Source organism: Geotrypetes seraphini, chromosome 19 (genome assembly GCF_902459505.1).
Source record: "Geotrypetes seraphini chromosome 19, aGeoSer1.1, whole genome shotgun sequence".
In the NCBI taxonomy this organism is placed as follows: Eukaryota; Metazoa; Chordata; class Amphibia; order Gymnophiona; family Dermophiidae; genus Geotrypetes; species Geotrypetes seraphini.
The window spans coordinates 10,911,490-11,052,506 of record NC_047102.1 but is presented as its reverse complement, the minus strand read 5'-3'; the positions used below and the strand labels follow the sequence as shown (position 1 = coordinate 11,052,506).

General features: G+C 45.1%; 1 protein-coding gene across 2 annotated transcripts; it reads right to left on the bottom strand.

Moving 5' to 3' along the window:
* Nucleotides 1-20,493: 20,493 nt before the first annotated feature.
* CD82 (CD82 molecule) lies at nt 20,494-82,732 on the bottom strand. 2 transcript variants are annotated; one of them, XM_033928293.1, is made up of 9 exons: nt 82,621-82,732; nt 47,848-47,929; nt 34,797-34,869; nt 33,261-33,385; nt 31,661-31,735; nt 24,471-24,578; nt 22,551-22,715; nt 22,375-22,458; nt 20,494-21,383 (listed from the first exon to the last, which is right to left on the bottom strand). In XM_033928293.1, exons 2-9 carry the CDS (start codon nt 47,908-47,910, stop codon nt 21,306-21,308), a joined length of 771 nt encoding a protein of 256 aa, XP_033784184.1. In that variant the 5' UTR covers nt 47,911-47,929; nt 82,621-82,732; the 3' UTR covers nt 20,494-21,305. The 2 variants fall into 2 exon arrangements, with proteins under 2 accessions (XP_033784184.1, XP_033784185.1); XM_033928294.1 differs by lacking the exon at nt 82,621-82,732 and adding an exon at nt 58,330-58,361.
* Nucleotides 82,733-141,017: the final 58,285 nt, after the last annotated feature.

Sequence of the window (141,017 nt, the reverse complement as noted above, 5' to 3'; positions counted from 1 at the left end):
TTTAAGATTTTTTTTAAATGTTATCCACTTTGAACCTGTTTAAGTAGGGTTACCAGATTTTCTGTTTGGAAAATCTGGACCCCTAAATCCGCCCCCAGGCCTGCTCAGTTACACCCATCCCCGCTGCCTGCTCTCATCGGGCAGGACCTTCGTACATGTGTGGAGACCCTCCTGCCCAACGCGGTGTGGAGGAAAGCTTTTCAAAACCCAAAGTGCCAGGTTTTGAAAAGCCGTCCGGACCCCCAGACGCCCTCAAAAGGAGCCCATGTCCGGGGAAATCCAGATGTTTGGTAACCCTGTTTAAGGGAGTTGGCGGAATACGGGCACCATTACCATCCTTCTACGGAAAGCCTCCCCTAACACAAATTATACGCAGTGCCTTGTGACTCGGAAGTTGCCGTAGCCACCTTTGATTCACACGTTTTCTGCTTGTGTCCACACAAGCACTTCTAAGAAGACAGAACCGCTATTATAGACTCTTGACAAAGGCAGGATTGTCGAAACACTGCCAGTGTCGAGTCCACTTGTTTGATACAGTGCTGTTCTCCAATAAAGTACACTTTGGAATAACCCAAAGCTGAATGTTCGACATCCTTTGCCTCACGCCTTCCCCTTTTCTGGATTCGCCTCCGCCGTCGTTGAGATCCATACCTGGCTCTCTTTTTAAGTGCCTTGTTAACATCACCTCCATTCTACCACTGGTAAGGATAAAGGGACACGCTTGGGTATTTCCGGGTAATTATTAGCTTACTGTAACATGTAGGGATCATGGCTGGAGAGATTTAGGAATTGAGACACCACATAAGAAAATCTGTGCTACAGGAAAGGTAATAATTCAGGTGTGACCCTCCCCCCCCCCCCCCAGTCTCTTCTCAAGCTAGCTGGGTTTGCTAGTGGCACAGACATGACGGAAGCCGGTTGTATTGCTTGTATTTATTATGAAGGACTGAATGACAAAGGGTTAACTTCATAGTTCAATTCTTAACCATGCCCCGCCAAAACAATGGGACTCAAATGTAGACCTCTTGGCCTTATAAAGATTACAAGACGAATCCTGGACCTTGAAAACTTATGCAAATGAAAAAGATAAGTAAACTGAGCCCCCACTTCAGTTCCTGTCTCTGCCTGTGGTACAAACTGGAAGTCGAATAGGCCAGTTAATTCCTCAGTCTCAAGCCCACTCACAGACATGCAGAAACCCAGTTGTTGTTTTTTTTTTTTGTTCCTGAGGTGTGGGAAGTCTTGACCTTTCTTTCAGATGAAGGAGAAACCCCAAATCAGTCAAACGCTTCAGTAGTCTATATTATCAGAGTTGGAGGTGCCTACTTTGAACTGGACAACTCTTGCTATCCAAAACTTGCTTAGGAGTGGACCTCCCCTTCCTCTCACCCCTATGCTTTTGGGAAGAGAATGTTTTCTCAGCTTCAGCGGGAAAATAATGTCTCCAAGCTGCAATCAATTCTGGGCTCAGCCACAAGCATTGAGCAGACTACGAATTTAATCCCTCACTAGCCTTGAGGCTCAGAAACGGGTATCCATCTACTCCAACTGCTTGTACAAGTTTTTATCAGTAGCAAAGAAGCCAGTTTAAAGGAGATGGTGAGGATTAAAGTTTCTAGGGCTGGGGGGGATTTGGCGAATGTTTTTGTTTTATTCTGGAAACTGAAGTCAGCTGAACTCGGGGTCATTGCAGGAGGCTGGAGCACTTGTGTAGACGGAGGTCACAGGAAAAACCTTCACCATGGTGGTTAATGCTGTAAGATCTCTAAGTGAAATTAGTTTAAGTGCAAATTAAGCAAGCAGAGCCAGCAGGATGTTGTGAGCCACGGAAGACAAGGCCTAACCCAGCATCAGCACCACAACAGCTATGGGGAAGGCTGGAAACTGGGTTTTGTTTGGCCCTTCCAACCCAAAGGCTGTTCGGCTGTCTCTGCAATCAGAGTTCATGGATTTAACTGCAAAGAAACAATCCAATATACATGAGCGCAGATATAGAAACATAGAAACATAGAAAGATGACGGCAGAAAAGGGCTATAGCCCATCAAGTCTGCCCACTCTACTGACCCATCCCGATAAGTCTAGATGCTAGTGATTCATCCTACGTAGGGATCCCACGTACATGTCCCATTTACTTTTAAAGTCAAGCACGCCGGTGGCCTCGACCACCTGCACCGGAAGCTTATTCCAGTGATCTACCACCCTCTCCGTGAAAAAATACTTCCTGGTGTCACCACTAAATTTTCCTCCTCTGAGCTTAAGCGGATGCCCTCTTGTGGTCGAGGGTCCTTTGGGGAAGAGGATGTCATCTTCCACCTCGACACGTCCTGTGATGTATTTAAATGTCTCAATCATGTCCCCTCTCTCCCTGCGTTCCTCTAGAGTGTAGAGCCGCAGTCTGCTCAGTCTCTCTTCGTACGAGAGACCCTTGAACCCCAAGATCATCCTAGTGGCCATCCGCTGAACCAACTCGATTCTAATCACATCTTTACGGTAATGTGGCCTCCAGAACTGCACACAGTATTCCAGATGAGGTCTCACCATGGTTCTGTCCATATACTGTACAGACATTGATATAATCACACTAACAGAAATGATGTGGTCACTCCTATAGATGTACACAGACTTAAAGAGGGCCAGAGAAACACAGACACATAAAAATAAAAGAATTGCCCTACTGGGTCGCACCGAGGGTCCATCTGGCCCAGTGTCCTCTTTCCATCTAGGGATAGGTGGGGGGTATAAATTATTTAAATAAAAAACCAGTCCGTGTCCAATAAAGTCACAGAGACACAGCTAGAAACACACACTCAGATACACGACAATTTATGGCTGTTTCTAGATTTGTTTTTGTACGATAGATTGCGGTTTTAGTTTTTTGTTCTTGGTCTTTTTTTTTTTCTTTCTTTTTATGCTATAGTGTCAGGGTTTTTTGGGTTTTTAAAAAAAATATATCTATTGCATGCATATTCATCGTGGCTAACTTGAAAACCTGACTGCCTGGGTGCGTCTTGAGGACTGGGATGTGAACAAATGCATTATGGCAGTGAGGAGCTTCGCTGTGATTAGATTATGCAGAATATTTAAATGATGATAAATAAATCAATAATTCCTGATGTGACTTAACAACGCACTTCTTTAACTTCTGATTTACATATTCAGGATCTACTGCTGAAGTAGAATAATTTATAAAAGTGGAAGATATACATTACTACTACTATTAATTATTTCTAGGGCTCTACCAGATGTTTGCAGGGCAGTACAGTCACAAAGGCGATTGTAAGCTCACTCGAGCAGGGACTATCTAAACAATGAAGACAGACAAACAGGTTGCCAGGGTAGGGGTTACAGACAGAGGGGATGGTTAAACTGCTGCCTAGGGTGCGAGCAGAGGGGTGTAGGGTTACGAGTTGAAGGCTGTCTCGAAAAGGTGGATTTTCTGCTTACTTTTGAATAAGGGAAGAGGCGTGGTGGACGGGACTCAGGCAGTTTATTCCAGGCAAACGGGGCAGCGAGCTGAAAGGAATGAAGTCTGGAATTGGACATGGAGGGGAAGGGTACAGAGATACAAGCAATTTGTCTGAGGAACGGAGTTCTCGGGGGAGGTGTATAAGGAGAGAGAGGAGAGGAGATGCTGAGGGGCTGCTGAACAAACACATTTGTAGGTTAGTAATAGGACTTTGAACTGTGAAATGATTTAAGGAGAGGGGTGAGATGAGTATAGCAAGGCTGGCAGATGACAAGTCATGCAGCAGAGGTTGTACAGATTGTGGGGGGTGAGGGGGGGGGATAGAGAGGCAGTCCAGAGGGAGCCCTGTTAGAAGTAGATTGCAGTAGTCTTAAGCGTCAGGTTGCGAGAGTGCAGGTAAGGGTCCAGGCAGTGTGCTCAGAGAGGGTGAATTTTGCTGATGTTATACATCACTGGAACCGAATGTACAGACGTGTCACTACTACCACGTCGAGTTAAACGGAATTAAATTGTCCGATCAGGATCACCATTCCCTGCTGGGCATAGAGGAGTATGCAGAAATAAGGATCCTCCTCTCTGATCAGAGAGGGGTGTGCACAGAGCTGGGAGGGGTCCATGATTTTAATCTCCAGGGCTTTGCGTGGTTGGGCCGAGCTGACCCTAGCATTGGGCTACTGTGTTTCTGCACCTGGCTCTACTCCTTTTTAGCTCAGGGGCGATTTATACAAATGAGATTCTGTAACGAGTCTCCGGACATGGAGAAATCCCCCGTGTTGTAACAACTGAGGTCAGATATATGCATGCAGAAACATACACACACATGCACTGGCTAACATGCAAAGACACAGTAGTCGGTGATGGCCAGTTGGCTGCATGTGGCTTGGTTGGTTGGTTTATTTATTTATAATCCGCCTTATACAAGACGAAGTGCATTAACACATTCATAAGTAGACATAAATAGCATTTCAAATACTTTACATAATCAGACTGACATATCAACATTAGCATCGTCAAACAATCCTGCCATCCCAAAAGGATCAATTCAACGAGCATAACATGTAGTAGTCATAACAAAGCCGATGAAGTCATACTGTGTATTTCATACAACAGAACAAATGACGCTTTTAACAATTTCTTGAAAGCCTGCAAACTTTCTCGCTGCTTAATGAAAGAAGGACAGTTATTCCACTCATCTGGACCACTACATGAAAAAACCTTTTCTCTCGCCGCCTGTAGACTGAACTCATTTCTAGACGGTATAGTCAAGTTCCGCTATGTTGTCGAACAAAACTTTTGCTTGGACCATAGATTCCAACATTTCTAAACAATTGGGGGTGCCATATACAATACGAATAGTGCATGATTCTATTGTATCTTTGGAACTTTGACCTTTTTTTAAAATAAAGTCCATTTAAGGAATATCGCCACTCCACAGTGCTTGTTTTGGTTTCTTCTAGATTTTTAGGGGTCAATTTTCTTTGGTTTTAGTTTTTAATAGAAAACAGTAAATAACATAAAAAAGTTATTTGCGGTTTTTCAGTATATGCGGTTCTGTTAATCCCCTATCACAGCGAATACGGAGGGAAAAGTGTAAGTGAGTTTATATAGGTATCCAGAGAGGAACAAGATTGTCTCTGTCAGGAAAAAGTAGCCATGGTGTGACTAGTAATGATCAGTTTGCCTGGTGAACTACTGACACCCACAGGTAGGAGGCCAGAAGTTCAGCCCAGCACACTTCCTGGCGCTAAGCCCCCTACAGACTGGTGGCAGAAATCCCAGTACTGCATCAGGTTTGCCATGAGTGTCAGTTCTTCAGTTTTCTGTATTCATCACAGTTGAAGCAAGAGGATTGACTGAAGGAATGACCAGGAGACAGATCTAACACTGGGCACTCAAGCAGCTATGGAAATTGTGCTTATGGCAGCAGAACAGGAAAATGTAGTTACTTACCTGTAACGTAGGTTTCTCTATAGACAGCAGGATAGTCAGCAGTGCTGTAATCGGAAGAATCAAACAGAAATATTCTCTCTAGCAAGGGAAGAGCAGAGATGGTCTTAGGCTGCTCTGTTAAGCAAAGACTTAACCTCAAAAACTTTCCAAGTAGGATAGAATTTCATCTGTCTAAAAACAACTGAAAAAAAAAAGGGAGAAAGAATCAACTCAACAGCCAAGATAAACACGCCCTGCCTGCTCTGCTCTGCTTTGGGATAGGGATGCAGAAAGTGCTGAAATGTGTGGGTTTAAAATTTGGTGTCAAGGGACAGAGCAAAAATGGCTCCTGTCTTTGGTGAGTTCTAACTAAGATGCAATCTGTTTCATGTGGGTGAGGACCAGTCAGCAAAATATGGGATTGCATGATAGGTCCCGACCGAAAGGGGAAGACTGAGGTTTACTTAAGATTATTCTTAGAACAATAGCGCAGATAAACGGTCACAGTTGCCAGATTCCTCAAACTAGCAGCTTGTCTATATCCTGGCTCTAAAGGCATCCTAGTCTGAGAGCTTCTTTGGGCCCCGCCCTCTAATATATATGTAATTTCTTATCTTTTTACACATTTCTGGGAAAAATAAAACCAGTCACTTCCCCCCCCCCCCTTCCCCTGGATTCAACCTGGTATAGAAAAATCTCCTTCCCTGACTCTTCAGCTCTTTGGGCTGTTTTACATTTCCTCCCAGTTTATTTTGGATTCTGGATGGCAAAGTAGCAGGGAGCGTTCAGAGCATTTAAACTTTGGAGTCTCCGCAGAATGAAATAAATAAAAAAATGGAATGACAAAGGACTTACATAGCAAGTTTTGCTTGATCTTAACTGGCAACAAAAGGATTTACAGCTGCCTTTTCGAACTGCTACTGAGCCCCTGAGTTCTAATTCCCACCCTACCCCTCTCAGGGTTGTCCAGTTTTTCAAGATAGGTTGATCTACAAGCCATTTCCAGGTCCCCCACCCCTCCCACTCACTATGTCCATGAACCTTTTAGCCCTACATGTCAAGGAAATCAGAACTGGAAATTCATATATACACTGAGGGACAACAGACAGGCTCCTCCTGTCTCTGTTTATTCAACTAGGTAATAACAATATTAATAGCATAATTGTTCCTAATTAATCAACCTCAGGCCTGGCTACATGCGTGGGCCTAATGTGCCCCCTGATGGTGAGGTGCGCTCGGGTCTTGCTAAGATGGAAAGTTACATGCTGATTGTTACTATTACAATTTACCACATAGGTCTGCTTGGAAATTGAATTGGGAGATGATGAGGGGGAGAATGAGGCAGAACTAATATCACTTAGCCAGAAAGTAGGGGGAGGCTTAGGTCTTGCAACCAATTTGCCGTAATAGGTGTTAGCATTTCCTGGCCCAGAGAAAGACCTTTAATCAGCAGTCAGCATCACTATGTAGCTTCCAGATGGACCACCCCAAAAGTAACGGTCATCCAAGTCCCTACAGCATGCAACAACCTGAACCCCCAGGCCACAACAGTCACGCACCTGCAGGTCTGCTAAATCTGAACTCCTTTAGACCATTGCTCGCAGGTCACCGTGGATGTTTCACTCTGTTTCATTCCTACTCTTGGTTGGCTCTACAGATGGGTACGTTCCACCCAGGCTATGAATGTCCACTTGCTAGTGAAGGTCTTGGTTTTTTGGTACCCTTCCTCTCCGTCTCTTTTTCTCTTCCCTTCCTGCCCTTTTTTTCTATCCCTTGTCAAACTTCCCGCCCCCTCCCCCCCCCCCCACTCTAGATCTGGATAAGATTGTCAGGGTTGACCCAAGTCAGGTGGGAAGTGGCAGCGTTTTTCCTTCCAGCTCCCTGGTATCGACACGTTGAGGGTGTACAGCGTCTTCCAGGATCATATAATTTCACAGCAGAGCGTGCTTTTCTTGGCACTGGCTGTACAGGGGGGGGGGGGGGGTAGAAGTCAGGACTAAGGGTTGGACTAAGGGTCAGGACTAAGGAATGGGAGTTGATTCACTACAGCTGATCAAACATGTCAGTCACGTCATTGTCTTGTATGCTTCCTAACAGCAGTCAAGGTTCAAAGGGTTTCTATAAACCAGCTCTGTCTCTAGTCTATCTCATACTCTTGTTTCTCAGGAAACTATTCCTGGTTCCTCTTTCTCCTCTTTCATAGCACCATTTAACTATCGCGCAATTGATTCTTTTATGTATTTATTCATTCATTCAATTTTCTCTACCGTTCTCCCAGGGGAGCTCAGAATGGTTTACATGAATCTTATTCAGGTACTCAAGCATTTTTCTCTGTCTATCCTGGTGGACTCACAATCTATCTAATGTACCTGGGGCATTGGGGGGGTCACAAGGAGCAGGGTGGGTTTGAACCCACAACCTCAGGGTGCTGAGGCTGTAGCTGTAACCACTGCGCCACTTTAGAAATCAAAATGTAGTAAAAGTGAGCCAAGTATAGGACAATCCAGCCATTGTGACATCACTGATGAGGTTGGCTCTTAGGCATTGGTGGAATGAGCAATTATGATGTCATAATACCAGCTTCTGAGCTTTGGCACTGATGGAACTGTAACCTGGAGCAGTACTGGGGTGGTAGGTTGCCAATTAAGAAGATGAGCTCTGAAACTCAAATTTTCATTTTCTTGGTGGTTTTTAACTCCAAAGAGATAAGTACAGTCCACCCCCCTCCAGCTCCCCCCCCCCCGCCAGCCTCAGGCCCTCCACCACTGCACCAAATTTATAGCCTGAATGCACTGCGCGAAAAGTACATTTCCCCTTTCAAATAGACCCCCGTAGTCCAATCCCAAATGTGTGACTCGAAGCCAGCATACATGCCAACATGAACATTCTCCCTGGTACACATACATTACTGTTCTAGAACAGGGATACCAGACATCTGGATTTCCCCGGACGTGTTCTCTTTTTAGAGAACTGTCCGAGTGGATGCCTTTCTCCCCTGTCTGAGGAGAAAGTGTCTAGAGCCCTAACCTGTCCCCCACCTACCTCCGAGTTCGGCTGAACTTGAATCTTTTGGGCCAGCCGGCAGCAGCGGTGAGGTAAGCTTGCTGCTGCCAGCCTGCCATGGAAGCCTTCTTTCTGAAATTCTTGCTTATGCGAGAACAGGAAGTCGCTAACAGCAGCAGACTCACCTTGCTGCTGATGCTGGCTGTCCTAAAGATTCAATTTCAGTGAGGAGGTGGGGGGGGGGGACGGGACAGGAGAGAGAGAAAGTCACCATACTGAGGGGAGGAGTGGTTGGAAGGAGAGAGGGAGAGAGAAAGACATAGAGAGAAGTACCCGCAGGAGGGGAGTTGGAGAGAGGGAGAGAAAGAGAGAGAAAAGCACCCATGGGGGACGTAGGGAGGGAGATGTAACCACAGGGATGGAGGGGCAGGAGGGAGGGAAAGAGGGTTGGAGGGAGGGAAAGAGAGAATCACTAAAAGGGTACAGATGATGGGAAGGTGGACTAAGGAAAAGGGTGAAAGGTGGAGTGGACATGGATAAGACTGGTGAAAGGTGGGAAGTGGGTCAGGGGTGAGACTAGAGAGAGTTGGGCCAGGGATGGGGTTGGGGTGAGGTGAGGGGTGGGGTGGGATGGGGTGTCCTCTTTTTTCACTTCACAAATACAGTAACCCTATTCTAAAATACAGAATACATGTATGCCCTGAAGACTCACTCACACACATGCTCACAACATGCCTCCTTTACATCTGTGTGCACTGCCTGCATATATGTCTACATAGCACCTTTTCTAAAATCACTATTTATTTGTGCAACTTTTCATGTATATAAATGACCCCTCTCTGGTATACTGCCCAAAATTCACTGGCAGCGAATTCGTGTTCTCAGGTCTGTGCTGTGCACAAAATGTTGGCGAAGAGGGTTATTATATGATACACAAGGGAAAACAACTGTTCCCAGAAGGACAACAAGGATGGACATCCAGTCAGTGGCCCTCTGATCTCCAGAGGATATGATCAGGAATGGGGGAACTAGGCCTCCCCCTAGCTGCTGGAAGACCTAAATGCAGACTCTGCACATAACGTCCTGAGGTTTCTGGGGCGTTAACGTTACCTCATGAGAAGCCCCATCTCCATTATTTTCCACAGCACTGGGAGTTTCATTTGTGGCTTCTAATCTCTTCGAGAGAACTATTAGGCAGGTAATTTCTCCCAAACCACAAGCCTGTGGTTTTCTGATAGCACTTCTGTGTGATCACAACAGTCCCAGAGCTTTAACTCATCTGAGAGGAATGTCTGCCAGCAACCGCCCAGTTGTGAAGAGGAGACTGAGTTATTAATGTCCACATTTAGCTTCTATTCTTAGATGTTGCTTTAAATATGCAGATTTTCCGTTAATTCCTGTCTGCTGATCTTCAGTGATTTGATTCTATCTCGGGCCCTACATGACATCTGCATCGCCACTGGAGTCAAGGAGTGGCCTACTAGCTACTGCTGTGCCCTGAGAACCAGGTTCGATTCCCACTGCAGCTCCTTGTGACTCTGGGCAAGTCACTTACCCCCCCCCCTCCCACACACACCCCCTTTTACAAAACTATAAGAGTCTTTTATTTCTGCCGGTCCATAGGTGTAAAAAGGTTGAAAAACACTGCTCTAGAGTTCCTGTCAGCGTGCCAGCCTGCGCTAAAAAACGCTTTTGTGGTTTTGTAAAAAGGTACAAAAACTTAGACCGTGAGTCCACTAAGGACAGAGAAAGCATCTGTATATAATTTAACAAAAAAAAAAAAATGTAAAAACACTTTGGTTTGTACCACAGAAAGGCAGAGTATCAAATCCATGACCCTTGACAGTACTTCCCTGTTCAATAAAACAACTCATAATCCCATCACCACCGTTTTATTTCTTGCAAATCTAGTGTTCCATAACACCGAGTTGACTCCTGAGTCTTTAGTAGCGGTATAGAAGCTTCCAGCAAAGACAAAGACTGCACCCAAATTTGGGCTCCCGATTTTGGACAGTGAACCCGGGGGGGGGGGGGGGGGGCAATGGCCTCATTAGCATCCAGTTCCAAGCATTTCCTGCGGTGTTTAGGAGAATGCTTGCTACGTTGGCGTGATATTTTTTTCGTTATGGCAGCAACGTCGTTAAGAAGAGTACACACTTTCGAAAGGCTGTGACTGCATAATATTAATGTCACATACAAAAACATTTCCATCAAATTAATCCCTAGTATTCTTAATCTTAAAACTAAATCAAAATACCTGTTACTGGCACAGTACATCAGTGAGGCAACAAAAGTGGGGCTGACTAAAATGAGGAGGTGATCCCCTGAACTGACTATTTTATCCTGATCTCGCCAGTAACAGGTATTTTGATTTAGTTTTAAGATTAAGAATACTAGGGATTAATTTGATGGAATTATTAGTGTCCTTCCCTGAAGAAGACTTGAAACTCGAGTCGGGGGGGGGGGGACAGGGTCATTAGAATGGAATAAACAACTATCAATACAGAAATTGTTTTAATCAGCACGAGTCACTTTCAACACCACTGGGGTTCTACGCCAGCATTTTACCATCCGAATCAGATAAGTTATTTTCTTTATTTATATTTTTAGTGTGTATGGTAATAGGGGACTGTGGAAACGATGATGGTCCCCCATTGAACCTCAGTTGGTGTTATCACCAGTTCACGGGTTCAGGGTCTGAGTTTTTCACAAAATTATTTATTATAAGTTATATACAATTGGAGCTGCGATTATTGTCAATAAGTGTTACCTTATCACAGAAGATCATTGGATTTCTCTTCAAAGTTTGTGAATATTTGGAGCTTTGATTATGTAGCCGTACGAGGAAGAACTCACTTTGTTCTTAAAACTCTGATGCAGGTAGTTGATAGCAATATCTGATGTTTTGTATCCTTGCTGAAGCAACAGGATTCTGGGTCACCCCGCTTCCCCACTGCCCATTGATGTACAGAAGGAACGAGGGGTTCCTTCCGAGCTCTTCCAATATACGATGCCTTCCTTAGGTTTGGAGATTGCATCCCTGCATCTCTGCTGAGAAGCTTCTTTCTGAGCGCACTTACACAGCACGGAAGGAATAAATAAAGACATTAAATGCAGCCCAAATGCCTCACGCCAAGTGTTGTCTGACGAACGTTCCTCCTGTTTTTCTGGCATTGTTGAGGCCCAAGCTGCTCTCCTGCTGTTCCCTCTTCTGTGGCAGAAATTGGGGCTTGTGCCCAAGGCAACCTTTCAGCCTTACACTCTCCTTGATTAACGTTTAGTCATGAGACCCCCCCCTCTCACAAAAAAAAAATAAATAATAATAATAATAATCTTGATAATTAAATTCAATCCAGGCCATTGTTCGTCAAGACCACCAGGGCATTTATCTTTATGCAACATTTTTGACCAAAATTTTGTCCAGGGGGAAGGGGACAATCTTGTAATGGACTGGCCCGCCCAGACATGGCAACAGAGCAGTGAGGCACCTTGGAAAGCACTGCTGTGAACTTCACAAAAAAGGTGCCAGATATAAACATCTCACCAGAACTTCCTTATAGCTTATGGTGAGCCCCCCCCAAACCCATAGCCCTTATGGCTGAGGGTGGCACCTATATGGCAGTAGAGTAGGGTTTGGGGGTGGCACACATCTTCCACCATAAATGTAGTGGTTAGAGTGGCTTATGGGCCTGGTTCCTCCTCTCTATGGTTCACTAGGTCCCCACCCCAAGGCTATTTAAGACACTCATGTGCGGCTCTACTAGACTTTCCTATACCAGGTGCTGATGACCTGGAGATAGGTATGTACTTTTTTATTCTGATCTTTGTAGGGTTGTGAAGGGGTCACACTGGGGAAGTGTGGGGTATTTACTTTGTCTTTGCAGTGGTTACATAGAAACATAGAAAGTGACGGCAGAAAAGGGCCAAGGCCCATCAAGTCTGCCCACTCTATTGACCCACCCCACTAACTACCCTTTGAGAGATCGCACTCTGATGACCCATCCCCTCTTAGAGATCCGACATGAGCATCCCATCTGTTCTTAAAATCTGGCACACTGCTGGCCTCGATCACCTGTACCGGAAGCTCATTCCAATTGTCAACCACTCTTTCGGTGAAGAAGTACTTCCTGGTGTCACTTATACCTGTTCTGTTTTACATCATCTAATGCACAACATTTAAGTTTCTTCCAGGATGTCTAGTAAAACATTTGATTATTCCTGCAGGATGACTAAGTCTAGGTCGGCCCCCATCCCGCCCCCCCCATACTGTCCCAACCACTCCTCCAGATATGCCCCTATCAGCTTTGGGCACACAGCGGCATTCAGAAGCAAAAAAGTTCCCGCGGCACATCCAGAAAGTTGGTTTGATTATCGGCACTTGGACAAACCTGATTTTTAGGTCATTCAAGAACTGACTTGGGTGGGTTTTTAGATATGTTTAAGTTTTTGGATTATGAGCCCCTAAGCTTTTATTCATGTATATCTCGTCAAAATCCACCTACCTGGTGTGCTTGGGTAAATGGGTTACCGTATTTTAAACCGAGAGGAAGTTCGTATAATACAGTGTGTTTTTGCAAAAACAAGGAAAAGGACCTCAAACGCCCAAACCTCACCCTCCAGTGGAAAGGCTTACTGGGGTATGATTGTTAACCATCAGTCCAAAAACCTTGTTAGTGTTTTAGTTTGTTTATTTGTTCCTTCCAAAAATTAAGTGATTATTATTTCAAAAACTTAAAACCATTTCCACATATTCATGAAGAGACCAAAAAAGCACTTAACTTATTGAGACCTAGAATCCCTTAGGAGTCTGCTACAGTCCCTTTGAAATCTGACGGCAGCTCAACCGTTTCACAAATTCATCGCAATCAGTGGAGTGCCTGAAGGACTAGGGGAGTGCTCAGGGAGAGACCAGTGTACCAGGGAAGGTTGGGCTGACAGCAGCTGGTGGAGAGACCAGTGGTGACCATCAGAGAAATTAAGAGTGGCAGGCTGGAGCCAAGAGGATGGCAAACAGAGGGACCAGTGGTGTCCAGGACAGGAGCAGACCCAAGAGGCCAGCGACCAGAGAAGACCAGTGCCACCCAGAGGGACTGGCGTTGGATGGAATGATCTTTGGCAGCCCAAAATACCAGGAAGGTCATGTGATGGAGGTGTAAGAACAGTGCCTGGAAGACCAGAAGCATCTGGCAGTGGAGAGGTGAAGGGCAGTGACCGCTCGGCCCATTCACACTGATCTTGCGAGACTCTGGGTATGGCAGTTCCTGCATGGTAGCACTCAAAAGTTGCACGAGTAGCTGGAAGAAGCAGCTTACATAAGAATAGCCAATACTGTATCAGACCAATGGTCCATCAAGTCCAGCATCCTGTTTCCACAGTGGCCAAACCAGGTCCCAAGTACCTGGCAGAAACCCAAAGACTAGCAACATTCCAGAACTGAGATTGTGATGTCATAATGCCTCATTCCACCAATGCCTAAGAGCCAACCTCATCAGTGATGGCTTCAATGTCCTATACTTGACTTACATAAGAATTGCTGTATTGGGACAGACCTAAGGCATTTCCAACAGTGGCCAACCCAGGTCCCAAGTACCTAGCAGAAACCCAAAGAGTAGCAACATTCCAGAGCTGAGATTGTGATGTCATAATGCCTCATTCCACCAATGCCTGAGAGCCAACCTCACCAGTGATGTCACAATGGCTTGATTGTCCTACACTTAGCTCACATAATGGGTCAGAACAATGCCCAGTATTCTGTTTCCACAGTGACCACTCCAGGTCACAAGTACCTGGCAGAAACCCAAATACTGTAGAAGTCCCTTAGGCTGTGTACACACTTTGGGGACAGGAATATCCCTAATGTAACTTACCTTGAGCTATGACTGAAAAACGTGAGAGAAATCTAAATAAGAAAGGTTGGTCAGATACAACAAAACTGTCTGGGGTTTAACGAGTAAAGCTGTGGTTATCCTGAAGGTGATTTTTCCCCAATCAGCTTCATATTTATTCCTCCCCCCTCCAGTGGCCTAAGGCAAACCATCTACAAACACAACTGAAGCAAACAAACATGTAATTCATGGCACCCAGCCAGTTCATTGTAGTTTGTCACTTAGGCCTGCAAAGTGTTCCACTGCCCCCTGGTGAAGAATTCTTATATTGCATACACAAAGGAATCCCACTCTGAGCAACTTGGAGAAACCAGGAATTACACTTTTTACATTTCAGTCTAAACATTTTAAGGTCTGCCACTGGCCACATTTTGGATGCCAGGAATCCAGAGGATTTCCAGATAAAATGATTGCGATTCCCAGTGGAGAAACTAGAAAACCCTGGGCTGTTCAGTTGGATATAGCCTGATTCCCTCCCTGCATAAAGCTCCCCTACTCGTGATTGAGTGGAAGTGTTCAAATATCCTTCTTACCCGCATGCACACATTAAAGCTTACAAACAGTAGGAGTTGGAAAATAGACTGGATTATTATTAAAATATCTATTTTAACTGCTCAAGTCTGATGGATTCTGTAAATAGCAAAAGACAGGAGACTGAGCATCACTTTTCTTCTTGATCTGGGGTTTTGCTGTAAGAAACCAATCCCCGGGACCTGCAGTGCTACGCAGGGAGGAAATCCCAAACAGGTTCCCACATTCGCATATCAGACAAGCAAGCTCGTGTTTGGCTGCTGACTTACAGCAGGCACAAAGGGTTAACAAAATTGGAAGCTTAAGTGTTCTGAAAACTCTTTAATACGGTAAATTCATTCTTCCTTCGTTCAAAGATTAAGATGCAGCATTCCAATGGGAAGGGTTAGTGCTGAGATCAGAACTCCATTTACCCAAGTGGGGTTTAGGTACCTACTTGAACTCTACAGGGAAGGGAAACAGTAATCCGGATGGGAGAGAAATGGGGAGTTGACCCCGACTACAGGTTGACATTATACTGCTTTAAAAACACATTAGTTATTTTCATGATTTTCTCTTTATAGCATGAGAACATTTTACAGTAACAGTGAGCGATACTATGATTTTAAAATGTAGTTTCTAAAAATTTAAATATCTTATTAACCCCCCCTCCTTTACAAAAGCTAGCGTTTTTAGCGCCAGCTGTGGCGGCAACAGCTCGGACGCTCATAGGAATTCTCAGAGCCGTCGGAGCCGTTACCAAGGCGGCCGGTGCTAAAAACGCCAGCACGGCTTTGTAAAGGAGGGGGTAAAGTTTGTAAACGGGATCTTGTCCCACAGTTGAATCCATTTTTTTTTTGCTAAGACCAATACAGTTGTTATAAAGCAGAATAAAGGTCTAAACCCCATCCTCAGTTGTTTAACGATATGAGAGTTAGGGGATGGAAAAGAATTTTGATGGCATAGCTCAGGTTCCCCAACATGGTCCGTGTTTCGGCTTTTAGAAATAGCTTTCCTCGGGGGGGGGGGGAGGGGGGCTTGTGATCGTTCCATTTGTGCAAAATAGCAGTGACGCTGTTTGCAGGTACACGCATTCGCAGCGCTTTGGATCCGACACTACGTTGTCTGCAAGCTGTTTTGCACAAATGGAGCGATCGCTAGCCCCTCCCCCTTGCCGAGGAAGGCTATTTCTAAAAGCCGAAACACGGACCGTGTTGGCGGTCCGGCATAAAGAGAACTAAGGTCTCTCTAATCGGCTTGCATTATTGTATACATATGTTTTAATGGTTTATGTGTTTTAAATAAATTGATGATGTTCTCCGCGTCCCTTGGTTTCTGCATTGTTACACATGGGGTTATGTTTTCCTTTCTGTTGTGGAATAAGCTAACCAATAATGTTGTGGCCCACACAGCATCAGTAAATAAGAGAAATTAGGGGTGGGGCCAGAGGTTGGTTTGTCTGGCCCCTCTACTCAAAAAGGTGTCCCACTGCCCCGACATGCATTTACACTTCAAAAAGAAGGGAACGAGAAGAAAAAACAAGTCGGAAGAAATCTCTTTATTTAAAGAAAAGTTTCCACCTTTCCAGCTTGCTTCACACTATGTTCTGTTACAAAATGCCTTTATATTTTTTTTCCCTTGGGAGTTTTTCTAAGAACAGCAGAACTTGTTCCACCATCAAAATGCAAATAAAATAATCACAAAAGGGAAAAAAACCCAAAAACAACTAATTAACTAACTTATAAAAATCCTAAACCATGCTCACAAAATAAGAAAGAGGCAAGACCTTTAAGGCACTCTTGTTACATTTAGGAAGAATTCCTAAATGCTCTGGGGTGAAGCACTCAATGCCTTCTGTTCAAATCCAGCTGTTAGCATGTCCACTTTGAAGACCATTAGCAAAGTAATTGGTTTGACTGGGAAAAAGCTAGTGCTCCTCTGCTTCCATAATCCCTGCAACTTAGGGAAGGTGGTGTCAGGTGGAAGAAGTCCGTCCCGTCCCCCGAATTATTACAGCCACAAATACAAATTCTTATTGTGATCTTATAATGAAATTCAGGAACCTGGATATGAGAAGGGGTATCGCGGAGTCAGACGGACAGTCTTTTTGTGGACACAGCCATCCATCCAGCTAAACTGACTTTTATGGAGAATTAAAAACCCCAGTCTAGCCAAAAAAAGCACAAAGGCTTCCAGGGTGCATAGTTTTAGACAGGTCTGACGTTAAAAACACACTGGAATCCAATGCAGGAACTTGAAAAGGATCCCAAATTCACCAGCAGGCTGCTTCTCTTTCCAGTTTTATACAAGCAGGGGGGCCCCCTAGGGCAAGGGGGTCCAGGGCAATTGCTCTGTTTGTACCCCCTTCCCAACACTGGCCCTGCAGTTAACAAAATCTTCCTTGACGGAATCTATTTATGGATCAATTGCATCTCTGACTGAAATGGAGTCGAATGCAGCATATTACTTCCTGTATTCTTTGTTGGAATTCCCATTTAAAGAGAGGTTAAACCAAAATTCACCTTCCCTCATATATATATATATATTCATGAAAACTGGAATAGAAGCTTCATATTGGGGCTTTGCATTTCAGAACAACCAGAAAGAGTAAAACAATTTTTGCAGATTCCATCAACCCCAGGGGGTCAACACCAAGGAATGGAATTCACCAGGTACTTCCTGGTACAGGATTGACCGCTGTGAAAGACCAGAATGCTGGGATTCATGAACTCTGCGCTGCACGGGAAGCGGTACTTTGTGTCCATTTCTTCTCGCTTCCCCTAGCAGGAGTATTTGCGGGTTTTATTTCTATGTTCATTAAAGGCATGAACCCTACATACAAAGACCCATATGCCGAGCCAGATCAGGCAGGGCACAGAAGAATCCCCCACTCATCTCCATGTAGCTCCCCAGAGGCACTCTAAAATCTTGCCATTTTCAATAGGCAGTGCGTCATACATCTGGGGTGAAAGATTTCTGAGTCTGTTCCTGCAACGTGGGTGACCCTGGGTAATTAACCTATATTCCCTCCATCTCTATAATTAGAGTACATATACAGTGTTCCCCCGCAAATTCGCAGTTCATGAATCGGGGTATGCTCCAACCGCCTCTTTCTGTACTAAAGTTAGGTTGCACCAATCAGGAGCTGCATGTCAAAGCAGCTTCTGATTGGTGCAGCCAGACTTTAGTAACAGGAAGAGGCGGTCCGAGCATACCGTGAATGATTTTCTGCACCCGCCGGCACCCCAGCTGCCCTCTCCTGCCTTTGACAGACACAAAACCACATTTGCAGTTTCTCAAAAGTCATAGGTGTTCCTGGAACGGAACCCCCACAAATTTCAGGGGCGTACTGTATATATATTTATATACACACACATACGTGTATATATACATACTGCTATTTAGCGGGGTATTTTTTCAATGTTAGTTGCTCCTTTGTTTACCAAAGAGCCCAAAAGATTAAAACCCTTTACAACATTATCATTTTCCATATTCATAATCTTTTGTTTTATTCATATTCAGTTCTAAGCCCTTGTTGTGGCTTTCAGTTTTAACTTTTCTCAGGTTGTTTATATTTCGACTACCCTACTTTAAAACCAACACTCTCTTCTTCCAAATTTGCTTTTCTGAAAATAGCTTCGCCCTAAAGATTAAACAAATAGGACAAGATGCATCCTTGCCTTACGCCATGTTTTACTGGGAACCAAGCAGTGTTGCCATATTCAGTTCTCTCTGCCGCTTCTTGATTTTCAGAGGCTCTTTATCAAATGAATTAGATGTTTCGGTATTCCCATTTGCACTAGAGTTCGCCAGTTATGGATGTGAAAACCAAACATTATGTAAACAAGACAGAAAGAGGATTGACTCATTTAAACTCCGTTTATGCCGTGGACGGCCAGAACTAGTAAATCGATTTTGGAAGAGATCAGACCGGCTATGTCACTCGAAGCCCAAATGATGAAGTTACACCATTAGAAGAGAGATAGCACTGGAGAAGGACACCATGTTGGGGAGAATCGAAGGAACCAGGTGAAGAAAGTGAACTGCAAATAGAAGGCTGAACACGTTGACAACTGCTATGGCGATGACACTGGAGGATCTTGTCGGACAAGCACTTGACCAGCTTCCTTTGAATCTTTTAACTCATCAAGTCGCTAGGACACAAACCTGAGTCGATGGCACCTACCACACACATATATAAAACAAAACATTCATTTATCACCTTATTGGACCAACCATGCATTTTTTGATTAGCTTTCAAAGGTAATCCTTCTTTGAAAGCTTATCAAAAAAATGCATTTAGTCCCCATAAAAAAGTATCGCCTTATTTCATATGTGTTTTATTTCTATGGATTACCTTTAAAAGTGAACTAACAGAGCTACCATGCCATTTTATTCATGTACACTGAAAAGTCAGCCATAATATCCACACCAGAGTGGTCACACACCCTGTCTAGGAGTTAACCATTCACATTAGACAGCTCATGTTGTGCGTGACCAGGTGAGAACTGTACTAAGTTCCTTTCTTCACCTGAGGGCATTTATGTCACTTCCTGCCCATGCTTTGAGCAGTCCAGGCTGAAGCTCTGCTCTGGGGAAGTCATTTTCAAGGACATTTGTTCCACCAGCCCCTCCCCCCCACCCTGTGGGAGGGGCAAAAGCGGCATCATAGAAATGGCACAGAGGCAACAGATTTTACTTCATCCATCCACTATTTACGTTAAACACACAATATACAACAAAGACACATTAAATATCCACTGTCTAATGGTGGCAAAATTAGCAGCAACAGAGCATGTGAAGGCAGGACCTGCCTCTATCAGAAGGGAAGCAGCAAAGATCAGAAATCAAAACCTCCACCGCCTTCTCTCTCACACTTACTGCACAATCGCATCATACCCTGGAATAGAGAATGACACGAGGACAAATTTATTCCCGTCGGAACCCAATGTCCCTGTCCCGTCCCCGTAGGTTGTGTCGCTCTCGCTGCCCCATTCCAATAAGCTCTGCCTTAACTGCACAAGCCTCGAACACTTATAATTTTAAAGTGTTTGAGGCTTGTGCAGATGAGGACGGAGCTTAGGCATTGGTGGAATGAGGCATTATGACATCACAATCTGAGCTCTAGAATGTTGCTACTTAGGATTCTAAAGGGTTCGAGGCTTGTGCAGATGAGGACAGAGCTTGCAGGAACGGGGTGGGAACAGGACGAGAAAATGAGTTCCCGCGGGGACAGGGAAAAAAAAAATTTGGCCCCGTGTCATTCTCTACCCTGGAAGTCTATATACATCCACTTCCCGTGCCAGTATTTACAAAGAAACAGCCTATGGCAGGGCGTTAACATCATTCTTGCTTTCAGAAAAACCTGTGGGAAGATGATTTGTTCTGCTTTGATTAAAGTTCTAGTGTTGCAAGGCTCCAGCAGCTAGAAACAGGACATTTCTAGGGGAAGGTCTAGAACAGTGATCCCACCATTTCAAAGCGGATAACAGCCACTAACCAGCTCTTCTTCCTCCGTGCTCCTTGTTCCACTTCCTTTCGGTCTACAAGCAGATTAAGCCTAGTGAAAATAATAAAGGCATGAAGAGGAACAGGTATTCTCTCCGATGGAGGGATGTTCTCAAAAGTAACTAGGCCTTCACGCCTGAACAGCCCTGGTCCGGATGGCCCACAAGGCCTGAATAGACCAAGATGTCAACTCAGTTTCAGTCTTTAATCAATATAAGAGATTTCATCGTTTGAACAGACTCTTAACCTATCATTTTGTTACCAGTCATAAAAAAGAAGAAGAAAAAAAAAATATATATATATATATATTTACACACACATATTCTACCCCAGAGGTAGGGTTGAAGGTTTGGAAGAGGTGTGCTGTAAAGGCTTGTATCGGTGGTCCTATAATTTCTGTGCATTAAGAAAACCTGGGTATGGAAAGTGTGTACAGATATTTAAAGGATATGACAGATATCAAAGTATAGGATTGCCAAGGAGAGAGAGTACGTTGGCTGTCACTGGCAATAGATGCATTCTAGAGGTCTCTTTTTTCCATCTCCTAGCAAAAAGGACCGTTTTTCAACTATGTTTCCTTTAAAATATGATTCTAAGAATTAGTAATCAAAAATCTGGTACTTATCGTGGTGCGGTCCACTGTATATTACCAACTGGGCAAACGGTTGTACTCTGGGTCATGTGATTGCGTTTGAAGCGACGAAAAAAGTGCAGGTACAAAATTTCAGGGTGCACACCCGCGTTGGGGGCAGCTGGGAAAGGGCCAAGGAGCGACTGGGAGGAAGCTGGCACGCTGGCTTCTCTACAGCGGGAGCACTAGAATATGTTTTACAGCAGTGCATGCTGGGAACGCAGGCGAGACATGATGTCCCCCCTCCCACCCCCCACCCCACCCAATGTCCAGTGAAGTATATCCGTAGGCTGCAGAGGTGTCAAGGTGTGGCTCCGGCCCTCTGCTTGCCCTCGTTTCACATGCCTGCTGGTGATAGAAGGAGCTTGCAGATCAGTATTTGGGGACTTTGGTGTAGTCTTCACTGTGAATGTTCCGGCACAGACATATAGATAATATCATTCCGAAGAACTGTAGCGGGGGGGGGGGGGGGAAAGAGTGGTAAAGATGTGAGCAACATTATGTGCAATCATACCAAACCCAAGAGAGGAATGACCTCAGATTGTACAAGTGAGACAGCTTCTGCTATTACCGGTTCAAACCATAGGATCAACCCCTTCAACTTTATTTCTTTATTCAATTTTCTATACTGTTCTCCCAGGGGAGCTGTCTGTCCCAGCGGGCTCACTATCTATCTAATGTACCTGGGGCAATGGGGGGATTAAGTGACTTGTCCAAGGTCACAAGGAGCAGCGTGGGTTTGAACCCACAACCCCAGGGTGCTGAAGCTGTAGCTTTAACCACTGTGCCACTCTAGAAATAAACATGTAGTAAAAGAGAGCCAAGTATAAGACAATCAAGCCATTGTGACATCACTGATGAAGTTGGCTCTTATTGGTGGAATGAGGCATTATGATGTCACAATACCAGCTCTGGTTATCAGAGGCTGAAACGTTATTTATTTATTCAGTTTTCTATACCGTTCTCTCTGGGGAGCTCAGAATGGTTTACATTAATTTATTCAGGTACTCAAGCATTTTCCTTGTCTGTCCTGGTGGGCTCCCAATCTATCTAATGTACCTGGGGCCATGGGGGGATTAAGTGACTTGCCCAGGGTCACAAGGAGCAGCGTGGGATTTGAACCCACAACCTCAGGGTGCTGAGGCTGTAGCTTTAACCACTGCGCCACACTCTCCCCCACACTTGACCATTAGCGGCTCACTACCCCTCCCCCAAACTAGAAATGATGTGAGCAGATAAAAAGATCACTTGGCTGGCCCAGCTAGGTTCAGGGCACCAGTAAGAAGTGAACATTTTTGATATAACGGATGAAGCTTCACATCCAGCCATTCAAGATACCCACAATGAATATGCATGAGATAAATTTGCATGCGCTGCCTTCAGTGTATGCAAATCTCACGCCTACTTATCGTAATGGCGGACAGGCCGCTCTAGCACGCACCTCAATAACCGCAACCCCTGCACAGATCCCCAAAATGATGCCAAGATTATCCTTCAGCCAGCTCTCCACCCCTTCCATACAGCCCTGTGTGGAGGAAAGGCAGGGAGACACAGTTAGAGACCCTTTAGCACAGGCGCCAGTGTGACTAAAAACGTCCCCCTCCCCCGGATACTTACCTTGGAAGGGAACTCAACCGTTGTACTGTTTAAAGGCGTCATACAGAATCCATTAAGGTCTGGGCTGCTGGAATTGCAGGAGCAGGGGTACATGGCACCGGAGCTATTTTTAATAATGGGGTTTTTGTCCCAGTCACTCACGTTTGTCCAGCCACAGCACTTGAGCTGCAAGCAAAAATCACAATTTAGAACAGTGGTCTCAAACTCGCGGCCCAGGGGCCACATGCGGCCCGCCAGGTAATATTTTGAGGCCCTCAATATGTTTATCATAATCACACAAGTAAAATAAAACAGTTTCTTGATCACATGTCTCTTTAGCTATAAATGACAATATTATTATTGACTTAGCCAAAAGGAAAGATTTATAAACTATAACGAGTTTTACCTCGTTAAAAATTGTCATTTCTTTAATAAGACATTAACTATTTTTTCTGCGGCCCTACATGTACCTACAAATCCAAAATGTGGCCCTGCAAAGGGTTTGAGTTGGAGACCACTGATTTAGAACTTCCTAAATCGCGGTCTCTTTCACCTTCAACCTGTGTCCCCCTCATTCTAGATTTTTCTTTTAATTGAGACGCGCCTCCTGTGCATTTATGCCACGCAGGTGTTTTAAATCTCGCCATCATAACTGAGCTGTTCAGGTCATCTGCCATCATTTACTAGGTTACCAAGTCTCCCCTCTTTCTCCCAAAATATACAGAATCAAGACCGGCTAAGTCCCTCAGGCAGTGCAGACTGCTGATATTCGATGCCGGGTCATTTTCGGTGACCGGCGTTGAATGCCTGGTCTATCTTTGGCCAGCTTAAATTGAATTGGCTACATCGGCTTTAAGCACTGGCCACCTAAGTTACAGCGGCCAAAGACAGAACTGCTTTTAACAAAGGTCCGATTTGGCCGTTAAACCTTGGTCGGCGAGCGCTTACAATTGGCAGCTATCGTGCGATAATAGCTGCCCAGATTTAAAATGCCAGCCACTAATATTCAGTGGAGATAGTCGGCTAACTGCCTGGGTTATTGTTAATTGCTTGGACAATTGTTTAGTCATCTTGTCGATGTAAAAAAAATCTGTGCGCGTATAGAAGCATTGCCTTGCTGTTTAAGATAACTTGTCCAGTTATTGTAACAAGTCTGGGCCTATAGGTTAAAGTCATTTTGTCATTATTAGAAGTCTTTGATCATTCTATCTTATTACTGATCTATATTATCTATGTAAAATGTTTAAAAAAAAAGAGCCAAAACCTGCGATACACCACTGGTAACATCCCTTTCTTCAGCGAAAGCGCCATTCACCACTAGCGTCTGTTACTTTCCACAATCAATTTCTAACCCAGTCACTTTAGAGGCTGGGCAGGAGCACTTATGTTTATTTACGAGTCGCCTATGCTGTTTTAAGCGGAAAATGAAGGGCCTCGACCATTATATGAAAGCAAATCGTTGTATACCGGGAATGTTTATGGGCTTGGGAACGGTGTCTGGTCACAGTCAAGTAAACTGCAAGTGACCAGGGCAGATCTAGCTCCTTCTTCCCTCCCAGGGAGGCCTCATTTGTCCTCTTTCATTCATAATGGTCTTTACAAGGGGGGGGGATGGAATGACCAGCATAATAAGGAAGCCATGCGAGAACATTAAAAGTACACGTTAAGAACAGAGAGCGCAGGAATCGTTCCACTTCAGCTGTGGCGTTTAGTATTTTCCCACCTTCTTCCAGGTCAGAGTGGAGGGTCCAGCAAAGGTGGACGTGCTCAGGCCCAGAAAAGCCTTCATGTTTGGAGACGGTCTCCTCAGATACCGAAGGTGTTGTGATATTTCTACACGGTGGAGAGATGGGGGCAGATGGACGCTGGGACCTGGAGAATGCTACTGCGTCACCGGACTAGCGGGAGGGCCGCAAAGCAGGATAAAACGGTTTCACTCACCTGTCTCTGAACATAGTCCCAAGTTTTCTCGGTCGTGGTGTTCATCCCATCCTGGTAATCATAGTTCTGAATGAGATCTTCGATGACTGTGGTCAGCTCTGTCTTCAGCTAAGGGAAGACACAAATGAAAAGGGAATCGTCATAAATATTTAGGGCCCGATTCTACATAGTTTGTTTCAAAATCGGTGACGAGTCGTACAGGGCTAAGTGCGATTCCGTAAAATTTAGGTGCATTATATCGAATCACACTTAGTGCCACCTATGCGGGCAACTGGGTTGCTAGGCGTCCTAATTTTAGGCACGCCCCAATTTATGCCAGGGTTATCTTTGCCTAAATACCTGCACCTAACTCAAAAAAGCGCCCATGAACCTCCCCTAACCACGCCCACTTTTAGGGAGGTTCTTTGAACTAGGCGCCTACTTTTTATAGACTCGTATTTTTGAGTTATCGATTTAAAAAATTGATATACGGCCTAAAAAACTAGGCAGTTTATAATCAACATCCAAAATGATTAAAAACGCTACATCGCATCGCCAACGAAAACTATCCTGCTGCTTACCCCTACTGATAACGCCTCTGTCGCTCACATGAACACATCAACAAACGACTATGTTTTCAAAAGTTTTTTTTTTTTTTTTTTTTGCAAAGTATCTCTGGTCCTGTGTAAACACAATTGACTGGTCAGAGCATTCCAAAATTTCACCCCTGCTACTGAAAACATCAAATTCCTAACCCTTTCATGCCTCTCTCTCCATTGATAGTCTCATACCATTTTCAGATCTCAATGCCCTTCCTGGGCAATACAGCGCCAACAAACCTTGAAAACATCCAGGCGCCTAACTTATAATTAAGTCCAATTATGAGGTGTTAAAATGCCAATTAAGTAGGGTGACCCTATTTTTCTCTGGGAAACCCCAGACACGTGACCCCCGCCCTGCCCCGCCTCCTCTCTTCCGGATGAGCTCCGGCCGCGTCTGGAGGGCCTGGAGCAGGCGCTGATGTGTGTGATGTCATCCTCGCATGCTCAGAGGGCCTCCAGATGCGGCCGGAGCTCGCTGGGTTTTGGAAAGTCCATTCAGGAGCCCGGACAGTCCTCTCAAAAGAGAGCATGTCTGGGTTTTCCCCAGATGTCTGGTAACCCTACAAGTCAGCCCTATTAATTAACTAAATTAAGCACCTACCTCAGCTAGGCATGACGATGTAGGCACTTAACTTTAGGCGAACGTTATATAATTTGCCAGTTAGTGCAGAGGCTCATATGACCCATAATTTAAGGAAGTCATTTGTTCATTTAACAAGCGTGGAAAACTAGGATTTTTATTCTATACACTCCAGCCTCAGTTGCACACAAAGTTGGTGATGTCACAAAAGATCGTTTATGTCTTTTGTGAATATATTCACAAAGTAATAAAAAAAATCAGACATGATTTAGAGTGGCAAGTCCCGGACATAAGTCTCTTTACATTCCAATGGTGTCTTCTATCCCGCCAATACCTTTCAGTTCTGGGCGGTTTTACAAATGAATTGGCCTGGGCATTCCCAGGGAGATTCCGAGGTTGATAGTTGGAAAATGCGTTGGGATCTGGGGAGTCGGGAAGGTTTAGTTAGATCAACTGACAAATTTCTTGAATAGCATAGTTTTCAATTCTTTCCTGAAGGTTTTGTAGTTGGGCATTGTGGTCATCAGATTGGGGAGGTGGTGGTCTAGTCTTGCTGCTTGGGTTGCCAAAAATGTTCATTCTGTACAGCCAGTGAGAAATGGCCGGTTTACCCAGAGACACAAGTCACGTCAGGCCTGCCTTCTACCTTTTTCTATTATACAGGCTTTAAGACATAGGACAGTTAAACCAGAGATATCACAGATCTCTTAAAAAAAAGTGATGGGAGAACAATCACAGAAGATGTATTAAAAAGTTAAATATTTCTATCAGTATTTCATGTAGGAAAAACCATTAGCGGGACAAGCCACTAGGTGGCAACCTACTTCAATATTCCTCATATATCATCTACTGGCAAGTAGCCATATTGGTGAAGTTTATAAGCGAATCTCCCTGATGGAGAGGAACATCTCAAAATGCTGGCCATGTTAGTTAGGGTTTACAGAAGAGTCTGCCTTTCAGTCTCGGCAAGGGACGGCAGTTGGCGTACTTCCCACACAAGAGTTTGAGATAATATGTATACAATGTAAAACCATGTAATGACTCATGCAAGAAGTGGTCCTTAAGTATTGGAAGATAACAAAAAATAATATTTGCACTCGATTTTTGGGACCGAGTAATGGTCTAGTGTAACAACTGGTCCTCTTAACAATTTTTAAATTAAGTTTCACATTTAAAGCCTAAACTAATCAATACAGGATTTATAAATCACACCAATTCCAAATAGTTCAAAGTGATTTACATCATAAGAAGCTATACACAATCTATGGGAATCTAATCTAATCCAGTATTTCTGAGTCACACTATGCCTATTTAGGCTCAAAGTGACGTACAATATAAGGAATTATAGAATGTATAATCTACATTATATTATAGCAGTTCGAAGAGAACAGAGTTATGAGTGGAGTAATGGGGAAGAGAGGAATTGAAGTTCAATGACTATACTGGTCTAATACTTTAGTTAAATACGAAATTTAGCGATACTAGGTATATTAAGCTAGTTGTCTATAGTGTGTATACTCTCAAAGAAGAGTTTTATTTACTTTGGGGGGGGGGGGAATCTGTTGTAGAATGTTCCCATCCTAATGTCTGTCGGGAGGTTGTTCCAAGTCTTGGTGCCAAGATGAGTGAAAAGCGAGTTGAATATGCATTTGTATTTAACTCCTTTGGGATACGAGATGAGCAGTTGAAGCGATTTCAGTTTTCTGGTTGACGTTGGCCAAGAGTTGACGAATAGGTTTAAGAGTGGCTCTGCTGTTTTTGCACATAGAATTTGAAACATTATACAGGATAGTTTGAAGATTATATGAGTTTTGACGGGTAGCCAGTGTAAGTTCTTATAGTAAGGTGAGACGGAGTCAAATTTTTTGAGTTTGTAATATCAGTCCGATCTTTGTGAACAAAAGCCAAATCGAACACATTAAAATCACATTAACATAAAATTTAAACAATGTCGTACAAAAAAGTTTAAAACTTTTTATGAAAGCTAAAACAGCTAAAATCGGGATGGCCATTTATCATTCATTTTTATCATGCAGTATTGCCTGTATAAATAACCCCCCTTTTATGAAACGTAAAACAGCTAAACTCGATTCTTATTTGCACAGGTAAATTATTCCAAATAGTAATAGCAGCCTTTACAAAGGAGGAGTTAAACTGGCATTTAAATCGCACTCCTCTAGATTTATGGAAAATGCAATCAGTGTGCTACTTAACCTAACAGAAGAATAATGTAACTGAAAGAAACTCAAAATGAGATTAACTGAAGAATCAGCTTATAAAATATTGATGGATCAAACAAGCTGATTTAAACTAAAATACATTTCTCAATAGATAATCAATGAAGTCTTTTGCAAGCTGCAGAAAAACAATATCATATCTCTTTAGGCCCGAATCCCTATGGCGGGCTCTGTCTCTGGCAGCGCTTAAGGCCCAGTTAAAAAGTACACCTCTTTGAGGGTGCTTTCGACTCCTAACTCCTCTCACCTTGGGTTCTGCATCCCCAACTCTATATGTCACGTCTGTCTGTCCAAGTTAGATTGTAAATTCTTTCGAGCAGGGACAGTCTATAAATGTCAAAATGTATAGCGCTGTGCACGCCTTCAATGCAATATGTGATTAAGCAGTAGTAGGCGGCCAAAAATCGACCTCACAGCAGTGTTTTGAATCAACCTCAACTTTTTAGCCAGCTTCAAATTCAAGCACAGAGAGTTACAATTATCTGGTTGAGAGATAACACTAGCAATTGATCTAGAAGTACGAAATGATGTTCAAGAAAATAGGATTTCACTAACTTCAGTTGCCTCATACTACACAAAGTCATCCTCTACCGATTAGCAATTTGATCTTCATATTTAAGAGAGGAGTCCAGTAAGACCCCTAAAACTTTAGTTGGGGTTTGTTTTTTTTTCAACTTTAAGAGAAGTATTGGTTTGTAAAGTTACAGACGAAGGAACAGAGGATAAATCGATTATGAAACCTGAGAACCTTTGTCTTATTTGCATTCCGTTTACGAGACAAAACCAATTCTCAATTCTGTCTCCACAATCTAAGATCGTAGCATTAATATCTGCCGCATTCAAACTCACTTCAATGAACAAGAAAATATCGTCAGCATATAACACACAATCTTCACCTGAACAGTACATTTCCTGCAAAGAACTCGTAAAGATATTAAAAAGCAAAGGAGAATTTGATGATTCTGTGGAACTCGGCAAAAAGAAAAAGAATTCCAACTCCTGGAAAAGGCCCCATTCTTCACGACCCAATAATTCTGATATATTAGAAAATCTTTAAAGCAATTCAGAACCAACCCCCTCCCCCATGCCTAACTTAATCCGCTTATTACGTCTCATTTTTAAGACAATAGTGTTGGCGTTCAAGGTCGTCCGCCAAGGGGAGTCCCATGTTATTTGTCACAGGCTATGGTACTTTATAGGCCACTTGGAGCATTATGGTCCGAAGGGGCAATACGACAGTCATTGACAGGTTTCTCAGCAGTGCGTTATGAGAGCACTAGGCATGCCGTTATTTCTTTTATGGGAATAACGCTGTGGAATGAGTTGACTGGACCACTGAAGTTTAAGAAACTTCTGAAGATTACATTATTTGTAGAAGCATTTCGATAAATGTTTTTTCTGGGTCATGGATGTTATTGTATGGATACGCTGTCCAGTGCCGTAAAATATGGCCGATATGAAGGCACTGTTGTTACTGTATGTATAATATGTGCTGTATATTTCTTATTTTTATATGATTGTTTTCTTTGTAATACTGTACCACCTAGTTTTAGGTGGTTAAGAAATCTTTTAAATAAATAAAGAATGATCTACCGAGTCAAAAGCAGCACTGATATCAAATTGTAACAAAATAGATTAACATCTAAAGTTAGACATGGGTTAAGTCAATGTTAGTAATAACAAGTCATTGCTATGCATGACACCCATTTTTAATACGGTTGAGAATGTCTAAGTTTAGATGTTAATGTTAATTCATTGCTATGCATGACGCCCATTTTTAATTCTGTTGAGAATTACAGAGGGAGAATCTGAGAGTACTAGATGTTGGACATCTACAAGTGTTGCAAAACGGATTCTTTTTCTGGCAACCTTGACAAGTGGGGAAAAAAAACCCCAAACCACTAAACTGGGATGAAAGGCACTTAATTGAATCAACCTGCAAGGATTGAGGCCTGTTCAATGTTTGGAAAGAAGAGCAGAGATGGTATGTTGGGGTTGGGTGTGGCGGAGGGAATTTAAGTCTTTCACCAATATTATACTAACCCCCCCAAGAGAATCTGGTCTGGGTTCCAGAAGATGTCCTAACACGGTATATCGCAAACTGTGCGCCGTGGCAAGATTCCGGATGCAATGCGAGCGGCGAGTCAGCTGGTGCCTCTCCCACTCTCCGCACCTCCCCACTGGCGTAGTCCTTTCAGGGTTAACAAGCTCAGGGCCCCCTCTGGAGGACCTCCGCACATGCGCCGACGTTGAAGATGCCATTGCAATTAACGTGGGCGGAGACCCTCCATCCGCGGTCCCAAGTTTAGTGGGCGAGACACTGTCCTAACAGATTGTAATGTCTCTCCAAATGCCTCACAAGAGCCAGGGGTTTACAAAAGGGTATCAAAGGAGTATTTAGAATATGGAGTTATACATTTCAAATTCTAATCAAACCGACTAGAAACAAGACAAGACGGGATAGGACTGAATATTTTGTAGTAGGTGGGGCTTAACTGAAAAGCGAATCCCCTCTATATTATTTGGGCAAGTGTCGTGTTCTTACTTTACCTAGAATATTCGCTCCGTTTCAAAATTCTTAGAACCCAAATCACTCAACATATTGATATAAGCTCTGGTGATTTCCAAGATCGATTACTGTAACGCCTTATTTAAGATAATTGCCCAAAAAGAAATAAGACGCTTACAAATTATCCAAAATGCCTCTATTAAAACTTATTATGAAAGTAAAGAAATTCAACCATATTTCGCCACTCCTTAAAAAAAATCTCATTGGCTCCCGGTGTCTCACCGAATAACCTATGAAAGATGCTTATTAAGTTACTTCTTTCTAAAGCCCCAGCCTTCATGGACAGACTTTCGATTCCTTATGCCCCCACTCGAATGCTCAGATCCAACGACCAACACTTACTGACAGCCCCCTCCCTTACGACTGTCAACACACGAAGACAATACATTTTCTCTGTCACGGCACCGCAAATGTAGAATTCCCTTCCCAATCACTTATGGGAAGAGCGCCTTCTAGACAGATTTAAGAGCAAGTTAAAAATGCTTTCTTTTGAAAGATGCTTTTGAGTTTTAGCTCCCCAAGTTAGGATGACACCTTCAAATGTTGACCTCTGATTTCTTTAACAAAGACAAAAACCATATTTCTTTTTCTCTATTATTCTTTTCCTCTCATTTTCATTCTAATTATTACTTTCTTCTTTTTCTTTCTCCTCTCATTACTTTCTTCTCTCTCTCCTCTCGTTACTTTCTTCTCTTTCTTTCTCCTCATTACTTTTTTCTCTTCTCCTCTCGTTACTTTCTTCTCTCTTCTCTTTTTCTGCTCGTTACTTTATTCTCTTTCTTTCTCCTTTTTCTCTCTCCTCTTTCTCCACTCGTTACTTTATTCTCTTTCTTTCTCCTTTTTCTCTCTCCTCTTTCTCCGCTCGTTACTTTATTCTCTTTCTTTCTCCTCTAAAAACTCTTCCTTTTGTCTTATCCCCTATTTGCTTCCTTTCCTATTCAATATTGTATTTCTCACCCCTTTTCCCATTGGCACCGTTAAGTCCTGTACTTCGAGTCTATGCCTCATATACTGTTTTCCCTGAACGTTGAAAAACATTTTAGCCATGTTCATCGCTTAGAAGTACGATTAAGCGATGCATCAAATTTTAAACAAAACTTGAAACTTGAATATGTACCTAAGTTAAACGGAAGCACATCCATGTTCTGGTCTGAGATTCTCCAGCACTCTTACCTTGCTGAAAGGCGGGAAAGGGGGAGGGAAGGAGTGCCGGGAATCCTTACCTTATCCTTTTGGTAATAGATGAGGACTCCCGCTGCGATTTGGGCTACCAAAATCAACAGCAGACAGGCGAAATACTGTAACACAAGAAAGGGACATATTAGAACAGTAGGGCCTCAGCTGAGCCTCCCCAAGGCCACCAGGGCCCAGTGGCATAGCGAGGGTGAGAGGTGTCTGGGGCAAAGGCACCCCTCCACCCTTGTCTCTGCCCCCACTCCCTGCCGCATGCATGCCCCCTTCCCTTCCCCCGTACCTCTAGTCGTTGACCGCCGCAAGTAACAAACTTCAACGTGCTCCCGGTGATCTCCCTCTGACGTCACTTCCTATGCGCGGCCATCCGGAAGCGACGTCAGCGGGAGAGCCGATGCAGTTGTGAGGAACACGTTGAACTTGGTGCAGGCGGCGGTGAACAACTAGAGATATGGGGGAAGGGCATGGCGAGGAGCGGGGAGGGAAGAGGTGTGCCCGCACCCCCACCAACATGGCACCCAGGGTGGACCGCCCCCCCCCCCTCACTCTCCCCTTACTATGCCACTGCCTGCAGATTCAGCCACGTTAGACCCGCTCTATAATCACGCTAGAAAATTGAATTTGCTACTTTAAAATACCCCTCGAGATAGGCACACAGCGCCAAAACATTGGCATTAGGACAGAAAACATCAACAATCACCAGCTGTCTAAGTTGCAACTTTTTTTTTGGGGGGGGGGGGGATAACCTCCTTGAAAGGCACGGCTAACGCCGGAACTGGCGTTAGGCATTGTAAAGCGCCTCTGTAGTCGCAATTCACGTGAAAGACAGGCACTGGAAACGTAGGCCTTGGTAAACCCTAGCTACATTTCTGACGCCTACCTTTCAGGACGCTGCGATTCTATAAGCCGTGCAATTGCATGATTGACACTTGATTGGCAGCCATTTTTTTAGGTGACCGATGACAACGTTGCCGTTTGTAGAAACTGGGCCTATTATCAACAGAATAAGCCATATACCAAATACTAAAAACTCTGATGACGGAAGCAGATTCGTTCAAATCACATTAAGGTAAGTGCTGGTTTATCTTCGGGGTTTTGCATCGTATTATTTTGAGAGGTAGCCGATTATTACGGCATTGCTTTTGCTTATATCGATGGCTATGTGCCACAGTTGCTGAATCCTGGCCAAAAGACCTCATCTATTTTTATACATGATGCAAGTTTTGAAACATAACTGCAAATGTGGGTGTTATACAGGAGACAGGTGTGGGCATTTATCATGCAGCTAAGGCCTGTGTTAACTGGTGGGTTTTAGGGCAGCCAAATAACACCCCTCCCCCCCATTTATGAAGTTTTTTTATCACCAGCCATGGCAGTAAAAGCCCCAACGCTCACAGAATTCCTATGAGCGCTGGAACTTTTACTTCCGCAGCTGGCGACAAAAGAACACTTAACGCGGCTTCATAAAAGGGGGACTGTAATCCCCCCCCCCCAACAAAAGGAATCAAATATATGACTATAATTGCAAAGGAAGCCTAAGAACAAAGGCCCAGAAGGGCATCAAACGCTAGAAACAGGAACTTTTTGATCGTTCCAAGAAATCGACCCCGTTGGAAGTTGCCAATTACTCACCACTCCCAGGAGACATCGGATTTCGTTTACTGCACCAAGGCAGCCCAAGAATCCCATCACCATGGTGACAGCGCCTACAGAGATAAGGATGTAGGAGCCAATCTTCAGCGACTCCGACGCGCTTTCTGTAGGGAAGGGGGTGGAGAGAAAGAAAAGTAGTAATATAAGGGTAGGACACCTCACTCCCCCTCCACCCGCCTGTACTGTAGATCCAGAAGTTCAAAAAAAGCAACAGGGCAGCCGATCCACATGATCCAATGTGGTAAAAAAAATTTAAAAAAAAGGCAGCAGATCAGGAAGAGTCCTTTAAACAGAATAGTCACATCATGGAACACAAGAATGCCATCAAGTGCCGTGTGAAAGAGAATCTGCTTGTGGATCACACTTTGGAGGCTGGGCATCATTTTGAGGATTATAAATTTTGTGAAAAGTTTGAACAATTTCCTGGAGGAAAAGTCCATAGTCTGTTATTGAGAGACATGAGGGGAAGCCACTGCTTGCATGGAATGTTGCTACTATTTGGGAGTGCCGGAATCTTGCTACTCTTTGGGGATTCTGCATGGAATGTTGCTACTATTTGGGGATTCTGGAATCTTGCTACTCTTTGGGGATTCTGCATGGAATGTTGCTACTATTTTGGGGTTCCAGAATCTTGCTACTCTTTGGGGATTCTGCATGGAATGTTGCTACTATTTTGGGGTTCCGGAATCTTGCTACTCTTTGGGGATTCTGCATGGGGGTTCGGAATCTTGTAACTCTTTGGAGATTCTGCATGGAATGTTGCTACTATTTGGGGTTCCAGAATCTTGCTACTCTTTGGGGATTCTGGAATCTTGCTATTCTTTGGGGATTCTGCATGGAATGTTACTACTCTTTGGGGATTCTGGAATCTTGCTATTCTTTGGGGATTCTGCATGGAATGTTACTACTCTTTGGGGATTCTGGAATCTTGCTATTCTTTGGGATTCTGCATGGAATGTTGCTACTCCTTGGGTTTTGGCCAGGTACTAGGGTCCTGGATTGGCCACTTTGAGAACTTGTGTTGATGGACCATTGGTCTGATCCAGTAAGGCTATTCTTATGTTCTCCTATGGAAAAGTAGCATCATTAAAATGTATTAAACACTCCTCTATCCCACACACACACCTCCCACATCAGATGGTGGTCATGCAGCAGAGGTAGTGTGTTACAGTGGTGTAGCCAGACCTACTATTTTGGGTGGATTCTCCAAGCCCCCCCCCACCCGCTCTCCGCCCTGAAAAGCTCAGTCAGCATTTCCTCTGTCCTTCCCAAGCTTCTACTCTTATCCTCACCCCCAAAAGACCAGCATCCATTCCCTCCTCAAATCCCACATCCCTCCCTGATGTATTTCACAGGAATCCCTGTGGCCGCAGCAATTCATCTCTGCCACGTCCCACAAGGCGTGATGTCAGCGAGGGTAGAACATGGCAGAGGAAAACCTGCGGGGACCACCCCCCCTAACCCTCTCCCCCCCCAAAAAAAACCCAACCCCAAAACTCGCACTGAAACACTTACGAAGCACTGCAATGAAACTTGTGCTGTCCACCAGGATCCATATTCCAAAGCCCAGGATTAAGGCACCAAGAATCTGTAAGAAAAAAAAGAGCATCTCTACTAGGTGCAAAACAGAAGGAGCTCAAGGAAGGCAATCCTAGCATTCGTGAATATAGAAGCGCCACCTACCAAGGGCGCATTAGTACAACCATTTTTCACCTACTCAAACATGGATTCTGTTCTACTCCCGATTTGGAGAGTGGGGGGGAGGGAGGAATTCCAATTCAATTCAATTCAATCCTTGGTCTTGTATACTGTGACCTCTTTCTTCACATTTAAGGGTTGGGGGCCGATAACCACCCAGCACCCCACCCTATGGCACCTGCAGAACAGTCTCCAATCCCACAAGGCCGAGAAATATAACAGGACAGCTGTGGATTAACAAGCAAGCAGTCCCCACCATCTCCCCAGAGCATTTCCAGGAGACGGCACTTGAAGCATTAGTGCAGACTTCACATTCTTGGCAAAGAACAGATTCATCCACTATTCAAGGGCTCATATGCAGAGCAATGAGAAATTCTCATGCTCCTCCCCCAGCTCCTTAATCTCTTCCACTTCAACCTGTCCCGCCTACCCCCAAGATTACGCTTTCCACTTTCCTCTTGCTGCTCTGTCCCCCTACCCCCATCTCTCCTTTTCTACCTGATATTTTAATCACTGGCATAAACTTTGGACAGGTTCCAGCAGAGTCTGGGCTAAATATGCCCCAGATCTGTGACTCATTCCAGTACTTTTTCATAAACTGGCCCTCCCTTTAAACTGGAGGGAACAGCCCTACAGGGAAGGAATGCAAGTGCCAATCCTATTATTAAGGGAGGCTAAAGTAAATTAAACCTCACCGAGGACATTAAAGTTATTTATGCACGGAGGTTAACCCTTTCCATACCATCCCAGTCAGAGACTAAGAAAGTGCAGCAGACAGAAAGATTTCCCATCTTGCTGGGGGGGGGGGGAAGATGCCGCTCAATTAAAAGCACGTTTCCAAGCGTACCTCGATAGGTAACCTATGAAATCTATAAGGAAGCTCTCCATCACGACTCAAATACTGTCGTGAGCGTTAACCTTAGGAGTGAAATTCATTACCGTCACGTGATCTGAGGGAGGAATACGGCCGATTAACGACAAGGAAGACGGACTTCATTATGTGAAATCAAAGACTTCCATGTTTTCTATTGTTGGAGTAAAACACTGGAATTCCCTTCCTGGGGCTCCGAGATTGTGTGAGAATCGTATGGTGTTTAAAGGAAAAGCTAAAGACCCAATTATTTGTAGACGCCTTGATGTGACGTTTATAGCGGTGCCATTGCTTTTGATGATGTTCCGATATGTTTTCTAGGGTTGAGAGATGCTGAAGATATCTAGAGTGGCATGTGGTTATAATACTTTTAGGTTTAATCGATGTTTGTTTTGCGAACGGTTGTTCGTTTAAAATATTATGCATGTTCCTTCTGCTCACGGCCTAGATTTTAAAGCAGTTTATACATTTTTAAAATAAATAAATACACAAAACTAAAGACTGAAGGCAGCTTGATGTTTTCTAAATTTATGTTGCTATGTAAGTTCGAGGCTTTTCTCTCCACATTTTTGTGATTCCTGGATACTCTGTAGGCTCCTTCCACTGACTGGCTTGGTAACAATAGGAATTCAGCTATACACAAAACCAATGGCGTAGCTACGGAGGGTGGGTCCTGGCCTTGCTGCGCCATGCACCCCCTGCTCTTCCCCCACCATTGCATAAACCCCCTGCCCCTTGCGCGCCTCCCCATATCTCTTGAAATGTTCACTGATACGGGCAGTCATCTTCCACCTGCTGCTTGGGCCGACCTCAGCTCCCTTCCGATGTCACTTCCTGGTCACATAACCAGGAAGTGATAATAGAAGGAAGCTCAGACCAGCGCAAGCAGCATGTGGAAGAGCTGCTGACCCCCAGGGAACATAGTAAACGACGGCAGATAAAGACCCGAACTGCCCATCCAGTCTGCCCACAAGCTTTAACCATTTCAAAAATACATTACATTGGATTAACTTGCCTCTTCTTTGATATTTATGGGCCGTAGACTGTAAAATCTGGTATTGTCCTACATTTCAAGAAGTACATGGGAGGGGGGGGCGGAGAGGTGCCAGCACTCTTGTGAAGACAGTATGCAGGGCGGTCTGCCCCCCACTTACTGCGCCACCGTACAAAACTAAACCATTTGCAGATATCACCCCGGAGAGAAAGCTGTTATCGCTGAAAAACATAACTGCTATCACACTTACACCAAGGTATGGACCCCGGTTGCTGTATATTGTGAAACTGACCACTGGCATTCAGTATTTACTCGACGTTATTCATGGAATTTAAGGATTCTACCTTGTTGCTCCCTTTGCCTTAGGTGGTATTTTCTTACGGACTCGCTTGGAACTCTCCCAATACACTACATGGTGTTCAACCCCTACTGCGATGTGTGTGCTGGATTCCTCGTTGTAGGATGGTTTACGACTGGCCCGTGGTTTATATTAAGACTATATGCTCCTTATGTATTGTACGCTAATTGCAACGGTGCTGTATCATGAACTGGTTACCTTTCTGTGTGTGTGGCACAGTGCTTAGAGCTACAGCCTCGGCACCCTGAGGTTCTGGGTTCAAATCCCACGCTGATCCTTGCGACCCTGGGCAAGTCACTTAATCCCCCCATTGCCCCAGGTACACAAGATAGAGTGCGAGCCCACCGGGACACACAGGGGAAAACGCTTGAGGACCCGAATGTAAACCTCTTACTAAAATCAATAAACCTTTGGAACTCAAAAAAAAAAAAAGAACTGGAGTTGAAGGAGTGTTAATTGGTTACTATAAACAGCGCAGGCTGGATCCAAATTTTGCACATGCTCCAAAACTTGCACTGTTATGTCACCCGGTTCTCTACTGTTATTTCAGCTGTTTCTCAGAATAGGGCGAGAAGCAGAGGGAGAAAAACATTCCAAAGGCCAGACCAGTTTTGTAGAACAAGTTTCCGTGTTGCATGCTCCAGGAGGTGTTCACGGAATTGCCCGGGAGCAGGTGCACACAGTCATAAATATTTGGAGGGCAGAGCGGGCGCCTCCTTTCATTCTCAGGGCTGGAGTTTCAAGTTTATTTAAAAAAATTTTTATACCGCTTAATCAAACTTCTAGGCGATGCACAATGATAAATAAAATCAAAGCAAATTAAAAATTAAGACATGTAGCTCTAACCACTGCGCCACACACTCACCCTATATACCTCCTATCAATGAAGGTTGTCTAAGCGGTTTACATTTAGGTAATCAAGCATTTTTCCCTGTCTGTCCTGGTGGGCTCACCTGGGGCAACGGAGGACACAAATAAATATATTTTTTTTGTCAGCATAGATTTACCATACCTGACTGTTGGGAAGGTATTACAGTGTATGCTCTATATTTCCCTATTTTGAATTCTTCTGTTTATTGGTGCTCTTATAATGTACATGTTATGAATGTTTTAATGAGCCACCTCCGTCTAGGCCCCATTTAAAATGACCATCTCTAGCTGGCAGCTTTAAGGATCTCCGCGAGAGAGGCACATGCTGGAGGGCAATGCCAAAGGTTTAGCATGTAAAGTCATACCTCCTGCAGCACTTGGGTAGCATCCTGTGCCAAACCCACATTGTGGGGGTTAACAGGAAGTGAAACCACACGGCTCCAGTGTCCCAGAATGGCAACAAGGAGCCATAATTACAGGGCTGCCTGGGATGGCTCTATAAAGCCTCTTTTGGAAACAGATTAGGAAGTCCCCCTAGCTCTGCTTATTGTCCTGAACAAGATTGGACCAGTTACAGCACTCCCTCTCCCCCCCAAACCACCCTACCCCTACAAGGATCCCCATTTTAAATGTCATAAATTAAGAACAGGGAAAAGGCAACAACAAGGCCAACGTTTTCCATTTATTATACATCTGGAAGGAATGTAAAATGCCTCCTCCTCTCACAGCTGGGCAGCCAAAAAAAAACAAAAAACAACAAAAACCCTTCTTAAGCAGCTAAGGAGTAAACCAGTCCACCAGTCCCACCTCGAACGGCAAGACGTCTGGAAGTGCAATAAAGTAATCAGACCGCCAAAGCACTGCACCCCTTCCTCATATTCCCCAAATCACCTCCACGGACGCTTCAAAACAAAGCCAAAGGTTGATACTCTTTTGATAGCTGTTACGTATGAAATAAAAGCACAGAGGCAGCTGAAGACGATCACCGCTTTGTCCACGCAATGACACTTTGGCCTCATTCCAGTCAGTTTAAAGGTAGTCCCTGTACTCAAGTGGCAAATGACTTCTTACGGAGGCTACCAACAACATGACAGCTCCAATAATAAGTCTGACATCTTTAATCCCCCCCAGACAAACCACCCAATAATAAGTCTGACATCTTTAATCCCCCCCCCCCCCAGCTAAGGTTGGGTCCTCATTAAACCCAGTTTTACTTATATTCTTTCGTTAGTGCTTTAAGCTCGCCTCTACTGCCTTTCTGAAATTGTGAGCTATCCTAGTAGAAATAAATCACCACTTCCTGAGCAAAATCTACCCAACTCTCCATCCCGCCTGCTTTCAGGCTCATCTTCCAAATGCCGTTGGCTTGACTTCAGAAGCTTCTCCTGTCTTCACATGAAGGATTATTTGTGCCTTGCCAATGCATTCGTAAATACTCCCATTACTTTCCCTGGAGCCTGTCCCAGGTGTGCACCATCCACAGGGAAAAAGTATTTTCCCACATTCCCTTTCCGCCTCCTTTCCTTTGGCTTTGAAATGACACATCCAGAATCTTGAGTTTACCATTCTAGAAGAAATCCTACTTTTTAGAACATTATTTTTTAAAAAATGGCTAGATGTCCATCTCAGTATCATATCGCACTCCAATCGGAAAATACGATCCGCCCATGCTCTTCCCCTGGCCACGCCTCCTTTTGAGATTCACGCACTAGACTTTACATTCATCACTTTATAGAATATGCTTATAAATCTGTGCACATAACTTCTAATTAGAGCCAGTTAGCATCAATTACGTGTCAATTGCCAATTATCAGCACCGATTAGCTTGTTAAACCATTTTAAGTTGTGCACGCAACTTTGGCCACCCTATACGGAATCAGGAACTCGATGCCAAGAACTTTGGCTGGCCATCAACAGTTACCCATAACAAAAAGGTTGAGGCCAGCTGGAGGTTTTGAATATCCACTATCCATGGAAGTGCTACCTAGAGATAAACAGTTCCGCTCAACGATCGGCCACAAAAGACACGCAGATAATTAATTTGCTTATGTTTATGCTTTAGCTAGCTTCTGCATAATGCCTCAGGAACGTTAAGCTTCACTTGTCTCCCTCAGCCAGTCTGATAAACCCCTGGAGCATTATATATACCCTACAGAGAAGAAAAATAGCTGAATTCCGCATCCATGCTTCACAGGCTTTCCCCGAGTCACATTCTAGAGCCATTTACCCACCAGATACATTCCGACTACGCTGAGCTGGCTGACAGGAAATCTCTTAAAAGCCTATACCAATTTTCCAGTAACTTACAGGACACAAGCACTCATCTCTGTACTACTCCCCTTTCTGCCATTCTTTTAAATTTGGATTTGAGAGAGGCTTGGGTTCACCGATTCAGAAAATAAAGATGATGTTGAATATTTCTTCTATGCCGAAGACATTGCGTTCATTTTTCTCATATTATCTGATGCGTCGTCAGTTAAGACCTTGACGAGCGATTCATTTATGGAGATTTTTAATCGGATGCTCCAACATTCTCAGATAAGACAAACCACAGGAAGAAGGGGTGACCGTAGAAAGCTAATCATGAACTACGTCAAGTTAGTCCAATAAAAAAGGTATTTTCCTTTATGTCTTTGTTTTTATTTCTACATATTATCTTGAGGAGTGTGCTAAAACGGCCACTACACCATTTCACTCAGATAAGACCAAATTATGGCCCCCCCTGTTAAGCAGCCGTGTTAGGCTTTTTAATTGGTGGCTGTGGCAGTATTAGCTCCGACGCTCATAGAAAGCCACAACATGGTGGCTGAAACGTCGGTTTCCACCTGACAAAGACGCAGCGAGACCCGGAAAACTGCATCAAGCAAAATGCTAGCTGCGGAAACCCCGAGAGAACATGTTCTAAACTTGGCTTACATAAGAACATAAGATTTGCTATAGAGAATGACACAGGGACTGTTGAACCCGTGCCAACAGTTAACTGCGGGAAACCATCTCCACGCCATTTTTTAAGGAGCGAGGGAAGAATTAAAGTATGAACAGACCCAGCCACTGACCCTCAAGCCTTGCATTGAAGAATGCTGGTGTAGAAGGACTGAGGTTGAGATAGACATTAAAGAATGACAGTCTCTGGTACCCAGAGTTGATACTGTGATATCATAATGCGTTATTCTACCAATAAGAGCCAACCTCATCAGTGATGTCACAATGGGTTCATTATCCTATACTTGGCTCACATAAGAATCGGAGTATGAATGGGCCCAACCACTGACCCCCAAGCCTTCCATTGAAGAATGCTGGCGTAGAAGGACTGAAGTTGAGATAAGACACTAAAGAATGACACGGGATGGTTTCCCACAGTTATTCGCGGAGACAGGAACGGTGATTAATTTTGTCACTGTGTAATTACAACCTCTATTTCTTGTACGAGAACATGTTCCTCCAGCATTTGGAGACAGGGCAGACATGGCAAGTGGCAAGGGCATACTCCTGGTACTTACACTGCCGCTCTCCTTGTTCTGCCTGCCTCTCGTTTAGAAAAAGTTCATGCCAGGGAGTGGGGTTGCCACAGGGTTTAGGAGCTCCCTCTTTGTTCACAAACTGGAACTGCCTATCAGGACTTAAGGAAAGAGGGAAACCCTCTCTGATTGAGCTGCAGTCTGCCTTATTCCCAGAAGCTGCCAAGCCTGGCGGGGAGGGAATTGTGGGGCGGGGGCTTTCCACACGAGAAATTAAAGAGCAGAAGCATCTTATGGATATACTTATTGTTTCCCCTATCCATATCCAAGCCCAACAGATGTCATTTTGATTTTCTGATATCTATTATTGCCCCAAAAACCTCATTATTAACTACTGGAACAAGATCCTTTATCTGAAATTCCAAAAACCAAAAATTTGACAGCTCATTTATTTCTCAAGGTGTTGTTCCAGTCCCATAGTTTGGAACATGTTAATGTTTGAAGTGCTTGAATATTGGCCTTATTATGAAATAAAATTAAAAAAAAAAAAAAGTCTGGTGGCAATTTTATGGTTTATGTCTTTTTCCGACCTAACATTACCACTCCAAAATCCGAAAAGTTCCAAAAGCCGAAATGTGCCTGGTCTCAAGGATTTCGGATAGAAACATGACGGCAGATAAAGGCCAAATGGCCCATCTAGTCTGCCCATCCGCAGTAACCATTATCTCTTTCTCTCTCCGAGAGATCCCAGATGCCTATCCCAGGCCCTTTTGAATTCAGACACAGGCTGTCTCCACCACCTCTTCCGGGAGACTGTTCCATGCATCTACCACCTTTTCTGTAAAAAAAGTATTTCCTCAGATTACTCTGGAGCCTAACACCTCTTAACTTCATCCTATGCCCTCTCTTTGCAGAGTTTCCTTTCAAATGAAAGAGACTCGACTCATGCACATTTATATTATGTAGGTATTTAAACGTCTCTATCCTATCTCCCCTCTCCCGCCTTTCCTCCAAAGTATACAGATTGAGATCTTTAAGTCACGAAGACCACACACCATTTTAGTAGCCTTCCTCTGGACCGACTCCATCCTTTTTAGATCTTTTTGAAGGTGCGGCCTCCAGAATTGTACACAATATTCCAAATGAGGTCTCACCAGAGTCAAAAGGATCTTGTACCTGTTCCGTTTTTCTCTGTGCGATTACAATCAAAGTGGTTTAACACATTTTTTTAAACAGGTACTTATTTTGTACATGGGGAATGACGTGTTAAGTAACTCGCCCAGTGTCACAAAGAGCAAACCCACAACCTCTGGACGTTGAGACGGCTACTCTAATCACTAGGTCACCCCCCCCCACTCGATTTTTTTTTTTCCAGAGGATTTGCTTTGTGTCTCAGTATCAATATATGCAAATGTATTTTTGTTGGATTGGGGTGGATTTTTTTTTTTTTCCACGTTTGATGCATTGTGGTTCTTCTCAATTGCTCTTTCAACATTCAACAGAGATCTAAAACAAAGAGAGCAGAAAGTGTCTTGAAGTACAGCGAGCAGCTGCCTCATGTTACAGCTGCCTATGTGGATCTTGTCCCGGAGTAGCCTCACAGTCGCTGACTCCACAGCAAAAGCAGCCAAAAAGACGACGAACGCAGCACATTTGGTGTTTTTCCACCGCCGCTGGCCTCGGGAGAGATTGTTCCTGCTGCCCTACTAAATGCGGGAAAAGAAGTTTAGATCTGATGGGTGGGTATTAGGGAGGGGGGGGGCCAGTCAGACGCAAGCTTCTTCGTATCTATTTTCCCGTCTTTTGTTTTATTTCTATTTCATTTTGATTTGGTATCTAGACCCCCGAGAGCCACTTGCTTCGACGTGGTCTTGCTTCGGCAGGTTTTGCCTTTGACCAAAAAAAAAAAAAATTGCCTCTTTGTAAAAGAAAATAATTTCTTTTTTGTAGTCGGGAAACAAAGGAGAAAAAAGTCCAGCACAGCGAATGAAAGAAACGAAATCCAGATGTGCTCCAGTTCTCTAACATCTGGGCCATAATTCAAGCAGTGGCTACGAGACATGTAAAGGCCGCAAGGATTAGTTCCTGCTTCTGAAGCGCACCGATATGAGAGTGGTGGCTAATCTGGGCTGAATTTAGCGTTCCCTGCCACACCAGCATGGACTCCCCCTTCCCACATCATTACTCTTGGGGGATTCTGGGTAAAACGCTTTTATTGCACATTCACCGAAGGCCAAAGTCGGCATCCTTAAATGTATTATTATTTTGTGTAGAATTCCTCCCTTTTAAAGGCCTAAGTCCTGCTTGCTGAAGGTCTGATGTCATCCCTCCCCCCCGGAGTCTCACTCCCCAGCTTAGTTTGAAACCTTCCTTAATCTCTCCCCCTCTTGCAGGTTTGACCTTCGGTTTTCTCTGTCCCCTCTCCAAGCTGGAAATCCCCCAGCTTTTTTACTCTCTCTCTCTACCCATTTTCCAGCAAAACCCCTCACTTCTTTCTCTATCCCTCTCCTTCAGAGACACCCTCTTGCCCCATAGCTTCCCTACTGTTCTCCGTCTGCCTCTGAACTCTCCAACCTCCCCCATTTCTCTCTCTCTCTCCCCCTCCCCCCCCACATCCCTGCCTCCTGTGGACACCCCACTAGTAGTCCTCAAACTCCACCAGGCACACAGCCCACCCATATAATTCTCTCATAATCTCCAAGGGACTTGCCCCAGAAAAGGACCTGGGTGTACTGATAGATAGGACCCTGAAGCCATCAGGACAATGTGCGGCGGCAGCAAAGAAAGCAAATAGAATGTTTGGCATGATAAAGAAGGGAATCACGAGTAGATCGGAGAGGGTCATAATGCCTCCTCATAGAGCAATGGCGAGACCCTACATGGAATACTGCGTCCAACATTGGTCTCCCAACCTAAAGAAGGATATAAAACTGATGGAGAGGGTGCAGAGACAAGCAACAAAGCTAGTAATGGGTATGGAGAAACTGGAATACGAGGATCGACTTAAGAGACTGGGATTGTTCTCCCTTGAGAAAAGGAGACTGCGAGGGGATATGATTGAGACCTTCAAAATACTGAAAGGAATCGACAAAATAGAGCAGAAAAAACTATTTACATTGTCCAATTTGAAACGGACAAGAGGACACGGAATGAAGCTGAGGGGGGACAAGTTCAGGATGAATATCAGGAAGTTCTGCTTCACGCAACAAGTGGTGGACACCTGGAATGATCTCCCTGACGGGGTTATTGCGGAATCGACTGTCCTAGGATTTAAAAGCAAACTAGATGCACATCTCCTTATGAGAGGCATAGAAGGATATAGGTGACTACAAATTATGCTAGGTGTACACCTGGGAGGGCCTCCGCGTGTGCGGATCGCCGGACTTGATGGACCGAAGGTCTGATCCGGAGATGGCGCTTCTTATGTTCTTAATAGCTTTCCTTCAGACCCTCCCATCATTTTCTCAAACCCACCCTGGCTTCATCCACTCTACCTCTCTTTCTCAGCCCTCATAGCTTTTTCTCCTGAACCCTGCTTGGTAGTCCCCAGATATTATCTCCCCCTTCCCCCCCCCCACACACACACACTCTGTGCTTGGCTTCTTCCCCTCTCCCCAGGCACATCCCTCCTGCTCTTCACTCCCTCCAGCACCTGAAACTTGCCCCTTTTCTATACCCCAGGTAACCCAAGACACACATTCCCTCCTGCATACCTTCCTCCCCTCAGGCACACCCCTGATCCTCACCTGCTCTGTTACCTGCTTAGAACATTCTCTAGCATTCCTCCCCCTCCATCCTCCCTCCCCGAAAAGCATATATTTTTCCTGTTTGTCCTCCTTCCATCAGGCACAACTCCTCTTCCCTCCCCCCAGACAGTCACTCCATCTTTCTCCAACCCCCTACAATTTTCCCATATATCCCTAGATTTAACTCCTCTTTCCCTACCCACTGTGGCACAGCCAACTTCCAATGGGACCCCCACCACGGGACAAATCTGTAAAAGTTGGTGTACAGGAAAGCAGATGAAGGACAGTCTGTGTCTTTCTCCTACACTCCTGGGGGCCGACTGTGGTATTTGAATCATGTAAGACCCCAAGAGCTAAGTGAGGCAGAGCTTCCCAATCTTCTCCTTGAGGCAGTCAGCTTTCCAGACACTACTACCATGATATGAGAAGGATTTCCAAGCTATGCAAATATTTCTCATGCACATTCATCACGGCAATCGTGAAACCTTGGACTGGCTAGGTGTGCCTCCAGGAGATGAGAAACACTTAAGTAGATACAACTGCAATCGTTTCTCAACACTGGCCTTTGAAGACATTTACCGCTAAAATGTCTGCGGACAACCACCGCAGCGACCAAGACAAAGCGAAACCAGACAAGCCGATCTCGCTGGTAGAGAAAGTTAGTCTCATCCCTTCAGGATGCAGGTGGTTCGTCATTCAGAAGATGCTGAGGGGCTGGAACAAGCGCCACTCATGTCTTTTTTCCTGCAGGGGCTGTGACTTGGGTTCACTCTGGAGACGTGTGACGGGATGGGGCATGGAAGCAAGTTAGCTTTTGCTGTGCTGGAAGACATGAGACCACAGAGTAGCAATCTGGATGTTTGGTTAAGTTTCCCTTGTAATCCGTGGGCTTTATCTTCTGGGTTTTTTTGTGACAAAACCAATCACAGATGGGCCTGCTTGTGAGCAATGCACTGAACAAGCAGAAACCTTGCAACTCGCCAAAAAGGCCCAGAATTAAATGCTCATATCGGGTGATGACTAATATTTAATTTTATTTCTGTAAATATTTCAACTCTGCAGCTATTTCACAAACAAACACGCCACTGACATTTGAAGCAGAGCTGCTACTTTATCTCACGGATAATGCCTTCCAAAGGGCTCCAGTTAGCCATACCATGACTGAAATATGCCTCACACCTGTGCCAGGGTGGAAGCTGGGGTTGCAGGTTCACACTCACCGATTCTTCTGGGAGCACTATAGGTTACCACTGCAGCTCTGGTACGTTTCCCAACCAGGGCTGGTGTCCGATTTACAGAATATCCTTAAAGAATATACAATAGAGATAATTTGCATCTACCATACTGGGCTCATTGGGAAACGTTGCTCCAGGGCTGTTGACTCAGTACTGCAGGCATTGGAAGCTCTGTGGACATTCCTCTTTAGATGCACTTAGCCAGGCTTGCAGAAACGAGCCATGCCCCCCCCCCCCCCCCCCCATTGACCTCTCTCTCAAACGTCACAAAGACCCAGGAATTAGGGTTTGTCATGTCAACTCATTGCCACTCTCTGCAGCACAGAAGAAAAAAACAGTAGCTTTTAAGGGAAAGAATCTTTAAGCAAAATTATATAAATAAATGGAAGGTAGACTTATAACAGAGATGGGAACCAGAGTTTTGTGACTTATATTGAGACATCCCCTACATATGTGGAATATCAACCACTTCCTGCCCTTGTACTTGTGCTGTTCATAAAACAGGAGTCTGTGAGTCTCCCCTCCGCCCCTCACTTCCACGTATGAACTTCCTCCTACCTCCTTTTGTACAACAATTATGAAACCAATATCATCCTATAGATTTTTTTTAAAAAAAGGTCACAGCTTTGATTCTTTAACCCTGAGCCAGACCCAGCTAAGGCCAATTCACCCTGCCTACCCCACAATCAAGCTCTACCTCACCCCCAACTCCCAACTACAAGGTCAGCCTCCCAAATCCAGCCTGAACCTATGTTTTTGCTCCACTGGGGCCCTTTGCTTGCCAAATCTACCTTAATCCGGAGCCCCTAATTTCCCCCAGGCCTGAATATCCTTCACTTTGGATAGTACCACCCAACACTGCCCTCTAAATCAGCATCAGCAGTCCCTTCATGGATTTCTCTGTGCTACTTGCTCTCCCTATACTCACATCTGGCTCAGTTACCACCTCCAGGTATGACAACTAACAGTTTTACAACAACCCAACATTACAGAAGGTATCTCCAAACAATGAGTAGGAGATTGCAACCAATGGAAGGTAAGAGAAGGAACACGAGAACCCTTCCCAATCACTTCCACACAGCCTCCTCCCTCTTCCTCCCTTCACTAAATCTGAGGCCCAACCCGTGGGTTGCAGGATTCAAGCTTGGCATCACCCACTCCCTCTATCTGCACCCTGTGATATTCCCTAGTGTCAAAGAGAGCCGTGGAGGCCATGTTAATGTCAGCCAGCCCCCTTCCTTTCATTAAAGGGCCAAGCCCTTGGGAAAAGCATGTGTCCTTATCCCCTCTCCCCCAACCCAATGCAACAGAGATCCCAGAAGCAGAAAATACTTACAAAGAACAGCAGGTTGAAGAGGAAGAGGAAGTATTTTGTCACCTTCACACAGCCTGTTGCCATCTTAGATCAAGTACGGAACCTGACAAGCAAAAAGCAGATAAAGGCAACAGGGTCAGTAGTATTAATCGCATAGAAATACCAAATTACAATAAAAACAGACCACCTGGACCATCTAGGTTGCCCATTCTCTCTTCCCATACACGCAGCTCTGTGAAGTCGGTTGTTTAAGAAAAGAATCAAGTGTGGATGGTCTGTAAAAGCAGCACCCCTGAAGCAGCCATTGGCAAAACCGGGAATCCCTGTTGGAATTTTTGGTGTGGGTCCGGATGGTGAAAGAGATCCCGGCATTACCGGAGGAATGGACCGATTGGTTCTGGCGCATAGCTAAGTTTTGAACTACTCACCTATATTAGACTTTCATAATATCAATTTATTGCATACAAGATTTCTATATTATTGGACATAGTGAGATTGGTCTTCTCAGAAACTCAAGGAATTTTTGCAGCATTTAATAAGGGTATGGATTAAGTGGAGTTTTTTTTCAGACCTATGAAGCCAAACTGAGGTCTTTTTCTCTGCTTTTTTTTTTGTTGTTGTTGATTGTTTTTTTTGGTGTTTTGTTTTGGGGAGTTTAGTTTGATAGCTGATTGGAGTGATAAGAGTATCCAGTCCTTATTGGGCTAATCAAGCACGGTGGCATTTTATAAGATGTTGGTAGTACAGTAAAGCTCCGCGACTTTGCAGTTTGCGAATCGCAGACTCGGTAATTTGCGGTATTTTCCGACCGCCTCTTCCTGGTACTAAAGTCAGGCTACACCAATCAGGAGCTGCTTTTTCCTATTGACCTCTGCAGCTGTCTAGGCCGGGGGTAGGCAATTCTGGTCCTCGAGAGCCGGAGCCAGGTCAGGTTTTCAGGATCTCCACAATAAATATGCATGAGATAGATTTGCATCTCAAGGAGGCAGTGCATGCAAATCCATCTCATACATATTCGTGGTGGAGATCCTGAAAACCTGACCTGGCTCCGGCTCTCAAGGACTGGAATTGCCTACCCCTGGCCTAGACAGCTGCAGAGTTCAATAGGAAACCGAGAGTAAGAACATCTGTCAAAAGCATAACGAGTTCCCCTTCTATACACTATGATCCTGCTCAAGTCATGCTCTCACTGCACATAACCCCGGGCCAGTGCTTTTATTTCCTAAATCTAAGTGGGCAACATCCTTTCACCCATTAAGAACTTATTTTTCTAGGATTGCTGGCTATACAAACACTATACAGTATTGATAAGTACTCAGATACAATATGTACCTGCCCCAAAGAGCTTACGTTTTAAGGGGTGCCCGAGGCAGTGTGAGATAAAGGGAATTGGTCAAGGTTACAAAGAGTGACAAGAGGCAGAAAAGCAGGAACCAAACTCCGGTTTCCCTGGTTCTCAAATTGCCTGCTCCGACCACTAGACCACATCCTCCGGAAGCTGCTGTGCATGTCGTCGCAGAAGTGCCCTGGGCCTCTTTCAGCAGCATTTATAGTTGTCAAAGAACGCTGTTTGGAAGACAGTAAGTATAAGACTATATAGGACCAGATTTGGGTGATGGAAAACATAGGCGCCAAGCGCTATGGGTGGAGGTGTGGCCTAGAGGTTAGAGCCGCTGCCTCCGAACCCTAAGGTTGCGCGTTCAGTCACAGCCTGCGGCCTGCGACTCTGAGCAAGTCACTTAGGCCCATATGCACAAAACTCACCATGCGTTTAACGATCATTGCCAAACCCGTTTTAGCGACAAAGTATTGCGTCTAGCGATGCGCAAAGCGGCAGGTTGCCGTCTTTTCCGTGGTTTGTGGCAACCTCCGATAATTTTATGTAAATACGTGACAACGAGCTCATCGGTATTAAAATGAGAACTCCGATCGATGCCCACCGTTTTTAGGGCGTCCAGCTCGCAGCGGCTTCTGGAACTGCTCACACCTAACAATCGGCAGTCAGAAGTGTAAATGTTAGTCAATCTATAAGATGTGCGTGTTTAAGAGCTAGGCACGCCCCTGACCCCCCCCCCTCCTCAGGTCCACGCCACCCTGCCGTTGCAACGCATGACTTTTGCGCACACAATTTGCAGAATCCCCACTACGAGCAACTGCATACAGATCAGCACCAATTGTAGCCAATTATCAGCTAATTATTATATCAAGGCATGTAACTGACTCTATAACTTGTGCGCGGAACTTTGTGCGTCAAGTGTAAAATCACGTGTGCGAGTTTATAGATTTGAAGGGCCAGTGGGAAGTCTTGTCCTTAGTTGTGTGTAACGTGCTCACACCCCAAACGGCTCTGGTTAACATAGGGGGGGGGGGGAAGTGCTTTTACTAAGGTGTGCTAACTGATTAGCACGCGCTAAAAAAATCCATGGGCGCCTTGGCATTTAGCGCGCCTTAGTAAAAAGGCCCCCTACGTTAACTAGTACCATAGGAGAAGGGACCGTTTTCTTTCAGCAGACTCGGATGGTCTCGGGGCTCAAGGATTTCTCGTACGAGGAAAGGCTGAACAAATTGCGGCTATACTCTCTCGAAGAACATAGGGAGAGGGGAACATGATTGAGACATTTAAGTATACTACTGGTCGTATCGAGGTGGAAGATGATATATTTTCTTTCTCAAGGGTCCCTCAGCCACAAGAGGGCATATGCTTAAACTCAGGGGCGGGAAGTTTCATGGCGACACCAGGAAGTATTTCTTCACAGAAAGAGTGGTTGACCCATTGGAACGAGCTCCCGGTGCAGGTGATCTCTCGGCCAGCAGCGTGCAAGATTTCAAGAAAAAGTGGGATGGCCACGTCAGATCTCTACGAGGGTAGTGTAAAGGGGATGCCATCAGAGTGTGTCCCCTAGGAGGGTAGTTTGGGGGGAGGGTTAACAGAGTGGGCAGACTTGATGGGCTATGGCCCTTTTCTGCCGTCATTTTCTATGTTTCTATGTTTCAATTGTGTAATGGATAAAGCAGAGGAGCTCCGTGCAAGCAAGACGAATAATCCACAGTACTCTCTGGGCATGCAGATCGCCCACACGCTGCATTGCCTAGTCAGAAACACAAGACTTGCTTAGCGAGGACAAACGAACTCCACCACCAACAGCCGCTGCTACCTGGTGGACTGTCGCCTAAAATTCCAATGAAGGCTGTTCTTCAAACCAACTCATTCTATTCCGAGGGCGACAAGATGCCCAGCGATTGTTATTATCAAATTTGCAGTGCCTCTCTGTGACTCATGCCCCCCCCCCCCCCCAGCGCATGGGTAACACAGGAAGCCTGAACTTTCTGCACAGTTTCACCAGAAAACGGATCATCGCGAGTAGGAGGCTGGTGACTAACCATGACATGTTTGCAAAAATCAGTCACCTGGACCCACAGCACTAATTCAGTAGAATTCAGTGAGAAGTCCCCTGTACGGCCACTTCCCCTATGGCAGTGCCATCATAACCAGTCACTGCTGGGCAAAGCTTTATATACGAGGGATCTTTTAAAAAAAAAAAAAAAAATTTCCACACTTAAATTTTTTTTTTTATACACTAGTCAATATCTCAAAAGCAAAATCGCATCACTTTCCCCCGCCCCCAACCAGTTGCCACGAAAATATGAAAGTGTGGAAAATTTTTGAAGAACCCTTGTCCCCGATTAGTGCAAATTCTGCCCACAGCCCCGTTCTATTCTGCCATCGGCCACCACCTCTTTCTGCCCTAAGCCCTGCCCCCCTCCCAAAGCCTCTTCTCACTATTTCTGACCTCCGTGCTGCGTCCGGGCACCTCCGAGCATGCTCAGATGTGGGCAGCGTCATCTGCACATGCTCAAAGGCCCTCCACACACGGCCAGAGCTTTCCAAACCCCGGACAACTGCTGGATTTTGGAAAGTCCGTCCGGGCACCCAGACAGCCCTCTATAAAGAGGACATGCCTAGGTTTTCCCGACCGTCCGGTAACCCTAATCTTTTTAGATGCCATTTCAGAATTTCCTCCTAAGGGTCTGATGCAGAAAGCTTCGGCAAATAGAAGTGCAGGATGTATTGCACACTGGTGGTCAGAGACTACAGAAAGGGGTGTCAGGTCAAAAGCGCGCCGGGACAAAGGTGCACCCAGACAATTGAGCGCATTGCGGGGGTGTGCGCCGCCGAAAATTACTGTTTTTAGGACTTCGACTGGGGGAGTGGGGGGGGAACCCCCCACTTTACTTAATAGAGATCGTGCCGCGTTGTGGGGGCGTTGTGGGGGGTTGTAACCCCCCACATTTTACTGAAAACTTCACTTTTTCCCTGTTTTTAGGGAAAAAGTTAAGTTTACAGTAAAATGTGGGGGGTTACAACCCCCAAAACCCCCCATAACGCCAGCGCAATCTCTATTAAGTAAACTGGGGGGGCTCCCCAACAAAACCCCCCGTCGGATCCCCTAAAAACTGTAATTTTCTTCGGCGCACGCCTCCGTCTTGCGCTCAGTTGTCGGCGCGCGCCTTTGTCTTTCGCGGGGTTGTCTATGAACCACAAAAAGGGGTTCAGCACAGGAATAACTTGCACGGTCCATGTAAGCGCACGGAATATTAAAATGCAAGCTAACGAGGCCACAGTGCACAGAAGGAAACGGGGGATTTAATGCACACACACAATGCAAGAAAATTACCGCCAGGCCCATGCCAGATTACAAGGCTTAGTTGAGATTTTGGGGGGTGACTGTCGCCATTTTTATATTCCGCGACCACAGCAAGTACCTGCAACTTTAAAATGCAGAAGTAACAGCAGCTTTGCAGCAAACATGTCCAGAGAAAATAATAAGCGCCGGCAACGGTGTAATAGCCTTGAAAATTTTTTTTTCCATGCAAGGAATACAGTAGGGTAGTCGTTCCTCATATCTCGAAGGCACATCTTGCGTCAACTAGAGATTGCGCGTTCTTTTATCTAGTTCCGCGGTTATGGGATAATTTGCCCATAGATTTGAGAAAAAAAGAGTCATACGGAAACTTTAAAAGACACCTAAAAGCGCATTTTGTTTCAACTGGCTTTCTCAAATTGAATAACTGAGGTTGGGACTGTACTCTGGATTTATATAATGATTCATTTTCGATATGGAAAAAACAATTAACTGTATGTATTAATTATTGTTTACCGAGATCCGATTGTTTGGTTTTATTAGAATTGTTTTGGGGTTACCACTCAACAAATTACGTATAATTGGAAAAACTGGAGTAGATTAAATTATAATTTCTGGTGGAATTCCTTGTGTTATATATATATATATATGGAAAGATTTATAGCAATACAGCGAGGATGTTTTAGGAAATTTCAAGATGTGTGGGAGCCATTAACAAAATATTGTATTGATTAGACAACATTTTTCCCCTTAAATTTACAGGTTCAATTATGAGGAGGGTAAATTTACTGTTACATATTGTATAAGGTATTGATTATATGATAAGGAAGGGTGGGAGATAAGAGCATATTATTTGTACCATTGATGATTATTAAGTGTTATATTTATTGTTAATTTGTTTGGATATATTGTTACACTTATTGTAAATTTGAAAATGAATAAAGAATTAAAAAAAAAAAAAAAGTGAATATCTAAATGTTAGCGCTTTAATGCACGCCAACTTACAGTATAAGTCTATAAGTCTGTTAAGTCTGCTGCTGCCGCTGTGCCAACTTTGCCCTAAAGTGCTTACTTTATAGGGCAGCACCTAAGCGCAGTTCTGTGTATATAACCGTCGTTATTACCGTTCTGCGCCATTGTAGCATCAAAAGAAAAGCGTGAAAAGGCAGAGAGAGATTTCTTCAAAATAAAAGCTGAGAGGCTGAAAGGAACGTTAGCTGTAACCTTGAGACCTTCTCATCCGTCCTGTAACCAGATTCAAAACCCTTCCTGCGGCCTATTAAAGACAATACCCTGAGCACACACATCCTTCTTGCTCCCCCCCCCTAAACACCCAGGACAACAGCTGAGGCCCTGAGAACAGAGAGGACTTTGTTCTGTGAAAGGAGAGAAGCACGCAGTGCTTTACACACCCGAGCTCGTCCCGCTCTCACCCCTGAGAAAAAAAAAAAAAAGAGAGAAAAAAAGGTGAAAACACAGGGCAGGAACTTATCCACTGTGTGGGAAAATCCCAGCACTGGAAAAAGGGCAAGGGAGCCTCCGTGAGATTCCAGTCAGGCCAAAGCCCTCACATGCGCGGTCTCTCAAAGCAGGTCATTTTCACGTGGTGCTGCCAGATAGCCTAAAGCCTCTCCAAGAGAACAAGACTGGACAGTTCTTTGGTATTGTTCTCGCCTCACACGAGACTCCCCCGATTTACCCGGATGTGTCCTCATTTCAGGGGACAGTCCTGGCGTCCGGACGGCTTTTCCAAACCCGGCACTTCGTCCGACAAGATCGAGGCCGAGTCATGTCGGCGACATCACAGGCACGCCTGCAATGTCGCCACATCACATCCGTGCACGCGGGCCAGATCTGGAGCGCCTCTGCGAAGAGGCATGGAGCTGGGGCAGAACAGAGCGGACCGGGGGATGGGGGGGGGGGGCCAAATGAGCCAGGATCAAGGGCAGAATGGGGCGGGGCCACGCATCCTCTTTTACCAGATGCAAAATCTGGTAACCCCCATGCTGGCAGCTGCCTACAATACATGGCTTGTGCAAAAGAAATGGGACGGAAGGGGTTATCGCTGCTCCTCTCCCACAGTTTTGCTCCCTCCGTGGCAGAGATCCTACTAGTTTAAGAGCTGGAGAGGCACTTTTCAGGCATACCTAACCAGCCAGCAAGGGCCACTGCTGTGGTATTACATCTTCCTCCTGTGGCCTAAGTGTACCATCTGCATGTTATGTCCAAGCCCGACTGGCACAGGTGGGGTTCTGAACCTAATTCCGCTAGGCAAATCCCCCAAAAGGTGAAAAACTTCCCATGGCAACTTTTTATTCATTTAGATTATTTATATTGCGTATTTAAAGGTTTCTAAGCGGTTTAAATTCAGGTACTCAAGCGATTGTCCCTATCTGCTCCGACGAGCTCACATTCTAACGTACCTGGAGCAGTGGAGGATTAAGTGACTTGCCCGGGGTCAGAAGGAGCAGCATGGGGCTTGAACCCATAACCTCAGGGTTCCAAGGCTCTAGCTCTAACCACTAGGCCACTTGTCCAAAGTCATTCAGTTACTCCAAAGCTGGGCAAGTCCTCATTGGTATTCTAAACCCGACCTGAACACTATTACTTCAGGAGACTGTCAGACAACGGGTGTTCCCAAAGGTAAAAATTAAAGAGAAGTAAGAAATGTGTAGCGCGGGCTTTAGAGCGGGCAGCGGCTGTAACTAAGGGCTAGATTCTCAAAATTTTACAGTTAAAAAACCCCGACGGGCTGCTGTCTCGGCCGTTATTGTAATCACTGGAAAAAGACGAGTCCATTCTCAAAAAAAAAAAACCCCAAAAAAAAACCGCCATGCAAAATGTGGTTGTCGGCGAGTAGCGAAGGTTCGTTAAGTTTACATGAGATGAGTCGCTGGCGATAGCGACCGGCGCACGCGCGAAATACACCATAACAGGAGGTGTAAATATGCCCGTGTGCCAGGAAAAGCAACGCTGTACGCGGTGTATCGATGATAGGTGCCGGGGCGAGACTTGCGATCGCAAACATCGCTTTTGCCCTGCACAGCGTGTTTGGTGGAGGCGTGCGCGGCCGGCCGTGAGGATTACCGGTGAGGGGGAGGTATTTAAGGGGGTATAGGCCGCCCCATTGTATAGGCTGTTGGTAGGTTTTAAAACTCTTAGATAAGCTGCGGCTAGTAACATGGGGCAGCTTATCTATGAGTTTTGAAACCTAAATCGTCATTTCCTGCAGCCTATACATGGGGGAAATACGATAATATAGCTACTAGAACTTTGTAATATGACAAATTAAGTGGATTTCATTAGAATTCATACAGAAGGAAACAAAATGGAACTTGTTGGTTTTACTACCCTGTTTCCCCGATGGAAAGACACTGTCTTATTTTTTTTGGAAGGCCAACATATGCTCTAGGGCTTATTTTCGGGGGGATGCCTTATTTACCCATGAAGAAGACTACAGTACACAGTTATTGTTGAAAAAAAACAGAATTTTATTACGTTCGCGATAGGTACGTTCACAATGCGTTCGTTGGAGGAAGAAAACGGTCGGCTGAAGAATCGGTCGGCCGAAAAATCGTACCGTGTATGGCCAGCTTTATCCATCATACCATATATTGTACCATTTAATGTCCCCAATGTTCTCCATCAGGGAAACACAGTAAAGAGATTATTCTGTAGTGCAGCATCAGAGGGGACTTGGCAATGTGAAACCATTGTTTATATACCGTATGCATTTTAAACAGGCTTTATATACAGTAAGTGGTATTGCTCACAGCAAAAGAAACCTGTCTGCGTGTCTCACTTTTGGATGTTCTGGCCGTGAACAAACTCCTGCAGTCTCCGTTAGGGAGGGATGAGGGAAGCTGCCTGTGTTTCCTTGCACGGAGTCACGTGCAAGCGCTGCAGTCCTGTCACTTCCTCCTCTTCACTTCATGACGAGGCGCGGCACGCAGCCATGGAGGCAAATACGGTAGACGGAGGGACCACACGGAGTCACCCACCGTACCACCCGATTCGGGTAAGCGCAGGTATCGGTGGGTGGCTTATTTGCGGGGGGGGGGGGGTGCCTTATTTTACATTTTTTTCTAAAAAGGGGGGGGGCTGTCTTATTTGATGGCCCTGCCTTATCATCGGGGAAACACGGTAGTAGGTACAGCGGGATTCTCTTTCATAACTTGAAACTGATCTTTATTTCCACACAATAGAGAAAAAAAAAACCCCAGACAAAGGTGGTCACCACAATGAAAGGGTAACTTGATAAATTTCATGACCTCCTTTTGAGGAGTTACGTAGAATGCCTTTGTTAAGTCACTGCATAACACTGAAAAAGGCAGGTTGGAAATTAATCTAATTAAAAAAACACAAAGAGTTCCTTATGTAGCCCAAGGATAGAATAGAAAAAAGGTATCGGGCATTTCCACTCTCAAACTGTGTACCCCGAAGAGATTCCAGAATTTTATTTTCATTTTTAAAATTCCCGTCACGTACGCAAGAATCTTGTCAATGTTACGAGCGTCTGCGTGCGTAAGGATACAACTGCCCAGACAAGCATCCTCCTTTGAAGCGATTGGTCCTTGAAAACTAATGCTAAGTCATTTTAATTTAATTTTTTATTTTTTATTTTTTATTTTTTATCTTAACTTGAGCAGCAAAGCAAACAAAGCTTTGCTACTGTTTGGATCTTGAACTTGGATTTTACAGCTCCGACAGAAATTAAATAAAAAAAAAAAAAGAAGTGCAGATGGTGATGAAATGTGTGCTTTCTTGTCAACTATCGAGCCGCGTTTTGAGTTAATTTGCTTTCAAAAACAAGCACATCCATCGCACTGATTAGGAATTCTATCGACCGTATATGCTCGAATATAAACTGGGATTTTTGGGCCCAAAAATTGGCCCAAAAATGGGGGTCCTGGTTTATAGTCGGACCAGCATCCAGTGCCCACCTGCCCCCCATCCCAAACTTTTTGCAGGCCTCCGCATCCTGTGTCCTCCCTCCCTGCCCATCGTACATACTCTGCCGCTAGAATCCCTGATGGTCCTTAGGTGTAGCGGGCAGGAGCGAGTTCCGACTTCCAACCAATGAGCAGGAGCGCGCTTTGCTGCTTAGAGCTAAGCAACTTCCTGAACGGTTCCCGCGAATTCTCGCATTCAAAGTGCAGTTTGGCTAGTAGGTGCCTACCTTAGGCACACATTTAGACCAAGAAAACCTTGGCCTAAATGGAGTGCACTTAAGATTTTAATGTCTACCGGCGCCTAAGAATGCTTGGGCATCACTAGGAGCAATTCTGTAAGTGGCGCAGAGCGGTTGATGGACAAGCGCTCTGAATGGTGCCTAGGAGTTGGGACGCCATTTGCAGAATTAGGGCTAAAATGTTTACGACGCCAATATTTATGTGCAGATCAGTAGCATAGTTAAGGGGGAGCCAGGAGGGTGGACCTTCAATTTCACCCCCCCCACCCAGCTCTTCGGGGGCGTGAGCAGCCAACTTGCTCCTCGTGTCGGCCTCAGCGCTCCCCTCCGACATCACTTCCGGGGGTCCCATGACAAGGAAGTGACATCAGAGGGAGAGCCGACCCCCCTCCCCCAGCACGGGCAGCAAGTGAGATGCTGCTCACACCGTGGAACCTAAACAGGTACGAGGGGGAAAGCCCGTACCACTTTGTCCCTCTCTTCCTGAAAAGCATACTCTTAACCAAACACACAACTTCTATGCCCATCACATTAGCTCCAACTTTCAAACAAACCCCATTTTCCTTTCAAGCGCCATCCTCTGCAGGCGACTCGTTCTTCAGACATTCCATCCACAATACTGCTAAACTGAAAACAACCGAGAATATCTGCCATCATTTTCTATGTTACCTGGCAGAAACCCAAAGAACAGCAACATTCCAGAGCTGAGACTGTGATGTCATAACGCCTCATTCCACCAATGCCTAAGAGCCAACCTCAGCAGTGATGTCACAATGGCTTGATCAGATGGCAACTTCAGCAGTCGGAACCTAGGACAATACCAGACTTCACAGTCTACGGCCCAGAAATATCAAAGAAGAGCTAATTTAATCATGCATTTTTAAATGGGCAGACTGGATGGACCGTTTACCGTCATTTACTATGTTAGTACAAAGCTCTTGCTTGGGGCAGAAAGACTTCCCTGTGTCTGTCTCTATATATATGCAGTAAGAGTCCCTACTTATTTTACAATAAACCATTAAATTTCAGAAAAACAGAGTTTTCTTTTATGGATATTGGGCTACCATTACTTATAGCCTAAGTGGTTTACATTCAGGTACTCAAGTATTTTTCCCTGTCTGTCCTGGTGGGTTCACACTCAACTGGGGAAATGGGGAGGGGGAGATTAAGTGACTTGCCCGGGGTTGCAAAGAGCAGCATGGGATTTGAACCCACAACCTCAGAGTGCGGAGGCTGTAGCTCTAACACTGCGCCACACACCCTTCCCCCCCAGTTACTGGTTGAACTGTCTGGGTAATCATGTGCGAAGCCAGAAACGGATGTCGCTCTAACCCTACGCCAACATCGGTGAACTTTAGCTGTATTGGGTCCTAAGCCCGGATGACACTCTTGGCGCATTACGCCAGAACAGAATGGAACCTAAAGCTAAATGACGAAGGACTTGGGATCCCAGAGTCGCCACCGCACTACTCCCCTCTCTTGACCTATCAGCAAAAGAAGGGTCATGGCTAACCCTCTGAGCACTTAAGACAGAAATCCTGGTGGAAATCCACAGAGGCAGGCCAAGTCGCTGGCAAGAACCCTCCCCTCCCCCGAGCAGAAGTTATTGCAGTGTTAGGATGCGTGCGGTAAGGCAGGGAAACTTATGTCCTAAGATTCTGGAAATTCTGCTCTGGATAAATACATCTCAGCTGCTTTTATCATATCAATGCGAGGGAAATTCCCAATTCTTACAAATGAGAACAGATGCCTTATGACCAGACTGCATTTCTGGTAACATAGAAAGATGACGGTAAAGACTAACCCTCCCAGCTCTACAATCTCATCCTCGTCTCTCTTGCTTTCTAAGACCGCTACCCTATGGGAAAAAAAAAAACCCTCAATCCCTCTAGCGAGACATTCAAAAAGTGGAAATTTAATGGATAACTCTGCACTGCTAGGGAAGGGGGGGGGGATGTGGCTTAATCTGGAAAGGATTACCGATAGCAAAAAAACGACACCAACCCACAAACAGGTTGGTTCAATAAGAAAGCGAAATAGCTATATTTAGACACTTATTATCAAGGGAGCTGCGATTTCCTTTCAGTTACAGAAGCGAGACTCTGTCCCAGCAAACAATCTCATCAGAATCACCATTGTGCCTATCCCCCCTGCAAAGCCTCCCCCCTTCCCTTTGCCTCCCCCACCTCGATCGTAACATTCCAGAATCGAGATCATCGATCCCTCCCTCCCCCCCCCCCTGCTGAGGTTCTCTCAGTATTTCTCTCCCATGCTATCCTCACTGGAAGCTCCCACCCACCCTCACCCCTTAACCTCGCTCTCTCCCTTCCCTGGGGCCCAGCTCGCTGGCTCTGAATAGCACAGCCCTGGTGCTGGCGTCGCCAACCCTTTAAAATGTATTCCTGGAAACTGTCACACAACGCAGCGGCTCTGATTAATGGAGTTTATGACAACATCACGTTACAGATAGCAGTTCTTCCTCGATACTATATACCAAGACGTTCACCAAAGGCGCAAAAGGACACCCACCCACCCTCTAATTCTGGGGCCAAGTAATGGAGCACTGCGTTTGCATAAACATATAGGACTTCCAGGCCAGTTCAATCAAAGAATACAGATCAGTATCAGAACTCAGGAATTGTGCTCAGCAGCATCTCATCTTCACTTCTGGAAGACGTGTTTGCTAGGACTTTTCTTAGCCGGTATCCAACACGCATAAAAGTTTTAACGTCAATCAAGCGGATTAAATTTTAGCGATACGTGCTGTGCTCAGATCCGCGTACCATAGGGCTTTAATTGACTTGCGACCGATTGATGAAGTTAAAAACTTTTATACGCATTGGATACAGCCCGATTTCACTAAGGCGCGCTAGCGTTTTTAGCGCACGCGAGCCAAAAAAGTACCACCTGCTTAAAAGAAGGCGGTAGCGGCTGGCGCACGCGGAGATTTAGGGCACGCTATTCCGCGCGTTAAGGCCCTAACACAGCTTTGTAAAAGGAGCCCTAAGTAATACTCCCGATTGTTTGGTAGGACTTTTCTTACCCAGAAAAAAAAAAATAAAAAATCATTGTTAGGTTGTCTGGGCAGCAAAAATGAAGCAACGTAAAAATTTTCAAGATCTACCTTTGAAAAAGGCAAACGAAAATGAGCAAGATGTGAAAAAAAGTGAGTGGCTAAAGATATTTTTTACCCTCCCCCTCCCCGAGTATTGCATGAATGCACGTTTCCGTTCTTTAAAACTTATTTCGGTAACTCGTGTAGAAACTTGTCAGGCCAAGAAAGTTCCCTGACTTTCAAAACGAGAGAGAGAGAGAAAAGCAAAGCGACTTGCAAGAGTTATGAGAAAAATCAATTATCGGCACAAAGTCCCATCCACAGCAAAACAACACTGAAAAAAAGAGTGAAGCTGGAAATTGATTTCTTAAAAACTGCTAAAGAAATCATATGCGTTCGCTGCTTTAAGATCCAGCCTCCTGTGTTTGCCTTACACAAAGGCGGGCCTCCTCTGAAGGCCTCTACTCGGGTTCTCTTTATATTCTGGGAATTCTTTTGACCTCTCTGTTACATAACTTTATTTTTCTGTTGTTACTATCACTTTGTAAATTCTCTCTTTATAAATCAGGAAATGCATTGCCTTGGTAACATGTAAAATTGCCTTGCCAATAAAGTTATTTCAATGTTAACAATGCAAACGCAGGGCAGGTGGATAAAGGACTACTGATAAAACAAGCAAACCCCCCCCAAAACCCAAACAAAAACAATGAGATGCTGATAATTTACCATGTGATAAAATGCGTCGATTTCTTTTTGTAATAAATAACGGTAAGTTTCCAGGTTTGGAAACTTAGGGACCCCAGTTAGTGAGAACTGTCTTAGCAAAAGAAGAAGTGGATGGGGTAGTTGGGGCTTTTGCTTGTTGGCTAGGCCCGGCCTCTTTTCACCAGCCCCATTGTTCTTATGGAGCTCTAGGAATGCCATCCCCCCCAACAACCATTGTGCTTAGCAAGCACCGCCGGATTCTCCCCCCCCCCCCCCCAATTCCCCTTATTGAGAGGCATTCCTTCATATTCCCATGCTCAGGCTTTGTTGCCCACCTCCTTTCCCCTCCCACCCCCCACCCCCCCAACCATGCAGAAAAAAAAGCTTTCTATCAAAGTGGGATGAGGAGAATGAAGGAATCAATCCAGAGATAGGAGATGCCTAGGGGTGCAAGAAAGGGGAGAACAGGATTACTGCGACATACTTTTATCTTGATTCATTTTACATCATCAAAATACAGTGCTTCAACATATACATATCAAATCAAAATAGATGAGTATGTATAGGGATTATATAGAGATATAAAGACCTGACAAGACAAGCCCTGAGAAATGGAATGGTTTTGTTAGGTGCCATCGACTCATGTTCGAGTCCTATCGACTTAATGAATAACAGATCTAAAAAGAAAGTTTTATGCTAGTCCGGTAAAGTCCTCTAGCGTCATCCCCATGGTTGTTTTCAACGTGTCTAGCCATCTGATCGCAGGTCACCCTCTTCGCCTGGTTCCTTCAATCTTCCCAAACATGATGTCCTTCTCTTCCGACGGTGTGACCAAAATAAGACAAGTCATAGCTTCAGTGTTTGGGCTTCGAGTGACATAGCCGGTTTGATCTCTTCCAGAATCGATTTGTTCGTTCTTCTGGTGGTCCACAGCAAGCCTAAACACCTTCTCCAGCACCAAAGCTCAAATGAGTCGGTCAATCTTCCTTCTGTCGTGTTTCTGTAGTGTCCAGCTTTCACATCCGTAATTGACCACTGAGAAAACGAGTGAATGGTTTCAATAGCCAGATAATCGGCTTGGGCAGAAGACAATTCAGCTGTCCGCAGCACTCATCGAGATGCGGTCTCGAGAATGGCTATCGTGTGGTTCATTTTTTTTGCACCTTCATATCCTATAGCCTGCATTGTGCAATATTCCGACATGTGTGCATTTCTCTTTAGCCAATGCCCTTCAAAAACCTTTCAGGAAACGCAGCCACTTCCCTTCAGAAAAAATAAATATATTCAGAAAATTCACTTAAGGCCTTAACCAAGTCACACAGCAAATCCTGGACACCTTCTGAAGTGATATGCTTTGGGCTGGAGGAATCGGGGTAAAATGTTTGTTGGTTTAAAAAAAAAAAAAAAATCAGCATCTTTTACAACCACTACAAAAACGGCGGGAGCAAAGGACAGCCCCTATGCACCAGGCGAGGTGGCCATGATTTTTCATGCCACCTTGCCTTGCAAACATTAAGGAACGAGACGAACCAGTTTTACCAGCTCTCCGAATCGCACCATGTGACTGCAGAATTAATTCACTTGGTTACAGAGGAATTAAAACACAATAAACAAAACACGCAGGTGACACAGCACTGAAAAAGCTGGATATATTTCACCAAATTAGAAGCAGAAGGCTAGTGTGCTTTTCGTGTGAAGAGGATCATTTTCGGGGAGCCCATGAGGCTGCAAAGTCCAGCTCTAATGCAAAAACTCTTAGCGCATATTTGTTTGCACTGGGCCTGTTTGTATTCTGTTTGGTTAATGCACTGGGAGCAAATGTTAAGTCTTCCTTTAGAAAGCTGTGTTCTAACATGGGACAGCACACAGGGCTGCATCAGCATCTTACATCCAGACTGGCACCTGGAGATACATGTTCGAACACGGGCAGACAACGTCGAAGTGACCCATCCAGTCGGCCCAGCCACAGCATTCCCGAAGAGATCTCTCACATGCCTGTACCATGCCTCCTTAAACTCAGACACAGTCTCCGCCTCCACCGCCTCTTCCGGGAGACTGTTCTACGCTAGAGAATGACACGGGGACAACTTTTTCTCCCTCCCGTCCCCGCGAAGTCTTTTCCTGCCCCGGCTCCATTCCTGCAAGTTCCGTCCTTATCTGCACACGCCTCAAACACTTTAAAATTGCGAGTGTTCAAGGCTTAAGGCAGAGCTTACAGGAATGGGACAGTGACAAAACTCATGGGGACGGGACGGGGAAATTGAGTTCCTGCGGTCATTCCCTATTCTACGCATCTACCACCCTTTCTGTAAAAAAAAAAAAAAAAGTATTTCCTCAGATTACTCCTCAGCCTATCACCATGAGCGAGATGTGTGTGGAAGTTGCGATTACCGGAGCTTTTCAAGCTTCCATTGCTACAGGAAAATGGGATTCAGCTTGATAAACGCAATTAGAACTAGGAAGAAAAGTCGACTTGATAAACGCAATTAGAACTAGGAAGAAAAGTCGACTTGATAAACGCAATTAGAACTAGGAAGAAAAGTCGACTTGATAAACGCAATTAGAACTAGGAAGAAAAGTCGACTTGATTAACGCAATTAGAACTAGGAAGAAAAGTCGACTTGATTAACGCAATTAGAACTAGGAAGAAAAGTCGACTTGATTAACGCAATTAGAACTAGGAAGAAAAGTCGACTTGATTAACGCAATTAGAACTAGGAAGAAAAGTCGACTTGATTAACGCAATTAGAACTAGGAAGAAAAGTCGACTTGATTAACGCAATTAGAACTAGGAAGAAAAGTTGACTTGGTTAACACCTTGACAATTTAATGAAGATTATCTACACCTGGGAAACGGTGCTATGACATGTCAGCTCATTACATGTGGCTAATAAGTCCAACTCTATATCGATAAACATGGCGAGTAGCATTCAGATAGTAATGTAACTGAACACAAAGAAAAAAAAATTCACTGGACAACAAAAGTTTTGATTCTTCAACACTTTCAGGTGTATCTTACAGATTTCTGGCTGCTGATCACGAAAATCACGTTCAAAATTACGTATCATGTACTGTTTTAACAAAAAAAGTGCATTTTGACAATTTCTGGTTATACTTTCAGGTTAATGCAATTAATTCTTAGCCTAACTTTTAATATAGGCCTATTGCTCACGTTATACCTGGTTTATCTGCGGTGATCTTAAAGTAGAAGCCCTGCTACTTGGAATGCCTTGGATATACCAAGCACTGTTTTATTTGTGAATGGGACAGCCATGTTAAGGAGTTGCATTACATTCAAAAGAATTGGCCACTCCGTAAGAATTTTGTTCCAGGATAGAAAAAAATGTGGTAAATGAACCACTTGTTGACCCGACAAAGATATTTTTGCCTCCTCTTCACATAAAACTTGGGATTGATGAAAAATTTCGTAAAAGTGATGAACAAGGAAGGCAAAGGTTTTCTTTATTTAAGACAGATGTTTCCAAGAATTACTGATGCCAAGATTAAGGAAGGCATTTTTGTCAGTCCACAGATCAGACACGTCATCCATGACAAGAGATCTGAAGATCTGTTAGTCGGGCCAGAGAAAATCGTCTTGTGCTCTGTAACTGCCACGAACATTCTCAACGACATCCTTGAATGCTTTCCAAACTATATTCAACTGGTTGACAGACTTCTTAGAGCATACAAAACCATGAAGTGCAACATGTCACTGAAGATGCACTTTCTACGTTCACATTTGGAACTTCTTCCCCGCAAATCTTGGTGCAGTCGTTGACGAACATGGCGAAAGGTTTCACCAGGACATTGCCACTATGGGATAAAAGATATCACGGCAACTAGAATCCATCAATGCCGACTATTGTTAGACATTGCAACGAGTTGCATCAGACACCGAGTACAAACGAAAATCAGCAGGAAAACACTTTTTAGCTAAGGCGAACTATCACAGCGTATCAGAAACTTTGTGCATTAAAACGTTATAGTCAATTTAACATACCAGCGTGTTTCTCAAAATTCCTACAAGATACATTCAGTGGGAAATTATATTTGTGTTTATTTTGAAGGGGTCTCTCGATCATAATCGCCAGTTTGTTTTAAGGACGAAAAAAAAACCCAAAAAAACCTTTTGGCAGAAATTTGTTGTCCAGTAAAACTGTTCAAGTCAACCTGGTCCTTAGAGGGAACTATGATTTTAACCCCTTAAAATTCAAATCCACCCACCCCAAAAGCTCAAAGCCTACACACACACACAAATGTGCACCTGTCTGCAAACCATATAACTGGAATCCTATTACACTCGAATTGTTCAGCACAACTGGTATGAAACACCAAAAGTGGATCATTGCAGCAGCTGTTCAGGACTTTGAATCCAGTCTCAGTGAACTTAAACTAGCGTGAGTTCCATATCTCTAAGTACCAATGTATATTTCTACATATGGGTTTTTACACTTGTGGGAAGAAAAAGAAAGGAAAAGGTGGATGAATTTGATATACCGGTACTGACTCTCTGTGGTTACAATCAAAGCAGTTCACTTATGTACAGTTATTTATTTTGTACCTGGGCGATGGAGGGGGTTAAGTGACTTGCCGAGAGTAACAAAGAGCTGCCGTGCAAACCGAACCTGTTTTCTCTGGTACTGAGGCTACTGCACTAATCATTAAGCCAGTCCTTGTTTTAATTTGATGCTTTAGTGTAACAACATTTTTACCCAAGATGTAGCTGATCAAAGCAAAGTGCCAGGTTTTAAGTTTGTGATTTCTACCACATTTTTTTTTTAACTTCAATATCCTTCTTTTATGGTAATCCTTTGATTTTGGTTGTTCACTGCACTGGTTTTGGGGGATCTTATAGCACTAGCCTCGTTTGAACTTTGCAGGGGGGGGGGGGGACCATAAATGGAAGCAGCTGTCAACTTTACTTGCAGCAGCCACCATGTATCACACACCAATGCCACAAGAATCTTGACTTACTTGCGATAATGGATGAGAACCATTGGTGATGAGATGTTTATGTGGCACCCTTTTTGCAAAGTTCGCAGCAGTGCCCTGTAAGGTACCCCACTACTCTGGTGCAATGTTTAGGTGTCCAGACCATCACTTTACTGACCCCGCCCACGTCCAAAAGGTCTTGTTCTGGGCGTTTTTGACTTGGATGAATTTTTGGACGAGAATGAGGTATAACGATAGACGATCAAACGGCTGGTCGCCAACTAGATGATTTTCGCGGGAGGGGGAATATTTTGGACATATTTTTCGGGAATAGACATTTTCCTTAGCCGACTTTGGGTGACTTAAGGCCAAAACCGGAATTAAGACATTTCTTTTCATTATGCCCTTCCATGCCGCTAAACCCTAAATATCAGGTATTTCAGGTGTAGTTTCCAGTCACATCTATGACACGGTGGCAGAATGCATCACCGTGCCTGTCCCCGCGGATAACCGCAAGAAACCATACCCATGTCATTCTTTAAGGAGATATGAAGAATCAGAGTATGGACGGGTACAGCCACTGACCCTCAAGCCCCCTGCATTGAAGAATGCTGGTGTAGAAGGACCGGGGTCAAAAGAGATACTAAAGAATGACAGTCTCTGGTATTCAGAGCTGATACCATGATGTCATAATGCTTTATTCCACCAATAAGAGCCAATCTTATCAGTGATGTCACAATGAGTTCATTAGAATCAGAGTATGAATGGGCTCAGCCACTGACCCTCAAACCTTGCATTGAAGATTGCTGGTGTAGAAGGACTGAGGTTGACATAGACACTAAAGAATGACAGTCTCTGATATTCAGAGCAGATAGTGATGTCATAATGTCTCATCCCACCAGTGCCTAAGAGCCAACCTCATTAGTGATGTCACAATGGCTTCATCATCCTATACTTGGCTCACATAAGAATCAGAGTATGAATGGGCCCAGCCACTGACCCTCAAACCTTGCATTGAAGATTGCTGCTGTAGAAGGACTGAGGTATTGAAGGACACATGATATATACCGAGTGTTACTTCCAGTGTCGGCGCCTCTCCTCCCCCATGAACCTCGTCTCATTTTCCCTGAGCTCAGGGCCCTGTCTCCAGGGCCTCCGAGCACGCGCCAGACATGGCCCCGAGCTCAGGAAACAATGAGACGAAGTTTGTGTGGGGCGGGGCTGGGGGGGCGGGCCACAGAAAAACAGCGTTTGCTCCGTCAGTGTGATGGTTTCCCACAGGGTCATCAGATGCCTGAGAAAACCCAGACATGTTTTTAAGAGGACTTTCAAAAATCGGGCAGTTTGTCTGGAGGGCCTTCAACAAGCTCGAGTGGATGATGTCGCACACATCCGCGCAGGCTGGAGGCCCTCCAGACATAGACTGGAAATCAAGGGGGGGGGGGGGGGGGAGGGGGGGAAAGAGGCTTTTTGGGAAGGGGGTGGAGGCAGAACGGGGAGGGGCCATGTGTCCAGGTTTGTCCATCATTAAATATAGTAACCCTACCCGCGGTTATCCGTGGGAACGGTGACAAAATTCCATGTCATTCTCGGTTCATAGTCAAAAGCGCGCGCCGACAACCGAGCACAGGGCTTAATCGCGCCGAAGAAAACCCGTATTTTAAAGGGGTCAGACAGGGGGTGATGGTGGGGAACCCCCTCACTTTACTTAAGAGATCGCGCTGGCGTTGTGGGAGGTTTGGGGGGTTGTAACCCCCCTCATTATACTGGAAACTTAACTTTTTCCCTGTTTTTTAGGGAAAAAGTTAAGTTTTCAGTATAATGTGGGGGGTTATACCCCACACTCCCCCCCAACATGGCAGCGTCAAGCAGCACGATCCCTATTAAGTAGATCTCCCCCCCCCACACCCCCCGTCAGAACCCTTTAATATACGGGTTTTCTTCGGCGCGATCAAGCCCTGCGCTCAGTTGTCTGCACTGGGTTGTCGGCGCGCTTTTGACCCGTCACCGTCATTCTCTATACTAAAGCAGCCCTGGAAAAGGGGCATTTCTATTAGTGTTTTGACCAAAAAGGTGAGAGTAGACCTCACTGACATGCCTGTGCAAAAACAGACGACAGGAGGACTTCACTTCGACTCAAAAAAAAAAAAAAAACCCCACAATGCCATCGGTAAGGGAATTAAGAACATAAGATTTGCCGTTGCTGGGTCAGACCAGTGGTCCATCGTGCCCAGCAGTCCGCTCCTGCGGCGGCCCTTAGGTCAAAGACCAGTGCCCTATTTGGTCACTCTATATGTTCTGTTCCAGCAAGAACTTATCCAACCTTCTCTTGAATTCCTGAAGGGTGTTTTCCCCTATAACAGCCTCCGGAAGAACGTTCCAGATTTCTACCACTCTCTGGGTGAAGACGACCTTCCTTACGTTTGTACGGAATCTATTCCCTTCTAACTTTAGCGAGTGCCTTCAAGTTAAACTATGTTTTCCTGTAGGGGCCCTCAGGAATGGAACCGGCTACCTTTGCACACTAGAATGCAAAGCAATCTCGTGGCGTTTTAAGAAATGACTGAAGAGCATTTATTTTGCAAGATGAAATATGGGCATTAAGAAACTTTGTTTTGATGAAAGCGCTGGTCGCTTATCTTGTTTGTTTTATAAGTATTTTTTTTTTTTTTTAAATTAGGTCTATTTTGTGAGCCGCCTTGGGAAAGACGGGTTACAAATAAAAGAAAAGCAAAAACAAAAAACCCCATTATACAGTCTGCCATAGTGCCAAACCCTTCATAAAACCAAAGCAAACAACCAACCACTACACAACAAACAGATCCAGCAAAGCCTAAAAGATATCTGGATATTTGTTCAGTAGAAGTGGATCAAAATGTGCCCAGAAGAAGCCAGGAAACCAATGAGCAAATACGGAGAAATTGCAGCAGAGGAAAATGTGTGTGCGTTTTCTTTCCCTCATTCCTAAATTTGTTTGGTGCCTTAAGTTTTCTAAAATATGTCTCTCCACCCTCGCCATGTTAACAGTGGTCAGTGACCAAATTTCTGAGCTGGGAGGGCACCAGCCAGAAAAACAGCAGCAAGCCCTTTCAAACAGAGGTTCCTCCGGAGACCAGCCGAAGGCAGGCAGTAGATTATTACCAGCTGTGGGGTGTGTTTTGCATCAGGTGACTTGAAAAGACCTTCACTGTGACCCCAGAAAGGCAAGCTGAAGCAAGCCACTTGCAGTGTCTGCTCGTGTTCTCCTGGCTGGGATTTTAGATGAGAAAGGAGGGAAGTCCTGCAGAAAACTGCAAAGAGATGGCGGAGTCTCCTAACTTGAACTGTCCGAAATGCCACTGGATTCCGGCCAAGCTGAAGCCATGTTCTAGAGAGGGAGGGAGCAAGCCATTGCTCCACAGCCAAGTGAATTCCCTTCAGGCACGACTCTCCATCCCAGTCCAGTCCTAGTGACCCATTAACTGTATTTTCAGATAGCCCAAACATGCGTAACACCAGGTCCCTAATATATGCAAAGTTTCTCTTGCTTATTCGTTAGAGATATCCTGAAAACCTGGCAAGACAGGCTCGTGAAACTGCGTTTGGCAGGTTTCTAACCCCAACAGACTCTTCCACGGTCACTGGGCAATTCCATACGAGTTTGTAGGAGCAAGGCAAGAAAAAGAGACCACCACAGACCCATTACAAAATTCTAAGCATTCAAAATGCAGCTGCCTCTTACGGACTTAACCCTGCTTCCTGGATCAACCAGCAGTTGACGTTACCTGAGAAAGCCAGAAACAGCTATAACAACAACAGAGTATTAAGAAGGAACGTTATCAAAGTGGCTACCACTAAGATGGGTTCATTTACTGTTAACCCCAGTTTTAGTAACAGTCTCTGGAAAAAAAAAAGGGTCCTATGCCAAAATACATGAATTAATGGTAAAATAAATCTTAACAATAACCTACATTGATAAACTTCCCCCCTTAAGTGTGAAGAGTTTCAGCCTCTGATAACCACCAGGGCTGAGATTGTGATATCATAATGCATCATTCCACCAATGCCTAAGAGCCAACCTCATCAGTGATGTCACAATGGCTTCATTGTCCTCCTACTTGGCTCACATAAGAACATAAGAGCTGCTAACCTGGGAAAGACCAAAGGTCCATCAAGTCCAGCATCCTGTTTCCAACAGTGGTCAACCCAGGTCCCAAGTACCTGGCAGAAGAGTAGCAACATTCCAGAACTGAGATTGTGATGTCATAATGCCTCATTCCACCAATGCCTAAGAGCCAACCTCAGCAGTGATGTCACAATGGCTTGACTGCCCTATACTTGGCTCACTTTTATTACATAGAGTAGTGATTTCAATTTCTAGAGATATTTCTTTTTTAATTAAGGGGAGGAGGAGTTATCAACAACGATTACCGTTAAGACATGCTATTTCCCTGTTACCCCAGTTATTAGAAATTAGGTCTCGCTATTTAAAATGAGACCTGGGCTAAAATACCTTAAGTTAGGGGCAAAATCATATATTTTAACAGTAGACCATATTGACAACGATGCTCCCGAATATTCAAGATGAAAGCCGTCAGAATCACTAAGGTGCAAGGCAGCTTAGAAAATGTCAACACACAGTGGATTAAACTTCATCCAAAGAAAAGAACAAGCTCCGAGCCACATAGGGAGGAGCGATGACAAATCGGCCGAAGCCTTGGGGCCAATCGGCTAGGTGTAGAGAGGGGGGGAGGGGTAGGATAGATTAGGGGTGAGCGGAGGGGAGGTTGCCCTTTTGGATCCGGCTTCACACGAGGCGGACGCGGCTTCTCTCCCGCTCACCCTCGACAAAACACTTTCTTTTGGTGTTTTTCGTGTAGGGTTTTTTTTCCCCTTCGTCTCTGTTTTTGGAGTTGCTTTTGCTGTAAGTTTCACCCAAAGAGCCCCCAGGGTGTAGAAAAATGGAGGCACGAGCAACCTTAGTTCCAGAGCTGCTGCCGCCCAGGACCAATTCCTTCCAGCCTCCTTCTTCTTCACCCAGAGAGTGGCGGAAAACTGGAACGCTCTTCCGGAGTCTGTCATAGGGGAAAAAGACCCTCCAAGGATTCAAGACCAAGTTTGACAAGTTCCTGCTGAACAAGGACGTACTCTGGTAGGGCTAGTCTCAGTTAGGGCGCTGGTCTTTGACCAAAGGGCCGCCACGTGAGCGGACTGCTGGGCACGATGGACCACTGGTCTGACCCAGCAGCGTCAATTCTTATCTTTCAGCAGAAGAGACTATAGAGCATCTACATGTATATTCATCGACCCGGTCATGATCAGCCTGTTACACAGGTTTAGGGTTACCATAAAGGCTCCAGAAAAAGGAGGACAGATAAATTCAGATGATATCTCAATCCGTCCTCTTTTTTTCTGGAGCTAAGACCAAATCACAGGCCTCGCGTTTGGCTTTCTACTGGGGAAAGATGGCCACCGGAAGATTGCTCTGAGCTGGGAACGGTTCCATGCCAGCTTTCACTCTGGGCAAGGAAGGCCCTATTTAAAATTTTTCCTTATTTGGGAGCCTGGAATCTGAACTTGTGCCGCATTCAAAAAAGTATCCAGTTACATAACGAATTTTGCAACCTCAGGTATATCTTTCACAACCCTACTGGTTGCCCCAGAGCTCAAGCCAAAACTAATAGATCTTCATTGGGCCATAAAAAAAACAAACAGCAAAATTGGACCGTGCAACTCTGCCATTCACGATCAACTGATGCAATAAGGAGAGACAACAAAGTCATTCTGTACCAGCACAGAAGGCCATACAGCCCATGACAAATACACCTGAAGATAGAATCACTCCTTCGTTACCATCATTTTAAACAAGTTTCTCCTTGCCTCTGAGATCCATCCTTCCAATCAGCATGCAACACCAGTGCTTCCTCATTTCCCATTAACATAGTAAAGATCTTGTACAGACTGACACCCAAATCTCTTTCTTGGGCGTTGATCCCCTCCCCAAGGTGAACCCTAGCATCCGATAACTACGATTTGTGTTATTCTTCCCGATGTGCCTCACTTTGCATTTACCCACATTTTCATCTGCCATTTGGATGCCCGGTCTTCCAATTTCCGAAGTTCTGTCTGCAATTTTTCACAGTCCGCAAAACAACTTTGAACAGTTGAGCGAGGTGATTAAATCTGCAGATGACACTAGTCGTTCCAATTTCCAGATCATTTAGAAATAAGTCAAACAGCATCAGTCCTAGTACAGATCCCTGTGGCACCCCACTATTTACCCTCCTCCATTGAGAAAAATGGCCATTCAACCCTACCCTCCGTTTTCTGTTTGATAATCAATTCTTAATCCACAACTGAATTTTGCCACCTATCCCACGACTCTTTAATTTTCTCAGGAGCACTTTGTCAAAAGCTTTCAGAAATCTAGACATACTACATCAACCAGCTCACCTTTATCCACATGTTTATTCAAACCTTCAAAGAAGTCAACCAAATTGGTGAGGCAAGACCTTCCTTGGCTGTGTATGTGTTCCACAATTTAATTTTATTTGTAATTTTTTCCACTATTTTGCCCAGCACTAAAGTCAGGCTTACTAACAAAAAAGATTACCTAAAGTCCAAATTTGAAAATAATCCATTATTGGAGCTCTTCCATATGACACTAGGACTAACAGATCCACTGAACCAATTCCGCAAATTTTTATTTTTTTGAGCTACAGCAAATATTTACCAACAGGAAAATTGGAGGCAAAAGCAAGGTTTTTGCAATTCCACCTGGACAGAACACCGTCACGCCACCCCTGTCTCAGCAGCAAGGCACACGGCTGGGAGACTTTAGGACAATGCCAACCAGCAGGCTCCATCATCTTACTCAGGGGTCACCAACCTAAGGCATGTGTGCAACACGGCAGCATGCACAGTTGGCGTTTCTGGCGGGGAAGGCCAAGCCCTGCCAGCTGAAGTTGCTCTCTGCACAAGCCCCCATGCCAGCCGAGCAGCACAAAAGTCGGTGGCGTGCTTCCAGCTGCTGATGCCAGACCCGCCCCCTGTATCTGTTCAGTTCACAATGATCACAAAGAACAAATAGAGACACAAGGTACTAGCAATTGTTTGAGCCAGTTTTGACCCAGGAGGAATGAGCTGGGTATAGTTGACGTGCTGCTATTGGTATTGGGCTCCCAGACAAGCATAGTTCCTTCCTTGAGGTAGCTCCGTCCACTTGTTATGCTGTTACTTTTAATAAGCCTTCCTTAACTCCACCTCCTGGGGCTTCCTGGGTCTCTCTATAGAGTCAGTTGTTGTACAGAGTCTTCTAAAGGAACCTCAATGAAATTGGCAGTGCAAGATATCATTATACAACAGCAGGGCGAGCAGGTGCGAGGATGTGAAACACAAGTGGAGTCCCTTGCATTCACACAAACGCTTTGGTTAAGGATAATGTGCCCTTGAGCAATAGGTTAGAGACTTGCACTTTCCGCCATTAAGTGGAACTTGCTGTTAATTGTCCTAAATATTCTAATAGCCAACCTTTGCGTGTGAAACCCTCTGGTTTATATTCAAGTGAACCTTTCTCCCTCTTTATTTTTGGGTTTTTTTTTTTTTGGGGGGGGGGGTGAGGAATTGTTACATCGGTTTATAATGGAGTATGTAGGGTAGATTATTGGCGCATCACTATGTCCCAGGTGTGTTACAAAATACTAGCCGTTATGCATCTAAATGACCGCAGGATATATCAGCCAATGAGCTCCAGTAGCAAGCGCTCACGCATAAAGTTAGCGTGCAACTGCAGACCCACATTCGTATTCTATAGCAGGAATTATATGCATCATTTGGGAGCCTGGAAGAAAACTGAGCTGCAATATCTTTTTCACCCCCATCACAAAAGATTCCCCATTTCACAAGTGAGGAAAAGCAGGAGTTTCTCCAGACCCACCCAACTAAAGCACATGGTCTTCCCCAAAACACTATGATGGGTGATCAATCCGGGTGCGACTTTGTCTTCAATAAATAAGAACATAAGAATTACCGCTGCTGGGTCAGACCAGTGGTCCATCGTGTCCAGCAGTCCGCTCCCACGGCGGCCCTTAGGTCAAAGACCAGCACCCTGAGACTATCCCTACCTGTGTACGTTCTGGTTCAGCAGGATCTTGTCTAACTTTATCTTGAATCCCTGGAGGATGTTTTCCCCTATAACAGCCTCCGGAAGAGCGTTCCAGATTTCTACAACTCTCTGGGTGAAGAAGAACTTCCTTACGTTTGTACGGAATCTGTCCCCTTTCAACTTTAGAGAGTGCCCTCTCGTTCTCTCTACCTTGGAGAAGGTGAACAACCTGTCTTTATCTACCAAGTCTATTCCCTTCATTATCTTGAATGTTTCGATCATGTCCCCTTTCAGTCTCCTCTTTTCAAGGGAGAAGAGGCCCAGTTTCTCTAATCTCTCGCTGTATGGTAACTATTATTTGCTTACAGGAAAATATGCTTTCTTTTGTGGATCCCACAGAGCTGAAAAAATTCTTGGGAATCCATGGCATGCTCCATTTAAATTGTATTAAGAGACTGTTTGGGGATAATATGGAGCAGTGGTTCCCAAACCTGTCCTGGAGGACCCCCAGGCCAGTCGGGTTTTCAGGATAGCCGTAATGAATATGCATGAGAGAGATCTGCATATAATGGAGGTGCCAGGCATGCATATTCATTAGGGCTAGCCTGAAAACCCGACTGGCCTGGGGGTCCTCCAGGACAGGTTTGGGAACCACTGATATAGAGCTTTACCAGCATGGCTTATTAAAATTGTGGCTACTGTGTCTTTTCTGATGTATTTCCTAAATATTCATTTACCTAACCTCTTGCGCACCATCTCCCTCCATTATATTTTGAGGATTTTTTTATATCTTCCTATCGTCAATTATTTTTATTGCCTGGTAAGACCATTCTTCCTGGCAACATTGGTAGAAAAATTGATAACAGTCCACATCGTAAAATTAATAAAACCAGTCAGACAAAACAAAGAGTAGCCAGTACTAGGAAGGATGCAGCTGGTGGCCACGATTGATTGAGGTAAACAAAGTCACTGCCAATTTCACAAGGGGAAAGGTTTCCCTAATCTCTAGTTGCATTTAAGGAAGGAGCATACCTATGCGTTTTTTGACGCTGCACACAACACAATGCACCCCAGTGAATGCAAGGCCTGGAGTCACCATGTCGGACCATCTTAAGAGTCCACCGTCACAGATTAAAAGGAGGTTTGTTCCGCCTTAGAAAGCTCATTTATGAGCTGGCTCATGGACGCAGGTTTGTTTACTGGCCCTGCTCCAAAGTCCTTCCACTTTGCAATCTTTAGACTTTGAATTTTAACCAGTAACTTTACTAGGGAGAGAGACCTGCAGATAATGCAGCCTTGTTTTGCATAACCTTTGCCTCCTGGAGTACTGTAAGATTATTTTATGTAAAAAAAAAAAAAAACAAGTGATAGCTTTTTTAGTAGACTAATTTGCTTGTATCATTCTATGGTTTGTTGTTGTTACATACAGTTCAGGGATGTTTAAGTTTGTTAAATAAACTTCTGTTCATTCCCACTGTTAAAAATCTAATTTAGAGAGAGTGGGGTTCAGCTGTTACTGAAGGTCACTGAACCCCAGGGAGGCAGCACAACACATGAAAATGTGGAAGAACATAAGAATAGTCATACTGCATCCGACCAATGATTCATCTTGCTCTCCAATCTTCAGGACATTTTTAACCCCAGGTTACAGATCACCAAAAGCAGATCATCAATTTTATGCTCGAGTTCTTTCAGTACCCTGGAGCTCAAACAAGATTCTTTAAAGGGGGTTAAGGTCATTAATAGGTGCAGCCTCGTACAAGTAAGGGGGCCTTATTAATATCAGATTTTTTTTTAAAAGGGAGATACACACAGAGTTAAACCTTCTACCTTCCAAAGTATTTAGATCAATGCTGTCTTGTTAAAATGTTTATTTTATTTTTATTTTTTCTCTAACTCTACTTTTCACTTCTCTATTACCCTCCAGGTACTTTAGTTAGATTGTGAGCCTTCGGGACAGTAAGGGAATTTTTCAAGTACCTTTCTTATTTCTAATCTTAATGTATATTTTCTGTAAACCGCTTAGAACCTAACGGATGTAGCGGTATATAAGAAATAAATTACATTACATTACATTAAACAGACAAGTTGACATTCTGAACTACTGAGCCAGAACTGTTGCTTTAAACAGAGGATGGACAGATGTTTTCCTCCAGCTCTGCCCCTTTCACAGCTGGCTTCCAGCCCAGCGCAGCCTTGAGAATCTGCTGAGTGCTTCAATCTCTATCAGCGCCTCATCGCTGTGGATGAACTGTTTTTCTGTTACGCGGTGTTGCAATTGTTTTATCATTCCAGAAGCAATTATGGATAGATTGTGGGGTAGAACCTGCCCAGGCCTCACCGCTTAAAAAAAAAAAAAAAAATTAATTCAAGACATGCATCTCTTTTCTCTTCAGCTTTCTTGCTTGTAACCCTGGTACAAACTCCACTAATGTAAGCAGAAAGAACACATCTGCTTATTTTACTCCCCGAGCTGCATTTATCGAGTTATTCGACACGCATGTGACAAACATACACTGAAGCCACTCCGCTCAGAGACGCAGCTTGAAAGCCGCCGGTGACGACGCAAAGTCTTGTGTATTCACAGTGCGATCTAATGCCATTAACACACATTACTTGCAAATTGTGCGTCAGACGCGATGGCGAGCGTTATGACTCTTTAGTGCAGGCTCTCCCGGGTCAGTCCTGGAGTACTCCTTTGCCATTCAGGTTTTCAGGATATCCATAATGATATGCATGGAGAGATTTGCATACAGTGGAAGCGGCGTATGCAAATTTCCGGGACTTTGGATATGGTTCTATAAACATTTAAAAGACTTTTCTTCTTTAAATAGAACTATATCTAACTGTCCGAGTTACCACATTTTGGCTGAACACGATTTATTTTTAAAAAGTAACTAAAATTTCACCCAATTGACTGTATTTATGCATGGTTGGGATTAATGCATGTGGAATAAAAAGTAAGAGTCCGTTACCTAGTTATGAAAAATAATATGATCTGGGTCCATCTTCTTGAAGGGGATCAGCCACATTTATTGTATTAAATTCATAGCCAGGATGAAACCCAGCCACGACAATTATATCTTGTTTTTAAGTGAGTCGAAGTAATTAAAAGTAATCAGGACTCTGAGCAACCAGTCACCTGGTCTCTAATGGTAACTTCCTTCATAAAAGTAAGTTTTCCTAATTCAAATAAGACCAACACTTTGCTCTAGGCCACAAGGAGCAGGCAAGTCATTCTGGATTTTCCACTCTTTAAGGTCAGTGCCCTACCTCTATAAACCCTGACAGAAGCCAGAGTCACGTTCAAACGTCCCTCTATATCAGCGTCCCGCAAACCTTTTGGCTGGAGGGCACACTAAACCCAGCGCCCCAGCCAGAAGGCACCCGGAAGCGCATGGATGTTGGTACGATGACATCACGCGCGTGTGCGACATCATCAAAGCCGGCGCCTGCACGGAGGCCCATGACCCTGAACCCATCATTCGGTGGGGGATCCTGGAAGAGGGGGAGGTGCGAGGAGAAGAGTCGCCAGCGCTGGCTGACTGCCCTCAGGACGTGCCTCTCGTCAGCCCGCGCCGGCATCTGGAATCTGGCGCAGCAGACAGTTTTGCGATACACTGCTATCTATCAACTCGGTCCTTGAGATCCGGCCAGCCAGCCAGGGTTTCAGGATATTCACAACGGATATGCACCGTCTCCATTCTATGCAAATTGATCTCATGCATATCCGTTGTGGATATCCTGAAAACCTGACTGGCTGGCTGGCTGGGTCCCTAGAATCGGGCTGATAAATCCCTGCTCCATATGCTCAATGCCACAAAATTGAAAAAAAAAAACCCCAACAAGAAACCACCACCACTTTGTTCTTCCCCCTCAGCAAATCCAGACCGATGGACGTCAAGACGAAAAGCATCATCAGAGCTTCCGTTACATAACCTTTTGGAAGTTTAAAACAAGTTTCCTCACTGCAAGCCTTACTGCCTCCGCATACCTCATGAAACCCAGACTTGATAAGGCGACTCATTTCCTTTGCCCTCCTGGAAAATATTACGCAGCCAAAGGCCCCTAGTCCCTGCGCTCTGCCTCTGGAGATGTTCGAGCCCGAGACAATAACATCTGCTCGGCCTAGGTTTTAAAAATGGCCCAGCAAGGATCTTTCCCTTCCATCGTATGATTCGTAAACTTCACTCCGATGCCCGTTCTCATGTCACGCTTGCCCTGGGACGGCCATGTTAACCCTCTCCTAACCTGTTCACTTTAATGACCTGTATTTTTCCTGTAAATAAATATTACCTTCCTATTGTACACTCTTGTATATTTCTGTCAACTTCAATGACCTGTACATTGCTAAACTGTTAACTCCAATGACTTCATTGTTTGTAACCCTGGGTATGGCGGTATACAAAATAAAGGTAAGAACATAAGAACATAAGAAGTTGCCTCCACTGGGTCAGACCAGAGGTCCATCCCGCCCAGCGGTCCGCTCCCGCGGTGGCCCACCAGGTCCTTTGACCTGTGAAGTGATTTGACCATTTTTATATCCTACCTCTGCTTCTATCTGTTATTATTATTATTTTCAGTTCTTCTCTCAGCTACAGACAAAGTAAGCCCAGTCACTGAATGCAGCTTGAAGTTTTCAGGAAGCTTATCTTCCCGTATGCAGTTGTGCTGTGGTAGACCAAGGTGTGCAGCTGCCTCGCTTCCTGCCCCTGGTCTCCAGAGACTACAATCAAAGCAACAAAAAGCCTCTGGACAGAACACCCCCATTTCCTAACCTTACATAGGATCCACACGAGACCATAATGAAAAAATGAAAAAAAAAAAAAATCACCAGACCTCCCCCACCCCCCTCACATACAGAGGCTGCGTGAGACTGGAAAAGCTACTGGCCTAGGGTCCTCTTTTTAGGGGACTGTCTGGGCTTCCGGAAGGACTTTCCAAAACCTGGAATTTGGAAAGCCCCCGACGAGCTCCGGCTGCATCTGGAGGGCCTCTGAGCATGCGCGGATAACGCCACACACATCCGCACATGCTCTAGGCCCGCCAGACGCGGGCTGAAGCGCGTCCGGAAGAAGAGAGGAGGCTTTGTGGGGGGCGCGGGATGTTTCCCAGAGAAAAATATGGTAACCCTATACAGGCCACATCCTACTACCCGATAAGTCCAAGTAGGGCCCATAAGCCAATCATTACAGCAGCCCCTGTCCCGCGCACGTTTATAGATTCTGGAGCCAAAAGTGTGCCCTACCTTTCTCCTCCACACCCTCTTCCAACCTGCAGGAGTGGCCCAGCACTTCTATTTTGATCTGCTTGCCCCTCCTCTCTCCCACTGCACCTCTCTGAGCAGGGAGGGGGGAGGGGAAGCAGTCTGACAGAGAAGGAGGAGGGGGAGAAGCGCAGAAGTGAAGCTCGAGAAAAAGGAAGCGCCGAGGCTTAACTAACTCGAGAAGCAGCAGTTCCAGTTCTTCTAACTCTTCATCTGGGCAGGAAACACGCTTCATGGGAGGGGGGGGACCAGCAGGTGAGGACTCAGATAGGGGCCCACCAGTGCTCACTTCCTTATCTAGTTTATGGGAAATAGTATCTATTGTATGTTTATTGGTATAAATTGTTTTATCTTGTCCCCTAAAATTATTATTGTTATAGGCATTGGAAATATTTGATACTGCGTTTACATCAAATTTTAATAAACTTGAAACTTACACAATCGAAATGAAAATACGACCAAAAAACCTACCTAAATCGGCACTTGAACGACCTAAAAAAAAGACAGGTCGCCCTAGTGCCGATAATCGAAACGGGTTTTAGACATATCTAGAGGCATCTTAGGCCTTTTCACTGCTGCTGTGCGTTCCGAGCGAAAAGGGGAGTTTTTCGAGGAGTGGTTAAGGCGGGAGGTGGGCGAGACGTGGGCTGACCCAACTTAGTCATCCTGCAGTCAGAATCGAAAGTTTGACTGCCTTGACGCTCCTACAGCCACTTCATCCCCCAACTCTGGAACCAACTCCCCTCCCCTCCCCCCCCCCGCAAATCAGATTAAAAAACTTATTGATGACCTTCCGGAAAGTGGTAAAGACCCTCCTCTTCAACTAAAATTCAACCGCAGTCTACGCCTCACCCCCCTTCCCCTCTATCCTCTCTTCTCCATTCTGAACCTCTACTTAAATTGCCGTATAGTCCTTGGAGTTAAGCTACTGTATAGTCTTTGTATTGTCCACTGTGAATGTTTGCTTGTAGGCCGTTCTGAGCTACTGGAAGGACGGGATAAAAATCTAAATAAATAGATAGACGGAACTTATACGTTGTGACTTAGACGATCGAAAAACAGGTCTAAGCGCCCATAAAGTATCCAAAGTGACCCCATTGCAGCCACAAAGTACAGACTCCCCACACACTCCCCCAGTGATCACTGACCCCCACCCCCCCCCAATAAAAATCGGAATAAAAACGTACATGCCTGCCTCCAGAACATCAGCACCTGGCATAGGAAAGCCTAATAGAGCTGCACATAGGTGGCTTATGTAGTCTGGGGGGTGGGCTAGTGAACCATAGAGGAGGACCCAGGCCCATAATCCACACTAACCACTGCATTCATGGTGAAAAATGTGAGGCCCCCAAACCCTACTGTACTGCCATACAGGTGACACCTACAACCATAAGGGCTATTGGGGTGGTAGACAGGTGGGTATAGCAAATAATCGAAACCGCGAATGCTGAAACCGCGACTACGGAGGGAGAAGTGGTACTTTGAAGATCTCTAGTCCGTTTTCAACTATCCGATTAACATATTTTCCATTCTCATGGACAATACCCTTGTCAGTATAAATCCAGAATGTTTAGAATAAACGTTTTGAAACATAATCATCCCTGCACGTGTAGCCCTACTTGCAGGGAAGGACTTAAGCCTAAAAGGTCAAAAAACAGACATTGGTTGAGGAGGGAGGGGAAGACATGAAGAATCCAGATTGGAAAAGATTACATTTCTTATCAGGCCTAGGTACCAGTATCTCTAAGGAACCTAAATCTTCAATTTCTACTCAAGGCCACTTACAAATCAAGAAGCTCAAATTACTGTTTAGGAGTTACAACAATGAAATCTAAAGTAAGCAGACAAAGGAGATGTAGTGATCATTCAATAGAGCTGGTGAGAATAAACCATGTATTGGACGAGTATTATACGCCATTTTAAGTACATATAACAAACCAGAAAGCTCGCGCATTCCTTACTCCTAGAAGCCCCCAAAACTGATTTCTTGACTGCCGATGCCACCAGGACAAACATAAAAGCAAGTCTTTGGCCAGCTAGATCTTATGGGTGCCTGTGTCCAGGAACAGGCAACTTCCAATGGGTTTAGCACACCCAATCAATCATTTCGAAAAGTTGGCTCGATTGTGTGGGGAGAGTGTGGCGCAGTGGTTAAAGCTACAGCCTCCGCACCCTGAGGTTGTGGGTTCAAATCCAAGCTGCTCCTTGTGACCCTGGGCAAGTCACTTAATCCCTCCCATTGCTCCAGGTACATTAGAAGAGTGGGAGCCCAACGGGACAGACAGGGAAAAATGCTTAAGTACCCGAATAAGTTCATGGAAACCATTCTGAGCTCCCCTGGGAGAACGGGATAGAAAAATTGAAATAAAAAAAAAAATAGAGTTTAAAGTCCCACGAAACCACCTGGACAAAAATCCTTCCTTATTCTGAAACGTTCATTTCGGCAGTTCAGCTTCAGTCTGTCTGTCCAAGTGAGTTTGTAAGCTCTTCGGAGCAGGGACCGTCACAATGTACAGCGCTGTGTACACCTTTCAGCGCTCTATAGGGATAAGTTAGTAGTGTTGAAATATAAGCTCCGGCACGAAATGCATTTCTTAAAAAGAAACAAGCACCTTTTGAGCTATCAGCATGCACTGAAGAGCAAAGATCGACCTTTTTGACAACTTACAACAGCAGAACCACAGAGGGTCAAAAGAAAGCCGACACTACGCACTATCCGGACCAGAAACCGAACCTTCCCTCGGCTGCTTTGCACTTTTGGTGCGTCCAGCTGGCTTCGGGAGCAAAGGCGACCCAACTTTCCTTCCACCCTCGCAAAGCAGGGTCTCCTCCAGCACAGGAGCTCTGGCTCCACGTCCCTCACCCCCTGGGGGAATTCGTCCCGGGAGCCCCCCCAGAGAGGGAAAGAAAGGCTCCTACCTGTACACGCCGCTACCAGGCACCTCTGCGACCCACGATCTGGGCCACTCGATCCCCTCCAACTTCTCTAAACCAAACGGTAGGCGGGGCGCAGAGGGTTTGCCACGCCCCTCCCCCGTGAAGGCGGGACGAAAGGAGAGACTTTTAACTCTTTGCTTCCCGGAGACCCAGAGAGAAAGGGGGAAACAAGCTCACTTTACAGCAGTGTCTTTTCAAACATTGTTTAGCTCCGGCACACTAAAGGGAGACAGGGCGGGATTAATTCTTCGAGGGCCCCTAGGCACCCAAGTGCCCCCCTGGCCCTAGCACGCCCATGTCTCACCCCATTTATCTGTTTCTTATTTACTTCTTTATTTCCACTTTTATTTTTAATTTAATTTAATTTTTATTTTATTTTAATTTTTAATTTTTTTTAATTCAAAAGAAACAAAGATTAGCATACCAGTGCACAGGTTTTTTTTCTATGTCACCCCCCCCAACATCTCTGAACAAATTCCCTTCCTACCTACTTACTTTAACTCTGAATCCTTTCCACACATATATATGTGTTCAAATATACTATTGTAAAGCAGTAATACTATCCGAAATATAAGTCTATATTATTAACCAAGTTTACAATGCCTCTTAACTGCCTTACTCTACGTCAACCAACTATAACCCATATGTATGTATAAATAACCAAATCTGTAACTCCTCTAGTTCGTTCCACTCCATGTATGTTAACAAGACTTTTAGAAAAGAAATAAAGACCATACTCTTCAAGAAAACTCTGAAAAAATAAATACCGCAAGTCTCAAACTCCACCTCTCACTAAAGCCAACTACCCCAAACAAATAACCTTACCCATTTCTCACTCTTTTTGAAAATGACCAATTTTTTTTTTTTTTGTAAGTTCTTGTTGTAATACATCTTGGCTAATTCTTTTGTAATCCGCCTTGAACTGCTAGGTAATGGCGGAATAGAAATCCCTAATGTAATGTAACTTGTAACGAAACAACAAGTCAAGCAGTCCATTAAAGAATCCAACATGAAACAAACAATAAGGAGATTCAAATCAGGTTTATTCAAGGTGCTCCCAAGAACCGTACCTGATGCTTTTAAGTACATAACAGGCCACATCGAGGAGGAGGAGGAAATCTTCACTCTTACGGGTCCCACGGTGACAAGAGGACATCCGCTAAAACTTAGGGGAGGAAGATTTCATGGGGACACCAGGAAATACTTCTTTACCAAGAGGGTGATTGATAGATGGAATGGTCTTCCATGTCAGGTAGTCGAGGCTAGTAGCACGCTCGACTTCAAGAGACGATGGGACAAAAATGTGGGGTCACTACAGAGGTATGATAGGGGATAGTTTCTCGAGGGTGGAAGGGATCATGATTGGGCAGACTTGTTGGGCCGTCGGCCCTTTTCTGCCGTCATATTCTATGTTTCTATGTTTCTAAACAAGGCTTGCAAACGCTAACAGAATATCATGTCTTTCATACACACAGAACACAAATACACCCTCACCCTGTATGGAATAATTAATCACAAACTAAAAATAGAAATATGTAGATAAAGGTTAAATTGAACCGCCTAGAAGCCAAACTGTATACAGTGAAACACCACAGAAACAATGACACATAATCCCCTAATACTCTGCAAAATATAAATATAGCAGATATAAATTTGAAGAAACTGACACAGTTTGATCACTATTGAAAATAATATCATTTTTCCTACCTTTGTTGTCTGATGATTTCATGAGTCTCTAGTTGCACTTCCTTTTGACTGTGCATCCTTTCTTTCTTCCTCCTGCATGCTTCCTCTCCTCCAGACTTCATCCCAACCAACATCTCTCTTTCTGTCCCTCCATGAATCCAACTTTTTCTTCCTTTCTCCCAGCCCCCTCCCCTCCCATTTTTTACTTTTTCTCTCTCCCTGCCCCCTCCCTTTCTTTCTCTCCCTGCCCCCTCTTTCTTTCTCTCTCTCTCTCTCCCTCTTTCTTTCTTTCTTCCTGCCCCTCCCCTTTGTTTCTTTCTCTCTTCCCCGCCCCCCGTGGCCACCACCGCCGTTGCTGATTTCGCCAAGCCACCACCGTCAATTTCGCCCTGCTTCCCCCAATGCAACGGGCCCACAAGCCTTCCTGCCCAACGTCAATTCTGACATCGGAGAGGATGTTCCGGGCCAGCCAATCACTGCCTGGTTGTCCCGGAACTTCCTCTCTGACATCAAAATTGTCGGCGGGGAAGGGAGGAGGAAGACTTGTGTGCCTGCCGCATCGGGGAAGCAGAGAAAAAACAGACAACCATCACAGCCCAAAACAGAATGCAAGGGCCCGGGGCAGCTGCTCTCCTTGCTCCCCCTGCCTGCTAATACAGCCGAGAAGGGGGAAAGATGAGGAATTCCGGCCAGCAGGGGAGGGAAAGCTGAAGAGTAGGGGGGAGGAGGCCAGGCAAGCGAACGCTTCTCCCCCGCAGCCAAAAGTGTCCTTTTCAGAGGGGCCCCGACACGGCAGCTGTTCTCATAAGATGTCGGCGGCTGTCCCAAAGTTTTCCCTCTGCCGCAAACTTTCCGGACGAGGGAAAACTTCGGGGCAGCTGCCATGCCAGGGCCCCAATTTAGGAGTTTAGCAAAGAAGTTCGGTCTCCTCCCCCCCCCCCCCCCAGGATCTGTTGTGTCCAGGGCAGCTGCCCTGTTTGCTCCCACCCTAATGCTGGCCCTGGGGCTCACTGACAATTCCGGGCCCTAGGCATCTGCCTCCTTTAATCTGGTCCTGAACGGAGCAAATGTTTTTTGTGGCACATTATAATTGAAATGATAAAATTGCAAAATCAACAAAAAAATTAAATTTGAGAGTTATTTATTTAAAGTTCTTTAAACTATGTATGGGTAATTGTATTTGAATAGAATAGAATTGCTAATCAATGCAATGGATGAGCTTGTTTTTGAGTGCAAATTAACTCAAAACACGGCTCGATGGTCAACAAACAAACACGTATTTCATCATCCACCATCTGCAGTTCTCTTTTTTTCGATTTAATTTCTGACTGTCAGAGCTGAAAATCCAAGTATCGCAAAGATAAGAAGATCCAAATGGTAACAAAGCCTCAATTGCTTTGTTGATCAAGTCAGGGTAACTACTGCATAAACAATAAAAATAAAATTGCTTGCCATTGGTTTTCAAGGACCAATCATGTCCAAGAATGATGCTTGTCTGGTTGGTTGTATCCTTGCGCACAATGACGCTCATACCATTGACAGACTCTTGCATACATGACGTCTAGTGTATACTTTTGAAGGGAATTTTTAAAAATAAATTAAGATTCTGGAATCTCTCATGGCACACCTGGAATCTCTTCGGGGCACACAGTTTGAGAGACATTGCTTTACAGGATTCGAAGAGAGCAGGGTTGGTTCTGGTCTCTCCCTCCACAGTTTGCAGACCGGAGGATTTTTTTATTTTTCGGATCACCTTTTTCTGGCTAAAGGGATCTTTTCCACTTTGGATATTTCATTCTTTCATCTCGCTTGTATTTGCTTTCTTCCCTGCTGCTCTGAAGCCTTTTTGAATATCCCCCTACCCTTCAAGATTCTGAAGTTACAACTACAGCTTCATTGGTTTTGACCCAGACTTTTAAATGGATTTTTTTTTTTTACAATATTATAGTAAACGATTCAAATGAAGACCGACTGGCTCATCCACTCTGCTCTTCAGTCACTTAAATAACTGCACACATCTCCTGCATTTTCTGTACAGAAAAGATCTTTACCATCCATTAATGTGGCAACAGTGGCACATTAATGGGGGGGCAGACTGCCCCTGGCATTGTCTTTGCAGGGGGTGCTGGGATTTTTCCACCCCCCCCCCCAATGCCATGCTCACACTCTCCCTTCCCCCACCTCGCCAGTGCGAGCAACTGCTCCAGCCTGCTGCTTACGCCAGCCTGGTTCCCCTTAGAAATCACTTCCTGGTGGCGGGGCCAGGAAGTGACATCGAAGGGAAAGCCAACACCGATGCAAGCAGCAGGCCGGAGAAGTTGCTCACGCTGCTGAAGATTTAAAGGGATGTGGGGGTTAAGGGAAAGCGCGAGTGTGGCTTGGGGGTAGAGAGGAGGGCACGGAGGGGGGGGCCTCCTCCCTGGGGGCCTCTTTCCCTTGCTATGCCACTGAGTGGCAATGCACTCTTTGTGGCACCTAAATTTCAGTGTGACCCTGTATAAAGTCACACTAAAATATAGGTGCCGTAAAGAGGCATGCATAGTGTCAATTCTATAATGGTGTTAGGGTGCACCTAACCTGTTACAGTACAGGGCCAGCTTAACCTATGGATCAGATGAAGTTCTAGCCCAGGACATTGGCGCTAAAGGGCGCCAAACGCCTAAGGTTGTAACATTACGACCCATAAGTTAAGCTACGAGATGGCTTTAACACTCTTCATCTCCTCCTCTGATGCTGCTGTCCGGTCCTGAAAAGATGCAGCTTCCTAGGCCAGCTGCCGCAAGGGGGGGGGGGTGAAGAGCCAGCAACAGAGGAGGGAGGTCCCTCCTGACTCTGCCCCTCCCTCCTCATGGAAGCTGGCCTACGAAGCCACATCCTGTTGGGACTGGGCAGTAGCATCGGAGGAGGGGGGAGGGCACAGAAAAAGAAGGGGGGGGCGGTAAAACCAGAAAAGGGCCTGGGGGAGGGGGCGCCATAATTCTTTGAGTCGGCCTTGCAGATCTAACTTCTTACAACGTGCCAGTGGCACATGAAAGTTGCTACGCCTTGCAACGCACGCAGCTCAGGCAACGTTAGCGCGCGTGGGCCGCTCGTGCCCGAAATAGGAGATCGGTCGTTTCCTGGCTGAGAGAAGAAACGGCCTCAGCGCACGGGAAAAACCTGCATAAGGGCACGCTAAGGCTGCTTTCCCTCCACCCCTTTGTAAAAGGACCCCTTAGTAAACAGTCCCTAAAGTGTTATTTCTTCCCCTTTTCTTGCTGGGATTAAAGGTTAGGGTGACGGCCAGACCGGGCTTGGGTAAACCTTCCCTCCCCAGGAAATCTCAGACTCTATCACAATCTCTTTGCATTGCATCCATTGTCAGTGATGGAAATGCAATGGAGAGTTTGTATCATGAGAACAGAAATGTGGGGAAGGAAACATACACATCATTCAGAGACACTGACTGGTTTCTAGTTTTATAATTGCTTTATTAAACTTTTTCTTTTTTTCCATCCCAGGTCGATGTGTGCTTCTCCTTCCCCACGTTTCTGTTCTCACTGTACATTTGTCGTGGGGGGGTCGTTTGCCTTGTTCTGTTTTGGACCGAGTTTTTATCATGTACATTGTATACAGCTGGGTGCCATATTAACTATCCCCCCCCCCTTTACAAAACTGTGAAAGCGCTTTTTAGCGCTAGCTGGTGCGCTGAATGCTCTGCGCTGTTTCCGACGCTCACAGACTTCCTATGAGCAGCATTCAAAATATAGAACTTCACTACTTAATAAAAAAAAACTTTCACAGGCAGAAAAATTTTTAATTGCTTCTTAAAGGCCATTCTATCCTGACCTAGGCTCAAATGCTCAAGAAGTCTCTAGGGGCCAACAGGAGGCTTGCTTAGAGAAGGCGGTTTTGGTGGCGGTATTTAAACCAAGAACTTGAAAGATGGCAGCTGCTGAGGCGTGTGGCATTGGGATCTTGGCAGGAACCCAGGGTTCACTGCCTCTCCTGGCTCACGCCTGCTTGCCTTGGAGCAGGCGGTGAGAGCTCAGTGGCCTAGCAAGAGAGGGGATTTGGCTGGGGGAATCCATTAGAAAGCAGAGCTCCGTTTAAGGCTGCAGTGCACCCCTACGTTTGGGCAGAACTCTTCCATGCAATATTCTCCAGTTGCATAAAGGAAATCATTGACGAGAGTGAATTGAACAAGGTGTTCCACTTGCCCCTTCGCTGCCAAGTAGGATTACCATACGGCTGCAGAAAAAGGAGGATGGATTGAGACATCCGGGTTTTACTTCTATTTGAAAGTAAAACCTGGAGGTCTCAATCTGGCCTTGACTCTACATTTTCATGTTTTATTGGGAGTCAGTGGCGTAGTGTGAAGGGGGGGGGGGGGTGGCAGATAGACCTTACCAAACAAACTGAGTCTCCAGGTTGCATATTGACCATGTGAGAGTCCTCAACACTTATGTTCCCCTTACCAAGCATGTGACTCCGTCTCCCATTTTTGTTTCCAGACCCCTTCTCTCCTTAAGTCTCCCTTGTCTCCTTAAGGAAATAGACTTAGTAGATAGAGACAGGTTGTTCACCCTCTCCAAGGTAGGGAGAACGAGAGGGCACTCTCTAAAGTTAAAAGGGGATAAATTCTGTATAAATGTAAGGAAGTTCTTCTTCACCCAGAGAGTGGTAGAAAACTGGAATGCTCTTCTGGAGGCTGTTATAAGGGAAAACACCCTCCAGGGATTCAAGACAAAGTAGATAAAGATAGGTTGTTCACCCTCTCCAAGGTAGGGAGAACGAGAGAGCACTCTCTAAAGTTAAAAGGGGATAGATTCCGTACAAATGTAAGGAAGTTCTTCTTCACCCAGAGAGTTGTAGAAAACTGGAACGCTCTTCTGGAGGCTGTTATAGGGGGAAACACCCTCCAGGGATTCAAGACAAAGTTAGACAAGTTCCTGCTGAATCAGAACGTACGCAGGTAGAGCTAGACTCAGTTAGGGCACTGGTTTTTGACCTTAGGGCCACCGTGGGAGTGGACTGCTGTGCACAATGGACCCTGGTCTGACCCAGCAGCAGCAATTCTGTTTGCATGGGTGCCCATGATTTTTCATTCATCTGTCAGCATGGAGCTTCCATAATCATGCCAGGCTACCACAGTGCCCACAGACTGTATCCCGAGCCATGTTATCCCTTATTTTTCTGTCAAGTGAAGTGAGACAATCATTCAGTGCAGCTTAGAGTTTAAGAAGGAGATTCCCTTCCTATAGCTAACCACAAATAAACAGGTTTAATAATAATAAAAATTTTTTAAAAATACCAGATAATGCAGTGGGGGAGGGGAGGGAGAGGAGAAGAATGGAAGTGTAATCTTTTCCAAGCTGCATTTCTCATGTCGTGCTTGAGTAATGTGCTTACATTATCTCTAATTGGTGAAAATAAGTGATGTATTACATTACAGGCCGACCCAGTCCTTAAAGTACACACACATCTTTCATGAGAAACCAGCAGCACACACTGCGGGCCGGGAGAGAAGGCTCCCCTCATTCCTTAATCCTGGAAGTCACAAGGTTTATTTGTTAACCATTGATGTCACCTGAAAGAGTATAAAAACACGTTGCAGTCAGTCTTATTTTTATAATTTGCCATGTAAACAAACTGTGTAATAGTTTGGGGTTTAAGTCCTGCAAAATAAGCCTAGAAGTCATTCGCTTGTGAGCAAGACTCTTTATTACCAGCTCTGTCAGAGGAACGTAAGAATAGCCTTATTGCAGTGTACCGCAAACTGCGTGGAGCAGCGAAATTCCGGGTGTAGAAACATAGAAACATAGAAATAGACGGCAGATAAGGGCCCACGGCCCATCCAGTCTGCCCACCTTAATGTACCGCAAGATGCTGGAAGCGTGCCCAGATCTAGGCATCGTATATAAAATCCGAGGGTTAATCTCTCTGCATACTTTAGGGGCAGATGCAGTAAGCGTGCACTGGAGCTTCTAACGCAAGCGTAAATACAAATTTTGTTCCCCAAAAACAGTAACCACATGCCCCCTCATTCTACAATCTGAGCACCTAATGTGGTTATAGAATATTAACATTGAGATACGTGAAACTCAGACAATTCGTCCCACAACCCAAAAACTTTAATACAAAATACTATACATATTTGTATTGCAAGACCTCGATCATTTAGAACAGTCACTACACTCCTGCAGCGTCAGAGAGAGAAGAACTATCAGCTCAAGTTGTGATGTGTACACTGTATGTACTTGTATTGCAAGACATTGCTTGTATATCAAGTTAAAATTTAATCAACTGTTTTGCTTCTCTTGCAAAACACTTTCAAACCAATTTACTTGCAATCCAAGGCTTTACTGTAATGCATTTATTCCACTGGCTATTTCCTTTGCTCTGTTTGTGTCTTTCCCAGACAATCCCTTCGTAATCCTAGCCTGATCTGTTCCTGGAAATAGTTCATACCTGACTCACCACCTGCCTCCTGACATCAGCCTGACCTCACTATAGCGCACAATAGACAGATACCACACTACTTCTCCTGTTTTCCTTGGCTTGTTTTCCAGGTGTCTCCACCACAGCAGGCTGCAGCTCACCAGTTGCTGATTCTTGGTGGCTCTGGACTTTGCATGCCCGCTTGTCACTGGTCCTGTCTTTCTCGTTGCAGTTTTCTCCTCCACAGTGCAGTAATTCAGAGTCGTCCGTATTTCTTCCTTTCTTGATCAGGGCAAATGTGGGCAGCGCCAGGCGGGAAGGAACTTGCTCACTCCCTGCCCATCTCTGTGTGCCAGTGGTCTGACGAATCACAGCAGCCTAACTTTGCTCTGGCTCTTTAGGAGGTAGCTTTAATGGTTGGGTATCTGTGACTGGGTGAGAGGTTGGGAAGAGCTGAAGAAGGGATTCGTGTTGGCCTGTTATGTTCAGGGGTAAAAACAGATCTTTCAGGGGACTCAGTCAGTCTTTCGCTTTTAAATTAATAGAACTCTGGAATGCTTTACCGCTTGTATTAAGAAGTTTAGGTCCATTTGCTCTGTTCCGGAAATCCCTGAAAACTTTGCCAAACACTTTGGAAACTAACCAATTCTAGTTTATTTCCTTTGCTATGTTTTTCGTACTATGGTTTTTCTTCCATTATTGTTAACTGAGTCGAGCTCCTTTTGGTTGATGGCCCGGTCTATAAAATTAAGGTTTAGTTAGTTAGTTAGTGAATAATAACTAAGCTTCTAGTCGGTGGCGTAATAAGGGCGGGGGGAGAGGTCCGCCCCAGGTGTCATGTTCATTGGGGGACCAACACCTCTCTTCCTCTCTGCCCCGCCCCTTCCCTTTCCCCGTATCTCTAGTTCACTGTCGTGAGCAACAATTTCGATGTGGTCCTCGCGATCGCTCTGTCACGTCCGGGTGCCACGCGCAGGATGTGACATCAGAGGGAGAGCTGATGGGGGTCGCAAGGAGCGCGTTGAAATTCTTGCTTCTCGCGGCCGTGAACAACTCGAGGTACAGGGAAGGGAAGGGGGTGGCGGAGAGGTGGGAAGGGGAGGGGTGGCAACACTCCTGGCGCTTCTCACCCTCGCTAGGCCACTGATTCTAGTAATTTTGGTTGGAATCTCTGTCTGTCTGTCTCTCTCTGCCTTCCTCCCTCTCTCCTTTACTAGCTTGAACTTTTTTTTAAAATTTTTTATTTATGCGTTCCAAAAATTGATAAGCCAAATTTATACGAGCTTCAACCTGATGTAAGGGGGGAGAGTGCGGCGCAGTGGTTAAAGCTACAGCCTCAGCGCCCTGAGGTTGTGGTTTCAACCCTATGCTGCTCCTTGTGACCCTGGGCAAGTCACTTAATCCCTCCGTTGCCCCAGGTACATTCACGGAGGCCCATCTGGCCACGGCTCACTTCGGCGGAGGGATCTGGGAGCTGCAGGGAGAGGAGGAAAGACACCGGCCAGGAGAAGAGTCAGGCAGCCGGCGTGTAGGCAGTCAGCCAGCACGGATGACTCTCCTCCTCTCCGGTGTGTTGAGGCACACCTCAACTGGCTCACCTTTATCTACATGTTAATTCACCTTCCTAGAAGTCCTGCAAATTGGTGAGGCAAAACCTCCGTTGGCTGTGCCCATGCTGACTCTCCCCCCATTAAATCATGTTTGTCTACATGTTCATGTTCCATAATTGTATTTTTTTTATAGCTGCTTCTACTGTTTTGTCCAGCACTGAAGTCAGGCTTACCTCTTTGTAATTTTCCTGATCTGCCCTGGAACCCTTTTTAAAAATTGGCGTAGCATTGGCCACCCTCCAATCTTCAGGCACTGCAGATGATTTTAGTGACATATAGGGGTAGAGGATTTCCTTGCGGGGAGAATTATAGGAAGGACGGAGGTAATTTTATGGTGAGTGGGAGTTAGGAGTTGAAAGCTGGTATGAAGAGGGAAGTGGGGGGGAAGAGAAGAGCTGATTACTCCTATGTCAAACACTCAGGGCTCCCTTCACAAAAGTGCGCTAGCGTTTTTAACGCACCGCACCGGATTTAGCTGAAAATCTAACACCTGCTCAAAAGGAGGCGGGCACGGCAATTTAGAGCACGCTATTCCACGTATTAAGGCCCTAGCGCGGCTTTGTAAAAGGAGCCCTCAATGAACATAAACTTTAGAATTCGTTGCCAAAGAATGTGAAATTAGTGCAGTTGATTTAAAATAAGGTTTGGACAAGTTCCCTGAGGGACAAGTCCATAAATCATTATTAAGGTGGACAGGAAAATCCACCTTTTTATTCCTGGATAAGAAGCATCTGTTTTATTGTTTTGGGATTGCCAGGTACTTGGGGCCTGGATTGGCCACTGTTGGAAACAGGATATTGGGCTTGATGGACCTTTGGTTTGTCCCTGTATGACAAGGCTTATGGATTCCAGTATGACTTCTGCAGTTCTTCAGTTTGGACAGAGGAGGGCGACAACAGGCAAGAAATTGGCATCCTGATTCACACTGGTGCACTAGACTTTATCCACAGGTTAGTTCAGCTTTAGCCCACAATTAGGTGGGCACAAAATGAAAAAAGGGAGTTTTGCACATAAGCTAACTGTACACAAAACACATTTACACTCCTTGGCATGTAAGATATCAAGCATTAATGCAGTTGCAGAGACGTGCACAAAACCTGAAAGCTAACGGAAGGGTCTTTGTAAAGCTGGGATTTTAATTCAAGCTCTGAGTAAATAAAGAGCATATTCTTTTGCAGTCAGCACTAGTGAAACTTTTATGCCTTTTTCTTCTCTTTTCTGTAGGGTTATCAAACGTCTGGACTTACCCAGACATGTCCTCTTTTCAGAGGACTGTCCGGGCGGTTTTTCCAAAACCCGGCAAAATCGGGGCCGAGTCTGGCGCGCATCATCCGCACAGCCGCAGATACATTCCAGACCTGGCCCAAAGAGACGAGGTTTGCATGGAAATGGGGTTGGGAAGTGCCACAGGGCCGGGGGTTGAACAGGGCAGACCTAGGGGTGGAACGGGGCGGGGCCACATGTCCTCCTTTACCGGTGACGCGTCAAAACCGCAGAGGACAACGGCGCGCCGACAATCCCATGCTGACATTTGCGCCCAGGATAAATGCATGCCGCCGCTTTCAGGCCTTCCGTTTTGCGCTCTAAGGGGGGAGTGGGGGAACCCTCCCCACTACACTTAGAAGTCCTCACACTAACGTTGGGGGGGGGGTGAGAGGGGAACCCCACACTACACTGAAAACTCCCGAAGACCGAAAACAGGAAGGAGAAAGGGAGTTTTCAGTGTACTGGGGGTTCCTCCCCAACGGGAGCGCAAAGAGTTCTAACTGTAGTTGGGGGGTTCCCCCCCCCCCTCATAGCATAAAAGAGAAGGCCTCAAAGCGGCGGCCCGCATTTGTCCTGCGCTCAACTGTCAGAGCGGGATTGTCGGCGTGCCGTTTTCTCCGCGCTTCTGACGGTGTACCCCTTTTCCTGGTTTTGTTGAAGAGGAGAAACTGAAGGGAGAGGTGTGCTGGAAGAAAGAACTGATGGACTGTTGGCAAACTTGGTATTTGCAAAAAAAATGCATATACATCTGTGCATGTGCTGGAATGTTATTCTGCGTTTAAATAATAAGATTACAAAACTATATGCACAGAACTACATTTTAGTGCATTTGCAGATGTATGAGGTGTGATTTAAAAAAAAAAAATACGGTGAATGCTGCCGCTGAGCGCCATCCAACGGAAAGAGAAGCGGTGCGTCCAATCTTAGTGACACTGTGTGACAAGTTTCAGCTTGTTCGGTGCAGTCAGCCGGTTGTGAGCTACGGTTGAGAGAAGGTGTGCGTTTTAAAAGTGCGCCGTAAATCCAGGATCACGAACGACACATTAACACGAAACTTTGCTTCAAAGTGCAAAAAAGTGCTAAAGAAACGCACAAAATGTTACAAATCGGTTTACGGTGATGCCGCAGTGACCGTGAAGATGGTTTACGAGCGGATCGAACAATTTCATAACGATTGTGAATTGGTTGAAGACGAGGCGAGATCGGGACGTCCTTCAACGTCGCAAAGGCAACAGAATGTCGAAAGAGCAAGCGAGATGATTCGATCAAACGGGCGATTGTGCTCAGTTTATGGTGAACAGCGATACAAGGAATATGAAGAGAACATCTAATGGAATAACATACTCATGAAGTGATAAGCTTGCACAGTATCAAGAACTTTTGGGGCCAGTATATGGACAGTACTGCAACAGAGTAGTTTTGAAATGAACTTTTAATGGGTTGGTTGGGTAGGTTGTGAAGGGTTTAGTAAGAAACCACAAGAACAAGGGGTCACTCGATGAAATTGAAGGGGGACAGGTTTAAAACAAACTCAAGGAAGTTCTTTTTCACACAGAGGGTGGTGGACACATGGAACACCCTTCCGGAGGCCGTGATAAGAAATAGCACAGTACAGGGTTTCAAGGATGACCTGGATAGGTTCCTGGAAGACAAAGGGATTGAGGGGTACAGATAAGAGCAGTGGAAGGTTTAGAGATAACTGTAGAGGTAGGCAATAAAATTAGTCAGGGACCGCTGACCAGGCAATATGCCTGATGGGCCGCCGCGTGAGCGGACCGCTGGGCTGGATGGACCTCTGGTCTGCCCCGGCGGAGGCGACTACTTATGTACTTATGTACTTATGTATGATATGAAGTATTAACACATGTGTGGGGTGTAAAAATTTTTTTTTAAAAAAAGTATAAAATAAAAAGAAATGATTAATGAATGTGTGGGAATTTTAGATTATAAATTTGTAACAAATATAGCTCTTTGTGTCCATGAATATGTATGAGATAAATTTGCATGCGCAGCCTTCATCGTATGTAAATCTATCTCATGCATATTCATTGGAGGTATCTTAAAAACCATAACTACTAAAATTTATGTGAATGGTGTTTTGGGTTTGTTTTTTTTTTAATTATTTTATGATGCGCTATAGCCAGAAACACACACCTGAGATGTGATTTGCACAGTTCCAGCACCCCTGGACCAGCCAGTAATTTTTGTTCTCAAAAGCCAGCGCCGCACTTGGGGAATCACCCGGTAATGATAGAGAATTCCCTGGAGTGCTCCTTTAAATATCGATGAGCCCACTTTAATATCTATGGCCTCGTTGTAATACATTTGCATGGGGGAGTCGGAATCTGCCAGGAAGCTCGGAAAAGACCACGGTGAGCTGGTCTGATCATCGGCTGGCAAAATGCTGCTACGCTAAACCGGCTAGAGCCGGTTTAGCGACCATCGTTATAAGCGCAGTAAGTTTTGAGAATCCTACCCTAAGTGAGGGCCAAGGTTAGATCCCCCCCCCTGCTTTTCAACACAAGTTTCCATGAGATTGTAATGTGAAAGTTTCCTTTTCTCTTTTATGATTCATAGCAGGGATAGGGCTCATCACATCACCTTACTTCCGAACTTCAGGCATCTAAGAGATTAAAAAAAAAGACCTCTAATGACTATAGATCACACACTACAGATAATTGACATCTAGCATATTGGTCAGAGACACTCTGGGGCTCATAATCGAAACAGAAATACATCTAAAAACCCACTCAAATTGGCTCTTGGACGATCAAAAAGACAAGTCATTCAAGTGCCGATAATCAAAACAGGGACATTTTAGGCCTCTGAATGCCGCTGTGTGCCCCAAGCTGATAGGGGCATTTTTGGAGGAGCAGTGTGGGTGGGATTTGGGCAAGACATGGGCCAACTTAGACTTAGTCATACTGCAGGGATAATCGAATATTTTACGAGGCTGCCTGGATGGAACAGGTGATCTAGGCGAACTTAGGCAATCTAAAAGCAGGTCTAAGGTGACGTATTTTTTGAGAATGGACTTTGGATGCTGCCGACTTTGGGTGACTAGCGCCCTAGGGCCCAAATGAGCTTAGAAGTTTGTTTTGATTATGCCCCTCGCTGTGCTCCAGCACTGGAAAGTGAGAACATGCAGGTGTGGGTGGATTTTCATTTCTGAACTAAAGTCCACCGATCTTCTTTCTTACTGTTGACTTGTGACAGCAGATCCTCAAAATCTTCACCCTTCCCTTAGTTTAGTATTTTTTTCCCCTAGTGTGATAAAGGGAAAACAGATGAGCGAGACGTCGCCGACCACATTAAGTGAAGGGCTTCCAAGAATCCCATTCTTACCATTTTAACGCCTGGTTCCATTTTTTACAGGTGAGCCTAAAGTTGTGACTTCTCATATCACCTCTATGGAACCTAAATGCTAGTTCTTGCTAACAGCTGGTTCCCATGCTCTGGAGAAGCTTTTCCAATCCTCAGGAATGTCTGTCCCCCCCACCGCACATCCCACACAGACTCCAAGGAAGAGACTCTGCTTGAGGCTATAGCAAAGCTGGAAGGCTCAGCATTCAGTCCGGCCAAACTGCTGCACCTTTCAGGACCGTGAGAGACCAACTGAGGCTCTGGGAGGAAAAAGGGGATTCAGATGGAGGTTCTTAATGCCATCACTGCTTGAGGGAACTTTTTTCTCTCTCTAGAACAGGGATTAGCTACAGGATTCTTTTCTTCTGGCATCGATATGACAAGAATGGACTACAAGAAGCCCTGGGTCAGTGGAAGGGCCAGGGTCCACTGAGGGTTTTAAAGGGCCCATCATTATTTGCAGCAGTGTGTGGGGGGGGGGAATGTATTTCATCTCTTTCCAGCTAAGTAACAAAAACATTTAAAAGACTTTTCTGGGCAGATTTTGTATGGAATAGGTGCAAGCTGGTTAGTGGCTGTTCACCATGGCTTCATGTACTGAAAGCAATGACAGTCAGCTGGATGAGTGGTGGGCGATAGGGAGGGGGTGATATGCACCCAGGGAGGTGGGACGGCAATCGCAGCCAGTTGGACAAAGGCTCAGAGAACCACCCACGCTTTTTGACTTCTGCAAAGAATTTTTTTTAAAAAAAATTTTTAATTTTTCATTAAACATGTGGCAACCGATATTTCAATGGTGGCAAAAACATTTTGCAGCTCCCTCCTGATGCCAAAAAGAAGACACGCGTGCACATAAAGTATACGCACCCAGCTGTGTCCTTGGCAGCGAATTCTACCTCACCCTGCAGGCTCTGTCAAAATGTTTCATGTCTCAAGTCTGAGTCGCTGGCAGCTGCTTAGATTCCTGGTCTCTGAGGAGGAGGAGGGGGTTTTATAGGGAGACCATCCCCCCTGGAGTTCAGCTGAACCGTTCTCCACAGCTCTCTGGCTCCTTGGATGTTGGCGTTGTTTTGTCACATGGGGTAAGGTTGCCCTATGGCTCCAGAAAAAGGAGGACGGATTGAGACGTCCGGGTTTTACTTTCACTGAAAGCAATGGAAGTAAAACCAGGACGTATCAATCCATCCTCCTTTTTCTGGAGTCATAGGGTAACCCTACACATGGGCCTTGTTTCTTCCTTATCAGAACCACCATCTCCAAGTTGCTGAGGACACACAGTGCCAGCCCTGCAAGAGTCAGCTATTCCAGTGCCCAGGGCAGTGCAGCACCCCTCTCCTCTCCCCACAGACCACTGTCAGAAGTGCCTAGGGCCATGCCCTGGTTGGCCTACCCTAATTGTGGCCCTGCCCATAAGCATGCTGGGAATTGTAGTCTTTGGCTTTAAAAAAAAAAAAAAAAAAAAAGCCACTTTATCCAGAGCGCACAGAGGAGTGTTACAAAGTCAGGCCTGGCTGAGAGTATTGCTGTTGGCTTGGAATTCCCTGGCAGCAAATACTTGGTCCTGTTAGTGATCTCAATGGAAAATTGATGCATTCTGGGAGTAGAAATGACCAACCCAACTGACTCTCCTAAATCTTATGTATGAGCAAAAGAGGCTGAATAAGGGTTTCCAACCCAACTTTAGAGGAGCATCCAATCAGTTTGATTTTTTTTTAATCACATATACAAAGAATATATATGGCATAAATTTGCATGTACTGCCTCATCCAAAGTATGCAAATCGGTCTCATGCATATTCATTGTGGATTGTACTGTATTTCCTTGATTCTAACATTTTTACTTATTTTAATGTGCAGGGAAAGTAGCCCCCCCTCCCTTATTACAAAACCATAGTACGTTTTTTAGCGCCGGCCGTAGTGGTAACAGCTCTGACGCTCATAGGAATTCTATGAGCATCGCAGCTGATGCTGCTAAAAACCTTGCTATGGTTTTATTAAAGGGGGAGGGGAGGGTTGGTGGATGCCTGGAATGCGCTCCCGAGAGAGGTGGTAGAGAGGAAAACGATGACGGAGTTCAAAAAAGCGTGGGATGAACACAGAGGATCTCGAATCAGAAAATAAGAGTAAATAGTGAAGAACTAAGGCCAGTACTGGGCAGACTTGCACGGTCTGGGTCTGTATGTGGCCGTTTAGGGGAGGATGGGCTGGGGAGAGCTTCGATGGCTGGGAGGCTTCGATGGCGTAAGCTTTGATGGAGACTTCAGTAGTTGGAACTCTGGAATTCCAGTAGGGACAGAATATCAAGGAGTATCCGAATATAAACTGAGGTCACCTTTTTTTTCTGTAAGAAAAAAGGATAAAGGTTAACTCGAATATAAACCAAGGGTTTCTATCCAAGTACGATAATGCTCTATCTCCTTTCACTTATATTATAAAGTTTTGATTTACATATTTTTGTGTAAGCATGTTATTTATTACTTTTCGTTAGTAGAGGAATAGCCTAATGGTTAGAGCAGGATGCAGACGGGGGCTGAAAAGGCCCCAATTCAAAGCCTAGGGATGTTCCTTGTGGCCTTGGATAAATTCCATAACCCTCCCTGCCTTGGGAGAAGGCAAAGGCTAACCGCTCATACCATGCCAAGAAAAATCACAAGGGTGGGTCTCTCGCTGTGTAGTCACCAGACTTGAGGGCATCTTTTGGTGAGGTCAGAGCTAGAAGGAACTCCAAAGGCTGGGAAACATTGGATCTGCTATTAAAGTGTACTTCACTTATTTTCCCACTAGGTGTCACCCTTGATTTTGGTTGTCTGCACCGAGGAGCAATGTTATCAACATGGGCTACCACAGTTATTAGTAACTAGGTCTTATTGCATAGAATGTGACCTGAGCTAAAATAGCATATATTAGTGGTAAAACAACACTTCTTAACACGTTGATAACTTCCCTTAGTGTGAAGAGGTTCAGTTTCTGGAATCCAGAGATGAGATTGTGATGTCATAATGCCTCATTCCACCAAAGCCTAAGAGCTAGCCTCATCTGTGATGTCACAATGGCTTGATCGTCCTATACTTATTTCACTTAGTGACTAGGTCTCATTGCTACAAGAGCACGAATTAAACCAGCTTGGTAACTTCCCTCCTGAATCATTTAAGAAAGCTCTTGCCTAGGATTACCAGATGTTGGGGAAAACTCGGATATGTTCTCTTTTTAGAGGATTGTCCATGTGCCCGGAGGGAATTCCAAGGCCCGGCAGTTTGTCTGGGTTTCGGAAGGCCTTGAGCTCAGTTCTGCGTCCGGTGAGGATTTGCCAGACGTCTGGATTTCTCCGGGGATCCGGACGGCTTTTCAAAACCTGGCAAGTTTAATTTATTCATGTATTCTTTAATGGGCAGACTGGATGGTCTTTATCTGCCGTCATTTACTATGTGAACAATGTATCATCCTGCAAAATCGGTGCAAAAAAGAGAATGATTTTAAGTACTCTGCAGCTGTTCTCTTTCTGCCCTGGAGCACAAAATAAAACAGAAATAAATAGCACTTCAGATTCTTGCTCTGTAATTGAATAAACACTTCCATCTTCATTCAATATATTCTGGGAAACTTCTAAGTGCAGATGTATAGGGTGGGAGGCTCTGGGGCTGTGGAGAGCAGGGAACAGCAGTAGCATAGGAATGGGGTACCTTTTGCAGAGAGCGGGGTGAGATGGAGTCTGGAACCACACGTGACTTGTGTCTGGTGGAAAAATGTCAAGGACGACACAGAGAGCAGCTTCACATCAAACCCTAACCATGAAATATTTGCACATTGCACCAGAAACCACATCTCCTCCAGTTCCCAGCTCCACTGCATGATGTGTGGCTGGGTAATTATATGGAAAGATAAGCTCTTCTTCCCTGTGGTTGCAATAAAGATAAGTGTGGTGGATGGAATGAATACGGGAATTAGTTTAATAGCTCTGCATAAAACACTGGCTCTGTTCACTTTCACTATGGGGGAAAGCCAGCAGGAGTGATGGTTGGGGGGGGGGGGTGTCTTCCTAAGTGTTTTTAAATTTCTTTTACCACATCTAAAAAGCTCCACTGAGCAGTTCATTGGGACACTGTGTTTAGGGTACAGTCCCAGGTCAGAGGGTGTTGTCTTCTTCATCCTGGTGACAGTCTGTCATTCATTACCGCTTGTCCTGATCGCCCTGTGCGATCCCGGTCTGAGATCGGGTTTCAAAATCCACCACAGGGATCTCGAAACGAGCCCTTTCCCTTGTCTGACCTAGCCCCTCCCACTTTGTACCATACAAACCAGGGTTTCTCAACTCGGGTCCTGGAGTACCCCCTTGCGAGTTAGGTTTTCAGGATATCCACAATGAATATGCATGAAAATACATTTGCATATAATGGAGGCGGTGTATGCAAATCAAGTTTATGCAAATTCAATGTGGATATCCTGAAAACCTGGCTGGCAAGGGGGTACTCCAGGACCGAATTGAGAAACACTGATTATAAACCTCCATGTTTTTACAGCGATAGTTAATGGTTTATCCACCGATAAACTCTTGAACATGGTCCTTCCTGTGAAACCGGTGCCCGCCCTGTTCTATCTTCTTCTTCCTGCCTCACATTCGACTGTCTTTAACTTTAGATTAGGGGTGTCAAAGTCCCTCCTCGAGGGCAGCAATCCAGTCGGGTTCTCAGGATTTCCCCAATGAATATGCATGGGATCTATTTGCGTGCACTGATTTCATTGTATGCTAGTAGATCTCATACATATTTATTGGGGAAATCCTGAAAACTCGATTGGATTGTGGCCCTCGAGGAGGGACTTTGACACCCCTGCGGTTTAGATTCTAGGCTGTTTCCTTCTCATCGCCTTGCGGGTCATGCAGGAAGGAACAATGTTTTACAAAGTAAGTAGAGTAGGAATTTACTTACTAGTGAATCCAGAACCCACAGGACCGAGCAAAATGAAACAGGAAAAACGCAACCGAAGACACAGATGGCTGAAGCAATAATAACTTCCAGGTAGCAACTCTTCCACTGTAGGAGAACATTCTCTTTGTTGGCCATAAATGTCAAAAGCCGTTTGTAGCACAATGGCACAAAGAGATCAAAGCCGTGGCCCCAGAGAATTTGCCCGTGTCTAACACTTACAGCGCTCACCCGGTGCGCCCATCACTGAATAGCACACGGCGTGGATTTTTCTGGTGCCCAAATTTGAGTTCACACCAAAAGAAACCAGAAAAATGATCCCTTCGCAGGAAACCAGGAGAGAGAGGGGATGGACAGCGAACCTTCACAGATGAGTCAGGATCCCAAGGGAGGAATTAGTATGGAGAAGTTTATTATCAAAGCACCACATATGATCTCAGAAGACCCATAAGGTCTCTGGGAGGAGTATCTCTGCCCAGGCTTGAGTAAGCTGGGGGAGGTCCCAAAGAGAGAGATCCCAAAGAAAGAGGTCCTGAGCAGAGGCAGCATTCGGCTGAGATAAGCCAAACCTTGGGGTCCTTTTACAAAGGCGCACTGGCTGTTTTAGCGTGCGTTAAATGCTAACGCATCCATAGACTATAACGGACCCCCCCCTTATTTGTAATGCGTGAGCCGAACTTAAAAGAAATAAAATGCATTTACTCATATGCCAGTGTGTTCTTTTGTCTGCTGACCTCTCCAGGAAATCCAGGCCAGGCTGTCTGTTACAGGTTCATTGTCCAATTGAGTTGCACACGCGTCAGGGATCAGCGCCCAAGTCTGGGCACCGTACATAGACACCAGCAGACAGCGTGCGATTGCAAGGAAAGCGTTCATGTCGGTGGAGCATGGGAGGGGCAAGGGGAACTCTACCACTTGCAGACACGTCGTACAGAGAGCTGTAAGTTACTCATGCCTTTGTTGCATTATGTGACTGCAGAGACGCCAGGTCTATGGCTGGAGTAGCCATGAGCGCTTAAATGTTAACCGCACTGATGCCAGGTTACGGTTCATAGACAACGGCGCGAAAGACAAAGGCGCGCCTGGACAATTGAGCGCAGCGCGGAGGTGCGCGCCGCTCAAAATTACAGTTTTTAGGGGCTCCGACGGGGGGGTTTTGTTGGGGAACCCCCCCACTTTACTTAATAGACATCGCGCCGGCGTTATGGGGGGTTTGGGGGGTTGTAACCCTCCACATTTTACTGTAAACTTAACTTTTTCCCTAAAAACAGAGAAAAAGTGAAGTATTCAGTAAAATGTGGGGGGTTACAACCCCCCAAGCCTCCCACAACGCCCCCACAACGCGGCGCGATGTCTATTAAGTAAAGTGGGGGGGGGTCCCCCCCACGCCCTCCCCCCCCCCCCGTCGGAGCCCTAAAAACAGTAATTTTGAGTGGCGCATGCCTCCACGCTGCGCTCAATTGTCTGGGCGCGCCTTTGTCCCGGCGCACTTTTGACCTGACACCCCAGGTTACACTAGTATTCTAGAATGGAAATGGGGCACCCCGGATGTCATCGAGCAGCATAAAGGTGCCTAAAAGGGGTGCCCAGTCATAGAATTGCCCCCTGGGTGCAATCCTACCAGGACTCAGAAGAAATGTGGGGCTGTCTACAATTGTAACAACAGCACCGTTGGCCACCAGGCAACATTGGCTGTGACATGATACACTGCAGGCCCGATATAACGCTGATGCTGGGGGTCCAAGATACTTGACCGCATTGCAAGTGAATCCATGTTATATGAGGGGCCAACCTCTTGACCACGTTGGGAATGATCTCACCTTATATTGGCATTTACCCGGGTCTTCCAGGCACCCGCTTAAAAGCATTACCGACTGTACAAAATTCCGCGGCGCGGGTCTTAACGGGAGCAGCACGGTATGAACATATTACAACCAATTTTAAAGAAATGACATTGGCTGCCAATCTATCATCGGGCACAGTTTAAGATTTTGAAAATAATCCATCTAGGGATATATGACACCCTTCCAGACTATCTGACCAAAAGCTTGAAAATGTATAAATCAGCTCCATTTCCTTTCATCTCATCTCTGATTTTATCTTGGCTTCTCTGCTCGTTCTGAGCTTTCTCTTTGGGTCGTTTGGGCCGTGTAACTACGGCCTTTTCTGGGATTTTTCTTCAAAGGCTGCTGGATGCTTTGGCTGGATTCGGTTTTGTCATCAGAGGAGGGTACTTGAGGCGCATCCGAAGAACAGAATTTTCCTAAACTGTCCTATTCTGGAACATTCTGGCACTACCAGGAGTTGAACCAATGTCAGGCCTGCAGTGAACAGAAAAGGAGGTTTTCAAAGCTCAGGTTTTTGGCTGATGTCGGTGGGAAAATAATTTTAAGCAGTGCAAATGATGCTCACATATCAGTCTAATGTAAAATAATGAGTGTGCGGCTGAAGCCAGCTAACCGCAGGGCTGGGAAGAGACTGTCAGTTCTCCCGTCCCATATAATCAGCAGCATGCTTGGCTCTCTGGCTCTGAAGCATGCACGTCTCCCTTCGACAGCAAAACAGCAGCTTTCTTTTTGACATTATATGAAAGCCCCTAATTCTCTTAAGCTCTCTTTCTTCTATACCAGGAGTCCTCACTCTCTTATGCATTCCCAGCCTCTTTTCCACATACTGGGAAATGCTCACTCTCTTGTGCATTCCTAAGCTCTTCATCTGGGAGCTCCTCCCCTCTTGTGCATTCCTTTACCCTCTATCCTGGGAGCTGCTCACTCTCTTGTGCATTCCTAGGCTCTTCATCTGGGAGCTCCTCCCCTCTTGTGCATTCCTTTACCCTCTATCCTGGGAGCTGCTCACTCTCTTGTGCATTCCTAAGCTCTTCATCTGGGAGCTCCTCCCCTCTTGTGCATTCCTTTACCCTCTATCCTGGGAGCTGCTCACTCTCTTGTGCATTCCTAGGCTCTTCATCTGGGAGCTCCTCCCCTCTTGTGCATTCATTTACCTTCTATCCTGGGAGCTGCTCACTCTCTTGTGCATTCCTAAGCTCTTCATCTGGGAGCTCCTCCCCTCTTGTGCATTCCTTTACCCTCTATCCTGGGAGCTGCTCACTCTCTTGTGCATTCCTAAGCTCTTCATCTGGGAGCTCCTCCCCTCTTGTGCATTCATTTACCCTCTATCCTGGGAGCTGCTCACTCTCTTGTGCATTCCTAAGCTCTTCATCTGGGAGCTCCTCCCCTCTTGTGCATTCCTTTACCCTCTATCCTGGGAGCTGCTCACTCTCTTGTGCATTCCTAGGCTCTTCATCTGGGAGCTCCTCCCCTCTTGTGCATTCCTTTACCCTCTATCCTGGGAGCTGCTCACTCTCTCTCTTGTGCATTCCCAGCCTCTCCTCCTTCTATACGGGGCACTGTTCACTCTTGTGTATTCCTAAGCACTCCATCTTGGATTTCCTCTTTCTCTCTTATGCATTCCCAGCTTCACCTCTCTTGGAGAGGCTCATTGTGCATTCCTAAGTTCTCCATTTGAGAAATTTTCTTCTGCATTGTCATCCTCTCGTTCCTCTATAGTGAGACCCTCTTGTGCATTCCTAGCCTCTCCTTCCTCTATACTGGGAGCCTTTCAGTCTTTTGCATTCCTGAGCTTTCCATCTGGGAGCTCCTCGCTCTCTTGTGCATTCCCAGCCTCTCTTTCCTCCATTCTGAGAGATGTTCACGCTTGTGCATTCCTAAGCTTACCATCTGGGAGCTCCTCGCTCTCTTGTGCATTCCCAGCCTCTCTTTCCTCCATTCTGAGAGATGTTCACGCTTGTGCATTCCTGAGCTTTCCATCTGGGAGTTCCTCGCTCTCTTGTGCATTCCCAGCCTCTCTTTCCTCCATTCTGAGAGATGTTCACGCTTGTGCATTCCTAAGCTTACCATCTGGGAGCTCCTCACTGCTTTGCATATTCCCGCTCCCGCCTTCCTCTATACTGGGAGCCCTTCACTCTCTTGTACAATCCTAAGGTCTCCATTTGGGAGCTCCTCATTCTCTTGTGCATTCCCAGCTTCTCCTTTCTTCATGTTATCACAATGAGAGAAATTGGGTTCAGTGTAATGTTTTGGGGATGAATGGGTTTCCTTCTGGTTCTCTAGGTAAGGAAAGGCGGATACATGCTGTACTGTATCCTTCAATGGCTTTCAGCAATGGGACAGCAGGAGAGCCTGCCTGTGCTCCTCTGAGGAACTGCCACAGCAGGGGGTAAATACAGAATGCTATTGTTTGAATTTACGAAGCTCAGCTGGAAAGAAATATAATACTAGCATACGTTCTCAGCATTTTTGTTTCATATCAGGCCCCTTCCTCTGCCTTCTTGCCAGTTATATCAGTAACAGAAATGCAAACGGTCACAAGCACCATTCATCCAGCAATCAGGGACTGCTGAGGATTAGAGAATGGCATGGGGACAAATTTGTCCCTGCCCCCGCAGGAACTCAATGTCCCCGTCCCATTCCCGCAAGTTTTGTCCCTGTCCCATTCCTGTAAGCTCTGCCTTAACTGCACAAGCCTTGAACACTTATGATTTTAAAGCGTTTGAGGCTTGTGCAGATGAGGACGGAGCTTAGGCATTGGTGGAATGAGGCATTATGACATCACAATCTGAGCTCTAGAATGGTGCTACTTAGGATTTTAAAGCGTTTGAGGCTTGTGCAGATGAGGACGGAGCTTAGGCATTGGTGGAATGAGGCATTATGACATCACAATCTGAGCTCTAGAATGTTGCTACTTAGGATTTTAAAGGGTTTGAGGCTTGTGCAGATGAGGACGGAGCTTAGGCATTGGTGGAATGAGGCATTATGACATCACAGTCTGAGCTCTAGAATGTTGCTACTTATGGTTTTAAAGGGTTTGAGGCTTGTGCAGATGAGGACGGAGCTTAGGCATTGGTGGAATGAGGCATTATGACATCACAATCTGAGCTCTAGAATGTTGCTACTTAGGATTTTAAAGCGTTTGAGGCTTGTGCAGATGAGGACGGAGCTTAGGCATTGGTGGAATGAGGCATTATGACATCACAATCTGAGCTCTAGAATGTTGCTACTTAGGATTTGAAAGTGTTTGAGGCTCGTGCAGATGAGAACAGCTTAGGCATTGGTGGAATGAGGCATTATGACATCACAATCTGAGCTCTAGAATGTTGCTACTTAGGATTTTAAAGGGTTTGAGGCTTTGCAGATAAGGACGGGGCTTACAAGAATGGAGCAGGGACAGGAAACGAACTCACTGGACGAAAAAATGAGTGTCCCCGTGTCATTCTCTACTGTGGATGGGCAGACTGGATGGGCCACTGACCCATCCTCTCAATTTAAATTGCACAAGTTTAATAAGAATACTCGATAAACTTGCCTGCTCATGTATCCAACCTCAAAAGCTTGTCGAGTATAAGAGATGTTTAGAAAAGGCATTTGCATTCCAGGCAGGACAAATGAATTCCTGGTTGAGTATTTTTATTCCCCAAGCACACTCTTACTACTATTCTTTTAGAAAGTTGTTGAAAAACTTACTTGTTTGATAAATTTGTGACTTGATTCTTTTCGGCTGTATGTCCCTGACATATGTGTGTTTCACTGATTGCACAGTCGTCTTTGATGTGAACCGCCCAGAACTAGGTGGCAGGACTGTACACAAGAATAAAGTTGATAGGATGATGATTATTATTATATCTGCCTTCATGTTCCTATGTTTCTTTTGTGAAATGGTGTGGGGGCCGTGTTACTCCACTTTCCAATGTAATATCGAGAAATAAAACATACAAACAAAAAGGAAATAAGATGAAAGAGTGAAAGATCCCTAGCAGGCTGTTTGCAAAGACTTCTTAGCTTTTCAGGATCCTCTGTCGTGCGCAGGACGGCCTGTAGTGAATATTAGTGATGCTGAGGGCTCTGAGGCTTTTTCCTCCACCAAATCTTTGGCTGGTCCTATGATAAAAATGCGTAAATGTTACCACCTTAGCAATTTTGGAGATTATGGCTTTTGGGGGGGGGGGGGGAATATTGGCCTAGAAATATATACGGTAGTAGAGCAGATATGCATCGTCCGTACTTTAAACTTGATTTACCATCAACTGGGCAACTGCAAAGCAAACAAATGTTACAAGAGCCCTGGAGAAGGTTGCACCAGTGACTGAACCACAGCCCTTAAATCAGAGATTCAAGAATAGTTTACCTCTCTGAATTAAACAAAGCCTATAAAAGGTGTTTTTAACAGTAACCGAAGGGAAAGAGTTTGGCCTAACAGCTCTCTTAGGTTAGTTACATGAGATGAGAAAGATACATCGCAGCTGTAGATTGTAAATTTCAGTGGACGGAAAAAATGACTTATCAAACGTAAGACCACTGACCATTTTAGCAGCCGAGCTCTGAACCAACTGCATCCTGTTTAGATCTTCTTGTTGGTGCGGTCTCTAGAACTGTACACAGTACTCTAAGGGAGGTCTCACCAGAGACTTATAGGGAGGCATTAGCTCCTTGTTTTTCCTGCTGGCTATTCTCTTCCTAGGCATCCATGAAGACTTCTGGCTTTTGCTGTCACATTTTCGACCTGTTTGGCCACCTTAAAGTGTTGTGTTCAGTTCTGGGGGGGGGGGGGGGGCTGGGTCGTATCTTGCAAAGGACACAAAGGAGAAAATTCTACAATAATACACATCAATTTCAAAATTAGTTCATGGTAGGGTTACTAGTTTCTCCTGGCAGACCGCCAGAAGACCTAACAAATCGATTCTGGAAGAGATCAAACCGGTTATGTCACTCGAAGCCCAAATGATGAAGTTACAACTATCTTATGTTGGTCACACCGTCAGGAGAGAGAGAGAGAGATCACTGGCGAAGGGAAGATCGAAGGAACCAGGCGAAGACGGCTGGACACGTTGAAAACAACCATGGGGATGACGCTGGAGGACCTTCCCGGACTAATACAAAATAGATTTCTTTTTAGATCTGTAGTTCATCGAGTCGCCAGGACTCATGCACTCGTAGAATAAGGTATGATGTGATACTCCATATGCATATTTCATCTTGATTTGTCCCTACCATAGAGGTTTGCCCAGCACTGGCTTTGTTTCTCGATTACCGATGTCGCCATCCAATCACAGCTAAACCTGTTTAGTTCAATGCCTTCCATATAGGACTCCTTTGTGTTTATCTCACATATTTATTAATTATTTTACTGTCTTCATTTCCACCACCTCTCATTGGAGGGTATTCCAGGTGCCTACTGCCCTCTCTGTAAAAAAATGCTTCCTGTCATTATTCCTCAGTCAGCCCCCCTCCCCCCTCCCCCCCCCAGGAACCTCAATTCAGTGAAATGGTTAAGTAGCCGTCAAACGCAAGTTAAGTGATCCTTCTTATATATATATTTTGCTGCACAGAGTTGGTTTCACTATAGCCTAAAATTAAAAGTAAGCCAGACCAATGCTGAATGCACCACCCCAGTAAGGGCGTGAAAGTTTTTCGAGTAATGCTCTGGGTGTATGAGGTCTGAATAAATTATAGTGAGGTATACTGTGTACGTTTACTCTCTTGATTTGTTTGTTACATGAGGCATTTTTGAGTGAACTCTAGTTTTCATTCTAGTGTTTTAATTTGTAGCTTAATACATCCGTGCATGCTCAGAGACCCTCCAGACGCAGCCGGGAGGTCGGGGCTTTCCAAAACCCGGACAAACGACCAGGTTTTGGAAAGTCCGTCCGGCACCCGGGCATGTCTGGGTTTTCCCGGACTTCTGGTAACCCTGTTGTTGTTAGGCAGGAGAGGGGGGAGATATGATAAGAGACGTTTAAATACCTACGTGGCATAAATGCGCATGAATCGAGTCTCTTTCATTTGAAAGGAAGCTTTGGAATGAGAGGGCATAGGATGAAGCTAAGAGGTGATGGGCTCAGGAGTAATCTAAGGAAATACTTTTATACAGAAAGGGTGGTAGATGCCTGGAACAGTCTCCCGGAAGAGGTGGTGGAGACAGAGACTGTGTCTAAATTCAAAAGGGCCTGGGATAGGCACGTGGGATCTCTCAGAGAGAGGAAGAGATAATGGATACTGCGGATGGGCAGGTTGGATGGGCCATTTGGCCTTTATCTGCCGTCATGTTTCTATGTTTCTATAACTATAAAGTTCTATGACCTCATAATGCAAGTGTTAAGAGTCTTAGCCTATAGCAATAATGTTCTATGACATCACAATGCAGATATAAAAAAGCTTCAGCCTATAGGGAGAGGAGGAGATAGTGAATGCTGCAGATGGGCAGACTGGAAGGGCCATTTGGCCTTTATCTGCCATCATGTTTCTATGTTACTAAAGTTCTATGACATCACAATGCAGGTGTAAAGATCCTTAGCCAATAGGAAGAGGAGATGCAAATGCCATTTGGCCTTTTCTGCCACTAGGATCTCTGGGCTTCTCAGTTGATTCTGACATAGTCTGGGTTTGTTTCGCAACGTTCTGACAGTTAACCATGTTGAGTCTATTTAGGACAGAGCCGCGTGGAGCCAAACTGTGAGGCAGAATTTCATTGCTCTCTTTGAGCGGTGGGGTCTGGCACAATATTCACTGTCGTGCTGATGGTGTAGTTTGAGCAAGTCTTTGCTTAGAATGTGCCGCATGCCTTGCCAGATGGATTTCTCCGTTTTCACTGTTGGTTTATCTGTAATTCTGGAACGGGTGGTGATGTCACCATGTAAACATTGGCACGGATAGAGTGTCATCTGAGCTGGTGATGTGGCTGAATTGTCTGGGCATCATTTCTATCCTCATCTCGAAACGTAAACATTGCATGCACAATTAATGAAATCTCATGTCATTTGAGTTACTTGTGGTACTCCTGGTCTTTCTTATTTACTTTCTTCAATGACTACAGATGTCAAATGACATTACCCATGTGTGGCTGACTTATCCTGCCGTCCACGGAGAACCCCTGTTACAGGTAAGTAATTTCCCTGCTAAGTCCCACTTTTCCCTCCCTACACTGCTTACGTGCCTTCAAGGGCAGCAGTGACGCAGCGAGGCGCCCGGGTGGAGGTGCCCTACCCCCGCCCTCATCTCCGCCTCCCGCTCCTCCCTGCCGCGTGCACTCCACCCCCTTCCCCGGCACCTCTAGCTGTTCGCCGTCACGTCCTAGGCGCGACACCCGGAAGTGATGTCAGCGGAAGCGCGGACGCGGTCGCGAGGAACACATTGAGGTTGTTGCTCGTGGCATTGAACAACTAGAGGTGTGGGGGGAGGGAAGGTGGCGCGCGCGTGGCGAGGAGAGGAGTGGCGCCCAGGGCGGAACGCCCTTCTCCCCCACCCACCTTACTACGCCACTGACTGGCAGTGTTCTGTTTCCTAATGCTACGATAAAAACAAAGAAACTGGATGTTCTGAAAGATGATTTTATAAATCGCTCTTCACAGTAAAATACAAGTACACATGTGACCCTACACGGTCCGTGTTTCGGCGAACACGCCTTCCTCAGGGGTCCTAAAAGGGATTAAGGTGTGATAAATTCAATATAAAAATAATAAATAACGACTAAACTTGACCAAAAAGATGAAAAAAGTGCCAAGTGTGAGCATGCTCTTTAAGGCGGCTGAAAAGATCGACAAGAGACATGAGAAGAAAAGCCATGTGAACATCTGGGAGGTACCGAGAGCAGCCAATGGAGATTGATCGATTGGAAACCAGAATTTCATAGTGCATGATGTGCACATTCAGAGGCTCCCATACACACGCACACAGGCCGAGGCCCCATCAGTCAGCAACGGATTGATCCACAACCCAAAGGATTCAAGAAAACGCTGAGGGCAAGACAGAGAAAACGATAGATCAGAATCTTTATCGCAAGGCCTCGCTTTCTAACCACAAGTGTTTTACTTTTAATAGGAAGCAAAGCCAGAGACTTAAAACCAAGATGAGTAATGACCAAAAACCCCCCTTGGGAACTAACCCAAAAAGAGACCGTGGAATCTCCTGATGCGAGCAAGTGCTCTTCACACCCAATCATTCAAGGCCTGTCCCAGGCAGCAGCGCCCTGCGCGGCTGCGGGAAAACCCATCCATCTTCACGACCCAGAGGAAACCTTTCAAGTCGGAGCTCAGAAGTTCTCTGCTTATCGTTAGGCTGAGCACACTTCCAAGGACCTCTTGATCTTGCCTCGCTCTGTGCCCACGTAGAAGCACCGATGAGGAGATTCAAGCTTCTCAGCCAGAGCTCACCAAGGGAATCTCCTGGGACCCTGAATCTCTAGGATGATGCATGAAGCACATCCCTTCCTTGTCTGGGAGAAATTGAGAATGCTGAGGTGTGACAGGAGGCAATTTATAGCAGCGTCTCTCTGTGATCTGCCCTGCAGAGCCAGCTCCCATAATGTCAATCCTAAGTCCTGAATCTTTTGCTTACTCATCCGTTGCAAATGATCCTCTCAGTTTCCAACTGTGTTATGAGGTTCTGTCATACAAATGCTCTATCGGTCATTAAGGGCCTGATTCTATAAATGGTGTCTAAGTTGTAGGTGCCCTTAGGCTTGGCTGTTTTTAAAATCGTGCCTAACGGGGCCTAAGATGTCTCAGGCACCATTAGGCGTTGAATCCGTAGGTGCACTGTCATTTAGGCCAAGGTTTTCTTGGCCTAAAGGAGTGGCACCTAAGTCAATCCGTGCCCAAACTCTTCCCTGAATCCACCCCGAATCTGCAACTAACCATGTCTACTTGCTGTTAAGTGCCTCAGTGTACACACCTACCTCAAAGTGGTAGGCAAAGGGATTCCAGGCATCCGGATTTCCCCGGACATGCTCTCCTTTAGAGGACATGTCCGGGGGTCTGGAGGCTTTTCAAAACCCCGACGCTTTGTCCGGATTTTGAAAAGCCTCTTCAAATTGCGTCGGGCAGGGAGGAAATGGGGGCGGGGCTAGGGTGTTACAGTGTGGGGATTGGCAGGCCTGGGTGGGTCTTGGGGGCGGGTCTAGAGAGTCCGGAGTTTCCGATTGGAAAATCTGGCAACCCTAGGTAGGCGCATACCGTCTAATTCATTTTTTAAAGTTGTTTTTTAATTGGGAAGAAACCCTCCTCTAACTAGGGGGGGGGGGTAAGTTACTTCACAGGCATAAAAACTTCCAGTAATCTTAACATATCACAATCTTTACTTGAAATTTTTTTTTTTTGCTATTATATAGAGTAAAAATTTCACACATTTCTTTCAGCTTCTGCGACAAAACAAGCTCTTGGGCCCAACTAACAATGGCCAGCGTTTCAGCTCACGGCTGCATCAGGGAATTAACGGGTCCTAGCCCTCAAAAAGTAAATAAAAATTGTAAAGCTACTCATTTGTAATGCACTTGTCACGTCACCGCTTTGCGCTCAAATGAACCCACGCAAGGATGGATTCAAAAGAACATAAGAACAGCCTTACTGGGTCAGACCAATGGTTCATCTAGCCTAGGAGCCCGTCCTCACGGTGGCTAATCCAGGTCACCAGAACCTGGCTAAAACTCAAAGAGTAGCAATGTTCCACGCAGAATGCCAAAGAATAGCAAGATTCCAGAATCTCAAATAATAGCAACATTCCATGCTACAATCCAGGGCAAGCAGTGGTCTAATGGGTGCGGATAATTGTTAACCCTTTCAGGACCAAGGGACATATTTGTCCCATAACTTTAAAATCCTATCAATTTTGATTGGGATAGTCTACAGTTCTAAATTTGATATGTACGGATTCCATAGGATACTGCCTTTATGTAAACAAACTGGTTCCGACATTCATTCATTAGCGTCGTTGCCAGATTGACGAGAAGATTCACTTGCCACACTGTCCATAAGCCAGAAGTGTGATTTTTTTAAATAAAAATAATGATATTTCACAAAAAAAATCAATTTTTTGGCATCTGCAAGCCCTTTTTACCATAAAAATGTCGTCAAAACCACAAAAATTGGCCTACGATCCTTATGGTCCTGAAAGGGTTAATTAACCCCCTATTAATTGACTCTGGCATTAATTAGAAGTTATGCACCTATCTTGGAAGGCACATTCTGTAAAGCGGTGCGTGTTATTTCCAGTGCATGAGTCTGAAAAGGGGGCATGGCCAGGGAAGGAGCACGGGCAAATTGTGAGTGTTCCCCTATAATATATATGCACGTTCATCAAATATGCCAGATGTGCACACAGCTTAGGCAGAGGTATTTAGGCCTGGCTTTCCTTGGCCCAAATGGGTGCACCTAAAAGTTTTGACCTGCACTGGCACGATGCGTGATTCTGCGGTATATATGGCATTTGCCTTTCATTTGTCTGGCTTTTGAAAAGCTTCCACCTTGGAACTGTGTCGGGAGGACACCTCCCCAGGATGAGAACATGTTGAGGGGGGAGAGCAGGGCTGGGGGGGGTGAATCGAGGCTGGGGCAGAATGGGGTGTGACTTGGGCGGAATGGAGCCAGGCTGGGTGGAACTTGGCGGGCCTGGGGGGGCGGGGCCTTAGGTCCGGATTTTACAGGAGCAAAATCTGGTATCCCTAGTCTAAGCGTTGTTCTAGGCGGTGCTGATTTTTGGACGCTATATGTAAAATCAAGCCCATAGTGCAGGATCAGTCCGTACAAACTTTTAGTAGCACTATCAGGGCACTGAAAATGAGTCGATCGGCCGTTACACGGGAGCCAGCGCTATACGGAGAAATGATTTTGAATATGGGGGCTGTGTTGTTTTGGGGACTCATTAGAGATAGTTGCAGTCTACGTTTTGTGCTTAGCATCTTTTCCATGGGCAGATTGTTTCTCCTCTGCCAATATTTTGTTTTTCTGTCCCCTGAATACTGAGGATTTTTTTTTTTTTCCTAGTTGATGGAAACCAGGCCTAAATTGACATTAATTCCTGTGGAGTCTCAGCCACTCAGCTGGAGATTTCCAGGGCTGTGACTGACAGTTAGAACCTCCGCCTCCCATCCCCCACGATATGTTGAGAAAAAAGGAAAGCTGAAATGCTGGGTGAAGATCCAGAATGTGCCACATTCGTTCTGGAAAGGTTTTTTTTTTTCATCTTGTTCCCATTGTCTTCTGCTCACATGGATGCCTGTATGCATCCCAATAGTACACAGGAAGGCAATGTTGGCTTTTAGGTTTATTAATATTTTCTTTTTGTGAGATTACACAGCCCTGCCTCACTCCAGGTCCACCCAACGGTCAGATCCATTTCTGGTTTTGCCCCACTGCAGGCATGGAATTGGATTTTCTCAGGGAGATCAATGGAAAAAAAAAGTCAGAACTAGAACTCCATAAATATAGTGTACCATGGAGGTACAATATGCAAACTTATCTCATGTATATTCATTACGGAAATGGTGAACAGCTGACAGGCTGGGTCTACACCAGGGCTACTTAATTCTAACCCTTGAGGTCCATAGGTTGGCCGGGTTTTCAGGATATCCACAATGAATATACATTAAAGAGATCTGCATGCTAAGGAGGATGGGCATGCAAATCTCTCTCATGCATATTCATTGTGGATATCCTGAAAACCTGGCCTGCCTATGGACCTCAAGGACAGGAACTGAGTGGTCTATACCTAGGGCAGGGGTAGGCAATTGCGGTCCTCGAGAGCCACAGGCAGGCCAGGTTTTCAGCATATCCACAATTAATATATATGAGATGGATTTGCATGCCCTGCCTCCTTGAGATGCAAATCTATCTAATGCATATTTATTGTGGATATCCTAAAAACCTGACCTGCCTGTGGCTCTCGAGGACTGGAATTGCCTACCCCTGACCTAGGGTTACCAGTTAACTCCATGTCACAAAGAACAGGCTACTCCAGTCCTGGTTTTACCATGTTGCATACATGGATATTAACAAACACTTTACTTTCCAATCCATAGGCCTTCCAGCATAAGGAAAGTGTGGCGCAGTGGTTAAAGCTACAGCCTCAGCACCCTGGGGTTGTGGGTTCAAACCCATGCTACTCCTTGTGACCCTGGGCAAGGCACTTAATCCCCCCCATTGCCCCAGGTACATTAGCTAGATTGTGAGCCTGCCGGGACAGACAGGGAAAGATGCTTGAGTACCTGAATAAATCATGTAAACCATTCTGAGCTCCCTTGGTAGAACAGTATGGAAAATTGAATGAATAATCGGAGAAAAGAATGACCAGCTCTCATGGAACCTGTACTACTGTCATTCCAGGACATTATCTGATCCACCTCGTAATATTATTTGGAAAGAAGGCTGGTGGCGAGGAAAGGAGACACGGATTGTGAACTTAGGGAGAGTCCTGATACATCTGTGCTATTTCCTTTGTCCACTGGAGGGCGCAAATGCTACGCAGAATAAAACTCTCCAGCAGTCTGCTGGGTTCAGGAGCCCCAGGAGAAGGGTTTTAAGTCTGAGGTGCTTGGCCTTTGTCAATTTAAAAGCCATTTCAGTCACAAGCAGAGCTTTGGAGAGCCAGATTTCTCCTCTGGTCTTCTCTTGCCTTCTTAAGATGGAAAATCTCTTGTTTCTTCCGTCATGCATGTTTTCCCTGGTAGCAAAGACTTCTGCCATGGTTCTCTGACTCCCTGCTGGGTCGTAGTCGAGGGGGAGTGGGGATTAGAGCTCACAGATGCTGGCTAGGGCTCAACAGTAGGGTCAGAGGTAAGCTGGGGCACAGTTTCTCTGTAGATATACAGAAATGTTCTTTATTTGAAAAAATTATATTTCTTTCTGAAAGGTGTCCAATTACTCATGCCAGTTCAGTAAGCATCATGCAAAGACAATAACTTGTCAGTTCATTTTCAGTGTTTTTTTTCAGACTCTTTTCTGAGATTTGGGTTTTTGGTTGGTTCCAGAAATTTATCTTAATTAAAAGAATGTAACATGCATTAGAACTTTTTAACACCAAATGATTGTACATGCATTAACTCATAGGCTAATGCACGTTAAACAGATTTTGCACATGACATATTTTTTTAAGGCATCCTAAGAAATGCACATTCCTTAATAAAACCTGTATTCGAGAAAGCAATGCATAGACGTAAAGGAAACATTATCCAAAGTTCTTTGGTTATAGCACTGGTGCATTATGGGTCTTGCAGTACTCATGTCAATGGATGGGATCAGACACTACAAATCCCACAATGCTTTGGGGTATAAGTTTAAAACTAGGACCGGCCAACAAGTCTCTAGCCTGGACTGGGTAACTTGGCAGCTTTGTTTTCTGCTGCCCATAGGCCAGGGTCTTGTTCAAGATTCTCTGCACCTCACATTAGCACACCGGTAGAGGAGGCAGAGAGGGACAGCCTCACACATCTGGACTGAGGAGCTCAAAAGAGAAGGCGATCACGATGATGTTTCACTGACAGGAGATCAAAGCTGCAAATTCAATAACTTTCCATTATTTTAAGAGGTGTTGCACACTTCTGGACCTTCAAAACCATCCTTTCTTCTTCCCCTCCCCCCTTTTTCACATTGTTATTGCTTCTGTTTCACATTTGAGTAATTAAAGCTTGAGAGGTTGAAACCCACGAGGGAAGGAAATTAGTCCAACTTTTGGACTGAGCACAGCCTGAAAACTAGATTCATTAAATGGCGCCCACAGCTAAGCACTGGCATGCTGCTCGCCAAGCATTACGTTACATTATTTCGTATATCCTACAGGCTTCACATTTAGAGATTCAATGCGAGTCGCAATATTAAGAGACTGGACATAGCCAGGAATGGAGAGAGTGAATTAATTCAGAGTACATTAGTTATTAGACATATGTAAAATCTGGTAACCCTATTTGGGTGACTGTTTCTTGTGTTATTTTGTAATCTGTTTGCCCGGCTCGATGTAATTTTCTTTTTCAAGTGTACACGTGCAATGTACTATATACAATATATAAGCTCTTTGCCACCCCTTAGACCAGGGTCTCTCAAACTCTTTTAGCTCTGGCAAACAAAACGGAGCAAATGTTTTTTCACGGCACATTATAATTGAAATTATAAAATTGCAAAACCAGCAATTAAATTTGAGAGTTAGTCACTTGAAGTTCTGTAAGCTAAGTATGAGTAATTGTAACAACAGTGAAACTAAAGTAGATAGAATTACTATTCAATGCGATGGATGTGCTTGTTTTTGAGTGCAAATTAACTCAAAACACGGCTCGATAGTCGACAAGAAAACACACATTTCATCATCCACCATTGGCACGCATTCTTTTTTTTTTCAATTTAATTTTTGTCAGAGCTGAAAATCCACGTTCGCAAAGATAAGAGAGGATCCTAACGGTAACAAAGTCTCGATTGCTATGTTTCTCGTTAGGATAACTATTGCATAAAAAAATCAAATGACTTGCCTTTAGTTTCCAAGGACCAATCACATCTGAGCGGTTGTATCCTTATGCATACAGATGCTATAACATTGACAGCCTCTTGCGTGCGTGACGTACATGTCGTCTACTCTAGTGTATACTTATGAAAATAATTCTTTCAAATAAAGTCAGATTCTGGTATCTCGCATGGCACAGCCGGAATCTCTTCGGGGCGCACCACTGTGCCGGGGCGCACAGCGCGAGAGACACTGCCTTAGATGTTGCACATCCGGCAGTTCTGATCCTATCTGGAAACAAATGGTGGCACTAATGCCCAAATTCAGAGCCCACATAAGGTAGGTTGCAGCTCCCTCTAGAGAAGGCTGCTACACAGCTACCTAGCACAACACAATTCTGAGACTGTGGCATCCCGTGCAACACATTCCTGCGATTGTTTAATCCAGCGGGGTCCCAAAATCATGCACTCGACCTTTCAAGTCTCCCCTTGTATGACCTTTTCCAGTTTTACTCTCTTTTTGTGTAGTCTAGTCATGTGGCTACAGTTCATTCTGGCGTCTGACGGCAAAGAGACTTTAACAGCGTACCTACTGAGTGTTTTGCCTTCCCTCATGAATACCTTATAAATACCCAGAAGGTCTATCTTTTAAAGTTCTGGCCTCAGGCTCCCATCAGTATCCCTTATATAGACACACACAAAGATACAGAGACTACGGCACTCGGTCCCTTCATTTCACTTTCAGATATGTGCCGCTGATAAACTTTTGACATGCGAATCTCAGTAACATATGCCTCAAAGGAAGTTCCAGAGCCCCCCCCCTCCCCCACCCCTCCTTTGCAGACTGAGATCAGGCTGTATGCACTCTTTCTTTGCTGGAAACAGCAGCCCCTCCGACTGTAGTCGTCAGTTCATAATACAGGGGAAAGTCATCAGGCAGAAAGAGGCATTTGCTCCTTCGGTTGGATGAACAGGAAAAAAAAAAAAGTTGAGAGAGGCCCTTCTCTTCTCTCTAGTTAGGAAATTCAAATTCGGTCAATTCTTGAACTATTTGTAATCAGCAGGAGCTCAGAATGATTTAAAAATCAGCTACTCAAGCATTTTTCCTATCTGTCCTGTCAGGCTCACTGTCTATCTAATGTACCTTGGGTAGTGGAAGGATGGAGGTATTACAGCCATTGCCCTTCCTATGTAATGTAAACGCGCATGAGTCGAGTCTCTTTCATTTGAAAGGAAACTCTGCAATGAGAGGGCATAGGATGCCGTTAAGAGGTGATAGGCTCCGGAGTAATCGGAGGAAATACTTTATTATGGAAAGGGTGGTAGATGCGTGGAACAGTCTCCCGGAAGAGGTGGTGGAGACAGAGACTGTGTCTGAATTCAAGAGGGCCTTGGGATAGGCACGTGGGATCTCTCGGAGAGAGAAAGAGATAATGGTTACTGCGGATGGGCCGTTTGGCCTTTATCTACCATCATGTTTCTATGTTTCCATGGGAGAGTATTAATGGTACTCTCATGTCCTCTATAACTCATAATGTTAGGAGTCACTGCCCAGGAAAAGGATCTAGGTGTCATTGTTGAGGATACGTTGAAACCCTCAGCTCAGTGTTCGGCGGCAGCTAAGAAAGCCAACAGAATGTTAGGAGTTATCAGGAAAGGAATGGAAAACAAAGATGAAAATGTTATAATGCCCTTGTAGCGCTCCATGGTACGGCCGCACCTCGAATACTGTGTGCAATTCTGGTCGCCATATCTTAAAAAAGATATAGCGAAATTAGAAAAAGTGCAGAGAAGGGCGACGAAAATGATAAAAGGGGCGACTTCCCTATGAGGAAAGGCTACAGCGCCTAGGGCTGTTCAGCTTGGAGAAGAAACAGCACAGGGGTGATATGATAGAGGCCTATAAAATACTGAGCGGACTGGAAAGGGTAGATGTGAATCGCTTGTTCACTCTTTCCAAAAATACTAGGACCAGGGGACATGTGATGAAGCTACTAAGTAGTAGATTTAAAACAAACCAGAGAAAATATTTCTTCACACAACCTGTAATTAAACTCTGAAATTCGTTGCTGGAGAATGTGGTAAAATCAGTTAGCATAGCAGGGTTTAAAAAGGGCTTGGATAATTTACTAAAAGAGAAGTCAATAGACCATTATTGAGATTACTTGGGGAAATCCACTGCTTATTCCTAGGATAAGCAGCATAAAATCTGCTTTAATATTTGGGATCTAACTAGGGACTTGGGACCTGTGTTGGAAACAGGATACTGGGCTTGATAGACCCAGCATGGCAGCTCTTATGCCACAGGGATAAAAAGCAAAATGAGTTGCAAGGACACTTGAAGGCTTAAAATGATGGTCTAACATCCTAATTCAATGCAGAAAGACATCAGTATTACTGATTGTATTCAGCGTTTGATATTTTCCATACCCAATGACAATGCATTTAAGCATACCCCTGAAATATTTCTTATTATTTAGTTATTAGAATTTACACTACAGAAGGAAAGTTCTCTGCATATGCTGTAATTAGAAAGTGTACCCAACATGGTACAGTCGGAGAGATGAAGACTGACTAGCCCCTGCCTTGCAGTTTAAGTTTAAGTTAAGTTAAGTTTATTAGGATTTTATATACCACCTATCAAGGTTATCTAAGCGGTTTTTACAATCAGGTACTCAAGCATTTTTCCCTCTCTGTCCCGGTGGGCTCACAATCTATCTAACGTACCTGAGGCTGTGGAGGATTAAGTGACTTGCCCAGGGTCACAAGGAGCAGCGCGGGGTTTGAACCCACAACTCCAGGGTGCTGAGGCTGTAGATCCAACCACTGCGCCACACACTCCTCATATGAAATGAAGGAAGATTAAGGAGAGGTCAAGCCTGAGATGTTAAATGTCTAGCTGGAGGTCACAGGGTTTAGGTGTAAGGTTACACAGCGTTGGGTTCTGATTTAAACCACAGGGTTATTCTGTGTTCCTGGAGTGAATGTTAAGGAAAGCATGGTTAGATGATGATGCCAGTGATATATTTATTTATTCAAGTTTCTATACCGTTCTCCCAAGGGAGTTCATTAATTTATTCAGGTACTCAAAGCATTTTTCCTTGTCTGTCCCGGTGGGCAAACACTCAATCTAATATACCTGGGGCAATTGGGGGGGGGGATTAAGTGACTTGCCCAGGGTCACAAGGAGCAGCGTGGGTTTGAACCCACAATCTCAGGGTGCCGAGGCTGTACCTTTAACCACTGCGCCCACACTCTCCCCCAAACTTTTTCCCAAAGTTTCCAGTTCCTCTGACGCTGCTTGGTTGGCGTACAGTCTGTGTATTTAGGTGAATATGGTTCACTCATTGTTTATATAGTCGGGCCTATATTACGGAACGCTTTGCCACCACGAGGGGGGGGCCACTGAAAAGTTCTCAGCCCGGAAGCGAAAGTCAAAAGTGATTCCGCACTTTTTCACGACACGTTTCGTTTCAACGCTATGGCGCAGAAACGGAAAGCGTCAAGAAAAGGGCGGAATCACTTTTGACTTTCGCGGCCGGGCTGAGAACTTTTCAGTGGCCCCTTATATAGAAGAATTTAAGAAGAGTTTGAAGACTTTCTACTTTTATTTCATCTGGCCTTTGGAGATGAACAATGAGAGCTAGAGTTGCCTTTACATTTTTGGGAAAGACTGTGCTGTAATGCAAGATCACAGATGTTTATTGTTCTTATAATTTGAGTCGTATTGTGTAAGTTTTGCTGCACTCCATCTAGAATGGCAGATAGTGTGGAATAGGAATATTTGAAAGAAATAATTAAGCAATGAACTCAGGTTAGCAAGTTAGGCCCTAACTTTCAATTAGCTCCAACTAAGATGCGTTGAGTGCCGATTATTGGCATGCTAGACGCCTATCTCAGCTAGCCGTACTTTATAGAATTGGGGGGTTAGTTGCAAGTTTATCACTTGTATTGCAAGGTCTTGCAATACAAGTACATAAAGTATACACACATCACATCATCGCAACTGAGCCGATGGTTCTTCTCGCTCTGACGCTGCGGGAGTGTAGTGACTGTTCTAAACACGCCAAGTCTTGCGATACGAGTACATACGGTATATGCGCGTCACGTCATCACAACTGAGTGGATAGTTCTTCTCTCTCTGACGCTGCGGGAGTGTAGTGACTGTTCTAAACGAGCAAAGTCTTGCAATACGAGTACATACACTATACAAGCGTCATATCATCACAGCTGAGTGGATAGTTCTTCTCTCTCTGACGCTGCGGGAGTGTAGTGACTGTTCTAAATGAGCGAGGTCTTGCAATACGACTACCTATAATATTTTGTATTAAAGTTTTTGGGTTGTGGAATGAATCGTCTGAGTTTCCACTATTTCTTATGGGGAAATTCGCTTTGATCTACGAGTGCTTTGGATTACAAGCGTGCTTCTGGAACGAATTATGCTCGCAAACCAAGGTTTTGCTGTATATCTAAACGGTTTACAATAAAGTTAATAGTAAAAAAGATAAACAGCTATTAAAATTGAGGGGAGTTCGCAAACTATACTTAAAAAAAATAAATTTATAATCCACATATCGTACAATTCAATGCGGTTTATAAATTATTCCCTAACTGTCCCGGCGGGCTCCCAGTCTATCTAATGAACCTGGGACAATGGGGATTAAGTGACTTGCCCAGGGACACAAGGAGCAGTGCGGGATTCGAACCCACAACCTCAGGGGGCCAAGGCTCAGACACTCCCACAATCATTGAGCCAAGAGGAAAAGGGGAAAGGAGTACATTGAGATAAAAAAAAAAAAATTCAAAGAGGAGCTGGAGAGTGGAAAACACAATAACCTCGAAACTAGAATTTGGGGATTAGTCTCTAACCTGAGGTCATCATTCCATAAAGTGTTTATCTTGGCCTGAGTGGACTCTGTCTTCATTAGTTACATCTTTCTAGAATTTGCTTCACTCTTAAGCAAGGAGGTAGAACTCAAGGAGGATCTTCAAAGCAGAACTTTGACCTTTTCTAAACTGAGCGGCAATCCCAACTGGGGTGCCAAGGCAAATGCGTTCTTAGTGCCGTACGTGAAAAAGGACACGGTACTACTCGAAAGGGTCCAAAGAAGAGCAACGAAAATGGTTAAGGGGCTGGAGGAGTTGCCGTACAATGAGAGGCTAGAGAAACTGGGCCTCTTCTCCCTTGAAAAGAGGAGACTGAGAGGGGAAATGATCGAAACATTCAAGGTACTGAAGGAGATAGACCTAGTAGAGAAAGAGAGATGGTTCACCCTCTCCAAGATGAAGAGAACGAGAGGGCACTCACTAAAGTTAGAAGGGAAAAGATTCTGTACAACATAAGGAAGTTTTTCTTCACCCAGAGAGTGGTGGAGGTCTGGAACGCTCTTCCAGAGGCTGTTATAGGGGAAATCACCCTTCAGGGATTCAAGACAAGGTTGGATAAGTTCCTACTGGAACAGAACATACGCAAGTAAGGCTAGACTCAAACAGGGCATTGGTCTTTGACCTAAGGGCCACCGCGTGAGCGGACTGCTGGGCACGATGGACCACTGGTCTGACCCAGCAGCGGCAAATCTTATGTTCTTATGGGCTTTCACAGAAAGCACGTCACTGATTGGAGCCATTCAGTCACATGATAATTTAGGAACAGAAGTAGGACAGAATGAACTAGCTCAAGGGACTCTGGGAGAGGAGAATGTGCCCCGCTGCTATCTGTGCTAGATCTGGTGTGTGTGTAAGAGGGATTGGGTGGTGGGTGGGCGTGTGGTACGGGGCTGCTTGCACTACTGTGCCTTCTGTACTTGTTCTAAGGTGGGGCAGTGTGTGTGTAGGAATTTGCACAGCTGCCTGCAGTGATTCCAAAAGTGTTACCAAGTTTCACAGCTGTCATTATTGCACTTGTTACCGGAATTAATTACACCTATTGGAGGGAAACGAATAAGGTTGCCCTCTGGTCTCCTGAAGGAGGGAGAAAACAGGCACAGGATTCGCTACAAGGGGAGAGCTCTGGCACCACAGGAGGCTCCTGCGAAAGTCGGCCATATTAGCAGAAGGACCAGAAGTGTCTCTTTGTTATGAAGACAAATGATACCTCAGTGCAGCATGTCAGGCGCACACAGATGGGCTTTGATGGTGAAGCCGAACTAATGGTGAGATGTCCAGACCTCAGCACAGCTGACTTTCATTAGAATTTCTCTCTTCCCTTCCATGGAGGCACAGGGTGAACTGAACTTAAGTCTTGCCAGGCAGACCTAGAGCCCTGGACAATACGAACCGACACATGGGAATGAAAGTGTTAATTAAAGGAAGGCAGTGCTTTCCTGGGGACAGAAGGTGCTAGATACCAAAAGCCAATTGTTTTCCTGCGTTTGAGTTTGGCATTTCTAGGGGGAAGTCTTCTTTGCCTCGTCTCAGTGATTGCGTTCTGTCTGCTTTACATCAATTGTCCTGCTGGCCAAGGGCAACCATTAAAGATCCTCACACGGATACCACTGAAGAGTCTTTGAGATATAAACGGCTTTTATTGGAAAATCAAAGCAATGCTAATACCCTTGATCTTTCATTAAAACATTTTGAAACTGCAGCACATTTTCAGCCTCTGATGTAGGAGCTTATAATGTCTGGCCCTCGCTTCAAACTAATTTATGTAATGTTTAAAAAGCTAACCGTAGAAATGACTGAAATGTAAATGGTTATTGTTTCCATGGCAAGGACTCTCGAGCCACCTGCAGCTGCGAGGGGGGAACCCCGACATGACCTAGAGCAGTGTTTTTCAACCTTTTTACACCTATGGACCGGTAGAAATAAAAGAATTATTCTGTGGACCGGCATCGGTGCGTGGACCGGCGGTTGAAGAACACTGGGCTAAGTCATGGGCCAGACCCCGCCCATCTCTACCCAATCTCCACCCCAGACCCCACCCCATAATAGTACTAATTGCACCTTGCACGTCCCGTGCCTCTTCTGGAAGTCTTCCCTCTGACGTTGCAACGTCGGAGAGAAGGCTTCCGGTTCAGGCTCAGGACGCGCGTAGGAGCCACTGCCCGTGGCTTTGTGCACTGAATCAGTGAGGAAGAGGGAGCCGGCTCGAAGATAACGCTGCATCGATCGCACCGTGGACCGGCGGTTGAAGAACACTGTTTTGGGCCTGATGCACATGCTGGCCCTATGGACCGGCAGGAAATTTCTGTGGACCGGCACTGGTCCATGGACCGGTGGTTGAAGAACACTGACCTAGAGTACCTCTCGCCGTGTATGGAATCTCTGGCTATCCGTAGTTGTGTCGAAAATACTGAATGGTTAAATGGAGACTAAAGAGTAACAACAAACCCCCCCACCCATTCAAAGCTATTTAATTATATTTAATTGACACTGAATCGAAAGCCAAGAACAGGCCTCAACGGCGAGACGAAAGCACACAGTGAAGGAGTCGCGAGGGCAGGATGTCAATAGATCCACGAAGGATGTATTGTTCAAAAAAGTCACTTTACTGATGAATGTGCCACAATGGCTGATCTATTGACATCCTGTCCTCATGACTCCATCGTTGTAATGCATTTAATTGGTCAGAAATGGCCACTGACTGGTTAAATAGTGTTTCGGCACTAACTGTTAATGTTCAATGTGAGATTCAGTTTGAAGCGGCGTCTAAATCCTAACCCTATCATCCCCTCAGTGGTCCCCTACCACCTCTTCAGCCCCCTCCTATTCCTTTCTTGAGCACTAAATTCAGACTCCCCTTTGTCCTATGTGATTCCACCTCATCAGACCCCCCCCCTCTAATTCAGAGGTCCCCAACCCTGTCCTGGAGGACCAGCAGGCCAGGTTTTTAGAATAGCCCTAATGAATATGCATGAGAGAGATTTACATATAATGGAGGTGACAGGCATGCAAACCTGCCTCCCCCCCCCCCATGCATATGTGATGATCTGATCGTTATGGGGACTTTCCTTGATACAGCTGACAGCGAAACGCGAATTCACTTCGGAGTCCCTCCCTGCTGCCTAAGATAAGTTTTCTATAGGCATTAATAAAATACTACTGAGTTATCTAATATAATGAAATAAATATGACCAACGAGGAAGCTGGCTGCATATACTCGTAGAAACATAGAAGAAACATAGAAAAATGATGGCAGATAAGGGCCACAGCCCATCAAATCTGCCCACTCCACAGACCCACCCCCTAAGTCTGCTCTAGAGACTCTGCTCCAAATATCCCAATCTTAACTCCACCCTCTCAGGGATCCCATATGGGCATCCCATTTACCCTTAAAATCTGGCACGCTGTTGGCCTCGATCACCTGTATCGGAAGCTTGTTCCAATGATCAATCACTCTTTCGGTGAAGAAATACTTTCTGGTGTCGCCATGAAATTTCCCTCCCCTTAGTTTAAGCGGATGCCCTCTTGTGGCTGAGGGTCCTTGGGGAAGGAAGATATCTTCTTCCACCTCGATACGTCTGGTGATATACTTGAATGTCTCAATCATGTCTCCCCTCTCCCTACGTTCCTCGAGAGAGTAGAGCCGCAATTTGTTCAGCCTCTCTTCGTATGAAAGGCTGAACAAGCCTTACATGAAAGAGATGGTTTGAGTGTAGCCACTGAGGTCATTATATGAAAATATGGTAATCTATTTCAAATTATGAAAATATTTAAAGTGGATTGAAGTTGCATTGGAATGCTATTATAAGACTGAATATTTATTTACTTATTCTCACGTTTTATGTAAGAGGAATATAAGAGTGTCGCTCCAGATTGTGGATTGTTTTTCACCATTTGCGGTATTTTTTTCTGTTTTCTAATTTTGGGTTAATGCTTCAGTTATTAGTGTTGAGTTTGATTATTGTAATAGTAATCATTGTAACAATATGGTTTTGCATTCTTGCTGAGAGTTGTATTTTTAGATTGTTGTTTGACTTGGTACATTTTTGTTTTAATGATGCTTTTAGTATTTCTGTTTTAGTTTGGTTATGTTATATGTTTGTAAGTCACCATATTATGCATGTTATGCTGTTACCCGCCTAGAATTGTAGGATATGTGGGTTATACATTTTTAAATAAATAAAGTCTTTCTTTGGGCTTCCCTGCCTATTTGATGGTGGGATGATACTGTGATTGTCCTATGTACTTCACGCTGGTGCTCATGGCGTAAAGGATACAGTCCAAAGTGTGTTGCCTGGTTTCCCAGGCTTTGAAGAGTGATGGCATTTGCGATCTGAAGAATGTGCTGGTCCCTTGTGCACCAGGCTGAAGGCCCTTGTGAGAACGCCTATGGTGCATTCACGGTGGTGCTTCTTTCTGTGTTGCAGCTTCAGTCTTGTGGACTATGAAAAGAGCAAGAATGCATGGTTTTTTTTGGGTGTGTGTGTGTGTGTAAATAATCTTTACTGTTTGTTCCAAATGAAACGAACAATAAAGATTGTAGAATGCATGTTTTTGCATACACCAAGCACCCCACAACCCTGTCTGCGGATTTTCTGGTACTTCAAAATGTCAATTGTGTTGGACATCCAACTAAAGGGTTTTTGTAACAGAGAAAAGCTGAACAGCCAGGGAAATCAACAAGTGAAAATCATGGCAACAAATGAGGCATATTACAAAAAATGCCTCATTTGTTGCCATGATTTTCACTTGTTGATTTCCCTGGCTGTTCAGCTTTTCTCTGTTCTTCCCCCTATTGGTTGTTTGTTCCCTTTGCAATTGCTAATAAAGATATTAAAAAAAAAAAGAATGCATGTTTTTGAAGGTAGCTCAAGACCTTCTTACTGTTGCACTGGACAGAGAGAGGATAGTCGTGGGGGTTTTGTTTTTAATTTTCCTTGTCTGTTCTTGGGTTACTGAAAGAGTTGGTTATCTGGTGTAGCAGTATGTATCTTTATCTATATTTTTTATTGATTTTGGATGATCTTATGAACACAGCATTGCTCAGTTGTTAACCGGAACCACAGTTTTTAAGTTGTATCAAATAATAAATAAGACAGCAACCATTTTCTGGGTGGAGCTTCACCAGACCCTTGGATCTGACGCCAAATATGGTGCACTGCCAGCTATTGTATATCTGAAGTTCACACACACCAGATACAAACCAGGCCTTGCACTTATGCTCAAATTTAGAATTACTCCTGACACCTCTGGGATTATGGGTGATATTTAACAGTCCTCTCTGGACCTGTAGCAACTCGCTTGTCCCACACGTTGATGACATCACATCGTGGCTGCCGGCCTAGTGGGAACGGTGCCAGTTCTGTTACAGAAAACTGAGCAAAAGAGAAACAAAGCCTTTCATCAATCAAACCTGAATAAACTGTGAACTATGGGCATGGTGCCCGCTGGGACGATAACTGTGGTGTTGGAAGACGCATGACTGTTGTGTGGTTTGTTCAGGTAACAAATTGAATGTGTGGAAAATTTGGTGGGCTTAGTAGTCCGTGGTTATGTCTTCTGGCCAGCAGGTGTTCAGCATGGCTTTTGTAATTGGGGGGGCTTCTTCTGTTCTCTGGTTATTTTCTTGACATATCTTTCTCCACAAGGGTGTTAAAGCAAAGTCAAAACATGCAAGAAACCAGAAAGTAGAAGCAAGGGTGTGCCAAGCAAAGTGCTTTTGCTATAACTCTTTGGTATTGGCTCAGTTTTGAAGGCCGCTGTTGTAACAAGTGTGCTTTACTGAACTTTGTACTCCGTGCCTCATGGTGTCCTACAGAGCATGAAGAAGAGAAGGAAGGAGAAAAGTGAGAAAAAAAGGAGAGGACAGTGGCAGAACAAGACAGAAATGTGTTAACCCCTATTGTAAAACCTTTGTCTTATTATTTTTAACTGATATCATCTTTTCAGAGAAATGCAAGTCAAGCCTAAATTAAAATACACAGGGCTTGATATTCAGCTGGCCTGATGAGCTATAGAGAATGAAACGGGGGACAAATTTTTCCCCATCCCCGCAGGAACTCATTTTCCCATACGTGAGTTCTTTCCCTGTCCCTGCAAGCTCCATCCTCATCTGCACAAGCCTCAAACGCTTTAAAATCCTAAGTAGCAACATTCTAGAGCTCAGATTGTGATGTCATAACACCTCATTCCACCAATGCCTAAGCTCCGTCCTCATCTGCACAAGCCTCAAACGCTTTAAAATCATAAGTCGCAACATTCTAGAGTTCAGATTGTGATGTCATAACGCTTCATTCCACCAATGCCTAAGCTCCGTCCTCATCTGCACAAGCCTCAAACCCTTTAAAATCCTAAGTAGCAACATTCTAGAGCTCAGATTGTGATGTCATAATGCCTCGTTCCACCAATGCCTAAGCTCCGTCCTCATCTGCACAAGCCTCAAACGCTTTAAAATCCTAAGTAGCAACATTCTAGAGTTCAGATTGTGATGTCATAACGCCTCAATCCACCAATGCCTAAGCTCCGTCCTCATCTGCACAAGCCTCAAACGCTTTAAAATCCTAAGTAGCAACATTCTAGAGTTCAGATTGTGATGTCATAACGCCTCAATCCACCAATGCCTAAGCTCCGTCCTCATCTGCACAAGCCTCAAACGCTTTAAAATCCTAAGTAGCAACATTCTAGAGCTCAGATTGTGATGTCATAATGCCTCATTCCACCAATGCCTAAGCTCCGTCCTCATCTGCACAAGCCTCAAACACTTTAAAATCCTAAGTAGCAACATTCTAGAGCTTAGATTGTGATGTCATAATGCCTCATTCCACCAATGCCTAAGCTCCGTCCTCATCTGCACAAGCCTCAAACCCTTTAAAACCATAAGTAGCAACATTCTAGAGCTCAGACTGTGATGTCATAATGCCTCATTCCACCAATGCCTAAGCTCCGTCCTCATCTGCACAAGCCTCAAACCCTTTAAAACCATAAGTAGCAACATTCTAGAGCTCAGACTGTGATGTCATAATGCCTCAGTCCACCAATGCCTAAGCTCCGTCCTCATCTGCACAAGCCTCAAACGCTTTAAAATCCTAAGTAGCAGCATTCTAGAGTTCAGATTGTGATGTCATAACGCCTTAATCCACCAATGCCTAAGCTCCGTCCTCATCTGCACAAGCCTCAAACGCTTTAAAATCCTAAGTAGCAACATTCTAGAGTTCAGATTGTGATGTCATAACGCCTTAATCCACCAATGCCTAAGCTCCATCCTCACCTGCACAAACCTCAAACGCTTTAAAATCATAAGCATCCGAGGCTTGTGTGGTTAAGGCAGAGCTTACAGGAAAGGGACAGGGTCAGCGTGTGTGGGATGGGACAAGTAAATTGAGTTCCTGCGGGGACAGGGAAAAATTTTTCCCCGTGTCATTCTCTAATAAGCTTATAACGTGCCGGCAATTTCACGTTGGCTTTTTTTTTTTTTGGTATACTGAGTGGCACCATCTATTTAACTAGCAGCATTGAATATATGTATGACCAATAGCTGAACCAGCACCTGTCCAGCTCCTCTCTGAAATCACTTCCAGGTTGCGGGGTCAGGAAGTTACATCAGAGGGGAAACTGCTCGTGCTGGTGAAAATTTAAAGAGGTACGGGGGAAGAGAGGGTGCGAATGTGGCGTGGGGGTAGGAAAGGAGCGGAGGGGGGGGGCCCCACCTCGGGTGCCTCCTACCCTCGCTTTGCCATTGATAACACTACTATTTATCATTGTTATAGCAGCTCTGGACTGTTATTTATTTATTCAATTTTCTATCCCGTTTTCCCAGGAGAACTCAGAACGGTTTATATGAATTTATTCAGGTACTCAAGCATTTTCCCCTCTGTGTCCTGGTGGGCTCACAATCTATATAATGTACCTGGGGGCAATGGGGGGATGAAGTGTCTTGCCCAGAGTCACAAGGCAGAAATCAAAATGTAGTAGAAGTGAGCCAAGTCTAGGACAATGGAGCCACTGTGACATCACTGATGAGGTTGGCTCTTATTGGTGGAATGAGGCATTATGATGTCACAATACCAGCTCTGGTTATCACAGTCTTGCCCAGAGTCACAAGGCAGAAATCAAAATGTAGTAGAAGTGAGCCAAGTCTAGGACAATGAAGCCATTGTGACATCACTGATGAGGTTGGCTCTTATTGGTGGAATGAGGCATTATGATGTCACAATACCAGCTCTGGTTATCACAGTCTTGCCCAGAGTCACAAGGCAGAAATCAAAATGTAGTAGAAGTGAGCCAAGTCTAGGACAATGGAGCCACTGTGACATCACTGATGAGGTTGGCTCTTATTGGTGGAATGAGGCATTATGATGTCACAATACCAGCTCTGGTTATCACAGTCTTGCCCAGAGTCACAAGGCAGAAATCAAAATGTAGTAGAAGTGAGCCAAGTCTAGGACAATGAAGCCATTGTGACATCACTGATGAGGTTGGCTCTTATTGGTGGAATGAGGCATTATGATGTCACAATACCAGCTCTGGTTATCACAGTCTTGCCCAGAGTCACAAGGCAGAAATCAAAATGTAGTAGAAGTGAGCCAAGTCTAGGACAATGGAGCCATTGTGACATCACTGATGAGGTTGGCTCTTATTGGTGGAATGAGGCATTATGATGTCACAATACCAGCTCTGGTTATCAGAGGCTGAAACTTGTCACACTGTTTATTTATTCAGTTTTCTATATCATTCTCCCAGGGAAGCTCAGAACGGTTTACATGAATTTATTCAGGTACTCAAGGATTTTTCCCTGTCTGTCCCGGTGGGCTCACAATCTATCTAACGTACCTGGGGCAATGGGGAGATTAAGTGACTTGCCCAGGGTCACAAGGAGCAGCGTGGGTTTGAACCCACAACCTCAGGGTGCTGAGGCTGTAGCTTTAACCACTGCGCCACACTCTCCCCTATGTCCCTACATTATGTCCCTCCCCTAAAGAGCTTACAATTTAAGTGAGTATTTGTTGAGACAATGGCAGATAAAGGCACTCGCCAAAGCCACGTGGAGTTTCAGTGGCAGAGGTGGAATTTGAATCCTGGATCTCAGCCAGTCTAATCACTAGGTCACTTTCTTATGGAAAAAGACAGCCTTGCTGAGAACGCACCGTTCACAAAAGCGTTCAGTGCCAATGCAAACAATATTGCCTAAGAAATGGGAGGGTGTTGATTGTTTGGCCAGTGAGAGCTTCTTCTAGGCCGCTGACGGCATGGGTAAATCTGCGGCCCACGCTGTCAGTCGTCAGGCACCCCGTGCGGCAACCGGGTGGTTAATAACTTTGTTTTGTTTTTTCTTTGCAAAGTGCTGCGGGCAGTGAACGGCAGCGCTGCTGTCGACGCAGGGCTCAGAACGTGTGAGCCCTTGTTTGCTTTCTGCCTCTCGTAAACTGCCTGTGACGCCGGAGCAGGATTCCGCAGCTGTAACTTTTCCGTGGGAGACAGAAAGTTTGTGACAAATTAACATTTTTGGGGAAGGGAGTCGGGGGATGAAGAGCTAACCACACACACACACACACAAAAAAAGCTCTCGGTTTTTTAAGACAGCGGTTGTTCATGTCGAAAAAATGCCATATGTCGGGCTGATCTCTGCAGTGTCAGAAATCCAATCATGTTGTGCAATAGCTGCTCTGTATCCGGCTTTCCCACCGTAGACAGAAAATAAGAATCATTTCTATAGCACTGCTAGGCGTACACAGCACTGTACACATTAAACATGTAAGAGAAAATCCCTGCTCAATAGAGCTTACGTGATCTCCTGCTTTTCCCATGGACTTATGAACATTCTCCGGGCTGCGGAACCGAATCAGAGCAGCCCAGAGGACGTCAAGACTCTTTCCCCTGACACATTTTCTTGTGTCCTTCTCTGTATCTCTCTTCATCTTTCTGGCTCTGACAACTCTTGGCTTGCCTCTCTGTATATACAATTCATCTTTCCTTTCATTCTTCTTTTCTCCTTCCTTCTTTGTTCTTCTCTCTCGCTGCGCTGTCACTAATCACAGGGCAATGCATTTCTGTTTAAGGAATTGGCTGTTGAGCTTGAAGGGTGTCCGAGACATTCTGCCACCTGTCCAGAGCTTCATGTTGTCTCGTCCAGCTCGAGCCTACCGTTGCACGGGCCCTAGCTTTGGAGGGACAGGCGAGATGTATCTTGTACACGAAAGACAGGGACTGGTAAAACGCGGACTCCCGCGGACTTCGCGGCTCTTAACCGCACACCCTTAAAAATCTGCTCGCCTTGGGGGTGAGCGGGATCCGTGAGATCCACGGGAGTTAAAACGAGGATCCTGCAGACCCCACGTGGATTTGCTACTGCACAACCTTGGCATGGGGTCCAGCGGACCTCATGGTTTTCGCTCACCCAGCATATCCTCATCTTTCCCCCCCCCCCACCAGCAGGATCCGTGAGGTCTGCAGGAGTTACAACAAGGATCCATAGAGTGAATGGGATCCCTGTGGACCCCACACCATAGCTGCTTTCTTTTTAAGGCCATGTAGGGTCCGTGAGGTTCTCTTTTTAACTTCTACTTTTGCTGGCTTCTTTTCTGCTGGTGGTTGGGATTGCTGGTACCGAATACTGGAGTCTCACCTTAGTTCTCCCTTTTGCTGTGCCCAGCTTTTCTGCACCCCCGTGTCCCAAATACCTTCTACCTGGAGGCCCCATGGATCTCACAGCGCTAAAACGTGCAGCCGTGACATGGGGTCCGCAGAGATCCTCGTTTTAACTCCCGCGGACCTCAAGGATCCCGCTCACCCCCGAGGTGAATAGATTTTTAAAGGCATGCAGTTAAGATCCGCGCGGTCCATGGGGGTCCGCGCTGTACCCAGTCCCCTGAAAGACACGCTAATAAGGCACAACAGGGAAGGAAGAAGCTCACGGATGCTTGGTTGCTCACAGATCCGTGGTTGCTCACGGATGGAAGAAATTGGCCATATTGTCTCTTGCATCACACTGTTGAGTACTGCTGGTAGGAATCTTTAATGATATATCCAGAGGTCAGACCTCAAATGGATTTTGGTTTGAGATAAGTAAAGTTCAGCTACTCATACTAGTCTGCTTGTAATATGGTAAATGTCTTTCTGATTAAGAAAGACATGGGTGAAGCCACTGCTTGCTCTGGATCGGTAGCTTGGAATGTTGCTACTCTGAGGATTCCAGAACCTTGCTATTCCTTGGGTTTTGGCCATGTACTAGGGACCTGGATTGGCCACCGTGAGAACGGGCTACTGGGTTTGATGGACCTTTGGTCTGACCCAGTAAGGCTATTCTTATGTTCTTATGTGAGCCATGTATAGGACAATCAAGCCATTGTAACATCACTAATGAGATTGGCTCTGAGGCACTGTGGAATGAGGCATTATGACATCACAATCTAAGCTCTGGAATGTTGCTCTCATTGGGGTTCCAGAATCTTTGAGATGCTGGAATGTTGCTACTCTTTGGGTTTTGGCCATGTACTAGGGACCTGGATTGGCCACTGTGAGAACGGGCTACTGGGTTTGATGGACCTTTGGTCTGACCCAGTACGGCTATTCTTATGTTCTTAAATACCCAGACACCTGATTCAGGCAGCCCCTAGAACCTCTATGTAGAGCTTATGTACCAGGGCTGGCATTAGTGGGTGAGGGCAATTGTCTTGGACCATTAGGCTTTGTGGCCCCCTACTGGATTTATGCCTGGGCCCAGGGCTGGCCTCATCACAAATAGGCTAGGCATTTAACTAGAGTGGTACAATTTGGGGTTAGGTTGGGTTGGCACAATCATGGCAATCAATGTGTCTACTGTATGTTTAGCATTCCGCGTCCTTTCCATCACTTCCATATAACTCCACAGCAGCACCAGCATGTCAGTTAGCTGACCAACACAACGCTCACTGTGCCCAGGTCTGTCCCCTAAGAACTTCCTGTTTCAAAAAAAAGGGTGGGACCAAGTGGGTCATGAGCATGCTCAGAAGTTGTCGACCCTGCACCGGGTGTGATGAGTGTTGTTGGCAAGCCATGGAGGAGTAAGGCACGGGAGGGAAGCTGCTATAGGAGAGATGCCTGACACCATGAGGAGGGAGGAATAGAGAAAGAGAGATGATGGGTACCACTGGGGGGGAAATGGAGAAGGGAAGATGCTAGTCATGAGGGGTGTATATCGGAAGTTTCAGATACCCCTGGGCTGGCTCTGCTTGCACCCTCAACATGTTTAAAACCAGCTCTGCTAATCCAGAGCCTATGACATCTTCTTAATGTTGCACTGATTTTGTTACAAACCTGAAAAATCTTTTATGACCAGGGATGACAAATAGGGAGCTGAATTAGGAAGAGGGGGTATATTTTTCTCTTTTTTTTATAGGGTTGGCTCCAGAGACCTAATGATTTTGCTTATTAAAAGTGAACTGGACTTGTTTGTATACTGCGGCGAGTGGAGATAGACATCAAGAGAAATAGGTTTTTTTTTTAACTCCAGCTGTACCACTTAATTATGAATTTTCTGTAAGACTTACATGCCTGACAGGGGACCAGGATGAAATGTGATAGGCTGATGCCGGAGTCTGGAAGTGCAAGAGGCAACCCATTCTGACAGTAGTTAGTGGAGTCTGGACAGGTGACACCGACATCAAAGGCCTTTTCATCAGCCAATGGAGTTAATCAAGTGAAGATCTACCATTGCCTTTCCTTTTTTTTGGCTTTCAAAGTCAAATGAAAAAAGAAATCATTTTGTTTACATATGAAAGTCATCCAGTTTTCCTGTTAATATTGGTTAATCCTTGGCTGAGAACATTTCCAAGCTGTTGTCGGGTCGCATTCTGAGCATCACAGATGAGAAGGTTGGGTTGGGTTGGGTTGGGTTGCATTGCAATCCAGTTTGCCAGGAATGATTAGTCTGATCTTTATATTCATAGAAACTGAATGTGCATCTTTTATTTGCTTGTGCTGATTGCATTGCTTATTAACTCTGTTCCAATTCCATTGTCATTCGGTGGGTGGAGTATGTTTTACTGGAGTGATTACGAGATCCTATGCATTTATTGATATTTGGAGTTCCTTTCTTTGTTTTACTGAATTTGTAAACAGCTCTGACATATATATTAAGAGTGGCGTATCAAGACATAATAAACCAATAACCAAAAGCCATTTCTAAATTATTCTGAGCTTTCAGGTATGATTGATCCTTGGGAAATTGAAGAGATTCCTAAAACCTTCTAGCAGATGATAGAATGGGCCTGGAAGACCTTCTCTTGGTTTGTAGAACAGCAAAATAGTATTATAATTAGCACAATATGCTGTGAATCCAGTGTGTCCACTGAAAATAACCACTTTTAGATCAACCATCTTGCAGTCTGTGGATGACCTGCGATTCCATCAACAGCACGAATGGATCACTTTTGTGATTACTTGTTACAAAGTGCATTCCTCGGTATAGCTTTCCTGAGGTTTCAAGTCAGATTGAATTCATGAGATGGCTAAAGCCTTTTACTGAAACTTGGTTGTTTGGTTTGTTTTTTTTTGGTCTTTCCCCTTTTGAGTGGACAGAGAATAGAGCCACAGACAGGATCCATTTGCAGGCCGAGCCCTGCTTCACCTTTTTGTGAAGATGTCAGACAGATTGTGTCACTTCAAGAATGGCGAAAGAGTTTCGGTTTACACAAACACCAACACTGTCGGTTTAAATATAGACGTTATGAAAATCAATGAAATCTGGGGTGCCACTGGACAGTCTCTTCTGATCTATAAAGAGGACTCAGAAGCACTTGAGCTCTGATATATTATTCCAAAACAATGTTGAGCCCTAGACTGATGAAACGAACAAGCCAGTAATCATAAAAGTGATGGTTATCCTCAAGCTGGAAGTATCAGGTAGAATCTCATTAGTGGTGCTTCCTCTGAGGTTGGAAATCACCGCCTTCAGCATTTGTTCTGGGTGCTCCATCCAACCAGGCAGCCCATCTGAGCACAAGCCTTTGGTCCGGCCTCGCGGGCTGCAGACTGGAGCCACCTCAGCAGCTCTGGAAAATCTCCTGGCGCTCTCCCTGCCCCAGCCTAGCTTTTGTTCCCTTGTCCCTCCCACCCCCCCACTCCATGCAATAGGTGGTTCTGTTTCTCTGCTGCAAAGCACATGCAGATGTGGGGTTGTCTGCCCCAATCAGGGGGCTCAGGTGGGGAATGGGGAATGGCAGGGCTTGGCATGCTCTTGTTTGCTTTTCTGCAATTTTCCCATAATTACACTTCCTAACTCTTCGGCATCTGTGAAAGATCATGTTCTGACAAAACTGACTGGAGCAGCTCACTCGCCTGCAGCCTTTCTGTCACAGGGGGAGGAAGAGCTTCTTGCTCTCAGTCACTTGTTGTCTGGGGTGGTGCAATTGTTATGCCTTTAGCATGTAAACAAAATGTTTGTCACTACTACTACTACTTATCACTTCTATAGTGCTGAAAGGCATACGCAGTGCTGTACGTTTTGATATTTATAGACAGCCCCTGGTAGGAAGAGCTTACAATCTAACTTGGACATACAAACATGCCATAGAGGGTTAAGGATGCAGAACCCAAGGTGAGAGGAGTTAGGAGTGGAAAGCACTCTCGAAGAGGTGGGCTGACATTTATAAATGGTCCCTGCTCAGAAGAGCTTACAATCTAACTTGGACAGACAGACATGACATAGAGGGTTGAGGATGCAGAACCTAAGGTGAGAGGAGTTAGGAGTTGAAAGCACTCTCGAAGAGGTGGGCTGACATTTATAGATGGTCCCTTCTCAGAAGAGCTTACAATCTAACTTGGACAGACAGACATGACTTAGAGGATTGGGGATGCAGAACCCAAGGTGAGAGGAGTTAGGAGTCAAAAGCACTCTTGAAGAGGTGGGCTGACATTTATAGATGATCCCTGCTCAGAAGAGATTACAATCTAACTTGGACAGACAAGTATGACACATATAGGGTTGGGGATGCAGAACCCAAAGTGAGAGGAGTTAGGAAAGTGAAAGTGCTCTCGAAGAGGTGGGCTTTTAACTGGGCCTTGAACACTGCCAGAGACTGAGCCCGCTGTAGGGATTCGGATCATTTCCAACCACTAAGCTTAGAAATACAGACCCTCTTTGTTGGAATCTTCCGTTTCTTCTTCCTTTTGTTATGCCTGGGGGACAGCACGGATAACAGGATAATATGACCTTGGGTAAGATAATACTCACTGTTTCCATTTCACCCTACATAATCTTGTCAAGCATCATGTGCCTTCGTGCTGAGGGCTCAGTATACCGAATGAGCTCATGGAATTGACAACTTGTATTGGTTTTCCTTCAGATTCTGTTTTCCAGAGTTTCCCTGTCTGCTGATGCTATGGTAAAGGTCTTCTGAAAAACATATCCTTCATTTACATCGTGGGATGTGGCCTGAGGTTCTCCTACCTTTCATCATTCCAGTAGCTGCCACCTCCTTAACAGTGTAAACAAGAAGGACATTCTCCAGCGCATCGGCATTTTGAGCACATGTTCTGCAGGGGAAAAAAAAAGAGAGAAATTTGGGGCAGAGAGAGGGTCAAGAATGCAGCAAAGCGCTGAGATTTGGGAAGAGACAATGTGGAAAGATAAGGATGGTAGCCAGGTAAGAATATAAGAATAGCCTTACTGGCTCGACCAATGGTCAATCCAAGTCACAAGTACCTGGCAAAAATGCAAATAGTAGCAGCATTCCATGCCACCAATTCAGGACAAGCAGTGGCTTCTCCATGGCAATCCCAACAGCAGTTTATGACTTTTCCTCCAGGAACTTGGCCAAACCTTTATAAAACCAACGACATGAACTGCTCTTACTGCATCCTCTGGCAACACGTTCCAGAGCTTAGCTATTCTCTGAGTGAAAAAAATATTTCCTCTTATTGGTTTATTACTCTAACTTCATCGAGTGTCCCTTTAGTCTTTGTACAGTTAATCAAGATATAAGAATCTGGTCTAAGTCGCGGTGGGTGAAGCAAGCTAGGCCAGGTGCACAGTGGTGTCCAGTCAGTCGCCCTCTGCCCAATATTTAAAACCATTTAATCAGCCAAGAATGGCTCCTGGCTAGTTAAACAGCACTTAATCATCTATCTGGCAATATTCAGCAGGAGACAGCTGGTTATCTCTCGCTGAATATTTCCATTTAGCACGTAGGCCCAGATTCTCTAAATGGCACCCTTGTGGAGAGAGAGAGAGAGAGCCTGCCTGGAGGGCCAGGGAGAGTCCTCAGTGGAGTGCCTGAAGGACTGGGAGAGTCATCAGGGAGTGACTGGTGACCAGAGAGTCTGTGGAAGTTTGACTGACAGTGGCTGGTGGAGAGACCGGTGGTGACCAGCGGAGGAATCAGAGGGACTGGCTGGAGCCAAGAGGCCGGCAACCAGAGGGACCGGTGGTGTCCAGGAGCGGTGGGGCCGGAAACCAGAGTGACCAGAAGGATCCAGAATGAGTGACCGGAGGGACTGGCTACCAGAATGTCCGGAGAGGACCAGAGTGACTGAAGTGAGCGACCAGTGGCAACCTGAGGGGTCGGCAATGGCTGAAGCGATCTTTGGCGGCCTGAGAGACCAGGAAAGTTGTGTGACGAAGGTGTAAGAACAGCGCCTGGAAGACCAGAAGCACCTGGGGATGGAGAGGTGAAGGGCTTCTGCCCATTCACACCTACCTTTGCCAGAGGCACAGTTCTCTAACTGTCACCATCACATGATTGACGCGTGATTGGCAGCCATTTTTAAGGTGGCTGCTGACAACCGCGCCGGTTAGAGAATCTGGACCTTAGTGAGTAGCCAGTTATTTTGCGTGATATAACTAGGGTGACCAGATTTTCCATCTGGAAAATTTGGACCCCTAGACCCACTTCCAGGCACGCCCCGGTACCGCCCTTTCACCTTCCTTAAAACTAGCTACGCTGTCCGCTCTTACCACATCCTCTTGCAACGCGTTCCACAGCTTAACTATTCTCTGAGTGGAAAAAAAATTTCCTCCTATTGGTTTTAAAAGTATTTCCCTGTAACTTCATCGAGTGTCCCCTGAAGAAGAGCTAGTCTGGAGTTAGATGCAGCCCCTCTGGGAGTAAATTCCATACCGTGGGGGCTGCTCGCTGGCAGGTTGTACAACCTCCAGTCTCTCTATTCATGAGGTTTCTCAGAGCCTGATGCGTCTCCCCTCAGAGTGCACTGATTAGCAGTGTTGTGTTTATAAGCGGAAGAGGTAACCACGTGAGATTTCTAATGACCTTCTTTGTCTGAGTTCACGTCTCTATAAATAGAAGGAAAGAGAGACTGATAGAGGTTTCCAGTTGTTCTGCCTTTGCCCTCTGCCAATTGATTCTCCTCCTGTAAGAAAATTTACAGCACGTAGTCACCTGGAAACAATTTTTCATAAAACCTTGGCCCGCAAAGCAAAACTATCTGCTTTGATAGGCCCCCAATTGCCTTTAAAAAAAATATATATATATATATGTAGACTGGATTGAGAAAATTAGTCGTTTGCAATCTAGCAACGGTCCAACATCTTTCATTTTGCCAGCGTATAATATGCAGACACCGCAAGCCTACAAGCGGGACTCAGATACTCTGGGACAAGTACCCCAGTTTCCCTAATAAGAGCAAAGATTCCAAATTCTGTAGCATTAAAGCGGGTTTGCTTCGTTTCATTTTCAGTTGGGGACATCTGTAGAGCCTCGCAGACGTTTCATATAAAGTGCCTTTCCCCAGCTGTGGTCTTTTCCGAGGCCGCATAAATCATGGAAACACTCCCACTCATAAGTCGGCTGGTGCCAGAGCGTGCTGACTTGAAGCGTATCAGACAGTTCCTCAGCCTTAATGTATTCACCGGGGGAGCAATAATCAGTTTTCTTGGCTTGATAGAATTTTCAAGCAATTTGTCAATAGTAGGTCTTTAATCTTGTGTGCCTAGGTTGGAATACAGCAAAGAATATGGTGTCCTCTG

What these genes read in the sequence shown, in the direction of transcription:
- CD82 (XM_033928293.1), bottom strand. Translation starts at nt 47,910, where the DNA reads ATGGCAACAGGCTGTGTGAAGGTGACAAAATACTTCCTCTTCCTCTTC. An exon ending in TCTTCAACCTGCTGTTCTTT is followed by an intron (nt 34,870 to 47,847) that starts GTAAGTATTTTC and finishes TTTTTCTTACAG; the next exon opens with ATTCTTGGTGCCTTAATCCT. An exon ending in TCTATTACCAAAAGGATAAG is followed by an intron (nt 24,579 to 31,660) that starts GTAAGGATTCCC and finishes GTCTTCCCTTAG; the next exon opens with CTGAAGACAGAGCTGACCAC.